The sequence below is a fragment of the Sorex fumeus genome, unplaced genomic scaffold (genome assembly GCF_029834395.1).
Source record: "Sorex fumeus unplaced genomic scaffold, SorFum_2.1 ptg000010l, whole genome shotgun sequence".
NCBI classification, from domain to species: domain Eukaryota; kingdom Metazoa; phylum Chordata; class Mammalia; order Eulipotyphla; family Soricidae; genus Sorex; species Sorex fumeus.
In genome coordinates, this window is record NW_026606067.1 from 33,720,836 (window position 1) to 33,847,683 (window position 126,848).

At 42.5% G+C, this 126,848-nt stretch overlaps 1 protein-coding gene across 1 annotated transcript; it reads right to left on the reverse strand.

Moving 5' to 3' along the window:
* Positions 1 to 8,711: 8,711 nt before the first annotated feature.
* Positions 8,712 to 95,295, reverse strand: PHC3 (polyhomeotic homolog 3). Its single transcript, XM_056110631.1, has 15 exons — positions 95,062 to 95,295; positions 91,984 to 92,149; positions 85,122 to 85,277; positions 83,203 to 83,280; positions 68,575 to 68,733; positions 65,749 to 65,847; positions 54,484 to 54,730; positions 45,445 to 46,316; positions 38,296 to 38,446; positions 36,280 to 36,530; positions 25,171 to 25,330; positions 20,006 to 20,120; positions 16,442 to 16,574; positions 16,119 to 16,350; positions 8,712 to 9,892 (listed from the first exon to the last, which is right to left on the reverse strand). The coding sequence occupies exons 2-15, from the start codon at positions 92,125 to 92,127 to the stop codon at positions 9,738 to 9,740; spliced, it is 2,952 nt and encodes a 983-aa protein (XP_055966606.1). The 5' UTR covers positions 92,128 to 92,149; positions 95,062 to 95,295; the 3' UTR covers positions 8,712 to 9,737.
* Between the last annotated feature and the right edge of the window lie 31,553 nt (positions 95,296 to 126,848).

Genomic DNA, 126,848 nt, shown 5'->3' on the forward strand with positions numbered 1-126,848 from the left:
AAAGACAATTAGTGACATGCTACTGGATAATTTGAAATTTCTCAAGTTGCAAGTAATTATCAATCCAATCAGTGCCATTGTAAGAAAAAGTTGGGTACTTACAAAGATGACACGGTAAACTACTACTACAACCTTTTAGGTTAGTTTTGGTTTTGCTTGTGAACATGTAGCTGCCAAGAGCTCAGGACTTCTATCATTCCAGTTTAAAGCATCTTCTGGCTTCGAATAGAAAATCCCAGGGAGTGTGGCCTGGCTTTTATGCCTACGACTATGCTCAGTGACTAGCTACTCTACTAGATGGTACAATATTTTAAAAGCTGAGAGGTAACAGTGGAGTCATGGTCCCTGCTCTGTCAGGAGTAATCCCTGAGCATTTCAGGTATGGCCCACACTCCCAAAATAAGAAGGAAAAAATGGCGAGGAGAGTTTTTTTTTTTAATATACTGCATGAGATTAGTAAATATTTCTTCACAGGTTTTTTAGCTGGGAAAATCTGACTATTTTGAAACCTCATGAAAGTTCTTTAGAGGCAAAAAAAGAAATCAACAGATCCGCCAAAGGGAAGAGGCTTTTATTTGTAAAGAAATGAACTTACAACTGGTCTACAATATATTATTGTAATATAAATAAACGATCCTGCAGGCCCACTAACCTTCCCTCCAGACCCACATGAAGCAATGTTACAATACTCTATGTGAAAATGTGCAGGAACAAAGGTGCAATCACAAGCAAGTTTAAGCAGCAGAGTATAAGGTGCTTTAACAGTTAATGTTGCCATCAACAAACATATGAATGCTCGATTTTACCTCACTGGATACAGACACAACAGATATGAAGATCTAAGATTCACACACATGCTACTTGTTCATATGAAAGTGCTTTCTTTAAAAAAAAAAATACACCAAATGGACAGCTTTTTACATAGGTCATGGTGTGCTCTTACAATGTAAGAATTAACTTCATTTTCAAGATTATACATTTTTAAACCGAAGCTACAGACACCAATCCCAGATCGCTAATGCTAAGGAGACTAAAACTATTTCATTTCCCGAAGGAGGACGCTAATACAATACTCAGGGTAAAGAAAACATCTATGTATAGCCATAACATTTGTTTTCAATAAAGATAAATTTTCTCTTTCCTTTTGATGATGCATTGTTCATTCGAGATGGATCAGCTTTTGAGGTTTTAATAATACGAAGGCCCTACAATAAATAATGGAAGGAACCAAAAAGGAATAAAAAATTTTAATGTGCCTGAAACACAGAAAATGTTCATTTAAAAAGCAGATCACAATTTGTCTTTGTCAAATCAGCAAAATATTTTTAACAAGAGGACAAAAAGCGCTCACTGAACAAAGAGGCTTGAAACTCCTGTTACTGGTGTCAGTGCCCATCTGCACCGGCCACTTGCAACTCCCGCCTTCAGCAGTGGCTGACTTTCCCTTGAGGAGAGCTACTGGACTGACCTGGATTCACTTTGGTTTTGCATAGGAGAAACTAAAAGAGCAGAGGTCTTCTGAATGCAGAGAATGGGAGACTCTAAACATTTTGAAGGTTATACATCCAAAATTAACTAGCTTTACACATTCTGTAATTCCTAAAAATTTAAGCATACAAAAAAAAGTATTTACATAATAGGTATTTAAACAACATAAAATATTTAAAAGACCAGGTAAATTAAAATATTTTTTAAATTTTTTTTTTTTTTTTGCTTTTTGGGTCACACCTGGCGATACTCAGGGGTTACTCCTGGCTTCGCGCTCAGGGGACCATATGAGATGCTGGGAATCGAACCTGGGTGAGCTGCATGCAAGGCAAACGCCCTACCCACTGTGCTATTGCTCCAGCCCCCAAAATAAATTTTAAACTGTACCATGGAAAATATTTAAAAATGAAACCGATTACTTGGCTATCTGTGTTTCTATTCTCCTCATTAGTTACAAATTCTAACCCAACACTTAATTGGATACTTTCCTGCTTTAAGATGCACACTAGATATTTTCATTTTGTATCTTGATGGAGAAGGTTAGCATAAGTAATGTTAATACGTAACAAGCTATTAGTACAAACTAAAAGACTCTTCACAGAATCCACAGCAGTAAGGACTCTGCCCAAGAACAATCAGTGCTCCCACTGTTCCCCTCCAGGTACCAGTGAAATCAGCACAGTGCTGTTTCTGTGTTTCCCATTTCTATATTTGAGAGAGGAAGCCTTCCTCGTATGCAAAACATGTGCTTTCTAAAATGTAGATATTTACAGTAATAAAATCTATTTTCTGTAATATTTTTCGTTTTAAAAATAATAAAGCTGTTTAGAGATCTCCTAGAAAGTTCCTGCGCGATCAGTGTTGGCATGAAGCCACTGTGGTTAAACTTGTCACTGACACACAGGCTGAACTGTGACAGTAATTCTAACTCTTCGTTCTAAGGTCTCAAAACAGTCTCAAACCTTTAATCTTGAGGTGACCTATTCAATTCCACGGTTGATGTTTAGTGTGTAAAATGTGTTATAGGAATCATACGATGTGATATTAACTCAGACCTGAGCTGTCATCTAGTGTGATCCTTTACCCAAAGCAAAAAAAAAAAAAAAAAAAAACCCAAGTTCCAACTTCATGTGTAGTACATCAAATAGAAATAATTACATGTGTGTTTAAGCTACAATAATCAAGATTTGGAAAGATTCTGTTTCCTTATTACTAGTTTTTAAAGACATATTCACCAAATACAGAATGTACACTGTGAATGATTAGTGATTTGTTATATACAGATGAACAAAGACATGAATGACAATTTTCATGTTGTTCAAATGTTCCATAGGGTAAGTTACAAGAAACACTGCCCTCATTTGCTCATCTCTGAATTTTCCATCTTAGAACAAAATAATTACCTTCTATCCAAAGCTCGTAAGTATAAAATGAAGCACTGAAAAGAAAAAGAGATTAAACAAATAATAAAATCCTCATGGTATTCAGTCTAGGATTATTGTTTTAGAGCTGAGAGGTACCTGAAGGAAGATTTAAACCAGACGTTCCCAAACTTGGTTGGTCTACTGCCTGCTTTTCAGAAAAAGAAAAAAAATTATTCTGCTCCCTCTTGGAAAGTCACCATCTTTAAGCAAACAAACAAAAATCTCCGTCATTTCAGGATCCTGGGAGTGGGTTGTATCCTACTCTGGGAAGTATCAGTTCAACCATCATAGTTTTGGTTCCAGTAATGAGTCAAGTTCAAAGCTAAGTAATTGTCTTCAGTGCACATTCAGTTAATTAAGCAACAGGAAGCCCCAGTCTCTTATCCTTACCCTATTTCTGTGTCCATCCATTATTTTATTACTTTGTAAAACAAAAACACTCTTTGGAGGGCGATGGGAGGGGTTTGGACCACATCCTTGTGCTCAGGGATCATTCCTGGTGGATCGCAGATGAATATATGATGTGCCAGGGAAAAAGCCAGAGTTGGTCACTGGCAAGGCAAGTGTATTACCCCCCCCTGCACTATCTTTCCACCCCCCAAAAAAGAATTTTTTTAAGGACTATTACATTTAACCCAAGTATTCTCCAAGATTAAGCACTGAACACTTGGGTTGACTTGAGGCACCACTAAAAAGTTCCTTCTGAACTAGGTTCTTGCCTATTTCACTACCATCCATCATCTCTTAGAAACAACTTTTTCACAGCCACCAATTAAAGCTACACAAACCTGGATCTAACACTGAAAACTATTCACTAATGTTTAACCTTTAATCCAATAAATGATGGCTATTAGCAATCCTTAAAATTACTGTAGTCAGTTTACAGGAGTGATATAAAATATACTATTCTTTCATTTAGAACTGTACAATGAAAACATTAGCTGTTTTCAATTTATACTGATTTCTTTTTCCCAAACTAAATTCCATACATTACAATACCTATCTTTTAGGCATACACTTTAAAGACCCTTTGCAGAGGCTTTCTATGGATTCATACTGATGCCAACAATATCATCTGAGCAACCCTACTTCTTGAAGGCAATAGAAAAAAATTTTTCCTAATGAGCTCTAATATCTTAAAGTGTCATTTTTAAACAAAATTAAATATTCATGAGCTATATATAAATTTTTCCCTATAAAGGGAAAAAAACATTCATGGAAAACATTTCCTAAAAAGATCTGTAGACATAGAATTTCTATGTGTTTTGGGAGGTTTGGGGGGGTCACATCAGTGGTTGTGGGGGATACTTTTTGCTCTGTGTTGCCAGGGATTAAACTTTTGGCAAAAGAAAAAGTGTCTTAATTCTTAAACATGAAATTTAAAAATGTATATTCCTGCATTAGGCCAAAAATGGAAGAGTTTTCCTCAGAGAACTTGGACTTCAGATCTGAAAGGAGGTGTGGGGTGGGCTCTTTCTAAATGTATACGTACTGAAAGTTCAGGAAAAGCCACATGTTTTGCTGTAGAATATAATGGTATGTTTTTATGAGTACTTTATCACACTATTATTTTAAAATCAGATTAAATAAGCTCTAACAATGTGTCAAGTTAATTTTTAAAATTTGGGGCCAGAATGAAAGTACTGCTCTTGCCTTGCATACAAACAACCTGGTTTTGATCCCCAGCACCCATCTGATGCTCTGAACCCCGTGAGGAATGATCCCTGAGCACAGAGCCCAGAGTAAGCCCTAAGCACTACTGGGTATGGCTCAAAAAAAAAAAAATTACGAAACTTCCAAAGAAGATAACAGAATTATCTTTTTTATCAAATAAATGGCTTGTATAGTTACAAAGCAAACTATATTGATATTATGAACTTCTAATTCCAAAGGCTTTTTAAAAAGATGTTAATATTTTTAGTAAGAGTACATACTTACTTTTCCTAATACTGCACTTGTGCTTATCTACACTGAATCACAATCTTTAAAACTCTTAACAGTACTAAAATATCAGTATTGATGAATGTGGAGTGCATCAAACAGAGGTAGGCTTGTGTTTGCAGAAACCCACACTAATAAAGGGAACCTGTAGTTCTCTAGCAACTAAAATACTGTGAAAAAATGCCTTTCTTTAAGACAATCTGTAAGACCGATTCAACTGTGGTATTTAAAAAAGGATGCTCTCTCCTCTTCAATTTGGATAATTACACAATTAAGCTCTAAGCATTTCTGCTGTTTTGTGGTAGTGAGATCAGACGTGGGGCCTCACGTACAGAGGACGCTACCACTGAGCAACACCCCCAATCCCGTAACGTGAGATCTGTGCTCCTAGAGGTGGGGTCACTGGATACAGACAAATGAATAAGTTAGTTTGAGTACGTGGACATTTTTTACATCGTATCATGATGTCTTCACTATTTTAGCTGGGATCCAAATTATTATTTGGATTTATTTTGGGTATTATTTTGAAGGTCACATATGTCGCTGCATGATCTCAGTCAACTCCTGTCCTTTTGAGTCTGGAACTTTTCATCGCCCATTCTTCCCCCTAGAAAACGTTCCTCAAGGCCCATCTAGTTACACACAGAATGTGCAGGAAATACACTAAACACTGTCCAAATATGGATGGTTTCCACAGCCCAGAGACTTTCCTAAAACATGATTTTCAAGTAATAGAAAGTCCTGCTCTAGTGGGATTCCTAAAATCAGCCTCACTACCAAATCCTCTAAGGCTTTCAGAAGCAAAGGCTCTAAGAAACAAGTTTTTGTACTGTTTCCTCGGGCCTGGATGAGACTTTCGGGACAGAAAGAGGGAGGGAGGCTTTCCTGCCACCAGATAGTGAGTGCTCACTGCCAGCCTGCAGCTCAGACGGTGTGTGTGCGCCAGCCACTGAACAGAGAAGTTTTTCGAACCACAAATACAACCAGGCTTGTCCTGGTTGGAAATGTCTCTTTAAGGGGCTAGAGAGATGGTACAGTGAGTAAGGCCAACCTGGGTTTGGTCTTCCCAAGGACCCCAAGCCCTATGAGGAATAACCCGTGAGCAGTCAAATGTGGCTCAAAATCCAGAAAGGAAAAGAAACAAAATGTATCTTGAATGTCCAGCCAAGTATTTCATGTTTCATGTACTCTCAATATGGCTATTAGGATAGCATCATTACACACAATATATGTCATAGACTATTCCTTCCCAAACTCTTCACACATGTGTAAATAACCTAGGACTGAACAAGTATACTGCTTCCCTACCTTACTTGTGGTGATACCAAAGCACTACAAATGCAAATAACAGAACTTCATGACATTCGGCTGAACGAGTCAGTGAGATGGACATATGACAGATTTCCACCTAAGACCGGTACTTGAATAAGTATCTGACTTTAATATCACACTTGATATATGAAAACTAGTATGTCAAAAAGTATTCAAAGGCATAGTTACAACATTATTTATTTCATATGGTTCTAAATGCAACAGTATACCAAGGAACAAAAAAAAATGTGTGCTACCTATAAGGAAAAAAATCATTTCTATATAAAACTAGGTATGAGTCTTAAATTCAAAAGTGCAGAACTACGTTCAGTGTTCAAGAGAAATATGCCAAGTAGCAGGTCTCTTAGCTGTCCCTCTCTCATTTTCCATTTCTTCACCAACAGTTCTTTCTTCCCATTCTATCTTCAGTACTCCTACGTGACAGCCTTTCACTAGAACTAAAAAAAAAAAAAAAATCCATGTGGAGAACGCTAGAGCAAAGTCAAAGTGCCATCAAGGGAAGAGTTCTCTGCTACTGCCAAGTGGAGGGTTTCGGCCCACAATCACTTAACGTAAACAGACTCGACCAGAGTTGCATGGCTGTGTCAGACACACACTTGCACAAAGCTTAAGGAAAATCTGCATCACATCAAAAATTTATATAAATCAGCTTTTTTCCTACTTTCTTTGGAACACGTGACTTAAAGCGTATAAAACTTCAAACGTATAGGGCTTTTTTTTCCTCAGGGGGAAAAGAGTGAGTCTGTATAAAGAAATAAGAAAAGGGGCAGAGGATCCATCTGTGCCCCCTACCTGCTTGTCATTCTCCTCTCAGCCAGACCCCTAAAGCAGCTGGCAGCGCGAGGGAGAGTGAGAAGTGCACTTCTGCCTCCCCGAGCCACACCATGCTGTGCTTCCAGCTTAGGAGGTGACAACCAGAGCCACTACCCTTGTCCCCTAAAGTTAACTGAAGCTTTGGAAATAAGAAGGTTAACTCATACAGAAAGCAACGGCTGCACCAACAAGAACTACCAGTTCCAAGTAAGTGATCCCTTTCTAAATAAAACAATTTAGGGGCTGGAAGATTGCTCAAAGGGTTGGAACTTGTGCTTTGCAGGCAGAATGTCCGAGTTTCATCCTTGGGCCAAGAGGAGCCAGAGTAATGCCCAGTGTAGCCCCAAAACCAAACAGAAAACAATTTCTTGAGGGGAGGAAAAGACAAGCAGATTTTCTGAGTATGATTTGAATAAGGACAATAGAAATTCTGAACTATTCTTATGATTATAGCATTCAAGATTATAAGGTGCTCTCAAATAGAATCCCATTTTTTTGTAAGCTCTTTTGGAATCTCAACACAGTGCGAGGCACAGGGCTTTCAGCGAGTTCCTGATGACTGACACTAGGAGAGGAAGACAGTGAGAGGAGACTCCTAATGGTAAGAAGCTAATACCTAAAAGGAGACAGCTAATGTAGTTCTGAGAGATAACGGTTATTACGAGGGGAGGCAATCTTCAAAAATGAATTTACTGGGGCTGGAGTGATAGCACAGCGGGTAGCGCCTTGCACGCGGCCAACCCCAGATCGATTCCCAGCATCCCATATGGTCCCCTGAGCACTGCCAGGAGTAATCCCTGTGCATTGCCCAGTGTGCTGCAAGAAAAAAAAAATTACTATCAATTGTCTGTGGATTATCCATAACAATTTTAATTCCAGGAAGGAGTCTCCTTAGTTTTTCTAACCCCTGTAAAACGGACTTTCTCCTACCAAAGCTCAGCCTAAATTTGTGTTTTGAAGTTGCAAAATAAAGAGAGAAGTCAAGCATATAATAAGTAGTTATGAGTCTAGAGTACCTAACCTTTCTTGACATGTAACCCATTAATTAAAAACACGGTATGAAGAAATGTGTAATGAAGAGTACAAACTATTGTAGGTCTGGAATATGAGCCTTACACTATATTACACCTTCTAATTCTACATATAACTATTAGTAAACATCTTTTTTTTTAAACCATTACTACACAAAGGAATCCCACATAGCATACATTCAAACAAGAGGCATCTAAAGATTAAAAAAATTACCCGCTGTATTTTTGTATAAAAATAATCAACATTTTCTAATGTACACAAAGCCAAAAGATAAATATCTGTGATGTCTCTAGTGACATCTTTAGTCTTCTACTAGCTCAACACAATCTTTTTGCAAAGAGCAGTGACAGTGATTGAAACCCACCAGCCCTTCCAACTGAACTGGACTTCTGCCAAAACACTCACGTATGTTCCTTCAATCATTTAAACATCTCAAGTGATAAGATTAAAGTGTGTGTTTGCTGTCCAGGGCTCTCACAAATGATTCTGTTTTAGTGTCGTAGGTCTGTAGAACACTAACTGTTCAGTGAAAGATTCTGTTTGAAATTGTTTCTTTGTTTTTTCCTTAAAACACATAGAGAAAATCAGATCTGGCCATCCAAGAGCTACCACTTGGTATAAGTGCTTCGCAGGAAACATTCAAGGGTTTAATCCAGAAAGAGCAACGCGCATTCTACTAAACCTGGCATGTTCAATATCTAAAATAATCTAGAGAGCAATGACATATCTAACATATCTGCTAAAACTATCTGCCCGCCAGCACTGATTCATAAACTATAATCATATGCCCTCACCAGAGCAACGGAACACAGATATGAAAGATAGTATGAATCAGTACCTTCTGAGAATCATTACTTGAACATGCGACCTTTTTTTATATGCCAATTTAACAGACTTTCAGTCTTTCTAGTATGTACAAAACTGAGAAAAAACTTCAGCAGAACATTAGTGCTATCTGAAATACGTCAATATAATATTCTTATGATCCTTTAAAAAAATATCCTTTTTGGTGAAATACTGAAACACTGGTCACTCCTACGTCAGGGTCCTAACCTTGGCACTGCTGACATCTTGACCTGACATCTCTGCTTCTCTTGAGAACTGCAGGATATTTAGCAATACCAAATAAACTCTTCACTCAAATTTGGAACAGAAACCAACTCTTCCAAGTCACAGATAGTGTTATTTATCCAAGAATGCAAACCTTTTTCACAAAGCAACTAACAGAGATGTTTCTCTAAAGCACACAATGATACCTCATTTCATACAATTCCAGTCACCGGACTCCAAATGTTATCTCTCATCACAACCTATAGAAAATTTACAGGGTAGAAAAATGTATACGAAAACCGAATCAAAAGAGGAAAATGTAAATCATCAAATTACTTTTTAAAAGGACTTTTTATATTAATGATAAACATCACCCTTTAAAAAATTATCTAGTATAACACATTTCTTTGAAAAATATCATGGCCCTCTGTAACAAGTCTTTCAATGTTGTGTGCAACATGTAAAATTAATTTCACCAATGTTGGTAAATTATGAAAATGCATGAATATGTTGAAGAAATGTCAGCTTTTGAGGCATAGATCCCACTGTGCTTGGCTCTCCACCAAAGAAAGTGTGATTTTTAAGGCCAACTTCAGCCTTTTTACCTTACACATTACATTTGTGTGAGGAGAGTTATCACAAGATTTTGTGATCCTGTTAAGATTCCTTCAGAGAGTTGATGCGTGCACAGATCTTTAGGGCTGGGCCTAGCTTTATATTCATTGCACTCATAAGATGGTCTTCTTTTAGCAAGAGAAGTGCCTGTCCATCAATCTCCTGTGCTCTGAACTCATCCGCAATATCCTGGCAGCCTAGAATTTGATCAGAGGAAGGAAGTTAGGCTTAATATACAACAATTAGATGTTTCTCCTGACAGTCACAGTAATGCTGGGTCTGAGTATCTGAAATATAGGCTCAGAAATAAAGGAAATTTATATAGCCTTAAGATAAGAAAATATCTTGGCACTCTAATTTCAAATAAGAATTTGAAATCTAGGTAAAGTAATTAAGATGGGATTGTTGTTCTGAAAAAATACCATGGAAGTAGTAAGTAAGTAGTAAGTAAACAGGTAAAATGTATAGTGATCAATCTCGAATAAAACATCTTCACACACACACACACACAAAAACAATACTGTCAACATCGAACAGACTTGGATTAACTCACAATTAATCCAAGTCCGAAATACTTCATGAATTTATCTATGTGATATATCCCTTACATTCTAAGTACAGAGAAATAAAACATGACATTGTGCCATTTAAATAACAATTTACATTTTCTGAAGTGCCAGAGGACTGATTTCATTATCATTTATACCAATCTTACTTAATGACCTTCAATTGCCAAGCAGATTTTAAAGTCTTACTTTATACTCAGGACAGAATCAATTCATTAAGATTATCATGTAATTCTACTATAATTCTGCTGAACTATATTACAGTGCCTGAAAATAGCTCAACTTAGAAGAGACTGTAGCACTGTAGCGTTGTCCTCCCTTTGTTCATCGATTTGCTCGAGCAGGCCCAGTAACGTCTCACTACAAATTGTGCGACTGACTTGTTACTGATTTTGGCATATCGAATGTGTCACGGTAGCTTGCCAGGCTTTGCCAGGTGAGCGAGATACTCTCGGGAGCTTGCTGGGCTCTCCGAGAGGGGTGGAAGAATCGAACCCGGGTCAGCCACATGCAAGGCAAACACCCTACCTGCTGTGCTATCGCTCCAGCCCAGAAGAAGAGATAGTAAAATTAAAAAAAATAAATTTAAGAATAAAAACAGCAAAGTTTTCATTTTTTTTTTCAAATTAGCATTCTAACAGAAAATAAAAAGATAATGGAGATGCTAGAACATACCTGTGGATACCACCATGAGGAATGACTACACTTTCTATTGTAAATGTATCATTTATAGGAGACAACAGTGTATCCCTGTTTACAAGCCCAGCACAAAGCACCATAGGTACTAACTACATCCTTCCTGAGTAAGTGAGGAACTGAATGAAGAAGCAAACACTAAGAATGCAGTCTGCTAGAGCACAGATCGCAGACATTCTTTGTTGATTGTATCCTTTTCATTTCCTACACAGCATCCAGATTTTCAATATTTCTGCTTATTATTTTATCACATCTTAGTGTGAATTTCTGAAGTACCCTACACAAAATGTTTATGGTTTGCTCATTTATCACATACCGGAAACTGTGTAGTGAAAGTGAGATTACTCACCGTGGGCCAGCCCTTTTCCTTTCCCAGAGGTAGCTCTCAACACAACTGGGCACACAAAACTGACTAATGTTGCAACTAGTTGTGACTTCATCCTTCTTTTTATGAAAGAACTAATATTCTTCTCTCTTCAGTCTTATTTATAAGAACATAGGAAAGAAACGAAGAGAGAGAAAGAAAGGGCAGAACTTACTAAGATTCAGAAAAACAGGAGCAATGAGAAGTAACAGGACGGTAAGAGCTACATTTGGGAATAGAAAAAGGAATTCTCCATGAGGAAACTCTGTGGTATTTTCTTGATGCCCAGTATAAGGAGAACCCTCTTCAAATATTTTTAAATATATTAATAAAGTAATAAAGAACATCATCTCTGGATTTTAGATCACAACTTCCTTTAAGTCAACCACAAAAAGAAAAGTAGTGAAGCATATATCATAATACAGAAATTGAAAAATAGGGACATAGAGAAGAGGAGGAAAAGCAGAAGAACATATGCTTCCAGAAACTCGTCAAAGAAATATGAACTTTTAAATAACTTGTACTAATTGAGGTAGAGTTAAGTTTTTACTAGACTCTACTTCTATAAAATGCACCCAAATACATGTACAACATCTCTACCAACTGCATTTCCCAGTTGGTTCAGCTGGATAACCTGCAGCATCAGGGCGAGTCTGGACCTCTGCACACAGTCACGGGTCCCAGCTGAACTCACAAGTACCCAAATCAAAAAATAAAAACCACTCTGTATGAAAAATGACCTCACGAAGATATAACCAGCCACTCAGTACTGGAGAGTAAGTATTCAGAAAAATAGTACATAATTGTGTTTTTAGAGAATCCCTACCAACAGAAACAAAATCGATTACTGATTCACAGATAGGGAATAGGTGGATATTTGCAAAAGACATTAGAATTAAGGAAGATAACTACAGTTAAATGCAAAACTTAGTGTTTTTTTTTTTTAATTCAAAAATTTATTCTGGTGAAAAGAGGGGGAGATATTTGGGACCACACCTCTCTTTATTCAGGGCTTACTCCCGGCTCTGCTCTCAGAGACCAATCCCTGTGTGTGTGTGTGTGTGTGTGGGGGGGGGGGGGGGGGGGGGGCGGCGGGTCATAGAGGGTACCGGGTATCAAACCCGGGCTGACCACATGCAAGGCAAGCACCCTACCCGCTATACTAACTTTGGCTCCTGAAAAAAAAAACCTGTCAATGTACAAAAAAATCAGAAGAAAATTTTTCATTCTGGTCATCACCTGGGTGTACTGCCTACAAATCCTAATATGATCGGAACAGAATGGCATGATAAAAAGAGAAGAGAAACCCAAGGGAGTAGATGCAGGCACCCCAGTAAAAGAGGGAACCCTTCTTAAAAGGAAAAACGAACAGGAGACTATATGATTTACAAGGTTCTCCATTCTATGAGAGAAGTGTGGCAATAGACCACTCCTGAGAAGAAGGGGTGGAGGTGGGGGCGAGATGGTGGGGGGGGAGTTACCTGGGGGGAGGGAGCCCAGCATTAGCCAAAACGACTCAAGAGCAAGTTTACCCAGGCTACATGAGCATAAAGAAATGAAGACAAAAGATATTTTCTGGTATGAGATTTGTCTTAAGCTATTCAGAAGAAAACTTTTGAGAGAAAAGATGTAACTGATTAAACAAACAAGTCTGATATTTAGCCTGTCAAAGTTCTTTGGAACTAGGTCACACTTAATCTTTGTAAGAAAACCAGGGCATATTAAGGAACTCTTAAAGCAGTACCAAACAGTTCTAAATTATAAAGTGTTTTTTTTAAATACAGTGTTCTCCATAAAATGGTCATAAAATCAAGTGTCTGAATCAACTCAGAGAAGTTTCTCAAGTTATAAGCAGAAAAACAAAATCAAAAACCAAAATAAAAACTCCTCAAAGCAAAAATGCAACCAAGGTTCATATAAAGAAGCCTAGAGAAGCTTTGTAGCAAATGTCTCCTGGGGGCATGGAGCGGGCCGGGAAGGCAGGCCCAGTGACAAAGGAACACCAGTGTCTGCTAGTCTCACTCCACGTCTCAGGAGGGCACCAACCCTCCACCCCAGGAAAGAAAGTATTTTCTACCAGATGAAGCCTCAAACTCATCCCTCAAGAGCCCCATCTGGAAGACAGAGGCTGCTTCTGAAGATAACAGAACCAACGTTCTCTGAAGATCTTTCTCTTAAGATCTTTCAAGTGTCAATTCTCAAGATGTTTAAACTGGTCTAAATGCAGAAATTTATCTTTTTTTTTTTCTTTTTGAATTTCTGGATCACACTCAGTGGTACTCGGGGTTACTCATGGCTCCACACTCTGGAATTACTACTGGCAGTGCTCGGGGGACAATATGGGATATCAGGGATCAAACTGGGTCGGCAACGTGCAAGCCGATGCCCTACATGCTGTACTATCATTCCAGCCTGTGAAATTTATTATATATTAAAACTACAACCAGTGAGGACATATCTTCCCAAAAAGAATAAAGTCCTCCTTTATGCAATTTTATCTTTCTTTAAAAGTGACCATAACACATTTTTTAAAAAAAGGAAAGAAAAAAAACACCTTAACATTTCTAAAATCAAGCTTTGGGGTGGGGGAGGGGGGAATTTCATAATTTCTGTATAAAATGTAACGTGGCTTACATTACTTTAAAAAAAAAAGAAATTTTTCTGAATTTTCTTCACTCAAGTTGAACACCTGTTATATAAGTTTGCTTCTGGGACCATGGTCACCTTCATAGAAAGATTAGCACTACAGTACTGTCCTCCCATTGTTCACTGATTTGCTCAAGCGGGCACCAGTAACGTCTCCATTGTGAGACTTCTTACTGTGTTTGACATATCGAATACGCCACGGGGAGCTTGCCAGGCTCTGCCATGCGGGTGGGATACTCTCGGTAGCTTGCTGGGCTCTCCAAGAGGGAGGGAGGAATCGAACCCGGGTAGGCCGCATGCAAGGTAAATGCCCTACCCGTTGTGCTATTGCTCCAGACCATAGAAAAATAATTTAAGAACAATAGTTGGATTAATTTTTAGTAAGTCTATAGACAAGCTCAAAAGGGTGTATTTATTTTGGAAAGCAAAAGAACTGATAAAATGCACAAAAAGGCCAAATATAATATTAAACAACGACTTGGTTTTTATAGTTAAAAACCCAAAGTGAATGGCAAAACTGCTAATTAAAAAATAAATCATGAGAACCCAATGAGAAGCCCAGGTATGCAGGAGCAGTAGCGGCAAACGCCAGGCCCCACGGGACAGGGGAGGACCCCCCAACGGGACTCTGAAATAATGGCCACGAACTAACCCAGCTACTCCTTAAGCTCCTAAATGGCCACGATGCAGAGACACACAAACGAATCTTGGAAACGAGCAGCTTGCTGCAGAGATATCTCCAGACCCTAATGATTAAAATTTTAAAATCCCAAAAGCGTGTGGCCACGTGGCATTATATGCTATTTATAACAAGCAATACAAAACAAACTGTCTAGCACTGGCATTTCTGGACGGGTTGAGTGGTGGTAGGAAAATTCCAAATAGTAATGGTGGGACTGATGTCGAAATACTAAGTGTAATCAAAGTAGAGAGAGCATTGTGGAAATTGTCTGCCACATAGGCAGGGGAAGGATTGGGATTGGGGGAAATACTGGGGATTTTGGTGGTGGAAAATGTACACTGGTCAAGGGATGGGTATTTGATCCCTGTATGACCAAAACGCAAACATGAAAGCTTTGTAGCTATCTCATAGTGATTCAATTTTTAAAAATTTTAAAAATAAGTAAAAAATTGTATTCACACATTAACCATGTGGTGTCCTTAGGAGCAAAAGGGCAGACACTTTTAGTAGCTAGCTCAATGGAGGAAGTGGAAAAGTAAAAGATTATTGCTGTATTAAAGAAAAAAGATAAAGAACATAAAGATTTAAAGCTGATGGAAAGAATACCAAAATGAAAGCTAAAGCAGACAATTTAGAAAGCGTCCTCAAATATTGGAATGGAATATCATGGCTGGATTTTGGTTGTCTATTTAAAAACTAAAATTTCAGCCATGTTTCTTGATGCTTACTAATTGCAAAGAATCAAAGGACCCAGATTATTTTAACTAAGTTATTGGACTCAATTAACATCCTTTTTTTTTTCTTTTTGGGTCACACCCGGCAGTGCACAGGGGTTCCTCCTGGCTCTGCACTCAGGAATTACTCCTGGTGGTGCTCAGGGGACCATATGGGATGCTGGGAATCGAACCTGGGTTGGCCACGTGCACCGCATGTAAGGCAAATGCCCTTCCCACTGTGCTACTGCTCCAGCCCCCCCAGCTTCTTTTAAAAGAAACAAGTTGATTTTTTTTTAAAAAGAAGAAAGTAAATATCTAGACGTCTAGAAGGTCTTGATGAGCTTTCAAAATGTAAAGAAAAAAATCAGCATCTCATATCTTATTTTGATGAGGTTAAATTAGGAAATAAAAAGGAAATGGAATAGGAAATGGAAGAGTAGAATGGAAGTGTGTGACTCAATCTCTCTACTGGGCTCGCAAGAGAAATCAGACTGAAAAGAGAACACCTTTAGTATCTTCACCAGCTGAGATCACAGCGGAAGCAGAATTAGTCAGTTTTTATCGACTTGGGGGGCTGAATACCAGATGTGCTGAAGGAAAGGGAGAGGAAACAAATCACCTTTCAATAGCAAATGGGACGTAATCTATAAACACACTTCTTTCGCCCTTCTGGGCAACACGTATGGGTGAACCCATCATTCCTGTGTGTGAATATACGAGAAAACAGGGATGCCCAAGTGGGGAATGACATACCAGGCAAAGAGTGAATGAAGGCCCACACGTCATCAACAGTCCAGATAGACGGCTCTGTCTGTGCAACTGGCAGCAAGTCAGCGTTCTCGGGCATCTTCCTGATCCTCACATCCCGGAGCTCGCGCTCTCGCTCCCGCTCACTCTGCCTGCGCAGCCGAGTGGTCATAGCAGATGGCACAGAATCTTCATGAGGAGCCAAGTCTTCTTCTGCAGATGGATAAGTAATTGGAAGCTGGAAAATGCAGTACAAGTAAAACACAGCATTGCACTTTGCTCTGCGTTTCTGAAAAGGGCGTTGTAGAGTGAAGCGAGTTTCTACAGACCTGCCTAAGGAGATGCTCTCTGGCCGCCCCGTCAGGGCCGCTGGGGCGGCGGCCACGGTGCCCGAGGCTTTGGGTATCAGGCTTACGATTCCAGCGACTAAGTGCAAATTTTTTTGAACAACTAACATTGTACCTAAGAGATTCAAGTAAGAAAAATAATTAAATTATATACAGGACACTCCACTCAGTATTTATTATGACTTTACAGTGCAGTTGTGAATCAGTAAATGCCGTACACGTGACTAAACAGGAAGCCCTGATATCTTGTTGAATGGATTTGCTTATGCTAATGGTTAAAAAAAACCCCACTTCTATGTATGACATAACTTAGCTCCGCAACATAACACTGGACACCTATAAAAGCTACTGTTTTCTCCCAGTTACACTGTAATGTGAGAAAGTTTCTGCAAAATAAAGAAAAAAAGGACTTTATAGGAGCAGAAATAATTCAAGGTCCCAGAAGGAAAGGAAATTATGCATTAACTAGATAGACGTTTATTCAAATTTATATTTCTGAACTTTAGTAGACAGAGGAAAATATAAACAGGTGGTAACTAAAGCGTGACAATATAAAGCTAGATTTAAAAGTTATACAAGTGTTATCAGTCAGGAAACTGTAGTACCTACTTCTTTAAAACTGACTGAGAGATTGCTTTTATTATCAAAAAGATTAATACAGACAGGTGTATGGATGTATATAAGACATGATGAAAGCTTTAGAAAGTTCTATGATATTTATTGGGCTTCAAAGCCCTACAACAGGGACTGGAAAACTTTTTATATAGTGTGAACTAATCAATATTTTAGGCACTGTGGGTCATACCAATTGATCACAACTACTTAATTCTGTAATCTGTAACAAAAGCAGGTATAAGAAATAATGAATTATGATTTTTCTTAACTGTCAATAAATTAAAAAATTTAGAAAACCATCTAAAAAATGAAAAAATTAAAAACTCAGCGAGGAGTCATATGAAATAGGCTACCAAAAAAAAAAAGGTGTAGACATAGTTTACCAATTCCTTACCTAGAAATTAAAATGGAAATAAATGGCCTAAGAAACAAATTTCTGAAAGTTGCAGAAAGGCTAAAAAAAAAAAAAAAAGCAATTCCTCTTTTTTATGCATATAAATCTGCTATTGTAATTTCTTATTTTCTTCAAGAAATAAGACTGTTCAGAAAAATGACAGTAAGTACTAATTTTTACTGTTCCAGATCCAGTACACAGACAACATTAATTTTCCTGATACATGTTTTTATAAATACCTGTAAGGCATATTATGAAAATGAAAAAGCCGCTTCTCTTAAAAAGGTTGAATGGATTTTTTAAAAGCTTTCCTGTTGATCATCTAATTTTACCCTAGACAGTTCAGCAGGCTCCCGTGTGATTATGCCTCTCTGTGGGCTTGGCTCTAGAGGTTTCCGGTTTCCATTTACGAAAATTGTCGGAAGAAATGAAACTAACTTTACCCTTGCTTCAGTACCCAGACATTTAGTTCCCCAAACAGACAGGCAAATAAGCAACAGAAATTCTTTCTTAGTTCTCTCCTCCTCGCTCTGCCACCTGCATTTTCTTATGACAGGATCCTAACTTTCTAAGATGTTTACCGCAGAGGCATCATAATGTAACAATTCAGAAGTCACCTCTGGGAGAAGAGTGATGGTAAAGTCAAATATCCTGAAATATTTCAATTTTTCTTTTTTTTTGCTTTTTGAGCCACGCCCAGCGATGCTCAGAGGTCACTCCTGGCTCTTCACTCAGGAATGACTCCTGGCAGTGCTTGGGGGACCATATGGGATGCTGGGAATCAAACCCGGGTCGGCCGCATGCAAGGCAAACGCCCTACCCACTGTGCTATTGCTCCCTATTTCAGTATTTCTAAATAGTAAAGACATATAATTTTTTCTGATTGTGTGTGCGCGCATGTGTGCATAAGGCAGTCTTTTCTCTCAAGAGCTTTCAATCACAAAATAACAAAGCCCACTACTCTTTCTTGGGGTATATGCAAATTGATAAACTCCCCACATGAAAACATGAGTTACAGAATCTGACTCAGACTATCAGTAAGAACATCTGAGGCCAGAGTAACATCATGGCCTGAGTGCATGCTCTGCATGCGGGAGACCCAAATCTGACCTCTGTACCTTGGGGAGTAACTCACACACTGACGGCTGAGAAACCAAGAAGTCTAATTTTGAGGAAAATGATTCTCCCATTTAACTCAAATTTTTACAAAGTAATTTCAGTGGCATCATACTAAATAATGTTCAAGAAGAAACTCCACAGATGTACCAATCAGGCCTTGAATGACCTGGCACAGGATAGCTTTTCTGAGTAGAGAAGGAACTTCAAAGTAGCGCGTGTGCAGCCTTTCACCTTCAGGGATAAATACCTGGATCCAAATTTGTCAGAACTGAAGGATTTTAACATTTTTCTTTATTTACTTTGGAATTTTTGGCCACTCCCAGTGGCTCTGGGGGTACTCCTGGTTTTGTGCTCAGGGGTCATTCCCAGTGGTCTTGGGGGATCACTGTGAATGAAACTAGGGATTGAAGCCAAGCCTCCCATATGAAAAGCATGAACTCCAACCCAATGAACTATATGTCGCCACAAAAGAATTTTTTTAAATGTAAGCTAAAGTCATGATCAAAGAAAATAAACTTTTTTGTGTTTGTTTGCTTGTTTGGGCCATACTCCGCTGTACTCAGGGCTTAGTATCCAGGAGGCTCCGTGCTCATGGATCACTCCCGGCGGGCTCAGAGTAGAGTGACCATCTGTGTGCTGGGGATCAGACGCACGTTGGCTGAGTGCAGGGTAAGCACCCCACCCACTGTACTACTGCTCTGGCCCACAACATTTTTTATTAGTAGTACTACTTAGCTATAATATTAATGGGAAGATATTTTTGAAATATTATATATGCTTTTGGTATGGTAATGTAATAATTATCAGTCATGCAATGATTACTATAGCTATCTTAAAAGTGTAATAAATAGGGAAAGGTTAAAATAAGAGAAAACTTTTTTTTGTTTTGTTTTTGCTTTTTGGATCACACCCAGTGATACTCAAGGGTTACTCCTCGTTCTGCACTCAGGGATTACTCCTGGCAGTGCTCAGGGGACCATATGGGATGCGGGGAATCGAACCCGGGTCCACCACATGCAAGGCAAATGCCCTACCTGCTGTGCTATCACTCCAGCCCCGAGAAAACATTTTAAAGCAAAGTAATTTCCTGCATTTCACTACTGATAAAACAATTTGACAAATAAATACTATTTTGATACAGGAAAGATTAATGGCCTATTTCTAAGAGAGATTGTTTCAAGCATATTCTTAACTACTAATAGACTCCTAGTTCAATAGGAGTTTAATTGCAAAACTCATTGTGCTCTCAGAGCAAAATTTATCAGTTAAGTACCAAAGTAGCTATAGGTAATTATCTGCTGATATTATTTCTCTATGACATATAGGCTGTTTGATTATACTGGTAAGTTGTACGAGCTTTTTGGTTTGACTGCAGTGTTTATGGCTTAAGTTGAGGGAATATAACAGAATAAAGATACCTTTTGGCACATGACATAGTACAGAATCGTTTGGAGCGAAGAAATTCATTAGCATATCCCATCTTTCCACAAAATTCACATTTCAGCAATTCACTGTCCATCTCTTCTAATGTCTCTAAAAAGAAGAAGGAAACAAAGGGGGAAATTTTCAAAAATGTAACAGTGGTGTATTTTTTTCTGAAGCCACTACTTTGGCTGGATGCACCACATTTACATTATCCAGTTCTCGAAGAGGCATAGTATAAAACAGTCTTTTCCAAAGTGACTGATAACTGCCCTCGGAGGGCACTGGACCAATCCCGGGAGTGGTAGATGCTTCTGGTGCAACTGAAAGAGGCTCTGTGTTTGTTCATTTAAAGACAAAGGATTTGCAAAGCGATGTAGCTAAGCCATTTTTTATTCCTAAAATGGGAACAGAGTCAGCAGAAAAGGCGGGTCAAGGTGCTTGCCCTGCACAAGGTGGGCTCCAGTTCAATCAGTACCAGCAACGTGGTCTCCTAAACAGAGCTAGGAGCAGCCCCTGGAAAAGCCCTAAATAAAACTAGTTTATGGGGACCGGGAAGATAGCTCCAAGGGCGAGATCACTTGCCTTGCATTCTGAGACCCCAGATTTGATCCCCATCACTTCATGTCCCTCATTACTACCCCAGGGTTGTCAAAGCACTCCGTAGTAGACACCCCCCCACCAAAACAAAAACAACTTCTGCCACAGGGCAAATTTTTGACCAAGGGCAGGTGACTAGAAATGCTTTCAAATTCCAGGTGGCACTCTCTCCAATCTCACTGATAAGAAAACAATCATGACTGAGGGCCAGGAGGATTGGCTCATGGTTGGAAGCTTGCCACAAGGGGAGGGAAGAGGCAGTTAGAATAGAGAAGGGACCACTATGACAATGACAGCTGGAAACGATCATTCTAGACAAGAACCGAGTGCCGAAAGTAGGTAAAGGGATATACATGATAACCTTTCAGTACCTGTATTGCAAACCATAATACTCAAAAGGAGAGGGAGGGGGGGGGGGGATGCCTGACATAAAGGCAGACTGGGGGTAGCAGGTGGAAGGAGGGAAACGGGATGCTGGTGGTGGGAAATACACATTGGTGAAGGGACGTGTGTTGGAACATTGTATGACCAATACCTAATCATGAACAATTTTGTAACTGTGTATCCCATGTTGGGTTGGAGTGACAGCACAGTGGGTAGGGCATTTGCCTTGCACGCGGCGATCCGGGTTCGATTCTCAGAGAGCCCGGCAAGATACCGAGAGTATCCCACCCACACGGCAGAGCCTGGCAAGCTCCCCGTGGCGTATTCAATATGCCAAACACAGTTAACAAGTCTCACTGGGCCCGCTCGAGCAAATCGATGAACAGCGGGAGGACAGGCTACAGTACTACATGTCAATTATAAAACAAAATACTGGGACCAAAACCAGGAGGCCCAAACTGCTTACCTTGGGGCTATCAAGGGAAAATAAAATTTCTATCTTGTTCACTGAAACATTATTCTAGGTCTCTAAAGGAGTAGCTGAATATATGTCCTAACTTAAGTGCCCAATTTTTGTTTCTTTGTTTGCTTTAGTCCACACAGTTGTACTCAGGGCTTCATATCACTCATGGCAGTGCTGGAGGGCCAGAATGGGTGCCCAAGGTCAAACCCAAGCCCTACCGACTGTCCTATCTCCCCAGCCCAAACTCCATATTTTTGTGTAGGGGTTACTTTTATATTTCCCTTAAGACTTGAGTGAAATGATGAACATGATGATTTGCCAGAGAAGACTTAAGAATAAATCAGACATAAGAATATAGAAGAACAAGAATCTGGCACTGAGAGAAAATACAGTAGACAGGGTACATGCGAGGCCTGCCCAACCCAGTTCAACTCCTGGCGCCACATGGTCCCCTAGATGCTGCAGCATCCCCACCGCAGGAGGCCCTCGGGTCCCTGCCTGGCCCGCCAGCCCAGCTGACTGAGAACTGTCAGCGGGGCCTCCCAAGAAGAAGAGGAGTCTCTTTTGATCCATTTCAATCTCTGGATTGAAGATTCTGCTTACAGAACCCACCACATGGAAACATGGTCTATTCCTTTAAAAGAGAATAATCCTTCCATGGTTTCACACACTGAATGAAATCTATGTCTACAGAACCAAAACTAGAGCAACTGAATCAGTGACGTTTCCATTTCACCCTGTGTAACTTTTCATAGTCACAGAAATGCTGAGTCTATGAAACTGCCCCGGTGGGGCCTGGGGTCTAGCCTGCACACGTGCCCCTGGGCACTGCTGGGTAAGCTCGCTCAGGGCAGCCCTGAGGAGCCCCAGGAATGGCCATCACAGAGCCCAAAGTGGCTGGCTGAGTTGGCCAGAAGTGGAACCCAAGCCCAGCAGCCCTGCCTGGGAGCTCCCCCAAAAGAAGAAAACCGCCTTGGGAAACCATCTATCAAGTCTTCAGAATGCTGGCACACTGTGTGGAATGCAGCTATATCTCCACTATCAAATCAATCACTTTGGGGTGTGGGGGGATTCTAGGGGTCAAACCCAGGGTTTCAAACAAGCAAGTACTCTACCAATAAGCTCCATCCCAGCAAATTTAATCACAATTAAACTTCCCTCTCTCCTCCTCTGTATCTTGTCCTATCAAATCACTCTGCCTTGCCTTCCATTAATCCTCTCCTTCTCCCTACCTGAGACAGCAATTAGAGGCAAGCCCTAATTCACCCTACGTGATGACAACGATCACGACCATCCTGTTAATTCATCGATTGCCTCGAGCGGGCCCCAGTAACGTCTCCTTCGTCCTAGCCCTGAGATTTTTTAAGAAAGTGCCATATTCAAGGCTCTTTCAGAGTTAGGAGAATGAGACCCATCATTGTTACTGGTATTTGGCATATTGGGTACGCCACGGGGCGTTTGCCAGACTCTGCCGTGTGGGCAGGCTACATTCGGTAGCCTGCCAGGCTGTCCAAAGTAGGAATGAGATAATAAGATCGCAGTTTCCAAAACTACTCTTGTCCATGTAGCCCACTTCAAAATCTTCACTGATCATCCTCTTCACAGAATGACTCATTCTCCTCTTCCAATTTCCAAGAACTCTAGTATATGACTGCTTATCAATACCGAGAACCACCATCTGCTCTTCACTGCTTTCTCCTGAAGCTACCCAGCATTTGAAAATCCACTATTCATGGTGCTCTAACTAGAAAGATTCTTCCTGTTCATTTATTTATTTTGCGCTTCACGTCACTCTCAGAAGTGCTCAGGGGTTATTCCTGGCTCTGCACTCAGGGATCATTTCTGCGGCGCTTGGGGGACCATATGGGATGCTGGGGATCGAACCCCTGGTAAACCACATGCAAGGCAAGCGCCCTACCAACTCTACTATCTCTCCAGCATTCTTCCTATTTATTATCCTTAATTTCTGCTTTTTTTACCTAAGACTCGGGTCAGATTTCACCTCTACAGAACACATGCCAACTAACAACATCAGTCCATTTTACAGACCCTAACTTTCTACATTAAAACTTACATTTGTTGATCATTGGGTATCTTTCTGTGATGGAGATACCTAGTTCCTATTAAGTCGAAAGCTCGTCAGAGGATGGAGAGAGAATTCAGGGGCCAAAGCTGATAGTAAAGTGCGTAAGGCCTTGCATACAGTCAGCCCAGGTTCAACCTCAGGCGTCCCATATGGTCCGCTGAGCACGGCCAGAACTAATTCCTGAATGAAGAGTCAGGACTGACCCCTGAACATCACTGGAAGTGACGCTTAAAACAAAACAAAATGAACCAAAACCAGAAAGAAGAGAGAGAATTCAAAGGAAATGTCGGGTCTGATTCCCAGAACCACAGAGTCCATGAGCAATCCCCAGCACAGAGCCGCCGAGCACACCACTCGGGAACAAAACAGAAGCAAGCTCCTCTCAGCCCGTAGCACAGCATAGGCTGAAGGCCTTTTAGGCCACGAACCACAAGGATCACGAAACATGTTGAGGGTTTTCTAGGCCACAAGGGGGCACACTACACATGCTTTTTAGCCTACAATTTTCAATTCTTTACTGCTTGTAGATATGGGAGGGAACCCCTGAACTGTGACTACATTTGGGGGGAGAGGGGCTTCCTATGCAGTGTTCAAAGACTCGAGGGTCACTCCTGGCTACACGCAGTTCAGCTGCATGGGCTGATGGTTCAATGGCTGGGGCCAACAGTGCTGAGGACTGGGCCACTAGGGTCATCCTGGGGTGGTGGGTGGCTAGGGACCACACCTCACTGGAGCACAGCCCAGGCCGCACACACATAAAGGATGCCCACAGCCACCACCCTGTGAGCTATCTTCTTCCTGACTTTAAAGTACTGGTCTCAAGTAAAGCAAAATCTTTACTACTCTTCACCTGAAACAAAAATGAAACTTTGCTCAAACTAAAAGGTATTCATGATTAAACTAAGTTTTCCAGTAGCAAGTAAAATTATATGGATAATAAAATGTACACACTGTTTGGATCTCAAACAAAATAACTATAAAAGTGCATTTTTAAACAGCTGGAATAATCTTGATATTTAAATCTTGGTATCAGATGATACCAAAAGTTATTAGCATTGAATATTTCTTTATAATTGTATATTTTAAATGTACTTTTTTAGAGATGCAAACTGTTTTTTTTATTAAGCCAGGAGGAGGGGGTACCTGGGAGAAACAGTCTAGGGGGCAAGGAGCATGCAAAGACTTTTGTTAGTGGTGGCTTTTTGTACTGGTTTTGGTTTGGTTTGGTCTGGTCTGGTTTGGAAGGTACATCTGGTGGAGCTCAGGGCTTACTCCTGGCTCTCTGCTCAGGGATCAATCCTGAACACTGCCAAGTGTGGCTCAAAAACAAAACAAACAAAAAAGACAGAAAGCTGGGTTTTTTTTTTTTTTTTTGAAAGCTGGTTGTTTTGCTAAATCTTTTTTAATTATTCTAATATTGGAACTTTTACCATCTTTAGTCCTTCAAAAGTCTGGCACCATGCAAATTAACACCAATCTTGTATTTTAGTTATTCAGCCACTAATCATCTGGTTAGTGTTCCCATTATTTTAGTCAAATAATGCATTTTGTGAGAATGAAAGTGAGTACTTCAAGTGGAAGTCTGTGTAGAATAAAACTCCACATTCCCTTCTAAACAACCCACATACCTTCCGCAATCATGTCTTCTATCTCTGTGTCAGATGAATTATCCGCGTGCTTTGTATTGTTCTGCAGTTCTGGCTGAACACAAACAGAATTTATCACCTGGTTATCCAAAAGAGGCCTTTTTTTAACGGGCTGTTCTGTTAGCAAAGATGAACGAGTCACCTGTAAAAGAGAAAGAGAATAAAGTAAAATAGCCTTAAAAGACTTTGGAAATAACTCTGTTAAAAAGACCTTTGTAAACAAATAGATCTGTGTTAATTTCCCTGTGCAGTGGACTAGACCTTCATTAATTGATTTTCGGTAAAAGGTTAGGCAATTTCTATTGTCAGGTCATTAGTAGCATGGCCACTTCAAAGGCTATCAAACACAACCTAGTGTCCTACTTTTGGTAAGTAATTTTTGAAAGTAGTATTCCATTCTACTGAATGGGAGGAAATATTTGCACAGCCTCTAACCAAGGGGTGATATTCAAGACCCAATCACAACAACAAAAACAAAGCCATTAAAAAAAATCAGAAGAACTCAACAAAAAATTCACCAAGAAGACATAGAGATGGCCAAGACACATGAAAAAATGTTAATCCTCACTGGTTATTCGGGATATGCAATTCAAATAAATGAGGCTTCTCCTCATTAGTGAGAATCGCCTATATCAAAAAGGCCAGAAAAAACAAGACTTGCATACGTTGAAATAAAAACTGATCCAACTCCTATCGAATACAGTATGAAATGTTTCGCCCTAGACAGCCGGTTTTCAACCCCTGATCTGCGAGGAACGGGCACAGAGGCCCAGCTCTGGGCAACAAAGCTGAACGGCTCCAATTCCAACAGGTACAGCCCGCCCCCAAGGGCCTGGGTCCCTTTCTGGGCACGCGCAGCTAGAAACAGACCCTAGACAGCCGGTTTTCAACCCCTGATCTGCGTAGGACGGGCACAGAGGCCCAGCTCTGGGCAACAAAGCTGAACGGCTCCAATTCCAACAGGTACAGCCCGCCCCCAAGGGCCTGGGTCCCTTTCTGGGCACGCGCAGCTAGAAACAGCCCCTAGACAGCCGGTTTTCAACCCCTGATCTGCGTGGGACGGGCACAGAGGCCCAGCTCTGGGCAACAAAGCTGAACGGCTCCAATTCCAAACAGGAGACCTTCCCAACTCCTCGCCCAGTGCCAGGGACTCTTTCCGGAGCCGCGGCCGCTAACGTGGCCGCGAAATATTTTCCCACTACATATGCCATAGGAACCATAAGCTAACTTCTTAGATGGAAACTTCTCTATTTTAGCTCAGCCACTAGAAACACAGTAGCCAATAACTCATAAGCCTATCTTAACTCACACTGCATATCAAGCAGAATAGTAACAGTGAACGTGAAGGACTAAACCACACCTCTCACAATGGTAAAGCAACGCAAAAGCCCATCAAACTTTCATATTGAAGAGTCTAGCCCAGATGACACCAACAGTACTGTAGTGTTAGACAACCTCTCTGACAAGGAATTCAGAAGGGAGCTACTTAGGATGCTTAGGGAATTAAAAGAAACAATGGAAAACAATGCCAATAGAAGACAAGAGGATCTGAAGGCAGAAATGAGGAAAATGCAATCAGAAATGTCAGACCTGAAAAATCTCGTAGGCGAATTGAAAAGCTCAGTGGAAGGCCTCAGCAGCAGAGTAAGAGCGGCAGAGAACAGAATCAGTGAGCTCGAAGATGAAGTTCAGAGACTCTCCAGAAAAGAGCAGAAAATGGAAAAGAGACTCACAATTCGGGAACAGATGGCAAGAGAAGATCGTGATGAAGCCAAGAGGGGTAACATAAGAATTATTGGAGTCCCAGAGGGACAGGAAGAAAACCTCAATGAAGAAGAAACTGTCAAAGAAATCATTGCTACAACATTTCCAGAGCTGAAGAAAACTTGTGACCACATTCAGGAGGCCCGAAGGGTACCAGCTAGAAGAAATCCGAATAAAAATACCCCAAGACACATTCTGATCAAAATGACCAAAACCTTAGACAGAGACAAAATTCTGAAAGCAGCAAGATCGAAGAAAGAAATCTCTTACAAAGGAGCATCCTTAAAATTCACAGCTGATTTTTCTGATGAAACCCTCATGGCCCGAAAACAGTGGTGGGACATAGTAAAAAAACTCAATGAAATAAATGCCTCCCCAAAAATACTTTTCCCAGCAAGACTCTCATTCATAACAGAAGGAACAAAACACAGTTTCACAGACAAACAACAGCTCAGGAACTTCATAGACTCAAAACCATGGTTACAAGAACAACTAAATGGGCTACTTTAAGGCAAGAAAGGCCCCTCAAATACACCAAACTTTAACAGAACAATGGGACAAAATCCCATAACAATAATCTCTCTCAATGTCAATGGGCTAAACGCACCAATTAAAAGACATAGAGTGGCAGGATGGATTAGAAAATTGAACCCAACATTCTGCTGCCTGCAAGAAACGCATCTCAATAGTCAAAGCAAACACAGACTCAGAGTCAAAGGCTGGAAAACAATCCTACAGGCAAACAGCTCCCATAAAAAAGCTGGGGTAGCCATCCTTATATCAGACCACATCGATTTCAGAGTGAGGAAGGTCATAAGAGACAGTGAAGGCCATTTCTTATTGATCAGAGGATCTGTACAACAGGAAGAACTTACAATAATAAATGTATATGCACCTAATGAGAGACCAGCAAAGTACTTAAAACAACTACTCATAGATTTGGAAAAAGACATCAATAGCAACACAATACTAGTGGGAGACTTCAACACTGCTTTGTCACCTCTTGATAGATCAACCAGACTCAAGCTTAGCAAGGACATACTTCATTTGAGGGAAACAATGGAAGAAAGGGACTTAGTAGATATATACAGGACACTTCATCCACAAAAAGCTGAATACACATTCTTCTCAAGCGTCCATGGAACATTCTCCAAGATAGACCACATGCTGAGCCACAAAACATGCCTCCATAAAATTAAGAAGATAGATTGTATCAACAATCTTCTCAGACCATAATGCGCTGAAATTAGAAGTAAATCACACACAAAAACAGAAAACTAAATCAAACACCTGGAAATTAAACAGTGCACTATTGAACAACGAGTGGATTAGACAGGAAATCAAAGAGGAAATCAAAAGATTCCTAGAAACGAATGAAAATGAGAACACGAGTTACCAAAACTTATGGGACACAGCAAAGGCGGTTGTAAGAGGAAAGTTTATAGCTCTACAAGCATTCCTCAGGAAGGAGGAGCGAGCACACATAAGTAACCTAACCTCACAGCTTAAGAGCTTGGAGAAGGACCAAAAAAAGGAGCACAACCCGAACAGGAGAAAGGAAATAATAAAACTCAGAGCAGAGATTAACGAGATGGAAACCCAAAAAACAATCCGAAAGATCAATGAAACCAAAAGCTGGTTCTTTGAGAAAATTAACAAGATCGATAAGCCTCTAGCAAAACTCACAAAGAAAGGGAGAGAGAAAACCCTAATAAACCGAATCAGAAATGAAAAGGGGGTCATTACAACAGAAACCACAGAAATTCAGAGGATCCTCAGGGAGTACTTTGAGAAGCTTTATGCCACGGAACATCAAAACCTCGAGGAAATGGATAAATTCCTAGACTCCTACAGACTCCCAAGGCTGAACCAAGAAGACCTGGAATACCTGAACAGACCTATCACCATCAAGGAAATTGAAATGGCAATAAAAAGTCTCCCCAAGCACAAAAGTCCTGGCCCGGATGGATTCACTAGTGAATTCTTCCAAATCTTTAAAGAGGACTTACTCCCGATGCTCTTTAAGCTTTTCCACGAAATTGAAATATCAAAAACACTTCCGAACAGTTTCTACGAAGCAAATATCACACTGATACCAAAAGCAGACAGAGATACCACAAAGAAAGAATTACAGGCCGATATCCCTGATGAACACAGATGCAAAGATCCTCAACAAACTACTAGCAAATAGAATCCAACTACTCATCAAAAAGATCATACACCATGACCAAGTAGGATTCATCCCAGGGATGCAAGGATGGTTTAACATTCGGAAATCAATCAACATAATCCACCATATCAACAAAAGAAAAGATAAAAAGCATATGATCATATCAATAGATGCAGAGAAAGCATTTGATAAGATCCAGCACCCCTTTATGATGAAAACCCTAGCCAAAATGGGTATAGAGGGGACCTTCCTCAACATAATTAAAGCCATCTACCACAAGCCTACAGCAAGCATCATCCTCAATGGGGAAAAACTGAGAGCCTTCCCTCTAAGATCAGGGACGAGACAGGGATGCCCACTCTCTCCACTGCTGTTCAATATAGTACTGGAAGTACTTGCAATAGCGATTAGGCAGGAAAAAGATATTAAGGGCATTCAGATAGGAAAGGAAGAAATCAAGCTCTCACTATTCGCAGATGATATGATACTCTACTTAGAGAACCCAATAACTTCCACCAAAAAACTCCTAGAAACAATAGACTCGTATAGTAAAGTTGCAGGTTATAAAATCAATACCCAAAAGTCCATGGCTTTCCTATACGCAAACAGTGAGAGAGAAGAAAGCAACATGAAAAAAACAATCCCATTCACAATTGTGCCCCAGAAAATCAAGTACCTAGGAATCAGCTTAACTAAGGAAGTAAAGGACCTGTACAAAGAAAACTACAAAACGCTACTTCAGGAAATAAAAGAGGACATGAGGAAATGGAAAGATATCCTCTGCTCATGGGTCGGGAGACTTAACATTGTCAAAATGGCAATACTACCGAAAGCATTGTATAAATTCAATGCAATCCCTATAAGGATACCCATGACATTCTTCAAAGAAATGGAGCAAACACTCTTGAAATTTATATGGAACAATAAGCCCCCACGAATAGCTAAAGCAATTCTTGGGAAAAAGAAAATGGGAGGAATCAACCTCCCGAACTTCAAACTGTACTACAAAGCAGTAATAATTAAAACAGCATGGTACTGGAACAAAGGCAGAACTGCAGACCAATGGAACAGGGTTGAATACACTGACATCTCTCCTCAATCATATGCTCATCTAATCTTTGATAAAGGTGCAAGTAATGTGAAGTGGAGTAAGGAAAGCCTCTTTAATAAATTGTGTTGGCATCACTGGACGGCTACATGCAAAAAAATAGGCTCAGAACTCTGCCTAACACCATGTACAAAAGTAAGATCAAAATGGATTAAAGACCTCAACATCAGACCAGAAACCATAAGGTACATTGAAGATAAAGTTGGCAAAACCCTCCATGACATTGAAGCTAATGGTATCTTCAAAGATGCCACGCCACTGGCCGAGCAAGTGAAAACATAGATAAATGGGACTATCTTAAACTAAGAAGCTTCTGCACCTCCAAAGAAACAGTGACCAAAATACAAAGACAGTCTACAGAATGGGAAAGGATATTCACCGAATACACATCTGACAAGGGGTTGATATCCAGGATATACAGAATACTGGTTAAACTCCACAAGAAGAAAACATCCAACCCCATCCAAAAATGGGGCAATGAAATGAACAGAAACTTTCTCAAAGAAGAAATCCGAATGGTAAAAAAGCACATGAGAAAATGCTCTACATCATTAATCATCAGGGAGATGCAGATCAAAACCACAATGAGATACCATCTCACACCTCAGAGACTGGCCCACATTCAAAACAACAAAAGCAACCGATGCTGGCGTGGATGTGGCGAGAAAGGGACACTCCTTCACTGTTGGTGGGAATGTCCACTGGTTCAGCCCTTCTGGAAAACAGTATGGACGATTCTCAAAAAATTAGAAATTGAGCTCCCATTTGACCCAGCAATACCACTCCTGGGAATATATCCCAGAGAGGCAAAAATGTATAGTCGAAGTGACATCTGCACTTGTTTGTTCATTGCAGCACTCTTTACAATAGCCAGAAACTGGAAGAAACCTGAATGCCCAAGAACAGATGACTGGTTAAAGAAACTTTGGTACATCTACACAATGGAGTACTATGTAGCTCTTAGAAAAGATGAAGTCATGAAATTTACATACAAGTGGTACAATATGGAAAGTATCATGCTAAGCGAAATGAGTCAGAAAGAGAGGGATAGACATAGAAAGATTGCATTCATCTGGGGGATATAAAGTAACAAAGTATGAGATTAATACCCAAGAATAGCTGAGATCAGCACCAGGAGGATTACTCCATAATTTAGAGGCCAGCCAGGTATCCTAGAGGAAAGGGCAGTTCAGATAGAGAAGGGAGCACCAAATAAAGGATGTTTGGAGGATCCTCCCAGGAGGGGAGATGCATGTCGAAAGTAGACTATGGACTGAACATGTTTGCCACTCAATGCCTCTTTTGCAGACCACAACACCCAAAAGGAAAGAGAGAACACAGGGGATTGCCCTGCCACAGAGACAGGGGAGATGGGGGGATGGGGGTGGGAGGGATATTATCCATGGTGGTGGAAAATGGGCACTGGTGGAGGGATGGGTATCTGATCATTGTATAATTGAAACCAAAGCACAAAAATATGTAAATCTACAACTTTAAAAAAAATAAAATAAAATAAAGGGAAAAAAAATAAAAAATAAATAAAATATATAATAAATATGTTAATAAAATACATACAACACTCATAAAAAAAAATGTTTCAAAATAATGAAAACAGATCTATCATAAAATCTGATAATTTGACCCCTAAGGATCTGTCCAAAGAATGAAAAATATCTGTGCCCCCCTCCAAAAAAAACAACTTGCAAAAAACAATCTGCATACCTCTGTTCATTGCCACCCTCTTTTTAACAGTCATGAGATGGAAACAGCCCAAGTACTGAATTGACGAATGAGTGAACAATTCTACTCAGCTACAAGGAAAGATAAAATCTTGCTTTTGTTAACAACCCAAATGGAACTAGAGAAAGTCATACCAGGAGGAGTAAGTCAAAGGGAAGATGTTATCACCCAAATATGGCACATGAAGAAATAGAGAAAGAGATGAAAGTCCAACAGAAACAAACCCTGAGACTCTGAGAACAGAACTGAGGTAACCCAGGTGGAGGGAAAGGAGAAGGGAAGGGTCAGTGGACGGAGTTGTGGGTGGTCATCAGCACCTCAGTGGGAGGTGATAGAGAACATTGTACCCCTAAAATAGAGAGTCCTACAAACCAATGCCTCCCTAATAAAAATTAAATAACACCCCTCCCCAATTTTTTCTGAAACTTTTTTTTCCATGTCACTATCACTATCACCCCGTTGTTCACCGATTCACTCGAGCGGGCCCAGTAACGTCTCCATTCGTCCCTGTCCCGTGCTAGTGTAGCTCAATGACATATTGGTGGCTCCTTCAGGATGAGGGGAATGAGGACCATTCATTGTTATGGCGTCTCTGGCTCCTGATCAAGTTGATTAATGGCCATGATCCCAGAGACTCAGGAACAGATCTCGGAACCTAGCAGGATTTGGCAGGAAATCTCTCCAGATTTAATTGTTAAAATTTTGGAATTTCAAAATTGCGCAGCCACTCTGCAACCATGCGACATCACATATTATTCATGACCAGCAATAGAAATCAAATTGTCTACTATTGCCTTTTCGGCAGATCTGAGTATTGGGGTAAAATCCCAAATAATAATGGTGGGTCTGGTGTCAAAATGTTGAATATGATCAAAGTACAGAGAGAGTGATTTGGAAATCACCCCACACTTAGGGGGAGGGTGTGGGATGGGGGTTTACTGGGGTTTTTGGAGGTAGAGAATGGGCACTGGTGAAGGTCATACTTTCATTGTATGACCGAGACTTAGACCCGAAAGCTTTGTAACTGCTCTCACGGTGATTCAATAAATAAAATTATAAAAAATGGGGGGAAAAAAGTAAGGTGGAGTTCATGCAAAATTCAATCAGCCTAATCAGTGGCTGAATAAACAGCAGTACTCCTACATTACAAAAAAAAGCAGAATTATATAATAACACTAATTGTGAGAAAAAATGCATATATAGTGGTATTACTAAGATTATTTTACTGTGTGTCACCCAAATTTCCATTTAATATAATATATATTACTTTTATCATCTGAAAAAAAGTTCTATCACTAGCAAAAACTGATGATAATCTCTATGGGCTGTGGGTGCCTACAGTGCACAGAATAATCAATGCAGATTTATTTTCCACAACAACCCCAAGAGAAAAGTATCATCTGCACTGGAAGGATGGTACTGAAGATGAGAGAGGCCAAGTGACTGGACAAAGGTCAGATGATCACAGACAGACCATTCCCCAAACAGTTGGGGAAGTGGAGGAGAGTCCGTTTCTCTGCTCAGTGTCAGAATTCCTCATCGGGTTTGTGAACTTGTTTAATAAAGTCCAAAATAAACACAAAGCACACTAAAAACAAAGGCAGCTGAATTGGTGATCAACTCAAAATCACAATGCAAAATCTCCCCTACCTGTGAATTTGAAAAATTAAATGATTCAAAGCTTTTCCTGCCTTTGATTTCTGGCTTCTATTTTCACTGACTTTACTTTCTCCCACCGTCCGTCATTGGTGTGATGAGTTGAACTCTTTGGGCTGGGGACCTCACTGCAGGCCGCAGGGCTGACTGTGGGGCTGGCATCCTGTGTGGAGGTGCACTAGAAATGACACTTTTTGTTGCTGTACCTGTTGTGGTCCTAGGGATAACTGTGCTAGTGTTTCTAGGCTCTCACTCCCTATTTGGGGTGCAGGGATTAAGAGCATCACTGCATACCTGCAAGGCAGGCTCTCTACACTGAGTGACTTCCCTAGGCCTAGCTTGGATTTATTTTCTAGGAAAATGTTCATCTCTAAATATTAGCATATAAATTATATATGGGTAGTCTCAAAAGATTATTAGTGAGAGAGATAATGCCTCCCTTTAAAGGTGGATATAAAAGCATTTTTAAAAATCTGACTGAAGGCTGACAATCAAAGAATAGTGAGAAAATCTATTTGCTAATTATACACTATCAACCAGGTCATTTCAGAAGAATCAGGTTACTGAAAACTTGCTTTTTTTTTCTGTGCCCAAGTTAAAGTTCACGAAGTAGCACATTATGCAAGAAGCCCCATAAAATCAAAGTTAGGTGTCATTTCATACAGTATAAAAAGAATGGGAGGGTGTCATTTCATACACCATAAAAAGAAAGGTTGGAACAATAGCACAGCGGGTAGGGCCATTTGCCTTGAATGAGACCCAGGTTCTATCCCTGACATCCCATATGGTCCCATATGGTCCCCCAAGCACTGCTAGCAGTAAATCCTGAGTGCAGAGCCAGGAGTTATACCTGAGCATCACTGGGTGTGACCCAAAAAGGGAAAAAAAAAAAAAGGTGAGGGCTGAGAATGTGGCTCGAATAGCAGTGCGCAATGCCCTCCCACGGAGCGCCAGCATCACAGTCTCCTATGCATTACAGGAGTGGCCCTGAGGCCATTCCCTCGTCTTCCCTGAATTTTCTTAATGAATATTTGTTGTTTCTGGGGGGGGGGGGGGTCACAGCCAGCGATGCTCAGGGTTACTCCTGGCTCTGTACTCATTCAGGAATCACTCCTGGCGGTGTTCGGGGGACGATATGGGATGCCAGGGATTGAACTGGGGTCAGTCACATACAAGGCAAGCACCCTACCCCCACTGTACTATCTCTCTGGCCCCAATGAACATTTTTTAAGATGAGGGGGGAAAAATAAGATTATTTCAATGGAGTAAACTTCCAATGATCTTTCTCTAAAATTAGAAAATCAATTCTCATATCCTGAAATTTTTCTTCTGAACAGATACATCTGAAGAACTAACAAAATTATATATTTGGAGATATACATGTATATATAAGGATATAGACCTAGACAAATATTGTCAACTTTCATGAGGCTGGAGCACTAGCGCAGTGGTCAGGGTTCTGCCTTGCACACAGCAGACCTGGATGCCCTCCCAGCAGTGCAGAGGAGTGACCCCTGAGTGTCGCCAGAAGCCAGCCCTGACCACTGCCGGGTGTGGCCCCAATGCAACAATAACAGAGAAAGGCAAGTTTTAAAATCAAAAAATCATACAACACCCGGAGAATTCTCCGGACCCTGTACCAAGGTGATATCACCAGGAGGTCCCAAATGGGGCAGGTGCTGTCCCCCCGCCTTCTCCAGAAGGAATCCCAGTGACCATGAGCTTCTACAAGCATGGCTCCGGTATGTGGGTACCAGGACTACTCTTCCGAATAGCCTGCCTAAGTGGCCGCACAATCATATACACAGTGAGCAATGGAAAGTAAACGATCTAGGGTCTGGCCCTGGAGGCAGGCTTGAATGGTGGTGGGAAAATTCGAGCAAAATATAATGCCCAACAGAAATGCATCTGGACTGTGCATTAAACTATGTTTCCATGCCGCTCTGGGTGGGCAAGGGTGTTTGTCCCTCTGCCTTTTCCCCCTCGCGGCGGTGGCATGGTGGCCACCATCTTTCAGAGCCTAATGGAGAGCCAGGTATGAGACTGCAGTGACGAGGCACGCAGTGCCTCATAGCATGGGGGTGGAACTGGCCCCGCTCTCCACCCCGACAAGGCCCCGAGTTGCTACCCATGAACGCCTCCTCTGGCTCCTGAACGACCATGATCCCAGAGGCACACAAACCAATCCCAGAACCCAGCGGCTTCTGGCAGGAATCCCTCCAGACTTATTACTAGAATATCACTAATAGTGGCCGCGTGACATCATACGCTCTTCATAATCAGCAATAGAAAACAAATTATCTAATGATGTCTTTTTGGCAGGTCTGATTGTTGGGGAAAATTCCAAATAATAATGGTGGGTCTTCTGTCATAATACTGAATGTGATCAACGTAGAGAGAGAGTAAAGTGGAAATCTGCCACACAGGCAGGGACTGGGGTTCCTGGTGGAGGAAAATATGTACTGGTGAACGGATGGGTGTTTGATCATTGTATGACTGACCAAGACTTAAACTGAAAGGTTTTGTGACTGTTCTCACGGTGATTCGATAAATAAAAAATTTAAAAAAAAATTAGAAACTCATTTGAAAACAGTATCTTACATTCTTTTAAAATACTATGTGAATATTTTACAAGCACAAATTTGCTACTTACAGGAAATGGCTCTAATCCCTCCTGAATCACAAAGCCTTCAATCACATGGGTCAGGATCTGTGGCTTAACAATCGCCTGTGGAGGTTTGTTCTCCATACTGGGAATTGTACTGGACAGAGATGTATTATTACTCCTCGTGGCAGCAGCTGGAAGCAATAGCGGAGGTGGAGGAATGGAGACGTGTGAAGGGTCTGATGGAGATTTGATCACTGAAGCACTGACCGACACCACAGCAGGTAACTCCACTTGCTCTGGGGGAAAAAAAACAAACTTGCATTGGCAATCTTAGCATCGTACACCCAGGCAGGGATGAAGCACTGTAGCACTGTCTTCCCGCTGCTCTTCGATTTGCTTGAGTGGACACCAGTAACATCTCACAACAAATTGTGAGACTTGTTGTTGCTGTTTTTGGCATATCAGATACGTCACAGGTGACTTGCCTGTTTCCTGGTGACCACAGAAAACCGAAAAGGGAGGTGTTCAGCCCCACCTCCCTTCCCGCCATCACCTTGACAGGCACATTACCAAGATCTGCTGGCTGTAGCTTACTTAGGTCTCATGTTTTCTGATACTGTTGAGTCTGTGTTTCTGAAAATACACCGACATAAAATCTATCTTCTTGGATTTGTTGCTGTTTGTCTGGGCTACACCCGGCAGTGCTGTGGGATTACTCCTGGTCTGCACTCAGTGATCATTCCGGGTGGTGCTAAGGATGCCATATGGGGGTGGGGGGAGAGACGGAGGGGAAGATTGGCCATGTTCAAGGCAAGTCCCAGCCCACTGGGACTATCACTCCAGCCCCAACAATCTTCCTTTTATTTAGTAAAATACAGCCACTTTAGTATTATGAGACGAAGCAAACAGTAGATTTACTCAGAGTCATAAGCAGCATAAAAACAATAGAAATCTGAAAGCCTAAACCCAGGAATTTTTTAAATTGATGTCTCCAGTAAGAACTAGTGGGGCTTATAGTGTCTGAGAAAGAACGCTTTCAAAAGCATCCATTCACTCTGAATCACCAATTAGAAGGAATGTCAGCTATGACTGATCATGCTTTGTGGTTGTTTTGGAAAGTATAACTGAAATCTTTTGAAAGAACTCTAATTTAGTAAAATGTTTAAGCTAGAAATATCCTGAGACTTAAGAATATGAATAGGTCTATGAAATAGGCCTATGAAACACAATTTTTCTGTCTTTTTTGTTTTTGTTCTGGAACAGACCCAGTACACTTATCATTCCTGGCGGGGCTGCAGAAACAATATGGGTTGCCAGGATGGAACCCAGGTAGGTGCTATGCATGGCAAGCCCAATCCCTACCGTGCCTTCTCACTGACCCCAATACAGCGAGGGGTGGGGGAGAGAAAGGAGACCTAGAGAGAAGGAAGGAGAAGGGGAGGGAGAGGGAGAGAGGAGAGAGAGAGGAAGGAGAAAAAGAGAAGGAGAGGAGGCAAAGAAGAGAGGGAGAGGGAGAGAGGAGAGAAAGAGAGAGAGGAGAGGAGAAGAGAGAAGAGAAAGAGTGAAAGAAGAGAGGAGAGAGAGAGAATGTGTGCCTGTCATAAAGGCAGACTGGGGTGGGGATAGGAGGAGGAGGGAAACTGGGAACAGAGGTGGCGGGAAATGCTGGACAGACAGTTGTGAGAACACCATAGGATCGAAACCCAATCACGAACAACTTTGTAATTATGTATCTCGCGGTGGTTTAATGATGGAAAAAGTTTTAAAATTGAAAAAAATAAAAGAACCACATTAGTGAAAGTCACTAACTACTGCTCAAAGCCTGTTTCTTCCTTGGGTAGTTCCTAGATTATTTAATTGCTCCTCATCGGAAAAAAATTATTGAATTCTGTTTTGGTGTAACGACCTAACAAATTCACTTAATGCCACAGCTAATGAAAAATCAATTTTCCCATTACTGAAACACAAACAGAAGCAACAGAAAGTTCCCCACCTGGACATGTCCTCACCATCAGAATCACTTTTTTTTCACAACTTTTACAGAGATGGACATGCCCTCACCTAGCAGAGGATGCTCTGAGGTCAGGTCTTCTCTGCCCACGGCGATGGCCGCGGGGGAAAGGGTAGGCGGGGGCGGGGTCCTGTCCATGCGCACACACTCCTCTCGCTCTTCGGGCATTTCTTCCTCACACACATCTTCTACTTGGTAAACCTGCAACAACAACCCACACTATAATAAAGTATTCATTATTTTTTAAATCATAAGTATCTCAAATTTAAAAATATGGTACAATGACTATTTGATATGTCGAAAGGAAAACTTCGTAAATAGTGCAACTGAATTTGTCGATACTGCTTGACAGCACTTTACTGAAAGCAAGTCGTACCTAGGCTTCAGATCATCCAGATCCTACCAAAAGGTGTTTGACTAGTGTAGGACACGTTGGATTTTGAGAATTATTTTAATGCCTTGCTTCTAATACACTCAAATAACTATCTTAGGATTCTGCTACTGTGTCTGCTTACTTCTAATTATCATAAATTAAAATAAATACTAATGGGCCGGAGTGATAGCACAGCAGGTAAGGTGTTTGCCTTGCACGCAGCTGTCCCCAGCATCCCATATGGTCCCCCAAGCACCTCCAGGAGTGATTCCTGAGTGCAGAGCCAGGAGTGGCCCCTGAGCATCGCTGGGTGTGACCCAAAAAGCAATAAATAAATAAATAAATAAATAAATACTAAGGCCAGAAAGGTGGCCCAACGGGCAACAGCACAAAGCACACAGGAGCCCCCGGCACTACTTAGCCCCCAGCACCTCCTGCAGTGCCAAGCCAAGAGTAACTCCCAAGCACCTCCAAGGGAGGCCCCAACTGCACCCCACACACCGCGTGCCCCTAGCACTCCCCCCTTCCCCCCCCCACACACACACCAAAATATCTTCATTTAAAGTTGAAAACAATTTAGAGGCTGAGGGTGTGGCTCAGCCGTTGAGCACCTGTCCTGCAAATGGGAGAACGTAGGCTTGATTCTTGGCACCTTATGGTTCAATGCCCACCACCGGGAGTGACTCCTATTAGAAGGACCAGGAGGAACTCCTGAGCACAGCCGGTGTGATTCAACAACAAACTAAACGAAATGAAATTAAGTTGAAAACAACTTCAACACTGATCTCCAATGTTTCCTGGTAACCCCAGAAAAGAAAGGCCATCCCTGTATGCTGGGGACAGCTGTGCTTGTTTTGTACAGGGACCCTCTGTATGGACTGAGGTACCCTCAATCGGCCCCTTTCCTCAGAGAGCCAAGCTGCTGGGAGAAGGATTCTCTTCATGTTTTCTCTTCCTTTTGATCTCCTCTACATACTCTGCTTGCATATTAATCACAGTCTTCATTGCACAATATCATGCTAGTCTGTCTTGGTATCGCCTTCACTTGATAAAGCGGTCATTTATTCATCTCTGTGTCCCCTGCATCTGGGACATTATAAGAGTTCAGTAAGATCTGAATAAACGACTTTCTATATTTTCCTGGCTATTAGACAAGAGGCAAAATTTATTTCATAAGAATTTAATTCTTAAGCTAAAATTTAATTTAATTCTAAAGGAGGTAAAGGTAAAAGGTAAAGGCCCTCCCGTTGATCGTCGATTTGCTCGAGCGGGCCCAGTAACGTCTCCATTGGAGACTTTGTTGTTACTGTGTCTGGCATATTGAATACTCTCGGTAGCTTGCCGGGCTCTCCGAGAGGGGCGGAGGAATTGAACTCGGGTCGGCCATGCTGGCCGCTTGTAAGGCGAACGCCCTACCCGCTGTGCTATCGCATTGTTAATACGAAAAGGATATGAAAGAAAATTTGGAATAAAAATATTCCACGACACAAACATAAAAACTGCATAGATAGCTCAAAAGACTGCATACTTCATGTGAAAGAGGCCTGGGTTCAATCCCCAGTACAATCTCCCCCAAGCACCACTGGATCTGAGTTCCAGTCACAGGGCTGGAAGCATCCACCGAACACCAAATAAATAGTGTGTGTGTGTGTGTGTGTGTGTGTGTGTGTCTTGAGGAGGGGGGGGTAAAATAGCTCAAAGGGTTGAAGCAATTCTTTGCATGGGGCGGGTAGTGCTTCAATTCTCAGCACCATATAATCCCTAAGTACTGTATAAGGAGTATCCCAAGTATTACCAGATATGATCTGAAACAATGAAAGATAGTTAATAAAATACGTGAAAGAACTGGTTGTTTAGAGGTTTAAAAATAACCTTTTTTTTTTTCAAATTTTTTTGGTGACTCCCGGAGATACCCAGGTGTTACTCTTGGCTCTGAGGACCACACAGCATGCCAGGGATTGAATGCTCAAGGCAAACACTCTACCCACGGTAGTGTCTCTCCAGCCTCTGAGGTTTCTACAATTTTATTTTTAAACTTTGGGGAGGTGAACCATGTTGTGGGCTACTTCCTTTCAGGTGCCAGAAATCAAAGAGCTTTACAGATGCCCAAGTATGTGCTCCAACACTGAGTCACAGCCAAAGCATGCACATGCCCACAGCAAGGGGACTTTGGGGTTTCATACTGTTTGGGTTCTTGGGGCAGGAAGGCAATCCCACAGGCACTCCAAGTGGGTCTGGGGGACCTGGTGGTGCCAGAGATCTCACAGGTCTCCTGCACACAGAACATGCCTTGACCCCACTGAGCTCTCTCCCCAGCCCTGAAAAGTATTTCTTCTGGGGTACACTGCGGGTGGGGGACAGCAGCCGGTACCTCCAAAACATTCCTCCAGCAGTTCTCAGTCGAACAGAACAGCAGTTCACTGAGAGACTGCAGAGGCAGTGCAGCTCTGTGGGGGCCAGTGCCTGAGATTTTCCAGTCATCCTGGTGAGACTGGAAGGACTCTTCAGGGCTACATCCAGAGATGCTCAAGACCCCAGGCAGTGGTGCCCACCCAACCAGAATCAGCAGCATGCAAACACCCTTACTATCTCTCTGGTTTAATAAATCAGGAGTTCCACCACGGAAATGAGTCTGCTTTAAAAGAGATTTTTAAATACTGATTTAATGAAAATGGCTGAATAGGCAAGAAGTCAAAGAAATATCAATGAATTTAAATATCACAGAATTAATTGGTGTCAAACAAAATGACCTCTTTCTTCTCAAGGAAACTATGATCTAGGACCAGAGAGACAGATCAAACATCTAGAGTACATCTCCTTCTAGAGGACATCTCTTGCATGCCGGAGGCCCAAGTTCCATCTCCTGCACCAGGTACTCCCTGAGCTTTCCGGAAGTGCCCTGCAGCAAAACTACCTGTGACCTCCGAACCAAAAGCTATATACAGTACGTGACTTTTCTTCCAAAGATAAAGTCTCAGTCAAAGTCTCAGTCTCTCTCTCTCTTTCCCTCTGTCTGTCTGTCTGTCTCTCTCTCCCCCCCCATCTTCCTCCCCCCCACTCCCTCCCTCCCCCCCTTGGGGGGGTGAACGCTGACTGGAGGGGGGAGAGGGTGCAAGGGGATACCTAGGAATTCACACACGCTAAGGCATGAGAGAGCCATATCCTCAGTCTAGATCAGTATATTTTCTTTAGAACTCTCTGACACTCTAGTAAGCACTTTAATATTCATTCTGTCACAGATTTTCAAACTCCTATTAGAGTACCTTTTAAGGAATCAAAGTTTTATTATAAAGTTTTTACTTAAAAAATTTTTATAAAGTCTTTAAAGGATAAAAGAGGCAATTCTCAACCTATTGAAAAACACAATAAAATATCTTTTATTCTTCATAGTTTTTAACTAGACATAATTTATTCCAAATATCCAATATAAGAGCAAAATAAGTCTCTGACAAAAGCAAGCAAAAGATATGTCATGAGCATCTGGCACTGTAAGCATTAAAAATAAATAAGCACCTTTGTGTGACAACTGAAATATTGAATAAAGGGGGAATGTGGAGATTCTGCTCATAAGATTGTTATGAAACTGCACATTACAATTTGTTTAGCTCCGACTCTGACATTCTCCAACTAGCAATGACTTACCTCAGTAAGGAAATACAAGCCTGTCTCCCCGACTATATAAACTTAGGCGCATTTATTACTTCTAAATTATCTACTCACAACATCTTACCAATCACACCCAAATGTCAATTAAAAAAAAAAGTTCATTTATGAATGTATCTTTTAGAAAAGACTTGATTTTATTTTGAGCATTCACCCTTATCTTTTGAATCTTCTTAACTCTTAAGAAGTATATATATCTACTTTAATTACATGTATTTATCTAAATACACATAAATATCTAAATAAGTAAAACTATATGGTGAAATTAATTTTGATTTTTTGATTGGTTGGCTAGTTCTGGGGCCACATCCGGCAGCATTCAGTGCCTACTCCCAGCACTGTACTTGGGGTCACTCTCAGTGGTTCTTGGTGGAATCATGCAACACCGAGATCATGGGCTGACCTCCTGTATAATGAAGTCACTCCAGCCCATTAAGCAATCTCTGTCCCTGAATTTTTATTTAAAAACACTTTTAGGGCCCTGGAGGATATTAGAGGGGTGAAGTAGCGTGCTATACATGTTGCCGACCCTGTCCAATCACTAGCACCACATATGGTCCCCCAAGCACCAGCAAGAGCAATTCCTGTGCAAAAAAGCCAGGAATAAGGCCTAAGCACTGCTGGACATGGCTCCCAAGCAAACAAGCAAGCAAAAAAACCCTTTTAATCAAAAGCAGTAAGTCTACGTATGCATAGCAATCTAATAAATAGGTTATTGTACTATAAAAAGGTAATAGTAACTTGGAAACCTTAGGAAGGTGCAAAAGAGAAGGCTGAATTCTCAAAATAAAAATAGTATGGCTATTCCAGTGATACCTTTCTTCAGGAAAGAAATTTAAAACTTCAAAAATAACATAACGTATTACTGATGTGTGTTTGGGGTCCACAGCCAAGCAATCATCAGAGCTACTCCCAGGGGCTCGGCGGTCCGGGTGGTGCCACTGAACCAACCAGGCCTTCTGCTCTCCAGACGAACATCAAAAAAATTTTAAATGTTTAAAGAGACGGCCAGAAGTAACAAAGCAAGAAAAATGTTTTAGCTGTGTTATTATATTGATATTCTGATCCCATGTTTTCCTGTTTCTCTAACAAAAACAAAAATATGAGAGAAATTTTACCTACTAAAATCCAAGTAATAAACTATAAACTGACAACATCCACTAAAGTTTTATCTTTTTGAAGATACACTTTACTTCAAAGGCTGTGTTTATTTTAAGCCACAGAATATATTATCAACTCCCCCAAAAACCACTAAAAATATAGAGGGGCCGAAGCAATAGTCCAGTGGGTAGGGCACTTGACTTGCACATGGTCAACCCGGGTTCCATCCCCAGCAATGCCTACAGTAACCCAAGTCCTGCTGGGGGTGATCCCTGAGTGCCGAGCCAAGAGTAAGCCCTAAGCACTGCTAAGTGTGACTGTCCTCCCAAAATTAAATAAAATAAAGAGGAAATATAGCGGTATGAATGATTAGTGAATGACAAACTTATTTCTCCATTTCTCCGTTCTTATTTCTGGAATGACAAGATCAAAGAATCAAGAGTTTTTTAGGGCTAGAGAGACAGTAGAGGCCTTGTACTCAGCCAACATCAGGTGACCGCCAGGAACACAATGTCCCTGGAACACCCCAGCACCACCAGGTATGGCCCCAATCCTTCCTCACCCCTCAAAAAGAATACAAATTTGCATCCTCAGAATCAAACTGTTTCCAACTCAGGACTGATTCTGAAAGGATTCTTTTCTGAGCTAAGGTTACTACTCTTTCAGTTATAAAAAGAACTTTTCAATGATGGAGCCAGAGAGATAGTTCAGCAGGCAGGTCTTTTGTCTTGCATGCTGCCAGCCTGGGCTCAATCCCTGACACCCCATATGGTCCCGCAAGTACCACAAAGAGCAATCCCTGAGCCAGGAGTAAGCCCTGTGTACTGCTGGGCGTGGCCCCCAAAACAAAAACAAAAATTCTCTTCAGTGAAATTTACAGTACCTTTGGGAAGAATATTTTCCACGGATATAAATGACAAAAATCCATCATTCTGACTAAACCTTTGGAGACTTGACAGCAATTTTTATTGTAAATTATTTTATAAATTTAAGAAGTGATTTTTAAAAGTTCAAAGAAAAACATTTTTCTTTGTTGTAGGGAAGGGGGGGTGCGGGAGGTGAGTGTCAACACTCAGCTGTGCTCAAAGTTCTCTCCTGACAGGGCTCAGGAGACACATGGGGTCCTGGAAAGAGAAACTAGGTCAACCTTATGCTAGGAAAATGCCCTACATACTATCTCTTCAACCCCAGAGAAACATATTTCAAGATAAATTTATCTTCCAGGCAATATACATGTATATAATAATATAATAATATATATAGCATTATTATTATATAAATAATAATATACATATATACTGCCTGGAATATATATACAGTTCACTTTTAGAGGTTAATTCTCAAAAAATTCACAATCAAAATAATTTAAAATTATCTATATTCCATTTGAAATTTTTTAATACTCAATATTAATGCATATAATACAATTTTTTATCTTTTTTTGAGAAATAGTTGAGGTAGTTTCCTTTGTAGAAATTTTAAAATTAGAAGGTTAAAAATCCTAAAAGATGATCTCAAGCTGTTATTTTTTTTTTGCAAAGTAGATTCTTTCCTAAAATAAAGAGCTTTTCACAAAATTTTACTTGCAAAATATATAATTTTACCCAAAAATTATATCATATGAACATGCTTCTATTTTGAAACAAAAGCCCCTAAAGGTCCAGGACTTCAGAATTCTTACAACCATAATTTAAGAACATAGCAAGCCAAGAGAAGGGATCTATGAAGGATAATCACCTTAAGAGAAAAAACTTTGTGCAGATGACACTGGTTCAAATGCATTCCCTTGGGGAAAAAAAATCAACTCTGTAAAGATAGCAGATGGATTTGTTTAAATAGTAATAAAATTAACAAGGGACTAGAATAACTATCACAAATTATCGTGCATGCAACCACACTACAATACACGGTCCTTTGGGTTTGGTTTGGTTTGCTTGTGTTTTGCCCGTACAGCGTATCTGTCAGAATTTACACGCGTTCAGAGCTAGGGAAGTAACACGACGTGGGAGAAAAGTTTCGGTTTCAGTTCAGCAAGAAAGTCAAAGAGCTTCCAAGGGCTTACCACTGGTGGGTCAACAGATGCCGGTGGCTGGACTTGTAGGTTTACCGCCACAGTCTGTGGAGGAGGAAGAGTCTGAAATGGCAACTGGACCAAAGCTTCGGCAGCCGGAAGCTCCTCTTCGGACACCAAAGCATTCTGCACCAAAACCTGACCCTGGGACAGAATTTCAGGCTGCACTTGCAAAGACTGCATGGACGGCAGGGGCAGCGGGGGGATCTGAGCGGGAGGAGAGGCCGACATATGGGGGGGTGTTGCGATCGGGATTGGGGAGGACTGCAGAGCGGAGTACTGCTGGTGTGGCGTTGGAGACACGATCTGCTGACCCGGGGACACTAAGGCAGACTGCTGGACCGGGCCAATGTGCACAACGGGGGAAGCTGGGAGTGGAAGATGGGACGGGAGGTTCAGCTGAGCTGTCGGTGGTACCTGGTTAGCAGGGGTCTGCTGCAGACTTGGCCCTGACTGGAGAGTTGGTGACACCAGCGAGTGTGGCTGGATAAGGGCCTGCGGGTGAATGATGATGGTCGGAGACTGGCTGGGGGAATGAGGTGGCGGGGGAGACACCACTACCGACTGCTGTGCTGACTGAGACTGGGTCGGGGACAGTGTTAAGGGAGGCGGGTGGCTCTGAATCGGCGAGCAGTGCTGTGACGGGGCGTTACTGGAGGCTGCAGGAAGGCCATGGTTGGCGAGTGGCAGGCAGTGCTGGGATGCAGGCGGGTCTTGAATCGGACTCTGAAGGGTGAGCGGCTGAATTTGCTGTTGCTGCTGCTGCAGGATCAGCTGATGGTGGGAAACCTTGGGAGGCGGCGAATGAAGAGGGATCTGCTGATGTTTTATGAGAGGATGAGGCTGAATTGGAGGGTATGAAGCTGCGAGAGAGAAAAAAGTCACAATCAGAACATATTTTTAAAATATTGGGAGTTTTCTGAATAAATCTACTAGGAGAAAGTTTTCACATTAAAAGATCATGATCATCAGAAAGCTACAACTCTTTGAGATAGGAATGACTTGAAAAAAATAATGACAAACAACTTTGCTTTAGAGATTAAAATTCGGTAAAATAAGTCGTACTACACTTAAAAAAATAAAAGTAAGACTAATACAATTAATTCAGAATCTCAACCACTAAAAATGATTTACTCTTATTAAATTTTACTGCCCACCAAAATATTCACATTAACTCTTAACCATATTTTGGGTGGGACAAAGGTTGGTTGGGGTCACACATGGTTCAATAGTTCAAGAACTATTCCTGGCTTAGTGCTCAGGAGTAACCCCTGGCACTGCTCAAGGGACCACATGTAGTGCCAGGAATGGAGCCAGGGTCAGCCTAACAGTTTCATTTAGCTGAATGCCTTCTTTGGAGAGAAAAGGAAAAGTATTGAATAAGCATAATACAAATACATCAAAATTATAAAAATGTTTTATCAAAATTCATAAAAATAAAGGTCTCATTCTTTCTATGGTTAAATATTCTTCCAACTAACTATTTATACAATAATTCTGTAAGGAAATTACTTATAGTTTCCCAAGTTGCTAAATCTGAGCCAAATGGTATTATTTGACCCAGTAAGAGAAAAGGTTTTATATAAAAAGTTAATTCAGTTAAGATGCATAAGTGAATTCTATAAATTTATTAAATTATCGCTGTAAAGATGAAATTAAATTTCAGGTGTTAATTCAAATCTAGGAGAATATTAGCTTGGTGCAAATGCTAAAGAATAATGCACTAAGAATGCACTTTGTCTACATGAAAAATCTTATTTAACTCTTCTTCCTCATAGACACAACAAAAGAATTTTAAGAAATCCTAATCTGGGGCTGGAGCGATAGCACAGCGGGTAGGGCGTTTGCCTTGCACGCGGCCAACCCGGGTTTGATTCCCAGCATCCCATATGGTCCCCCGAGCACCGCCAAGAGTAATTCCTGAGTGAAGAGCCAGGAGTAACCCCTGTGCGTTGCCAGGTATGACCCAAAATGCAAAATAAAAAGAAAAGAAATCCTAATTTGTGTCACATATTAGATGTTATAAAAATAGAAGAGTCCTATAATAGTTTTCCCCACAAAGGAGGAGCCACCCACAGGGACAGTGTTAAAGAGTCAGCATACAGAATTGTAAGTATGCCACAACTCTAAGTTTCCTCATCATTAGGTCTCTTCTGTAAAATGATACATATCTTTATCAGGAGAGCCTAATGAAATCTTCTCTCAATAAGAACAGAAACTGGCTTCACTAGATAAAAACTAAAGTGATTACTATCAATATATTGTAAAACATTACACATTAAAAATAGACCGAAAGAGGCCAGAGAGATAGCATAGTGGGTAGGGTACTTTCCATGCAAGCAGCTAACACGGGTTCAATCCTCAGGACTATATGGTTCCCAAGCCCCGCCAGGAGTGATTCCTGAGCACAGTGCCAGAGGTAAGCCCCAAGCATCGCTGGGTGTGGCCCCCAACAGAAAAAAATATAGACTTGAAGACAGAGCAAAATTTTACTTAACGGCAGAATGTTAAAGACAGAGGGTCAGAGAGAGCACAAGGTTTAAAGCACTTGCCTTGCATGTGGCCAACTACGGCTTAATCCCTGGTCCCCTGAGCAGCACCAGGAGTGGCCACTGCAAACTAGGGGATATAGCCCTAAGATCCTCCCCCCAAGAAAAGATCAGAAAACTGCGTCAGGGAGCGCATTCAGAGGACGAGTGTGTAAGCTTTGGTGCTAGACACTACCCAGGTTTGTTCTGTGACGCCAAATGTTCCCAAGAGCAGTCCCAGGAGTGAAGCTCAGCACCACGCCAAGCTGAGTACCTGAGCACCGCTGCACGTACCCCAGCCATGAGTGAATACACAACACTAACCTCCTAGGACACACACAATAACCTTTGAGTATCTATACTGCAAACTATAGTGCCCAGAGAGCCAGCCAGCCATGGTGGGGGGTAAGGGACAGAGAGGGGCAGGAGGGAAACTGGTGAAGGGATGGGCGATGAAACACTGTATGACTGAAACCCAATCATAAACAACTTTGTAACTCTGTATCTCATTGATTCCACTAAGAAAGTGTGTGTGTGTTTGTGTGTGTGTGTGTGTGAGTGTGTGTGTGTGGGAGGGAGGGAGGGAGGGAGGGAGAGAGGGGGGTTAGAACAATAGTACAGCAGGTACCACTGTCCTGTAACAATGTCCTCCAGTTGTTCATCGATTTGCTCGAGCGGGCCCAGTAACGTCTCCATCATGAGATTTGTTACTGTGTTTGGCATATCGAATACGTCACGGGGAGCTTGCCAGGCTTTGCGGTACGGGCAAGATACTCTCGGTAGCTTGCCGGGCTCTCTGAGAGGGGCGGAAGAATCAAACCCGGGTTGGCTGCGTGGAAGGCAAATGCTGTGCTATCGCTGCAGCCCAATACAGCAGTAGGACAAATAATTGCCTTGCACATGGCAGACACATGTTCTATCCCTGGCATCTCATATGATCCCCCAAGCGCTGTCAAGAGGGATTCCTGAGCGCGGAACTGGGAGTAACCCGACCAGAGCCAGATGTGGCCTCCAAAAAAACAAAAAACAAAAAACCCACAACTCACTCTAAGACTTGGTGAAATCAGAGGTGGTTATCAGAGGGAGGGGAGGAAGAATGGTATGTGGTAGGATAGTGGAAAGTATAGACAAATTGAGATATACGGCTAAATCCCTAATAAATGAAAACGTTAAGAAAAACATAGTTTAATACACATAAGATCTGAATTTAGAATTGGAATTGTTGTGTTTGTTTTGGGCCACACCTGGTGATGCTCAGGAGTAAGTCCTTACTCTGCATTCAGGAATTACTCCTGACAGTGCCTGGGGGACCATATGGGATGGCAAGGATTGAACATGGGCTGGCTGCATGCAAGGCAAATGCCCTACCCACTGTACTGTCACTCCAGCACCCCAAAATGCACTTGTTCTGCCTCATCAATGACTGTTACAGTACTGATTTCAAATGTACATTAAATGTTTATCAGAAGAAGGCAACTAAAAGACTATTATTATACTATCCACAGAAACAGAAGAGTAAGAAAGAATAAATACCAACTTAAAATCAAATATTGGAATTTAGGGGAGTTACTGAAAATCCAAAAGCACATCTCCTTGATTGAATTAATATTGGGTTCACAGCTTTCTCAAAGGTAGCATTTTCTTTGGGGAAGAATTATAATAAACATGTATAATAAACATGTATAATAATCCATCAAAAGTACAGGAACTGGATCAGAGAGTACAACAGATAAGGTGCGTGCCTTGCACATGGCTCCCAGGGGCTCGATCCCTGGCATCCCATACGGTCCCCTGAACACCGCCAGGAGTGACTCCTAAGCACAGAGGCAGAAGTAAGTCCTGAGGACAGCCAGCTATGGCCCAAAAACAAAGAAACAAAAAACAAACCAGGAATTATTGGAATTGGGATACTGAGCAGTCATTTCAAGCACAGAGGGTCACACCAATTTGAAAAGATATCATGAACACCAGGCAAATGCTGATTTGAAAATGGAAATACTTTAATATAGTACAAAAATTGTACTTTCAGCCACACAGAGAACAGGACCTTGCACATGTTTATAAAAGAGAATTTGCATCTATCTATGTATGAATTTACTAACTTATACAGTAAAATGAAGCATGCATTTACGTAAGACTTAGAATTAACCATTCTAAACAAGACAAATGGGAAAAAATATGCTGAACTTCCTACCCTCAAATAAGAAAAAAGTATTCCAGAGGCTGGAGAGATAGCACAGCGAGTAGGTCGTTTGCCTGGCACGCAGCCGACCCAGGTTCAATTCCCAGCATCCCATATGGTCCCCTGAGCACCGCCAGGAGTAACCCCTGTGCATCGCCAAGTGTGACCCAAAAAGCAAAAAAAAAAAAAAAAAAGTAATCCAAATATAATCCAAATATAATTTACTGTTCCTTATTACAAGTAAGTTCTACGTGGTACAGCATAGTAATGTCAAGATATAAGGGTGAAAAATGAATCTGAAAGGGTTAAAAAAAATAAATGTAAAAGATCTAACACAAAAAAAATTGATATTACTATTCTACTTTTAAAAAGCTTACCTGGACCCGTAGCAGGCTATTTCACTCAAAACGCCCCAGAGGAGGGCGGGTAAGACCCTTCCCTGCCCCAAGGCACCCAGCCCCAGCAGCTGAACTCAACCACCAGAATATTAAGCAGGGCTCTCCACACGCTTGGGTGGAGCCTTGCCCACAAGTGAACCTATTCCTGGACCAAGCAGCCACACTTTTGGCCAATCAACTCTTCATACCACATACCCTACCCATATTCTAAGAGTACCACGCCACATTTGATGGAGTTCAAAGTAGGAGGCAACCAATTTTAGAGGGAAATATATTTTTTTTTACAGATACACACACACACACACAAAAGCACACAAGGCTCAACCTCTAACAACATGTTTGTGATCTATTATAGAAGGGCTTAATGGTCCCTGGGTGAAATACAACAATTTTCACCCAGGGATAGCACAGCGAGTAGGGCATTTGCCTTGCACGCGGCCAACCGGGGAGACCCCGGTTCGATTCCTTCGCCCCTCGGAGCTCTGCCGCCCTCGGAGAGCCCGGCAAGCTACCAAGAGTATCCTGCCCACACGGCAAAGCCTGGCAAGCTACCCGTGACATATTCGATACGCCAAACACAGTAATAAGTCTAACAATGGAGATGTTACTGGGTCCGCTCAAGCAAATAGATGAACAATAGGAGGACACTGCTACAGTGCTACTTTAGAAAATAAAAAAATTATTAAAAAAAAAAAAAGCTGACTATCTTGGAGCCAGAGAGATAGTACAGCGGGTAGGGTGCTTGGCTTGCACACAGTCTACCCAGGTTCGGTGCCTGCTACCCCAAATGGTCCCCCATACCTGGCAGGAGTGATCCCTGAGTGCAGTGCCAGAAGTTAGCCCTGACCAAGCACTGTCAGGTGTGACCCAAAACCAAAACAAACCAAAACAGAAAAAAAAAAAAGATTTTTTATCTTGTGGGCTGGAGCGATAGCACAGTGGGTAGGGTGTTTGCCTTGCACACAGCCAACATGGCCGACCCGAGTTCGATTCCTCCGCCCCTCTCGGAGAGCCCGGCAAGCTACCGAGAGTATCTCGCTCACACGGCAGAGCCTGGCAAGCTACCCGTGACGTATTCGATATGCCAAACACAGTAACAACAAGTCTCACGATGGAGACGTTACTGGGCCCGCTCGAGCAAATCGATGCACAACGGGAGGACAGTGACAGTTTATACCTTGTAGAAAAGCTAAGATCAGTAAGTATATAAATAGCTATTAAAATGTACCACTAAAATGTTATAAAAATTCAGAATAAGAGGTTTCTCACTAGGGGGATCAAGTAAGTATTAGCTAGCAGAGAACAGGGACAAAAAAATAAGTTTCGGTAAATAAAATGTATAATGTGCACTGAAGTGACAGTACCTGGCAGGGCCCTGCCTTTTGGCCAGCCCAGGCTCAATACCTGGCACCACATATGGTTCCCCAAGACCATGAGCGCAAAACAAGGGTAAGCCCTGAGACCATCAAGTGTGGGGAAGGAGGGAAGGACAGATGGAAAGATGGAAGGATGGAAAGAAGGAAAGGAGGGAGGGAGGGAGAGAGGAAGGGAGGGAGGGGCATAAGTATTTTCCTTAAACATTGCCAACCCTGGGGCTGGAGTGATAGCACAGATGGTAGGGCATTTGCCTTGCATGCGGCCGAACCGGGTTCGATTCCCAGCATCCCATATGGTCCCCTGAGCACCGCCAGGAGTAATTCCTGAGTGAAGAGCCAGAAATAACCCTTGTGCATCGCCAGGTGTGACCCAAAAAGCAAAAAAAAAAAAAAAAAAAAAAAGAAGAAAGAAATAAAAGAAACATTACCAACCCTGTTTTAATTCCCACAAAGCATCTGGTCCCCTAAGCACTTCCGTAAGTGATCTTTGAGCACCACCAGGTGTGACTCCCATTCCAAAAAAAAGGTATAAAATAATAAGGAATAGGAAGGTGTTAGATCAAAGGAGCTATTGTTTAAAATTTTTTTAAAAACTAAAACATGTAAGGTAGTTTACCCAGTACATGATACAGATACTTTCAATTAAAAAATGGTTTTAGGGGCTGGAGCAATAGCACAGCAGGTAGGGCATTTGCCTTGCACGCAGCCGACCCAGGTTTGATTCCCAGCATCCCATATGGTCCCCCAAGCACCGCCAGGAGTAATTCCTGAGTGTATAAACCAGGAGTAACTCCTGTGCATTTCTGGGTGTGACCCAAAAAAGCAATAAATAAATAAATAAATAATGGTTTTATTGGTATAAAAAGATATTTATTTTTATGCATATTATTAAAAATACAAGAGAACTATTATACTTTAGAAGCAAAAGAAAGAATCCATGCATTCATCTGGGGGACATAAAGTAACAAAACAGGAGATTTAATACCAAGAAAAGCCGAGATCAGTACCAGAAGGATTACTCCATGGCCTAGAGGACAGCCGGGCATTCTAGGGGAAAGGGCAGCTCAGATAGAGAAGGGAGCACCAAATAAAGGATGTTGGGAGGACCCTCCCAGGATGGGAGATGCATGTTGAAAGTAGACTATGGACCAAACATGATTGCCACTCAATGCCTCTTTTGCAGACCACAACACCCAAAAGGAGAGAGAAAACAAAAGGGAATGCCCTGCCACAGAGGCAGGGTGGGATGAGGGGGATAGGGGTAGGAGGGATACTGGGATCCATGGTGGTGGAAAATGGGCACTGGTGGAGGGATGGGTACTCGATCATTGTATAACTGAAACCCAAGCACAAAAATTTGTAAGTCTACAACTGTACCTCATGGTGTTTCACTAATAAAAATTTAAAAAAAAAATCCAGTATGAGGCAGACAAAACAGACTATATTGACTTAGGAGGGGAAAAAAAAATCCCACCAATTCCTAATGGGCTGAAGCGATAGCACAGTGGTAAGACATTTGCCTTGCAAGCGGCTGGCCTGGCCAAGTCAGGTTCAATTCCTCTGTCCCTCTCGGAGAGCCCGGCAAGCTACTGAGAGTATCTCACCCACATGGCAAAGCCTGGCAGGCTCCCTGTGACGTATTCAATATGCCAAACCCAGTAACAACAAGTCTCACAATGGAGACGTTACTGGGTCCACTAGAGCAAATCAATAAACAATGGGAGGACAGTGCCACAGTGCAATTCCTAATAAGAAGTGAAGAATATTCAACAATGTAAAATTCTAAGATGAATAAAAGTAAGGACAGCAAGGAAAACAATGAGGAAAATGGGGTCCTATCACTCAAGGTGGCCCCTACATTTCCAGCATAACAAACATGAAGAAGGCCGTCTGCAGAAAGCAGAACAAACATGGGATTCAAACCATGATGATGATGAAAAGGGCCTGACTGATCCCTTGGTATTTCCTCTTGAAATTCCATTGAGATGCAACCAATGACAGAGGAAAGCAAGATGGTAAGAAAAACAATTAGACATAATGCTTATTTTTAGACAGTGATCAGTTCGTTCCACTACTAATAATTTTAAACAAACAAAACACATTTCCCTTCTGCTTAAGGGACTGAAGTCTCTGCTCTGCATGTGGGCACCCTCCGCTGCTCCTCCAGAACCTAGCGTGGCCCCACACCATGACCCAGTCCATGACTTGTGGCCCATTAAAAAAAAAGACATAATATATGCTATTTTGTATTTTAACAAGTTTTAAAATTATGCTCCACCAAAGCTAAATTAAGTGATTAATCTGACATTAATCAAATGTCAACTGTCAAAAAGCCATTTTATTTCAAATTTGTCTCCACTGTTGGCTCTTTGGTTTCTCTTCTGTGGCACTATAGTATTGTGTTTTTTTTTTTAAGTTTATGAACCATACATCTTAAAACTGTTTTTAAAATATCATTCTTGTTCAAGCAATAACCATTTTTATTTTCCGCAGTAAAAGTTAAGAAAAGGAATAAAGCAACTATTTCAATCAAAGTTTTCTCCCACCTGGTGCTATTAACTGGTGAATACTTGAAGTCCTGGTGACGGCTGTGCTTCTGGATTCCAGGCTTGGGCTTTCTCCTTTCTTACTACTTTCCGGAGAAGAATCCCGTTGGCTGATTTTAGAACTGGTCACTGTTGTTTTATTATGACAAATGGTCAATGACTGAGTTTGATTAGTGCTTTTTGGCGGACCATTCTGTGAGCTAGATAATACACCCAGCTTCTGGCTGCGTAAAGTTAAATTCTGAACCTAAGAATCACATAAAGAATAAGGATAAAACAGATGGCATTAATTCGTGAGGTAATAGTAACCATTTTAACAGTAGTAACAGCATACATATGCTTTTCTACGTAAAGCTCCAAGCACTTGAAATAACTTACTCATCCTGAAGGAAAGATTAAGCAAGTAAACCAATCTAAAATATTAAGTAGATTTTTTTTTAAAAAAATGAAGGAAAAGAATCATTAAGCACTAAAGGACTGAGGGCCGAGTACAGAGGTTGGAGTCCATGCTCTGCAGGCAAGAAACTTGGGTTCAATCCCTGGCACAACAAGCTTCCCTCAGTACTGGCAGGAGTGACCCCCTAGCCAGAAATATTCCCAAGCACTACCAGTGTGGCCCAAAAACAACAAAAATTTTCAGCAACTAAATGAAAACAATGGGACCAGGAAGATAGCTCGGGCCTCAGTACATGCTTACACGCCCAGAGACCTCAGTCACTGCAGAACTGCAAAGTTTCCCCACCTCCTCCCATCCCAGTTGCCAGATGGACAGTGAAGGCCACAAGCACAAATGAGTGTGGCTTAGTGGCCTCAAGCACTGCTGGGTCCGCACACTGCTCCGTCACCAGGCCCCTGCATTGAACCATGGCCAAGCACCAGGAGCAGTCAACAGGGCCATCTGAGCACTGCTTGGAGGTCAACAGCCTCCCCTCTGCCCCCATCCCTGCCACGAAAAAGAACTGAAAACAAAACTATACATATACATATTAGCATATATACATATCAAATGAATTATGAAGATGAGATAATTACCCTGCAACATTACTATATTTTTATCTTTCCAGAACAAAGACAGTTGAAAGGAGGGAGAAAAAGGGGCATTCCAGGTAACGGGGAAACCTGAGCTAAGCTACAGAGCGACTTACATGTGCCAGTCTGTCAAATACTTTAGGGTACAAGTCCCTACAGAACTCACGAGAAGTTACTACAGATAAGGAGTAGAATGTGGACACAATACTGCTGTGTTGAAGGGCAGCAATATTTCTGTTATCCCAGAGAGGCAAACAAAGTTATCAGCTGTATAGAGACTGCAAGGGAACCCTTCATCTTGTAAGAAAACTGATCCCTCAATTTACCAATCCTAATGTGATCATCACAGAAAGCACATTCTACTGTTCGGAGGAACAGGCTAGCAAGAAAGGCTGGCAAGACCTTGCAGGCAGCCAACCCAGGTTCCATCCCCAGAACCCCACGCACAGCCAAGAGCAACCCCTGCTGAGTGCGGCCCCCAAAACGAACAAAACGCATGGACTCCTTTTTTAAGTTGGCTGCAGCTTGTATGAAATACATGCCTTGAACAACTGCATTCATGAACTGAATTATATGTACATACAGACGAGAAATGGTTTATGTGGCGCTCTAATTTGTATCTGGGCTTTTCGAAACAAAGTCCGGATGTTAGTAAGGATCATTCCAAGGATCACTCTCACTCACTGTGCTTTACAACAGCAGAAAGGCACAGAGTGCCTCCCAGACAGCTCTTTAACTTTATGCCTCTGGGAAATGAACACAGCAAACGCATTCAGCTAGCTAGCACTTCGCCCCGGGAGGAAAATTCAGAGTCTAAAAGGACAGAGGAAATGATACGTTACAGTTTTAGGTACTTCAGTTTCATGTTTTCTCTATACATTATCATTGCTGATGTTCAGAAATGCATTCTCTTTCCAAGTGTCCAATACAATGCTCAGCCAATAACAGAATCTAAATTAATATTTACCTCAGAGCAGTCATGGTTTTAGTAAATTCTAAGCTACTGAAATAATTTTCTAGGTGAGACCAAATACTGTCTTATATAAGTGAATACACAAAGCAAGTTATACTAGCAAATATATTATCGAACTACAAAAATAAAATACGCTAGAATCCAAATTTTTCAGCTTACCACTCAAGTCTCCACAAACTAGGCCCAAACCATTTGGAGACCCATTTTCCAATACTCCAGCCTACATATTCAAGTTCTAATCCAACTGTTCTGCTCATCCTTCTCCAAATACACCTTGCAATTCTCCAACTATACCTTCTCTGAATATACCCTAGAATCCTTTCTCAACTTGCTCTTATCTAAAATGCCACCTTTTCTCAGAATAATATCTCCTAAAGTCCAAACTACCCAATCAAGGCCCAGTAGAAATCCCATTCATTCTCCCCCAGAAAACCTTCCCAAGTGTCCCTGGAATACAATTAGAAATAACTTCTCCTCCCCTCTTTTCACATTAAATTTGGGAGTTGGCCTAATCACTGACAAATGCCTAGCTTATTTGGCAATTACCAAAGCCTGTGACTATGAAAAACTTAAGATTAGAGGAAGAGCTCTTATCTCTAATTTTTTTTTTGTGTTCCCCACGGCTCAGTGTTGCAGACATAACAGAAATCCCCAAGTCTGATATCTGCCTTTATCTGATTGTGATACATTACATGGTTGGTTTGAGAAACAAAAACAAAATGGAAAAATATCTCATGGAGGCATATTAACACCACTCAAGAAGCAAAACCAATGCAAATGTTAATATCTGCAATACATGATTTACAAAGTGACCCACATAATTTCAGATGTTGTCATCTAAAACACTTAAAAGTTTTCCTTCAAATGAAAAGCTTATTATAAATTAAGATTTTATAAACTAAATCCTAAAATCTCCATTAGTACTATAGAACTATAGAACAGTTTCCTTTCTTCTAATTTGCTTTTCACCTTCAGGAATTCTGATGGAAAAAAACTGTGTATGCATAGTATATATGCATCATTATTATATATAATTTATGTGAACAAATCAATGTTAAAGTGTGGCTACAGTATCTAGTCTTTGCTTAAATATTTACAATGAATTTCAAACATGTAAAACATCTTAAAGTATACTATAAAGTTTTTTAGCTGTTAATCAAAAGATCATTTTGTGTTGGAGTGTTAATATAGAAGGTACGGTGCTTGTTTTGTACACAGCTGACCCATGTGTGACGCCCAGCACCGATTCCCCCAAATATCAGGAGAGATTCCTAAACACAGAGTCAAGAGTAAGCCCTGATCACTGCCAAGTGTGGCCCAAAAACAACAACAAAAAGGTCAGATACTAGATTTCCTTTTACTTTGAGAAGAGTACATTCTTCCTAAGATAAAGACTAGCAAAGCATTCCAATATCTAATTTTCATTTCATCTAATTTCTCTGATTAATTTCTTCTATGGAAACATTCTGACTTGAATACTGTACAGGTTTCATATGAAGTATATGTGGTAATTTCATAGCTTACATTTCTATTATGGATTGCCCAAATGCTCTTACATCAATTATTTAATTTGAACCTAACAAATACTGTGTATATAAAACAGACTTTCATAATCCACTCGTGTCACTGGGCTCTTGAATTAATCCCATAGCCTAGTTACTGTGCTAAGTGCTGCAGCAAATAATTGCATGCATATGCCGTTTTAAACAGTGTTTTTGTGGGGCTAGAGCAATAGCACAGCGGGTAGGGTGTTTGCCTTGCACGCGACCGACCCGGGTTCGATTCCCAGCATCCCATATGGTCCCCTGAGCACTGCCAGGAGTGACTCCTGAGTGCAGAGCCAGGAGTGACCCCTGTGCATCGCCAGGTGTGGCCCAAAAAGCAAATAAATAAATAAATAGTGTTTTTGTGGTTAGATAGCCACAAGTGGGATTGCTGGGTCATATGGCAGTTCAAGTCTTACTTTTCTAAGAAATTTCCATACTGATTTTCACTGAGGCTGAACCAGAAAACATTCCCAAAAGCACTGTTTGAGAGTTCCTTTTTCTTTATTCTAGTCAGATCTTTATTTAAAATTCATATGTCAACTCAGCCTTTCCCACCAACTTGGGGAGCAGACACCTTCAGAGAGCTCCTTTTCCACCACATCTTCACCAACACAGATTGTTCCTGGGTTTTCGGATATGTACCATTTTCACTGTTACAAGATGACACGTCACTGTCTTTTTAAATTGGGTTTCCCAGATAAGTGATGATGAGAAATTTTTCATGTGCTTATCCAGCCATCTGCCTTCCTTCTTCAGAGATGTGTATGTTTATTTCCTATCTCCACTTTTTGACAGAAAACTTCGGGGTTTGTGTTTATGTTAAGCTTTGTGCGAACTTTATATATCTTGAATATCAATCCTTTATATCTGATGTGTTGAGTGCAAATATTTTCTCCCATTCATTTGGGCATCTTAGTTTTTTTAGCCTATGTTTCTTTTGCTGAAACTCTTTAAATTGATGCACTCACATTTATTTATTTTTGATTCTGTTGTCGTCACTGAAGTCATGTCATGAAAACACCTTGGAGATCCAAAATTTGGAAAATTATGCCTATAGTTCTTCGATGTATTTTGTGGATTCTAGACTGATCTCAAGGTTTTTATTCCACTCTGAATTGACTGTTGTTTAAGGTGTGGAAACCCCTTACTGGAGACACAGCTTCATTTTTTTGAATGTAGTTAATCCAGTTTTTCCAGCACTATTTCTTGAAGAGGATCTTATCCCACTGCATTTGCCTGGCTCCTTTTTCAAAAATTAACTGATCACAGATCTGGGAGTATTTAATCCACTGGTCACAGAGTCTGTCCTTATTCCAATACCATGCTGTTTTAACCACTATAAATGTATAGTTTCTAAGTAGGCAACGAGATATGGCCAGTTACTTATTTTTCATATAGCTTTGACTATTTGGGGTGTTTTATGAATCCTATAAACTTTATTATTGATTGTTCGAAGTCTTAGAAAAATATCATCTGAATTTGGATGGGAATTTCATTGAATCTATATAATAATTTAGGGAACATGATCATTTTTACAAGATTGAATTTTCTAATTCATGAACATAAAATATTTTTCCACTTCCTGAGGTCATCTTCTCTTAAGTGACTTACTTTTCACAGTGCAGATCTCACACATATTTGGTTGATTCTTAGGTACCATATGTTTTTCTAACAATATTTTGAATAAAAAAGACTCTGATATCTGTCTCACTATTTGCATATAGGTATGTGACAAATTTTTTTTTTTGCATTGAATTTGTAGTCAGCTACTATGCTGCTCTGGTTCACTGTTTCTAGGAACTTTGCAGTGGACTTTCTAGATTCTTCTATGTGACGTGATATCATATCATGTGATCTAGAATGAGAGCATTGGATTTCTTCTTTTCCAATTTGGATTCCTCTTTTATTTTTATTTTTCTTGCCTGATAAACATTGCCAAGTCTTCTAATATTTTGCTGACTGAAAGTGGAGATAGTGGACATCATTGCCTTGTACATGGTCCAAGAGGGAATGCTTTTAGTTTTTCACCACGGAGAATAATGATGCCTGTGGGTTTACTATAGATGGCCAATACTATCTTGAGGAAGGTGCCTTCATCCTTATTTTGTTGAGGGTTTTTATCATGAGTGGGTGTTGGATCTTGTGGAAAATTTTCTCTGCATTGGTTGATATGATCATATAATTTTTATCTTTCCTCTTGATGTTAGTTGAAATGCATACTGAACCATCTTTATATCAATAATGTCAAAGAAAAATTGTTTCAGGGTATGAAAGAATCCATACAAATGGAATTGAAGAAGCTAAGGAATACAACTGCCAGCCGCAGCAATAAATTTCTGAATACAGTTTCATCAAACTTGAAGACAAAATGTAAGCCAGCAACAATAATGAAGAGTAAAAGAAAAGTGAAAGAATGGAAGAGAATGTAAGATTGTTTTTGGTTTGTTTGAGGGCTACAACCAGGTAGCTCTCAGGTATTCCTATTCTGTGCTCAAGAAGCTCAAGAAACCCTTTTGGGGTGCTGGGGATTGAAGACCGGTCAGCCACATTCAAGGTAAGTGCCCTACCCACAGTACTTATCTCTCCTGTCCAAGAATGTACAATTCTTAACGGATAACAGCAAAAGTAATCAACTCATAATAGCAGGAATACCAGAAGAAGAGGAAAAAGGGAAGGAACAAATGATGAAAGAAATAGTAACTAAAAATTTCCCTCAGAAATTTTCAGAGAAATCTCTGGATGGGGGTTTCCGCAGAGATACAAGAGGCCCAAAGAATAACAAACGAAACAGACTCAAACTGAAAAACAATAAGACAAATAGCAATCAAAGTGGTAAAAACCAACAAGAGAAAGAGACTACTTAAAGCATCAAGAGTGAATAAAAACCGCATATACAAGGGATGTATCATAAGAATCACAATATATCTCCCATATAACACAAGAGTGATATTTTCAAAAGCTTTCAGCCTAGACTTCACTTGTCATTTAAGGGGCTAGAGCGATAGTACAGTGGGTAGCGCCTTTCATGTGGCCAACCCGAGTTCAATCTCTGGCATCCCATATGGTCCCCCAAGCACCTCAAATAATAATTCCTGAGTGTAGAACAAAGAGTAACCCCTGAGCATTGCCAGGTGTGACACTCCCCAACCTAAAAAATAAGTCAAAGCTGTCATTTAGATTTGAGAGAGAGATAATAACTTCAGACAGACAAGAGCTAGCAACCCTTGCCACAACTAAACTAATTCTGCAAGAATTACTGAAAAGCCACAATAAAAAGCAACAAGTCAACAGCAAAAATAACTCTACCACCACCACAGACACGTACATATAAAATGGAAACATGGCACTTCATATTAATAATTTCTACTAATGTTAACAGACTAAATACTCCTATTAAACGCTATATAGTGCCTGGATGGAGCAGAAGACAAAATTTATCTAAAACACCAAAATTCAAAGGATAAACACAGGGACAAAGTGAAAGGACAAAAAACAAGTATGGCTGGGTTATGGTACCGCCAGCAGGTCAATCTGTACCTATGAGGCAAGTGCATCAGCAGCCTGATGGCACCTTCAGACTTCTAGATACCCCCAAATTGCTGCTATGCCTTTGGCCAGACCCCAACAACTGGGCCAAGTTTACCAAGAAAGTAAATGGCCAAAAGTTAGGTTTGTGAGAAACACACCCACAAACCACCTCCAGCTCAGCTATAAAATTGGAGGCAAGGCCTCTCTGGTTCCTGATCAAACTGCTTAACGACCAGGATCCCAGAGACTCAGAAACAAATCTTGGAACCCAGCGGTTTTCAGCAGAAATGCATCCAGTCCCCAAAGTAGGTTACTGGCGCCAGGCCACCCCAGGGGGGAAAGGGTGACATGCGGGGCCTCACAGGATGGGGGTGGAGCCGGTCCTTTCCTCCCAGCTCCAATGAGACCCCGAGTCCCTGCCACAAACGGCCTCTCTGGCTCCTAATCAAGCAGCTTAACAGCCATGATCCCAGAGACTCAGAAACAAATCTCAGAGCCCAGCAGCTTTTGGCAGAAATGTGTCCAGTCCCCGCAGTAGGTTACAGGCGCCGGGCCACCCCACGGGGGAAAGGGTACTGTCCCTCCACCTGCTCCCCCTTGGCGGCTCGGTGGCTCCCATCCTCCAGAGGCCATTGGACAGTCGGTTTGGGCCCACAGTGACGAGACACGTGGGGCCTCATGGGTTAGGGGTGGAACCAGCCCTTTCCCCTGTGCCCCAAGGAGAACCCAGGTCACCGCCCACAAATGGCCTCTCTGGCTCCTGATCAAGCTGCATAACGGCCATAATCCCAGAGACTCAGGAACAAATCTCGCAACTCAGCAGGTTTTGGTAGAAATCCCTCCAGATTTAATTCTTAAAATTTTGGAATTCCAAAATCACACGGCCACTACTGCGGCCGCACAACATCATATGTTATTCATAACCAGCAATAGGAAACAAATTGTCAAAGGTTGCCTTTTCAGCAGATCTGAGTGTTGGGTAAAATCCCAAATAATAATGGTGGGTCTGGTGTCAAAATATAGAATGTAATCAAAGTACAGAGAGAGTAATGTGGAAATCATCTGTCCCACAGGTAGGGGCAGGGTGTGGGATGGGATGGGGAGTATACTGAGGTTTTTGGTGGTGGAAAATGGGCACTGGTGAAGGGACGGGTGTTTCATCATTGTATGACCGAGACTTAAAGAAAAAAAAAGAAAGAAAACAAGCATGGAAGCCAATTGTAGACAAAAACAAAAGACAGACAGAGAGAGATGGAAGAAGGGAGGTAGGGAGAGGAGAGAGAGAAAAAGAGAAAGAAAAGGAAAGAAAAAGAAAAGAAAAAAAAAGAAAAGAGATGAGACAGCCATACTTAAGCACTGTAGCATTGTCCTCCCATTATTCATCGATTTGCTCAAGCGGGTCCAGTAACGTCTCCATTGTTAGACTCGTTGTTAACTGTGTTTACGTCACGGGTAGCTTGCCAGGCTTTTGCCGTGCAGGCGAGACATACTTAAACCAAACTAAAAAGCATTCAATCTATAGGAAGTAATTAGAGACAGGGATGGACACTACTTAAGGGAACCACAGACCAAGAAGTACTAAGTCGTACCAAGACACATGCACCAAATAAAGGTGCAGCAACATTTATAAAGCTTCTACTCAAAAATCTAAAGGAAAACACTGATGGAAACACAATTAAGCCTTCAACATTCTGTTTTCACCATTAGACAGATCAACCAGACAGAATATCAGTAAAGATACAAAAGCCCTAAATGAGGAGTTAGACGAACTTAATTAATGGACATATGCAGTAGGCTCAATGCCCAAAAACCTGAATACACATTCTTCTCTAGTGCACATGGAACACTCTCCATGATATACTAGGACATAACTCAAACATACATAAATTTATGAATATAGAAATCATACCAAGCAATTCTTTCAGACTGCAATGCTCAGAAAATAGAAATTAATGACAAAAAAAAGATGGAGGAAAACTCCAATACCTAAAAGCTGGACTAAACATTGCTAAATAACTGGATCAAAGAGGAAATCAAGGAAGAAATAAAAGAATTCCTTGAAGGTAATGTGAATAAAAAAAAAAAACTATCAGAATGAGATTCAAAAAAAAAGCTGTACTAAGGGGAAAATTTAAAGCAGTACAGGGAAAATTTAAAGCAGTACAGGCCTATCTTAAAGCTCAAATCAACAACCTAAACATATACCTCAAAAATCTAAAAAAAGAACAACAAATCAATCCAAAAAGTACTAAAAGGAAGGAAAATGGGGCCAGAGTCATAGTACAGCAGGTAGTGCACTTGTCTTGCACCACACAGCCGAGCTGGATTTTACCCCCAGCACCACACACAGTCCCGCAAGTACCTCCAGGAGTGACCCCTGAGTGCAGAGTCAGGAGGAAGTCCTGAGTACCACCAGGTGTGGCCCCCAAACAAAATAAAAATAGAAGGAAAAAAAACTGAAGTATGCTCTAAAGAGTCAATAAAACCACACACTAGTTCTTCAAAAGAATAAACAAGAGACAACAGACAAACCTTTAGCTAGGCTCATGAGGAAAAAAAAAGAAAATACCCAAATAAATTAGATCAGAGAAAAGACAGTAATTACAACAGCACTGTACAGCACTGTCCTCCCGTTGTTCATCGATTTGCTCGAGCGAGCCCAGTAATGTCTCCATTGTGAGACTTGTTGTTACTGTGTTTGACATATCCAATACGTCACGGGGAGCTTGCCAAGCTTTGCCGTGTGGGCAAGATACTCTCGGTAGCTTGCTGGGCTCTCTGAGAGGGGCAGAGGAATCGAACCCGGGTCGCCCGGGTGCAAGGCAAACACCCTACCCGTTGTGCTATCGCTCCAGCCCAGACCCCTCAGAAATACAAGATATGAGGTTACTATGAGCAACCTGCTGTTAAACTGGAGAACACAGATGAATAAATTTTTAGAATCGTGTAATCTTCCAAAACAAAGAGAAAATAGAAAAACTAAACATGCGTATCACAAGCAAAAAAAAAAAAACTAAACAGTAATTAACAATTTCACAATTTCCCGCAAAAACCAAAAACAAAAATCCCTGTCCAAATAGACTCACTGGTGAGTTCTCGACCAAACCTATAGAAAAGAAGTGTTGCAATTTATTCTTTGACCTCTTCAAAAATATTAAATAAACAGAAATTCTTCCTAACAGCTTCTCTGATGCTAACATTATACTAATAGACAAAGCAGATAAAGACACTACTAGAAAAGAAAATTTCAGTCTAATTCCTCTGATGAAACACTGACACAAATATCTGCAACAAAATCCAAACAAACTGAATCCAACACCTTATCAAAAAGAAATTCTGCACCACAATCAAGTGGCGTTCATCCCAGGGATGCTGGGATAGTGCACGATAAACTGGAAACAAATTTTAATAATAAGGAACAATTAACCATGTCTGAACTTCTCTAACTTACAAAGTATTAAAACGAAACTTAAGGGTCAGAGAAATAATCAAGAGGTAAAGCACTTGCTTTGCAGGTGGCCAATCTGGTCCTCCCCTGGCACTTCAAGAAATCTTGCCCCAGTCTGGGACATGCCTCTTGCTGTTTGTAACAATGCCTTTTGAAGAACAATTTTAATTTTGATTAAATCCAATTTGTCATTCTTTTCATCTAAAACTAATGCTTTTTGTTCCCTATCTAAGAAACGTTATGTGCCCCAGACCTTTAAAGGTATTTCTTCTGGTTGTTTTTATTCCGGCTATTATTTTTTTGGTTGTCATTCTACTCCTAGTTTACTTTTCTAAATGGTGTGAGGAGAATATTAAGATTCATTTTTTTCTATAGTACCAAGGTACAATTTTAATCAAATTAATTTTAAAATTAAAATCCATTTTGATTTAATTACAGGTTTTGCAAAGATGCCTATGTATAAAATAAATCTCACAAGAAATAACTTGGCCATATAATAAAGCTTAAAATATAACACTGTTAGCAAAAACTCATTAACGCTCACTAATGTCAATCATTTAGTGGTATTATAAACTACAGAATAACACCAAAAACCCTTGAGGCTCACATTGATTTTACTGAATCCATATCTGAAATGCAGGACAAAGAGCACTGAAACCATCAGTACTTAGACACAAATGTAAGTTTATATTAATCTGAAAATCCAGACTCAAATAACACATGAAGCTAGACAAGCTCACCTGAGTAGCTGTAGACTGACAGGAAGATGACGGTGACGACGAGACAACAGGAATGTCAGACTGTACAGCAGCCACAGTGGTAGCGGGTGTGAAAATCAGCTGTACAGACAGAAAAACCAAAAATATACCCTAAGACAAAGGAACATGTCTCACACACAATGTATAGCAGGCAGGAAAGACTGAAGTTCGTGACAGAAAGACGATGCAGTCTGCTTCCTAAGCAGGTTTTACATAACAAAGAGAAATTTCTGATAATAACTCAAAAAAATCATAAACACTGTTTGAAACAGTCCATGGTTCTGAGGACTAGAAAAATAAATCAGTGCTCAAAAGAAGAAAATGCATTTTGGTGATACGAAATCCTCATACCAAATTTTGCTGTAAATAAGCTATTAGACTTCAACTTTCCCAAGTTCAAAACACTGTGGCAGGATTCCTAAATGTAAGTTAAATGGAAACAGTTACCAATACGTATACCACGGTGACAAATCTTGATGCAAATTAAGTGTCAGTGAGAAATATGAAAAGAAACACAAAAAGTCTTTACAGTCCTTCACCACAAAAGGTAACTAGACTATATACCATACCATATTTCACTCAAACACATAAATATATGAATCTACAGTACAAACCTAGGTTACCCTTGAGTGTGAAGCTATTTGTAAAGAGACCGTCCTTCTAAATGAAAATGCCATTCACAGTTCAACAGGTCACAGTTCAACACCAAGACAGCCTACAAAAAACAATCTTCACATCTACCCCCCCAAAAATTGACAGACTTTATTTACTTATTAACACCATCTCTTTTCAAATGTGTTTTCAACAGTGAAACAGAAGTTCGTTAAGCAATACGGACAGAAATTATCTAATAGTATTAATATATACTCCAGACAGAGATTATCTAATCCAACTTAACTATGGCAATTGTTTTCAAGAATATATATTCTACTACTAGATCATAACAAGAGTTATTTTTCAAAAATCATTTGGTTATGGTAAAATGATCCATTAAGGGATCTTTTAAACATCAGCTCTTAAGTATACTGAATTTAAGTGGATGAAACAACAAGGTATAACTTTCACAAGAAAGTAATTTTCAATCCAAGTAACAAAAGCATGAAATGTGAAGTGATGTTCCATTTTATGTGAGCAATATGAAACTATCAGTTCAGGTCAAATGGTGAAATAACAAACATTTCAAATGGTCCAGCCTAATGTGGAAGCATGTTACTAAAATTTAAGGGGGCAGGGGAGGGGGGAAGAGTACACCAAGCAGGGCTTTGCCTTGCATGTGGCTGACCTGGGTTTGATCCCCGGTGTCCCAGATGGTCCCCTGAGCATGCCAGGAGTGATCCCTGAGTGTCACCGGATGTGGCCCCAGAACAAAAACAAACCAAAACCCGATCTTATAGGGAAGAAGGAAGATCCAAAAATATTATAATCTTTACGAAGTTTTTTTTTTTTAAAAAATGAACAGTGGGTTATATGAATTCTTTTTCCTTAGAAATACGATGACAAACTTTAGAGATTTCAGTGGATAAATGGAGAACCAGGAATATATTTTGTTGTCAAATGAAAAAGAATATATAAATATGTATATACACAGATGTATATACATAAACACACATTCCAGCATGAAGAACAAAAATGGTCTTATCTACTTTCCGATACAAATATTAAAGTTCACAAATTAAGAAATCAGAAGGTATTCAAATCAGAATAGCCAAATTAACATTGCAAATTAACAAAGGACCAAAGGAAGTGTAAGAACTCAAATTACCAAGCTCAAAGTGAGATGAAGAAAACCAAACCTAGGCTCATCTGTGTAATTACCAGGAGCTACAATCCAGATTTCAAAAGATATCTCAATATAAATTCTAAACTCCAAAGTTAACAACCTAGCTTTTAATTTCTTACTATGTCATTAACTCTAAGATGTCAAAGATAAACAATGTTGTTCTATGTGGGACCCTCTGGGTTAAATAAATTATTACTATCTTAATATGAAAAAGATTTCCATTTAAAAAGTCATGGTTCGGTTTAATTCTTAGCTATCTGTACAATGTTCAACACATTATAATCATTATACCAATTATAGCTGTTAAACACCCACAATTATAAATACATTTCAATTTTACAAGTGCAAAACATGAAATTTTAAACCAATTAAATTTTGTATTTAAAAAAGAATCCTGGGGCTGGAAAGATAGCACAGCGGGTAGGGCGTTTGCCTTGCACGCGGCCGACCCGGGTTCGATTCCCAGCATCCCATATGGTCCCCTGAGCATCGCCAGGAGTAACTCCTGAGTGCAGAGCCAGGAGGAACCCCTGTGCATCGCCGGGTGTGACCCAAAAAAGCAAAAATAAATAAATAAATAAATAAATAAATAAAAGGAATCCTTTGGGCCAGAGCAATAGCACAGCCGGGTAGGGCGTTTGCCTTGCACGCAGCCGACCCGGGTTCGATCCCTGGCATCCCATATGGTCCCCCAAGCACCGCCAGGAAGTGATTCCTGGGTGCAGAGTCAGGAGTAACCTCTGAGCATCACTGGGTGATGACCCAAAGAGCAAAAAAAAAAAAAAGAATCCCTTCTGTGTTACAGAGTATTGGGTCCCCAATGTTGCTAATTACTATTTAATAATCCAAGAAGGACTGTCAATTAAAAGTAAATTTTTCATGGCAATGTCTAAAGATTTAACAAACATACATGTAAAAAATAAAAAGCATTTCTTATATATATTTTTAAATGCCTTTTAATGCACTAAAGAAACATTTCATCTCTTTGTTAACTCAAGCAGGGACAAACTTAGTAGCTTCTATCTTACCATTTGAGCTCGGAGATACATCTGAGCTTGGCTTGCCGTCAGGGTTGGGGAGGTACTCCCTAGTAACATGGTCTGTTGGGTAATACTGCCGCTGGTAGAACTGGAAGTCTGGGAACGGCTTATTAGCTGTGCAGGTGTAGGAGAAGTGGAGAGGTTGATCTAAGGAAGAAAACAAATTATGTCACAGATTTCCAATTCTTGTCAATAAATCGCACCACTCTGCAATCAGAAAAGCAATGATGGCATAAACAGCTGCTAAAGGACCTAAAAAGAAAAGACTCCATTTGGGGCAGACCCTTCTGCACGTACGTAAACAAGACAATTCCTGCTCAGGAGGACAATTTCTTTTTTTTTTTTTCCCTTTATTTTATTTTATTTTTTTTACAGTTGTAAATTTATAATTTTTTGTGCTTTGGTTTCAATTATACAATGATCAGATACCCATCCCTCCACCAGTGCCCATTTTCCACCACCATGGATAATATCCCTCCCACCCCCATCCCCCCATCCCCCCTGTCTCTGTGGCAGGGCAATCCCCTGTGTTCTCTCTCTCCTTTTGGGTGTTATGGTCTGCAAAAGAGGCATTGAGTGGCAAACATGTTCAGTCCATAGTCTACTTTCGCAGGAGGACAATTTCTAAGGATAACAACAACATGATCCAATAATATCCCAGTATCAGTCCAAAGCACTAGCACCGTGAGTAGGGCACTTGCCTTGCACACAGACAACCTGGGTTCAATTCCCAGCACCCAGGGCAGTCTCCTGACCCTGCCAGGAGTGATTCCTGAGCACAGAGCCAGGAATAAACCCTGAGCACTGCTGAATGTGGCCCAAAAATTAAAAACAAATAATAAATAATATCTCAGTGTTCCGTGTGTGTGTGTGTGAGAGAGAGAAAGAGAGAGAGAGAGAGAGAGAGAGAGAGAGAGAGAGAGGGTGCGAGGGGAGATAGTTTTACTGAAACTTCCTTAGATACAAGGGGAGAGAAAGAAAGGTAGTAACTGTTCACCACAGTGGAAAAAGCAAAGAGACATAGAGACAAACAAAATACAAGTTCTCTTTTTTTTGGCTGGCAGGCAGGGTGTGGGGCGGGGGGGGGGGGGGGGGGGGGAGGGGGGTTCACACCCTGCAATGCTTAGGGGTTACTCCTGGCTCTGTACTCAGGAATTACTCCTCAGGGTGCTCGGGAGGCTGTATGTGATGTCAGACACAGAGAACGGGTCAGCCGCGTGAAGGCAAATGCCCTACCTGCTATACTATGGGCCTAGCCCAAGGTCCATGTTTTCAAGGGAGAACACAGGCTTCAAGAGCAAGTCTGATCCCGGTATCTTAAAACGCTGTTTCCACTTTCTTCAAAAAAGAGGCCTAATGAATGTCCATTATTTGAGTATCTCATATAGGAAAGCATTCCAATAAAGTTTATTTTGTCATACTGTCCTCTGAGGAACTTCAGACACGAACAGAAAAATAAAATGCAGATAATTCACTCAGATATAAAACATACACTGACAAAATTAGCACAACATTTGACCTCAAAGTCTCTGGAAAATGAAACACAATTTTGCTTGTCAAGCAGAAGGAAAAATCTTGAATGCTACCCAGGAGAGAAACACTACTTCAACATTCAAAGCCGAGGCTGAGGGCCGGGTCCAGCCCTGCCAAGCCCCAGCAGCCACCCACACTCCAGTCGGCTGCCATACAACTGGGCCAGATTCTGCTCTTCACACCATCTCGGAAGACATGCGGGGCCGGGGAAACTCCCAGGTACAATTTTCGGTCTGAAAATCCTGGAGGCTTCTAGCAATGGGAACAGGAAGCTGCCCCCACCCCAGCCCCAAACTGCCACATGGCCCTGCAGCCACGCCCACACGCCACAGCACCTGCCAGGTAAAAGGCCAAGCTACACAGCTTCACAACCCATCCCAGAAGAGATACCAAGCCGAGTCAGTGAAACTGCCAGCTACTAAGCTGCCTTCAGGCTGAAAGCTCTGGGGCCTCCTTGGGTCCACAGACTGTAGGGAGGTCCCGGCACTCACAGTACCTCCAAGCCCAACAATGCTGACAGCCCGGCAGAAGCACAGCACATTAAAGTAGCATGTAAGTCGACTAAGACTCCGTCCCTTCCCCGGCTCCCTGCCTGCTTGGGGTCCTGGCTGTCACCCCACAAACTGCCTCCAGGTGTCATCTCAGCGCATCAACGGCCTTGATGCAGAGACTCCCAAATGAATCTCCAAACAGATCAGCTCCCTACAGAGATGTCTCTGGACCCCAACCATTCACAATCTTAGAATTCCAGAAGCACGCGGTGACTTTTGCGGCCACCTGACCTCTCGTGATATTCAAAATAAGCAACAGAAATAAAATTATCTAGCATCTGCCCTGGCAGGCAGGTTTGAATAGTGGTGGGAAAAACTGAAATAATGGTGGTGGGAATGGTGGTGGGATTGGTGTTGAAATACTGAAGGTAATCAGGGCTGGAGTGATAGCACAGCCAGAAAGGGCGTTTGCCTTGCACGTGGCCGACCCGGGTTCGATTCCCAGCATTCCATATGGTCCCCCGAGCACCGCCAGGAGTAATTCCTGAATGAAGAGCCAGGAGTAACCCCTGTGCATCGCCAGGTGTGACCCAAAAAGGAAAAAAAAAAATGAAGGTAACCAATATAAACAAGCTTATGAAAATAAAATTTAGAAAAATAAAATAAAGTAGCATATATAACACAGACATCTCAACTAGCAGCAAACAGCTCAGAAAATCCTCAAAAACTTTAATAACACCATTGTTTAGACATAACAATTTTCACAAATTTTCTTTTATTTGAACTATTTTCTTATAATTCCATTTATTATTTTATTGTCACAAGCAAAATAAACCACTTTGTGCTTGCCAAGGGAACAGGTTTGAGAGGTGAGTGGGAAACTGGGGACAATTGTAGAAGGAAGACTCACTGGTGGAGGGATTGGTGCTAGAGTTTTTAGATCAAACAGCCAATAGTCTCCTCTTTCTCCCTCCCCCTCTTACTCTCCCCCTCCTTCCCCCCTCCTCTCAGCCTCTGGATCTGACTCTGTCCCCCTCCACTCTTACACTCTTAGTTTATATGGCAATCACATAGGGTGGTGATACAAAGGTGGGTTGAACATTAACAGATCAATAAAGAGGGATAAATTCACTCCTCCAGGAAACTAACTCAAGTACAAAATCTCATCTAAAGAGATTACTCCGGATTACTAGATTTGCTCAAGGGCGGGATGATCCCACCCAGGGTGTGTCTCTTTCTTCCCTCAGCTAGTAATCCACTTAAATAGTTGTAGTAAATCTACTTTGAATATTTCTAGCAATGTCATTCTGTATAAATACAGTAAGAGATAGACCAAACTTAAAAGTTTGGCTCTTCCTGAGAACATCTCACTATATATTCCAGACTGCAGTCCTCAGGCCAGGTTAGTCTTCCTAGCCCTTCCTAATCTCGTCATTACTTTTGGATCATTACAGCATTTGTCCACGATCTTGCCCTCAACTTATAGTTGAGTACTGTGGTGCTTTGGCCTGGCCCATTTCGATGCCACGGTAGCTTGTCCTGGGTACATTAAGTCCCTCGTCGGGATCCTGCTTTTGGGGTGCTAGGAACTAAGGGCAACTGAGTAAAGAAAGCAGATGCCCAGGAGTAAATATTATTCGGAGTCAATCAAATCCAAAGTTACAAAAGCATAATATTAACTGTCTTCTTGTGTCCATACAGAAAGGACATCGCTTTAAGACTTAACTTGCAAGTTCAGTGTTCTTAGGAGGATCTGATCTTACAAGCTAATAGAATCTGATTAGGGAGAAAAGGTCATTAACTGGCTGGGGAGGAGAGCACAGATAAAAGTTTACAGATAAACACAGAGGAATGGGAGCACACTGTGATGGGTATAACCCGATAAAACTAAGCTCCCTGTGGCAAGGGAGAAAGGACAAACCAATGTTATCCTAAGATGACATATGATCTCACACCACAGAGACTGGCACATATCCAGAAGAACAAGGGCAGCCAGAGCTGGCGTGGATGTGGGAGACAGGGACTCTCCTTCCCTGTTGGTGGGAAGGCTAAGGTCCAATCTTTCTAGAGAACAATACGAACATTCCTCAAATAGTTAGAAATTGAGCATAAGACTTTTTATGAGGGGTCACCTGAAGGAAGTTCAGGCCCCGGAGGGTCACTCCCAGGCTGAGCAATGCAGGCCAGACTGCTCAGTGCTCAGGGTCACCACCGCTCCACATGGTCATGCTTTGCACAGGAGTGAGGCATGTAGCAGCAAGGATCCAACTCAAGGTCCCGCACAAGGTAGACATGTGTTCTACCAATTATTTGCGCTAAACCCAACTCCTTAATAAAATTCCTTTTGGGCGGCCAGAGAGACAGTGGGTAGGGCTTCCCTTGCAAGCCGCAAACCTGGGTTCAATCCCTGGCATCTCATGTGATCTCCCAAGTTCACCAGGACTGATCCCTGAGCACAGAGCCAGCAGTAAGGTACAAGCCTGGAGCACAGCTGGGTGTGACCCACATTTTTTTTTAATTTTTAAAAGGTAAAGGTAAAGGCCCTCCCGTTGATCGTCGATTTGCTCGAGCGGGCCCAGTAACATCTCCATTGGAGACTTTGTTGTTACTGTGTCTGGCATATCGAATACTCTCGGTAGCTTGCCGGGCTCTATTTTTAAGGAGCAGCATTCATGGCTTGGTGCTCAGAGGGGTCACAAGATTCAAACCCAGAGCACATATAGGCAGAAAACGTGGTACAGTACTTCTATCTCATCAATCTAATTGCTCGAGGCCCTCCCGTTGATCGTCGATTTGCTCGAGCGGGCCCAGTAACGTCTCCATTGGAGACTTTGTTGTTACTGTCTGGCATAGCGAATACTCTCAGTAGCTTGCCGGGCTCTCCGAGAGGGGCGGAGGAATCGAACTCGGGTCGGCCATGTTGGCCGCTTGTAAGGCAAACGCCCTACCCACTGTGCTATCGCTCCAGCCCATCAATCTAATAAAATACATATTTAAAAAAACTGACATAAAGGGCAGATTATGCAGCTCAGTGACAAAGCACATGGTTCTCATAGAAAAGGCCCTGGGTTTGATCTTTGGCAAAAAAAAAAAAAAAGTTTACTAGCTGAAGTGCCTGAGTGTGTTTTAGGAAGCAGAAAACAATGTACAAGTAAAATGTTCTTATTTTTCTTAAAAAAGAAAAAGAGGAAGTGAAAATGAACTAGCATAGTAACTTCCTAACCACCTATATTTTAATTTTGTTTAAATTGTGGAATCAGGGGCAGGAGCGATAGCACAGCGGGTAGGGCGTTTGCCTTGCACGCGGCCGACCCGGGTTCAATTCCCAGCATCCCATACGGTCCCCGAGCACCGCCAGGAGTAATTCCTGAGTGCAGAGCCAGGAGTAACCCCTGAGCATCACGGGGTGTGACCCAAAAAGAAAAAAAAAATCTATCCTATTATAAAAAACTATTATTTCTACTTTCTGCAATACAGGCAAAACAGGGGGGCGGAAAAAAACACCCTTCAAAAGAACTTCACACCCTCTCAATTGCTCTAAGGTTTCGAAAAAGAAAAGTTGCAGGATTCATGGGATACTCAGGAGTTTAGTTTCTGCCTTAAAAGCCTCTGGCCAAAAGCTGGGTCCCCGGTGCCCTTCTAAGCAAGCTCTAAGCACAGTCCCCATGTTCTCCTCTCTAATCCTAGTGGCTTTGCTGATTTGTGATCCCTGGCACCACACACAATTTCTAGTCACACTAAGCATCACATCAAAAACGGGGCGCAAGCCCCCAGCAAGTACCACAATTGAAAAACGAGGTTCATGGTAATGGCCAGCAAGTTCAACTCCTGGTGGGCACTATCAGAATTTGCACAAGCACCACAAAGAAAGGAGTGTGGGAGCCAGAGTGATAGCTCAGCTGGCTGGACTCCATGCTCTGAATGCAGGAGGCGAGGGTCCCAAATACCCCCAGGAGTGACCCCCCCGCCCCCCCCGCGCCAAAGCTGTGCTGCTGTGAATAGCACAAGCTACTGCCTGATGTGGTTGAAAAAAGAGTGCAGCCCCAAGGCCAAGCGTGCAAAATCCCCAGCTAAGTGTGAATGCATATGGCTGATTCCCAGTCACTACAGCAACAAGGAAAACAAGGACGGAGCACAGAGGAGGGGAAGAGAACAGAACCTAAAACTTGCAAATCATTAACAAATTGGAAATAATTTTCAAAGCACAGAAAATACAGAATGTGTTAAGAATTTATTTTTTTAAAAGTTTGTTCAACATACACAAACGTCTTTATGTTACATATATCCATACTATGTATGGTAAAAATCTGGAAAAGGCCAGAGAGAGAGCTGAAAGGGCTGAGCACATCTATGAATGTGTGAGGTCCAGGATCAGTCCCTGGAACCACATGGCCCCCTGAGCACCACCCCTGCCAGGAGAGAACCTCAAACACAGAGCCAGAAATACCCCTGAACACCGCCAGATGTGGCTCGAACTACCCGCTCAAATAGAAAAAGCAAATTATCTAGAAGATTACTAACAACCTGAGGAGATAGAGAGTGAAGGAGAAAGGAGGCCTAAGAATAACTTAGTACTTTCTTACTTTTTTTCTTTTGGGGGGAGGAACTATTTGAACTATTTGAAATGTTTTATAACAATACAATGAAACTGCTCATGACAATACCAGTATTCAAGCTACCATTTAATTTTAGACTAGTATTAACTTCTGAAATAGGTTTGTAAGCTCAATTATGTAAAATTGTATTTTTCAAAGGTCCCTGAAAACCCCGCAAGCTTTAAACAGTACAGCACCTTTCAAACTGATAACACAACATCAGGACAGTGTCCAACATGAGGACATAGCGAAAGAACACGGAGAATGAGTGGTTATAAGCAGCAACATTCTCCCAGATAAATTTGTAAGATTCATCTGCTATGACTCATTTGACTTAAGCCCCACAGCTGTGCTGAGCTACCGCAGCAGAGGCCCAGAGTGAAGGCCAGAGATCAGTGGTGGTCCAACAGAAAGGCGCTTGGGGAACAGGGGCACCGCAGCTGGGCTCGGTGACCACCAAGGCTACAGGAGAGGCGCTGGGAGTGGCCAGGAAATGGCAGGGATCAAGCCTCATTCCTCTGACCAATAACCCCAGCCCAACTGGGTATTTTTCAGGAAAACTTAACTTGTCGTAGAGGGAGGTGGAGGGGTGGGGGCAGTGCTCTCCAAGCAATGCTTAGGGACTGCAGTGCTGGCGAGCACCAGTGCCACCCTGACAGTGCTTATGGGCACCAGGCCCACCTGCGGAGATGCTAGGGGCTCCAAGTGATACCCAGTGACGCTCAGGAGGCCACGTGTTGGCAGGGGTTGACTGCAGGTCAGGCACATGCAATGCATGTACTTCTATCCCAACATTTTTTTAAATTTGTGGGCCACAGCCAGCTTTGCTCAATGTTTACTCCTGGCTCTGTGCTCAGGGGTCATTCCTGGCGGGGAGCGGGGGACCGTATGTCATGCCAGGGATTGAACTCAGATTTACCACATGCAAGGCTAGTGCTCTACCCACTGTACTATTGCTCCGGTTCTAACATACATTTTTAAGGTTCTTGATGTAAAAACAATCTCAGAACTTAGTCTTTTTCTAATTCTCAGAACTTAGAACTGAGTTTCTCCCCAGCTGGGTAAATTCTTCTCTTTCCCTTTTACTTTTCAATAAACCTTTCTATGAAAAAAAAAAAATTAAAATCTCAGTAGGCCAGTTAGTATTAACAGATTTTTTTAAATATATATATATATGTGTGTGTGTATGTGTGTGTGTGTATACGTGTGTGTGTGTGTGTGTGTGTGTGAGAGAGAGAGAGAGAGAGAGAGTATAAAAGATACATGGAGGGAGTGGAGGATCAGAGCAATAGTAGGGCAACAGGTAGGGCATTTGCCTTATATGCAGCTAACCAGGGTTTGAGCCCAGGTTATCTCCCATATGGTCCTCCAGGCACCATCAGAAGTAATTCCTGAGTGCCGAGATAGGAGGAACCCCTGAGCATCACCGGCTATGACCCAAAAAGCAAAAAAAAAGATATACGGGCTGAAAAGAATAGCAAGAGTGGCTTACAGCACCTGATTTGCAAGCGTATGGCCACAAGTTCCAATCTCCAACATCCCACATGCACAGAGTAGGATCTGGACAGTTCTGCTATTTGATCCAGGCAGTTCTGCTGCCTACTATCCCTGGCGCCACGAGCAATTTCCACAGGTAGGTTTGTGTAAGCACTACATAAAGGGGCATGACCCCAGTTGTCAACACAACTAAAAAGAAGTGCCGGTGCCAGGCAGTGCAAGCCCCGGCGAGCATAAGCAGCGCAAACAGCTTCTCCTGGGCCGTCCACAACCACAATCTGGGGGCCTCGGCTAAGAGTGTGGTGGCCTCCGCTCTACCGCCCCACTGCCCCACCACTCTGAGCACATGTACAAGTACAGAAACTAAAGGAGCACAAACCTGAGGCCAAGGTGTGAGCACCAAGGTCTCACCTGCCACCCTAGTGAGTCCCTCAGCTTAAACCATGGAAGCACTTCAGCCACATCTGACCAGGTGCCCATGCAACCTCCGGGCACTACAACGATCGAAAAAAACACAAATGATACATGACAGAATATTCACTCCAGGTCTGGTTATAAGAGCAAGCCACTAAAAAATTGCCACGAGCACGAACAGGAAAACAGGATCTAGAAAGAAATCTCAACAGAGGAGTGAAGGCTTTGCATGCAGAAGGCTCAGGTTCAATTCCCAGTACTACATGGTTCCCTGGGCACCACAGGATATGGCCCGAAACACCAAAATCAATTAACCAAAGTACAGCCTTGGGGAATAAAATAACATCATCACCAAGAACAGAGGCAGGCATCATCAGCATCAAGGTATTTTATCCCAATTATAGAAGGCCCAAAGAACTTGGAACCACACCAACTAAGGAAATAAGAAGGAAGCGGCAGCCCCAATACAGGAAGGAACAAGAAAAAAGAAATATATAAAGAAACAGACAAGATTGGATTTAGAGCCAAAATGGAGTCAGAGGCAAGAAGTGGGATGAAAACTTGAGGAACTGTCTATGGGTCAATCCACAAAATAGATTCATCATTCACACCCTGATTCTCTCTCACCTAGAACTGACATCAAGACCTGGAAAGAGTCCTCTCTGGAAAGAAAGATGGCGGCCACATGGGAGCCTTGTAGAGAGCAGGTATGAACCGGGGGTTTGGGGGCGACTAAAACCTCATGGGAAGTGGGGCGTTCCGGCCCATTCCTCACGCCCTACCGAGGTCACCAGTTGCCCCCAACGAGCAGCTCTCCGGCACGGCCACGACTCCAGAGCACAGAAACCAATCTCTTAATTATCTGACTTTTAGTAGAAATACTTCCAGGGTTAATAAGTAAAATAGTAGAAATCCAAAACCACGCGACAACATTTAATTCTTGAACCCAGCTGTAGAAAGCAAAACACTTCACAATGCTTTTTCAGCATGTCTGATTTGGGGGTGGGGGGTAAACTCTAAATAATAGAGGTGGATGTTTTATCGAAACAATGAATCTAGTCAAAGTAGATAGAGTGTTAACTAGAATTCATCTGCCTCACAGGTATTGGGAGGGGTGGGAGGTGGGGTTTTATTGGGGTTCTTCGTGGTAAAAAATAAGTACTGGTAAAGGGAAATGTGTTTGATATTTGCATGACTGAGACCTAAACCTGAAAGCTTTGTAACTTTTCCCACAGTGATTCAATAAATAAATAAATTATTAAAAAAATAAAAGACCTGGAAAGAAGGGCTCTTCTCTAAATAAAGAACTGCTGGGGGGAAGGCAGGCCTCTAGAACAGGTACTAGTACTCTAAACTGAAATACTCCTTGTTGTGAATCGGCTGCTCACCAACCTGGACCCCTTCAATCCTGAACCTGCTAAAGATACGTCCTTCCCTTCTGTCACCCCACCTCACCCCGACCCACACCACCACCAACCTGCTATTCCCATATGCAAATACAGAAATTCCAATCAGCCTTACCAACGAGGAGAGAGGTCTACTGGGGGCAGAACTACATTCACAGCAGAGGAAGAAACCCACCTTGATTAAGCGCCACAATCATTCATTCAAATACAATCAGAAAGCCAAGTATTTCAAGAGAGAACTATCTTGTAAGAGAAAAATTAGTAGCATAAAAAAGACCAAAACCGTTCCTTAGGAAAATAAATGATTCCATAAACAAAAGGATATTTTCTTTTTATTTGGGGAGGGAGAGGAGTCTATCAAACACTGCTCAGGTGGTCCTGAGGCCACTCCTAGAGATACCTGGTGCTGTTTAGGCCCAGAAGTGATGCCAAAACAGAAACTCAACTCTCAATACCAGACATACACTCCAGCCTTCTAACCTCTCTCCCCATTCCCAAGAACAGTACTTTGAAAAATATCTAAGTATCATAACAGAGATCTGAGATACATTATCTGTAACACAGAAAATGAGGTGCTGCCCAGAAAGAGTAAGAAAATGCTGGTAGGAAGTAAAAATACCAGGTCCGTGGATGTGGGTCAGTGGTAGGGCAGCTGAGTTCCATGCATGAGGTCAAGAGTTTATTCACTGGCGCCACTCAACCTCAAAGAGTGCCCAAGTCACACCCACAAACCACCTCCACGTCCATGGAAGTTCATCTACTGGCCTTGCCCAAGAGACTCCTAAATAAATCTTGAAAGAGATCAACTAGAGGCAAAATTTCTACAGCACCTGGCTGAGACGACCTGGCTGAGATACCCGGGGCACCCCAGGGAGGGGCAGCCAGCGCCCTCCCAAACAAAGTCCAGGCATCTGTTCACTCCCACACCCCAAAGTCACTGCCATGCCTCTAACCAAACCCATCAGTCTCGGGACCAAGCCCCACGGAGAAATTAACTGCCAATAACTCAGGTATGGCACAGGTACCAGTGACTGAAATCTCCAGGTTTTCTCAGAGTCAGGATGAAATGGCTACCTCTCCGCCATCTTCCTGTACTTTCGCAAGCACCAGTAGTTACATCCAGACTCTAAAGTCTCAGCCCAGTTCCAAATTTAAAACTATATTATGAACAACTTCATAAATCATTGTGTCTTAAAAAAAAATTTTAAAGAGAGAACAGTCCTCAAGAACAAGCCAGGTGCCACCTTGAGCAAACCATAACCAACTGAGCAACCCCAACACTGCAACAACAAAACTATAAGGTTTCTGATTATATTTTGTTTCAGTGCTCCTCTCAAGCAGCAGTGTCAGGGGAGCTGAGGAACCCACAGTAATTCTAGGTTCAAGCTCTACCACACACACACACACACAAAAAAAAAAAAAATTGAAAATGTATCCTACACAATGACATCTAAACACATCTTTATGAAACTCTAAGAACACTCATGCAAACCTGAAAGATTCTCAAGGAAGAGAATTTATTTACCTAAGAAACAGTACTAAAACTAACATCAGTCTCTTCTTTTAAATTTTTGTAAGAAAATTTATAGAATTTTGAAATCTTGAAAATAATGATCTGTGCTCTCACATCTCCTAAGAAGGGGCTGGCTTAAAGTACTTGCTTTCCACACAACCAAGTCAGGCTGATCAAGCACCACCAGGGATCACTACTGAGTACAGAGCTAGGAAAAGTCTCTGTGTGTGGCCTTAAACCATCACCCACCCCCACCTCCCCCCCCAAAAGAACTAAAATTATTTTCAATAAGAATGTATAACTAAAATAATTAATAAAAAGAATGTATATAACAATAAGAATAAAAGGTATGGACAGGTTGGGGCTGGAGCAATAGTACAGCGGGTAGGGCATTTGCCTTGCATGCAGCTGACCCGGGTACCATCCCCAGCATCCCATATGGTCCCCCGAACACCACCAGGAGTTATCCCTGAGTACAGAGCCAGGAATAACCCCTACACATCACTGGGTGTAACCCAAAAAAGCCAAAAAAAAAGGTATGGAGAGGAAATGTTCAAGCTTAATATGGACTCAGTTTGTCTTCTCTTTATAAGCAATTAGAAGGTATTCCAGTAAAATAAAAACCTCTTTCACACAGTGTACTTGAACTATTAAGAAGTTCATACCCTACACTCTATTCCAAGACCTATGTTCACTCTGAATCTTGGGCCCCAGAACCCAGGCCCGGCACCAAGAAGGTACTCAATAATGAAGGATGAGCAGATGAACCCATGAGCATGGGAGACGACCAGAATTCTACTCATTAACGATGCCCTGAAGAACAACTAACCACTTTGGTTGCAGAATCATGAATTTATTAGGAGTCTTCTTTTCTGCAAACACTACCTATGCAGGATCTAGTTTTGTTTAGGACTCAGGATGGAACCCAGAATCCCATACAAATGACAAGTGTGTTACCACTAAGCTATATCCCCACCAAACATCAATTATTTTCCCATTTTTTTAAATTTTTATTTGGGGGGAGGAGGTCACAATCTATAGTGCTCAGGGCTTACTCCTCACTCTGTGCACAGGTTTCAGCCTCATGGAAGATACAAGGCAATGACCTGCCCACTGTGCTCTCTCTCCAGCAACCAAGCTCAACTTAAGACCCAAATCAAGAGCCAAAAACACAAGTTCAGTCCATCTTCAATTCCTTAACAAACTAGAAAATTATTCTACTGATGTCAATTTTACAAAGTATTGCCATCCCATATTAGAAAAAAATACTAAAAAGGATGTACTGGGTTAACTCAAAGTTTCTCAACTCGGGTAAAAATGGCACAAGGATGGGGCTGGAGTGATGGCACAGCAGGACGGGTGCGTGCGTTGCACACAGCCAAACCCCTGAACGCCATACGATTCCCCAAGCCTGCCCGAAGTGAGCCTGAGCATCGAGCCGGGAGCTATCCCTGAGCACCTCCAGGGATGGCCCCCGAATCAAAAAAACAAGAACACATACATATGGCCCAAAGAAAATTTTGTAGTGCCTCGGACATGTGTAGCCATCATACTTAGAAGGAAGAGAGTCATTAGCCTACCAGTATCCAGTGTGGAAAACCTAAAGACATCACTGAACATCTTATAATGAACAGGACGTTTCCCTCCCCCCACAACAGAGAACTGCTGATACACTGTATACATCAATAGCCCAAGCTGATGTATGACCACTTGCGACAACCACTGAAATTTGAGTAAGAATTATATTTTCTCAATATTAAATTTCCTGAGTTGTCAAGGGAGGCAACTCCAAGGTCTGCAGCATATGCCTCCCATTTAGGAGCCGGGTCCAATCCCCAGCACTCCACGGTCCCTCAGGCACTGCCCAGAATGCTCAGGAAACAATTTCCCAAATTAGATTAGTTTCATTAAGTGTCAAAAAAATACAACTGTATTCCTAGGAAATATGAGAAATCCATTTAAAAGTAAAAGAGCATGTGAACTTATCCACAAATGATTCAAAAATGTAACACAGAGACATGTAGAGAGAAAGAATGAATGCTATGCCTGCTTCAATCAGCTTGCTCAGTGATTGAATCAACAGCAGTACTCTACATCAAAACAAACCAAAAAAATGAACAATAAAACAATGAGCCAAAATGATTCAGAATTTAAATTAAACAGATTTGGGGGGGGGGGTTGGAGTTGGGGATTAAACGCAGGGCCTCGTTTACGCAAGGCAACTGAGCTACTTCTGAGCTACTACATCAATTTTTCATGTTTGCTTTTTCAGTTCAGGGGTTGCTTTCAGCTTGATGCTCAAAGGTTGTTTCTAGAGGTGCTAAGGGGAAAGAAATCAACCCCACGCTTCTTCGCATGCAAAACATGTACGCCAGCCAACTCCCTACTCCCAATTATTTTTTTTTCTTTTTGGGGCAGACCTGACAATGCTCAGGTGCTCAGGGGTCACTCCTGGCTCTGCACTTCAGGAATTACTCCAGGCAGTGCTCAGGGGAAGAAATGCCAGATTGGCCGCATGCAAGGCAAATGCCCTATCTGCTCCAGTTCCCCAGCCCCAGTTCTTCCGAAAGAAATTATATCCCAAAAAACTGAACAAGTATTCCCTCACTCCACATTTCTTTAATCTGAGAAACCTTGCACCAATTCCTGTATATATGTACAAAGAGAAAATCATTTGTCCTTTACTATTTTATCAAAATAAAATTAAAATGAAAAGAATGCAAGAATAAATCAAATAAGTATAAGTTAAAAAAATACCATTTCTAAAATAAAAAATTCATAGCAAAAGCCAGAAACTTTTAGATGTCTGCACAAAACAGAACATTTTTACGGTACATGGGTGGTCTAGTACCGCTAGATTATACAATTCAGGTTTTCAATACACAGTAAAAACTGGAATCTTTTGAAGCACATATGACCTGAATACAATCAAAGGGAAAATATATGTAAGCAACAAAAAATCATTTTAAGGTTCACTTTTGCAAAATCTTAACACTAGTTCTGAATTCTTAAATCTACTTGGAAATCTTATTCTAGGTACTATTACTTAAATAACATTCAACAAATAGCTTTGTGAGTATTACTTTATTTTTGCCAAACAGTAAAGTCTAAAATATAATTAATTTTTAAAAAATTTAAATCATGAAACATATATTGAGGGCACTTACAGATGTCTGAGACATGCTTGACTGCTGTGTGACACTTCCTGTAGGAGATGTAGGTGGTCTTCCACTGGTCAAACTTGCCTAAAATAATAAGATCTTTATGATATGTATTCAAAAACCTCAAGTTAAGATCTTTCTGATATCAGAATGACAAAATCAAAATGAAAGTCAAAAAGTTCATGTATGAACCTCGAAAGAGCCAATATATATTAAATTTTGGCCAAACTGGGTAAAAACAGAGGACACAAAGGATAATCTCAAAGGATAATAGTTGCCCTCACTGATTTCACTAAGGTCTCTGGAATCAGCACTCCAAAATTATGAAAAATGAAACTGCAACCACACTGAGTGCCTACTGTGTATTTTAGTTTCTAATCTGGGTCATGAATTAAGACATTTCTTAAAAATAACGCTACCTGAGCTAGGGACTTAGCTCAGCAGTAGAGCACCTGCCTTGAATATATGAGACCCTCGGTTCAATCCCCAGCACCTCAAGAGAGAATATTAAAATTACACGACACTAAGAGTAAGCAAAAGTTGGAATGTGTTGATAATTGAATTAAGTCTTCTTCTGGGTCAGTCAACACAGGTCTTACATAGAGCTTTCTGTAGAAAATAGTAATGCAACTACTAATTTTTTAAGAAATGTTGTTCAATGTTTTAAAAATAAACATTTGGGGCTGAAGCAATAGCACAGCGGGTATTACGTTTGCCTTGCATGTGGCCGACCCGGGTTCGATTTGCAGCATCCCATGTGGTCCCCTGAGCACCGCCAGGGGTAATTCCTAAGTGCAGAGCCAGGAGTAACCACTACGCATCACCAGGTGTGACCCAAAAAGAAAAAAAAAATTAAAAATTAAAAAATTTGGGACTGGAGCGATAGCACAGTGGGTAGGGCATTTGCCTTGCACGTGGCCGACCCGGGTTCGATTCGCAGCATCCCATAGGGTCCCCTGAGCACCGCCAGGAGTCATTCCTGAGTGCAGAACCAGGAGTAACCCCTTTGCATCGCCAGGTGTGACCCAAAAAGTTAAAAAAAAAAAAATTAAAAATAAACATTTGGGGCTGTGGAAACTCGAAGGTCTAGGCACATGCTCTGTATGCAGAAGGCCCAGGTTGGAGCCCCAAGTACTACACAGTCCCCCATGCACCACCAAGTATGGTCCAAAAGACTTTTTTTAAATTTTTTATTAAAAAATAATAAGCATTCAATTTTAAAATTGTCCTATTATTAGTCAGAATAATATTCTAATTTTAGAAAGGTAACTACACTCATTTTCATCCAGGGCAGTTCTTAAAGGGCACACAATCAGCTGTGCCAATGGCCGCCCCTAAAGAATGGAGCAGTGGCGGGGAAGAAGAAGAAGCACTTCTGCTCCTCTTCTTATAAGCAGCTCCACAGTGTCTGGTGATGTTTTAAGGAGTGCAAATTACACTACAGAAAACTTTCCTTGTGAAATACAACTCATGTAAACCTGAGTATTCCCTGTTGTACTTAGAACTGTATATATAACACCATGTCACCAGCACAGCATTTCTGCTATATGTGTGTGTGTGTATATATGTATATATATGTATATATATGTATATATATATACATATATATACACACACACGTATATAGATACATATTTTTTAAGCAGTGGAATAAAAATCACAACAGAGAGCTGGGGATGCAGCTCAGTGGTGGAGTGTTTGCCTTATATGTATGAAGTGCTAGGGTTTAATCTCTTGTACCAAAAAATAATGTTAAATTTTTTCAAACTAGCAACAGAGTAGAATATAAAACACACTCAGTTACTTTTATTTGAAAGTCCATTATATTTCGTGAAGGTCATCATAGCACATATGATAACTCAGAAATTATTTTCGTGATTATCTGAGTACCTGAAGACAAAAATCCCCCTTGACTGCGGTCTCACCTGAACGGCGGCCAGGCTCTGAAGCTGCGAGCTGCTCAGGTGCTGCTGCTGGAGGGCCGCCGTGTGCAGCATCAGGTGCTGCTGCTGGGCCGCGTACATCTGCTGGAGGTACTGAGCAGCTGAGCTGGGGGGGCGATGCAAGGCCTGTTGGATTACCTGCGGCAAGCCAATCGGACCAATGTCAAGTCGTACCGACGGTCTTACGATTAACCACAAAACATGCTTTGTTATAAAGAGCTGGTCGAAAATTTCATTGCTTAAGGGCCGAAGTAGTAGTGCAGCCAGGAGGGCATTTAGCTTGCACAAGGCCGACCCAGGTTCGATCTCCGGCATCCCATATGGGATCATACCGCCAGGAGTGATTCCTGAGTGCAGAGCCAGGAGGAACCTCAGAGCATCACTAGGTGTAACCAAAAAAAAAAAAAAAAGACAAAAACAAAACAAAAATAAAATGTCACTACTTTTTTATCTTGTTTTGGGTCCATACCTGGTGGTGCTATGGGCTTATTACTCCTGGCTCTGCACTGAGGGATCGTACATAGCAGGCTTGGAAGACCATATGCAGTGCCCGGGATCAAACCTAGGCCAGCCATATGCAAGGCAAAAGCCTTACCCACTGATCTCTCTGGTTCCAGAATTATTTTTATTTAATTATTCTCAACTTCAATTTAAATACAGCTATCTGTAGCTAGCACAAATACACTAAGAACAACAACAACAACAAAATCCCCAACAGATCATTAGGTGAGAAAAATAGTAACTATATAGTATCCAGAGTAAAATAGCATTTTTATATTAAAATATTTGAAAGAACATTCAGAAAAACATTAAAAGATGGACTGGAGAAACAATACAGAAGGCGAGGTGCTTGTATTGTATGTGGCTATTGTGTGTGTCCCAATAACCAAGAGGAAGGGAGGAAGGACGGGGAAGAGAAGAGGGGGTGAGAAAGTGAGGATCGTGCTGACAACAGAAAAAAAATTCTACATGGACAAAACTATTTGTTAAACAATTATTTGTTTTTAGAATTTTTTTTTAATGGAGTCAGAAAATCCTGTTTAGATTCACTTACCCAAAAACGACATATTGTAACTGAATAACTTAGTGCTAGTCTGTAATCCCCAGCTGCGAGCACCTGGGATTCTAACGTTTTATTCATAGGGTGCTAGAACTGGAGTTATGATTTTTATTTTTTTAGTTATGATTTTTTTTAACTGGATGGTGATTCTGGGGTATGGCATGTTGCTCTCTTCTGAGACTCATTGGTGAGTCTGGATCATAGCTGCTAATGTGCTTACAGGGCTCCCAGAGGCAGCTCCTGGACGTGACTGCCAGGAAAGCAGAAGTGAGGAGATGGGGAAGGGGCCATTTCTGACTCTGGAAGCCGGGAGATTTCAGTCACTAGTTTCTCATAATTGGGTTTTTCAGAAAATTCAATCTCATGTGTGGGGGGTTTGGGGCAAGCCTGTGAAGGTCGGCTGTGAGCATGGTGACAACTGGGTTCTGGAGGTTTGCAGGTGCCAGGGTTCTTTTGGGGCAGGTGGAGGGACACACCTGTTCCTCTCTGAGGTGCCCCAGTTAAATGAGCCTAGCATGGAGTTGGGAGACATCTCTGTGGTGTGCTGCTCTCCTCTGAGATTTATTTGTGAGTTGGAAGAATAATTCTGTGTTAAAATAATTGAAATAAGGACGCTGACAAAAACACTTAAAATGAAACATTAGAAATAGCTTTATAATTTTGTGAGATTAATAGGCCGTCTTATTTTTCTTTTGCTTTTTGGGTCATACCCAGCAATGCTCCGGGGTTACTCCTGGCTCTGTACTCAGGTATCATTCCTGGCAGTGCTGAGGGACCAAATGGGATGCTGGGGATTGAACCTGGGTCATCCACATGCAAGGCAAATGCCCTACCCATTGTACTATCCCTCCGGCCCCTAATAGGCAGTCTTTAAGATTTTTCAGATGGTTTAACAAAAGTACAAATTTCATTTCATTTTCATTTCATCATCCTGTTATTCGTTGATTGCCTCGAGCAGGCCCCAGTAACGTCTCTTTCATCCTAGCCCTGAGATTATATTCAAGGCTATTTAGGAGAATGAGACCCATCATTGTTACTGGTATCTGGCATATTTGGTACGCCACGGGGAGTTTGCCAGACTCTGCCCTGTGGGCAGGCTACATTCGATAGCCTGCAAGTTTGTCCAAAGTAGTAATGAGACAATAAGATGTCATAAAAAAAAGTTTTGATAAGATGTCCGGGATAAGATGTCCGGGATCATCTTAAGATGATAAGGTTCCGGGATCTGGATTTTTTGGATTTTATAAAAGTACAAATAAGAAGGTAAAAACATCCCTCTCCCCCATTCTTTTTGGGGTGTGCTTGGGTCATACCCAAAAGTGCTCAAGGGTTGTTCTTGACTGTGCTCAGGAGTGACCTCTGATGGTACTTAGGGGATCATAAGTAATGATGGGAATTAGCAGGGTCTGCTGCACACAAGCCAAGCACCTTATCTTCTGACATCTTCCATAAAAATCGCTATTTAGCTACTCTCACCTGGAGGGGCACAGGCTTTCATTTCACTTGGTGCAGACTCTCAAGATCCTTTAAGTATAAGTGAAAGGTACATCACACTGTTCTGTTTCTCTGAAGCGCTGCTTCTAAAGCTTTTTTTTTTTGCTTTTTGGGTCACACCTGGCGATGCTCAGGGGTTCCTCCTGGCTCTGCACTCAGGAATTACTCCTGGCGGTGCTCAGGGGACCATATGGGATGCTGGGAATAGAACCTGGGTCGGCCGCATGCAAGGCAAACGCCCTACCCACTGTGCTACTGCTCCAGCCCCTCAAAAGCTTTTTCTGACTATGGCCTACTTCTGACCTTGTTTCCTTCCTGAGACCCCTCTGTCCTACCGGCTGGTCCCCTAGTTTCATGCCTACTCTCCCTCATTTACATGATTTTTACCTGTGGCACCCTTGGAGTACGAGTGGGGGGCGCGTAGCTGAGGAATACTGCTCTGAGGGATGAGAAAAGGAAAAGTTCACAGAACTGATAAAAGACACTGGCAGGTATTAAACAACTACTTAGCTCAACAATATTGATTTAATTGCATTTTGGGGGGGGGGTCACGCCCGGCAATGCACAGGGGTCACTCCTGGCAGTGCTCAGGGGACCATATGGGATGCTGGGAATCGAACCCGGGTTGGCTGCGTACAAGGCAAATGCCCTACCCGCTGTGCTATCTCTCCAGCCCAATTTAATTGCATTTTAGAGAAAGCAATTTTACAATAACTTTAGAACTAAATTTACTGCTTTGAGTGAAATATACATCTATATCTCTCCAGTAACATTTGATTTTTCATAAACACATTCAGTTTAGGTAAATGCCTGAGAACAAAACGACATATTAAAATTTCCGGGGCCAGATCTTGGCGCACCAACAGCCCTGGCCCAGAGACACAGCAGCGTCCCGGAGGCGCCACAGCACCGGAAATCCCTCCAAGCCCCATACGGAGCCAATCTCACCAGGGAGCCCCAGGTGGAGCAGGTGCCGTCTCCCTGCCTGCTCCTGACGGAATCCCAGCGACCAAGAGCTTCCACTAGCAAAGCCCTGGTATGCGGGTTCCAGGATTAAATCTCCAGGCCACACAGCAGCAGAGGCGCCAGGCTGTCCCTCCCCGGCTCTCTGCCTGCTCCGACCTGGCCGTCACACCCACAAGCTTCCTCCACGCGCCACCTTAGCGCACCAACAGTTCTGGTCCAGAGACTCCCAAATGAATCCCCAAAAGGATTATTGCCCTACAGAGGTGTCTCTGGAACCCAACTATTTACAATGTAGGATCCCAGAAGCATGGGGCCGCCTCGCAGTGGTGCGAACTCTCATGATATTCAAAATGAGCAATGGAAAACAAATCATCTAGCATCTGCCCCTGGCAGGCAAGTTTAAATGCTGGTGGGAAAATTTGGGCAAAACATAATGCCCAAAAAGCAGAGAGAGTATTGGGGAAATCGTCCGCCAGAGGCAGGGTGAGGACTGGGATAAAGGGAAAATGTGCACTGGTGGAGTGATGGGTGTTCAATCATTGCATGGCTCAAACCCAAACATGAAAGCTTTGTAACTGTATCTCATGGTGATTCAACAAAATTTTAAAAATAAATAAAATTTCAGGGGCCAGAATGATAGCACAGAGTAGCTGACCTGGGTTCAATCCCTGGCATCCCACATGGTCCCCTGAGAACCACCAAGAGTAATTCCTGAGCAATGCCAAGTAAGGCCAAAAAACAAAAAAATTGAAAAATTGAAAATACAATAAATTTTCATATCATCTGTATGGGCAAAAATGTGCATGTTTATTCTTCCCTACATCACTTGCTTCAGAGAAAGCTGCAGAATATTAAAAACACTCTGTGGGGCTGGAGAGATAATACAGCAGGTAAGGCACTTGCCTTGCACACAGACAAACTGTGTTCAATTCCCACCACGTATGTGCCCTGAGTCCAGCCAAGAGTGATTACTAAGCACAGACCCACAAACAGCTGAGTACTGGCAAGTGTAGCTCAATAGTCAAAATGAAAGAAAAAGAAAAACACAGTTTAAATTTCTTTTTTAAAATTTTTCAAGGGTGTCAGACCCACCTACTCCCAACTTGGTGTTCAGGGGTCACTCCAGGATGTGTTATCTATTTTGTTTTGTTTTGTTTGGGGGGGTCACACCCGGTGATGCACAGGGGTGACTCCTAGTTCATGCACTCAGGAATTACTCCTGGTGGTGCTCGGGGGACCTATGGGATGCTGGGAATCGAACCCAGGTCGGCCACGTGCAAGGCAAACGCTCTACCCACTGTGCTACTGTTCCAGCCCCAGGATGTGTTCTCTGGAGTCGACACAGTGCCAGGGATAGAACCTGGACCTCTTGCATGCAATCTATGTGCTCCGGCCCTTTAAGATATCTCCCCCGATCTGCAGCTTAAATTTTTTCACAGAGGGGCTAATGTGAGAGGACAGCATTGTCAAAGCACAGAGTTAACCCGGGTTGGGTCTCTGGCATCCCATATGACCTTGTGAGCCACACCAGGAGCGATCCCGTAGCTAGAGCCAGGAATAAGCCCTGAGTACCACCAGGTGTGGCCCTCAAAATAAAAAACAGTTTCGGGGTATTTCTTTTTCTTTTTGCAAAACTGAGGCTCCAACTATTCTGAGTCCAATAAATTCAAAATTCGGAATATATCCTGAACTATAAAACACGCAAACAGCCATTATACTGAGATACTCAATCTAAAAAAAAAATGGAGGCGTCTGCCTTGCACAAGGCCAACCTGGGTTCGATCCTCAGCATCCCATCTGTCTCCCAACCCTGCCAGGTTTGTCCCTGAGCACAGAGACAGGAGTAAGCCCTGAGCAGCACCACTATGCCCCTCCTCCGGCCCCCAAAAAATGGAATAAAAAGAGCACTATATTATGAACAGGTATGTTATATTCTGGGTTAAAAGGCAATTATAGGGATTCAAATGAGATAAAGTATAAGAAAAAAATAAGGACTCTCTGGGTAATTAAGGGTACAACTCTAAAGTAAGATAACCTGTTATGTGAGCCTAGGAAAGTTACTCAGTTTATTTAAACACAACTTTTCTCATATATAAAATGAAGATACTAAATAGTACCTATTACATAGAGGTGTGGTAAAAATTGAGAAATTAATCCGCAAAAAGCATTTATCCAGTGCTTGGCACAACACAGTAATTGTTCAATAAATATTCACTATTACCATTTACTGAGTGTATAAAATATATTCTGTTGCTTCCTTTAATTTTCATAATAACTAATGAAGTTATTCATTCTCTTTAAGCTAATGAACTAATGAAGCAATAACTAATGAAGTAGTTCCTCCTCTTTAAGTTTCCTATCCTTCAAGGATGTTATGCCTTTCAACCAAGGCTACGTTGCCAATAATGATAAAATAAATAAAATGAAATTCAAAGCGTGTATCAGGTTGCAATGCCATGCCCCTTTTTGCGGTGCAATACTGCATCAATTTCTATTATTACAGAGGTACTTTATTTTCTCAGTTAAGGGAAGAGCTGCATGGGGGGGAACACTCAAAGAACGACAGGACATGCTGTGGAGGCAGGAGGCCCAGGTTCAATCCCAGAATCCCACGGTCCCCAAACATCCAAGCTAGAAGTAGCCCCCAAGCACTACCAGTTTTGACACCCCCACCCCATCGCAAGCCTTTTTTAGTCAATTACCCCCTTCATTCAAAGTTTGACAATGGATCCACCTGCTTTAGAGTCTGAACACCCATCTGGATTTAAATTAATCTCTTAAAATTCTACAAATCCAGGGCTGGAGCAATATACAGCGGGTAGGGCATTTGCCTTGCACGCGGCCCACCCGGTTCAATTCCCAGCATCCCATATGGTCCCCCGAGCACCGCCAGGAGTAATTACTGAGTGCATGAGCCAGGAGTAACCCCTGTGCAACAGGGGTAGCCGGCTGTGACCCCAAAAGCAAAAAAAAAAAAATTCTACAAATCCAAATAGAACTCTGAGTCTCTAACCTGGGTTCAAATGTAAAATAATCCAGAAAAGTCTAGTTATTCTAGATGTACGACAAGGGACATTGTAGTAACCTCAAAAGTATTTTCACTGGTCATTTTCCTGACACATCATTTTACAAGCTTTATGCTAATAAAAATTAGTCTTCTCAATATAGAGATTAACAAATAACTTTGTTGATTCTTTCAAACACCAGCCATTCTGACTGTACTCACGATGTAAACCATTAGATGGAACTATTGCTGTAAATGATACATTTACTGGACTAACACCATCCTAAATCTTCGCCTACCCACCACCGTAACTGCAATACCTGTACAGCATGTCGGTCCGAGCCACTGTAGACAGAGATCTGCGGCTGCTGCATTCGAGAGGAGGAAGTGGTAATGGTGGTGGTGGTGGTACTACTGGTTGTTGTCGACACAGAAGATGTTCCAGGATTTGGTTCAGTATCCATAGCTGTACTGTGGTCCTTAAGTCTGGCAGATAACACAACGGATTTGAATGGCAAATGCTCTATCCTCTGGACTTTAAAGAACAGTGACATTTTTCCAAAAAAATAATCATCAGTCTTCTAAATTTGTAAGGAAGTTCTCACAATACATAGGAAATACACACTCACTGGAAGCATGAGGGGAAAATATTTCACAAATACATATCACTTTTAATAGTCAATACCTACTAAATTTCTATTCAAATGATTTAATAAATCTCACACATAAAACTGACCTAAAGTTTGTCCTCTCATTATTAAAAAAAGATGAGGGTTTTAAAGCCACCATAAATGGGCCAGATAGCTAGTCCTGCAGGTAAGGTGCTTGCTTTGCATGCAGCCAGCCTGGCATCCCATATGGTACCCCAAGCCCACCAGGAACGATTCCTGAGTCCAGAGCCAGGAATCACCCCTGGGCACCACTGGGTATGGGGGGGGAAGGGGGGGAAGAGAAATGAGAACTCTAAATTGGCAAGGAAAAGTTAAAAAGCAACAAACATCACAATATTTGAGGATGTATCTCAGAACCTGTTGTGGCTCATGTGTGAGGCCCTGGGTTTAATCTCTACTACTACAAAAAACAAAACTGAAACAAAATAAAATACTTCTTTTGCTAATATAGCAATTACAAATTAAAGTCAATCCTGCAACGGTGATTCACTGAAAAAAAAAATATACAAAATAAAGCGAATCTTGGGTAGCAGAGTTATGCAGTGGAAGCGTGCTGGGCCCAGAAAACCAATCTTTATACATCAAAATACAATGCCTAAGGACTTATATTAACTTATTTTTTAGTCACTGTATATATTTTGTTTTGAAATTAAGTACTCAAGGTTGGGAGACAGTTCAAAGGATTTGAGCAGGCACTTTGAGCAATCCCTGATATGAAGAGTATCTCCTAAGCACTGCCAACTATGGATCAAAAATCAAGTAAGCTCAGAAACAACATTTATATTTAAAAATAATTTATCGGAGCTGAAGCGATAACACAACCGGTAGGGAGTTTGCCTTGAACATGGCCGACCCAGGTTCAATTCCCAGCATCCCATATGGTCCCCCGGGCACCGCCAAGGAGTAATTCCTGAGTGCAGAGCCAGGAGTAACTCCTATGCGTTGCTGGGTGTGACCCAAAAAGAAAAGAAAAAAGAAAAAAATAATTTATCAACACACTCTGGCTTTTTCACCAGTCTTCAACAATGTCCTTAACTTCATCTAATAATGATTATACTCGCAAGTAAATTACTCTGAGAAAAAAGAAAAAGGGGCTGGAGCAATAGCACAACAGGTAGGGCATTTGCCTTGCACATGGCTGATTTGATTCCCAGCATCCCATATGGTCCCCTGAGCACCGCCAGGAGAAACCCCTGTGCATCACCATGTGTGACCCAAAAAGCAAAAAAAAAAAAAAAAAAAAAAAAAAAAAAAACAAGCATCACAATATTTGAAGATATCAGTTTTTTTTCCACAATATTTTCACTTCCTTAAAAAATCTTTTTTGGGGGGATTGGGAGTGGTGTGTTCAGAGGTTACTCATGGCTCTGTACTCAGGAATTCCTCCTGGTGGTGCTTAGGGGGACCATATGGAATAACAGGGATTGAACTTGGGTCGGCTATGTACCAGGCAAATGCCCTATCACTCCAGCCCCCCAAAATCTTTCTTTTTCCATCATAATAACTCCATGAAACCTAGGGTTTCTGGCTAGAGAGACAGCTCAATATGCAGAGGACCAAAGTTCAGTACCGACCCAGCATGGGTCCCCTAAATTACTATCAGGAGTAAAATTACCCACCCCAAAACACAGAACCAGGAAGCGTCCCTGTGTACCAATGGGTATGGCCCAAAACCAAAAATAACGAAGCTAAACTAAAACCCTTGGCCTGCACATGCAAAGCATGCTCGCCACCACTGGGGCCCAGCCAGCTCCAATCCTGAACACTGCTGTCATCGTGTCATTTTCCTCGTGGCACCAGACTGTGATTTTTTCCCCCCCTCCAGTATGAAATCACTGCAGCCGTGTGAAATTCCACTAGACAACTGCATTCCAGTAGATTCAAACAACACTTTCTTTTTTTACTACAGGATTTGAGGGGGCCCAACCCCGGCCTGGAGAGGAGACTTTCTCCAGAGCTACCCAGCTCCAGGGGGCTAGAGACAGGATTTCGCCCAGGCAAGGCAGGAACAACCACCTGTGACATATCCCAGCCCAACAAGATGCTTTAAAGCCAACTGGAAGGACTTCCGTGTTGTTGGAAACTAGAACCAAGTTCCTGTGTGTGTGTGTGTACACGTGTGATGAGGTTCTGGAATGCACAAGGGAGAAGAAGGCACACTTGAGAATTATCCCGGGGTTGGTTTTTTTTTTTTTCTGCTTTTTGGCCCTTCTTTTCTTCCTAGCAAACAAAACCTGACCCACCTCGCATTAGCTGCGGCACAAGACCACTTTCCTTCCTTCCTCGCAAGAAACAAAGGAATTTGGGGCTGATCCCCCTCTGCCCACCCTATTCCCATATGGTGTCCCGGGATGTACAAACTTTCTTTGTTCTTTTGTATCACTTGATGGAAACAGTGTTTATACTTCTTCCAGGAACCAAATGGAGGGGAAAAAAAAAAGAAGAAGAGCAATCTGCGTAAGCGGAAAAGTGAAAGGAAAAAAATTAAAAAAGAAAAAAGGAGACAGCGAGCTGACCCTCCCCTCACCAACTTTCCCGATTCATCAGTGACTTATGCATCTTTACGGAATCTGATTATTTCCCATCAACCGCCTTCCAATCATCCGATCACCTCCCCGCGCGGCTGGGCAGCGCCGTCCCCAGCGAGGGGTCCGGGCCAGGGACCCCGGGGCCCCTCCCCGCCGCCTGCCAGCCCCCACCCGGGCGGGGCCACCAGGAGCCACTTACTGGCGAGGGAGCAGCGCCGGGACCGGACTCGGTGGCGGTGAGGGTGTCGCCTGGCTCGGCCGGGGTCCCTCGGGCGCGGACCCTACAGGAAGCGGCTCCGGGACCAGCGCGGGCCAGCGAGGCCGGGCGACACGGACGCGTGGCAGCAGCGGCGGCCGCACCGTCGCGTCACGCTGCGAGACCTGGCACAAAAGAGCGATTCTTTTTTTTTTCTTTTTTTCTTTTTTTCTTTTTTTCTTTTCGGTCACGGAGCCGGCGCTGCCGGGGGTCCTGCCTCGCCAACTCCGAGCCGGGACGCGCTGACCACCGGGCACCCGAGCACCCGCCCAGGGGACGGGCCCCGCGGCGGGGGTCGGCGTCCCCTCGCTGGGCTGGGGGTGGGGAGGGGGCTTTCCGGTCGGTCACCCGCGGGGCCGCCCCGGGCCGGGGGAGGGCGGGGGGGGGGAGGGGACAGTCCCGCGCCCGGGGGAGGCCGCGGGGCGGGCGAGGGGCGCGAAGCAGGCCCGGGGCCGGCCCCAGCCCCCCGCCACAGACAGGCCCGCGGCGCCCCCCGGCGGGGTGACAGCGCCGGCGGCCCGGCCCCGCGACAACCCCGCGACGACCCCCCGACACCCCCACCGCCACCCCCCTGAGCTGACCCCCGGCGCGGCGCCCGCCGGGAAGTGGCGGCGGCGGCGGCGTCCACGCGCGGCCCCCGCCCCCGCCCCGCCGCCCGCGCCGCGGCCCCCCCACGCGGCCCAGGAGCCGCGAGGCCGCCCCCGCCCGGCGCCGCCCGCCCCGGGGTCCCCCGGGAGCTGCCCGGCGGGGCGCGAGTCGCGGCGCCCCTCGCCCCCCGGCCGCGGCGCCCCGCGCCCGCCCGTCACTCACGCCGCTTCCGCCATCTTCCCTCCTCCATCACGGGCGCGGGCTGCGCATGCGCGCCCGCGGCGGCCCGAGGGGCGGGGTCGGCGCGGCCCGGGCCCCCGGGGTCACGTGGGGTCCTAGCGCCGCCGGCTCTCGCGTCCCCAGCGGGGCCGGTGGGAGGATGCTGGGGCTTCTTCTTCCTTCCTTCCTTCTTCTTTCCTCTCGGGGAGGGCGCGTGAGACCCGGACGTGCGATGCTCCGCCCAGACCGTTCGGTGGTGAACTTGAGTTCCATGTCAACAGACTGAAGTGTCTGCACACCACAGAGAAACGTGCCCTGAGCACTGGCTGAGGTCGCAAAGGAAAAGGGAAATGCCAGGGCTCGTCCTCTGGACCCACCCCTGCAAGCTGGGGTGTCCGGATGAGCAGTTCCTTCTCAGCGATCCTTCTTGGGCTCAAAGGGTTCGGGGAAGTCTGGCGGGGTGGGCATTTAAGGAATCGGCAGGATGCACGACCCTACAACTACCGCTCTCAGTTTTTCGATCTCAATTTACTGGCTTAAGATTGCAAACTTGTGGCGCTGGAGAGATAGCACAGCGGGTAGGGCATTTGCCTTGCACGCGACCGACCCCATACTGTCCCCTGAGCACCGCCAGGAGTAACTCCTGAGTGCAGAGCCAGGAGTAACCCCTGTGCATCGCCAGGTGTGACCCAAAAAGCAAAAAAAAAAAAAGATTACAAACTTGTGGAGTTCGTGCACAATTCAATCAGCTTAAGCAGTGGTTGAATAAATAGCAGTAGTCCTACATAAAAAAAAAATAATAATTAAAAAAAGATTGCAAACTTGACTACCACTGGGAACCAGCAGGAATAGTCAGTTTGCAGATAAGAACTGCTATGTAAATGAAAACTTGCTCTGAAGCAGGGTCAGACAAACATACCAAGGTGAGTAAAGCAGGTTTCTCTCTACGAAGGACCTTTACCCTGCAGCGCAGACTAGCTTTTACAGGCGCTCATGTAGCATAACGTGTTAAGAAATGATAGCGGAGAAACTGACTGGAAACAAAACTAAGTCCTAGAACCAGTGAAAACTAAGGTGGTCACTGGAGGAAGAGACAGGAAACGAGAGAAAGACGGAGGGGTAGCACTGGGACTTGGGGGTGGAAATGGTAACGATTACAGAGAGGTGTGAAGGTAAACACCATGACATTGTAAAATAATGATAAATTAATGAGAAAAAGTTAAGAGTTCTGGTGCAGAACTATTGAACACGTTTTTATTGCCCTTCACCCCACCACTCCCCCAAAAGCATACTAGTCACAGAGGCTTGTTCGTTTGGGGGGAGGGTGATGGGGAGGGTGTCACACCCAGCATCAGTGCTGAGGGTTTACCCCGGCTCTGCACTGGAGAGGCTCAGGGGTCATAAGAAGTGGTGGGGACCAAACCCACAAGCCACCCTGCCCTTTGTACTATCTTTCCAGTCCACTTTTTGCAATTTTTAAAATGAGAACCACACTTTTTGGGGGGTCACACCCAGCGATGCACAGGGGTTACTCCTGGCTCTGTGCTCAGGAATTAACCCCTGGCGGTGCTCAGGGGACCATATGGGATGCTGGGAATTGAACCCTGGTCGACCACGTGCAAGGCAAACGCCTTACCTGCTGTGCTATTGCTCCAGCCCACATTTTCATGGTAAATGCCACCTTCCCTTCATTGCTGGTGTGGACATCATAGTTGTGATTAGATGAGGTGACCCACAGTTACCAGAAAATTGTGGAGAGGGGAGCTGCTGAAAGAAACAGGACAAGATGCTCCAAGGATGTGGGGACAGGATGGCCAGAGAAAACACACGTCCAGCCTTGGGCGCTATCACACATTGCTCTTTTCGACTGCCAAGTGGAAAATTCTTTAACTGTCCAAGGCTAACCTCAAGTATCTGGCTTCTACACTGTAATTGTCCTTGCTGGCTTTAGCTAATGAAATCACCCGTTGATGTAGCCAAGCAGAATGTGATAAGAAATGTTTCAAACTTTGCCTGGAGTTCAGTTCCAGACCCTGGCTCTTCGGCTCCGCAGCCCCTGCAGACAAATAAAGGCTTTTCAATTCGGCAAACAAGTGTGCGAGACTTCTTGGATGACCTCTCCGGGCATTACAGGATGACTAGGGGTTGTCCACATTCCTGGCTTCGGTGCTTGTACATTTGAGGAGAGGGAGCCAGGTGGAAGTCACTTATCAGGATGTGAGATACAGCTGTTTTGACTACTTTATTTATTTATTTATTTATTTTGCTTTTTTGGGTCACACCTGGCAATGCACAGGGGTTACTCCTGGCTCTGCACTCAGGAGTTACTCCTGGCAGTGCTCAGGGGACCATATGGGATGCTGGGAATCGAATCCAGGTCGGATGTGTGCAAGGCAAACACCTATCCGCTGGGCTATCTCTCCAGCCCCTTGACAACTTTCATTGCGATGATTGCTTGCTCCTGCTTGCAGGATCTCACCTCCTTATTTGAGTCACCCAAGTCATGATTATGTTACTCACAGGTGCCCGTTGTCATGCCCATGTCTGTTCTCACCCAAGGTCATCCTTCCTGCTCACCCAAGGTCATTCTTCCTGATCCTGGTGCTCATGGGGGTCGTGGGGGTGGCACCTCTTTCCTCCAGGCTTCTACACACCTGTCTGTGGTGCAGCCAGAAATATTTGAAGGTGTCAGGGACCACAGACCCCAGTCCCGCCAGCCTCCCATGGCCGAATTGCTCGCATCACACCAAGGTTTGAACTTCACAAGTTGTGAACATTACAAGGTTTGAACTTGTGACCATGCATACTTTCAAGACAGGCACTCCAAACCCCTGCACTATTCCTCCAGGCCCTTGAGGCATTTCGTGAGAAAGCAGATGTTAACTAATTTTAAGAATTGGGTAATTAAGTATTGATATAAGTCCATCCTAAAGTGCAATGTGGACTAATGAAAAGTATTGTCTTAGAAATTCTTTGTTATAGAGGCCAAGAGATGGCACACCCAGTAGAACATTGCTCAGGTTTGATCCTGGGTATCCCAGGGAGTCCCCCTCTCCCCCCCCCACCCCCAAGTACCACAGCAGTGATTCCTGAGGGCAGAGCCAAGAATAACCCCAGACTATTGCTGGATGTGACCCAAAGACTAAAAAAATAAAATAAATGTTTTAAATCCTGTCTGTGATCCATAAATTTCCAGAGGGAGGGGGGAGAACATTTCCTATATTTTCTAAATTGTCCCTTTACTTTTTTCACCCTCTGATAACATTGTCTCTTTACAGGATTTTCCTATCTGAGAACAGCGCCCTTCTTACTACTCATAGGCGAATTCACTGAGAAAGTCCCTTGTGAAAAGTCCCTACTTACAAATTAAATATCAGCGCTTTTCCTTTCTTTTCTGACATGGCATTGCCATTCAACTCTCAAATATCAACTGTTCCTTTAGTATTGCTAACATTTTTATTTAAGAAAAACAAAAGAGAAGAAAGCATAGTCCTAAGCCTGAAGATGAAAATGCATCACTCAAAGGGATATTCGGAATTTCTCTTTCCATTTCTCTTCCCATTGAACATCCTTAGATGTTCAGTGATCCATATTGTAACCTCAGGCAGAGGAGGTAGCTGAAAGGACTGGCACCGATGTTTTGCATGTGAGAAATCCAAGTTTGTCCCCAGCACTACACGGTCCTCGGCACCACCAGGAGCAGCCTCTGAGCAATGTCAGGAGTCCCTGAGCCCCATGGAAGATAGCTCTCAAGCAAACAAACCCCTAAAGTTCAGCCTGTGGGAGCTACGATATGACTCAGTGGCAGAACACTGACCTTGCCTGTATAAGGCCCTGAATGCGGTCTGCAGTAGCACAAATAAATAAATAGACAAAAACATGGTATTTGTAGGTAAATTAGACGAGCATTGCTTTTTCAGAAATGGAGGGGTGAGGTTGGGCCACACTGGACAGTGCTGAGGGAGATCCTAGCTCTGTGCTCAGGGTCAGCCCCCTGCAGTGACCTAGGGACCCAGGTGATCCAGAGACTCAAACCACATCAGTCACATGCAAGGCAAATGCCTTGACATGTGTACTATCTTTCTGGTCCTAAAGATATTTTAAAACTCAGTGTTTAGTATAACGATAGTTCACTCCCTTATCACCTTTGACTAGGTGCAAAGGATTTCTGTGAATGCACTTGATCTTCACAACTCTGTAACAGAGTTAATCAACATTCCCATTCACCTAAGTCTTGGTGTCAAAAAAAGTTCATTTACCTAGAGTTGCTCCATAAATGTTATTTGTCTGCCTAACGTTCAATAGATTTATGTTGTTCCTCTTCGGCAGTGCCAGAAATGGAACCCAGGGCCTCATCTATGCAAGGCAGATGCCGTAGCTATGTACCATCTCCTTAGTCCCTGGATCAATAGTTTTTAAATGTTGAGAGAACAGATGATGGAATACTTGGAGAGATAAAACATAACAGTTCTAACATATACTGTACATTGGGAAAAATACAAACTATAGAACTTTGTCTTCTCTAAATATAATATCCAAAACTAAACACTTGGTTGTTAAAAACAGGCAAGGTCATGGAACCGGCAACGTGGTGCTGGTCCTCTCTGGATGAGACGTTGTGCACAAACAGGCATCATGAAGAACTTTGGTGATACACAGTCATACCCTGGGTGGCCACACTGGACAGTGCTCGACCAAAGAATCAAAGTTATAGCCTCCCTGGCCAAGAGGATATTGAACAACAACCAAAACAATCAAACCTTTTGTGAAAGCTTGTAACGACAAACATCTCAGGCCCACAAAGTATCCCGTGAGTATGTCCTTGGACAAAATTGTTATCAGCAAAGATGGCTTCAGAGAGCTGTTTTTAGAAGAGGTCAGTACCTACCTGGTGCTCAGGACTTCCTCCTGGGTCTGTGCTCTGGGGTCACAGAAAGACCCTGGAAGGGCTCAGCGAACATTATGTGGTGCCAAGGCTCTATTCTATGTCAGCCAAGTGCCAGGAAGAGTCTTACAAACTGTACTATCTCTTCGGTTCCCCAAGACCCTACTCTTTAAACACAAGACTCTTCGAGAGATACAGAGCCTACAAGAACAGGTGATTCTTCAAGAAGTTGCAATTGTAAATGTTTTGTCTGTGTGTAAATTAGACAAGCAAAGGGGGCGGGAAAGATAGCTTAAAGGGAAGGAGTACATGCTTCACATGTAAGAGACTCAGGTATGGTCCCCAGTACTGCCAGAAACAACCCCTAAACACTGCCAGCTGCGACCCAAATGCCACCTCCCCGCAAATACAAAGAGAACAAAAGTCATATTAAACGGAACCAAATCATATTAAAACTTAAAAGACAATCATGTCTCCAACTATTTTTACCTCTCACCTACGCTTACTATATCAGTGTTTTAAATATCTGCTTTTCATTCTATCTTCTCTTGTACATCTGTGAGCCTCTGGGGGCACCACGCGACCTTCTGATCTCTCTTTCTGAATTGCAGAAACAGGGCGTAATCAAGCTGGGAGGGACTTTAGGCATCATATGGCCTGTGATGAGAAGGAATCAGTGGTATGTTCAGGATTTGAACTCTGATCTCCTCTTCCCCCAGTCTAGAAGTTTTCAGTTTGCTTCATATCATGTAGCTACTCAATGGATAATTCATATGCTATGAATTTTCAGTTTTATTGATTTTCTCCTGCCCCTGCACCTGGCTGTCCTCGCTGGGGCCTCTTGGAAGGAGCAGGGTTGAGGTTCCCTCCCCGCCCCAACCAGAGCTCCAGCAGCCAAAGACCTCCAGAACCAGCCACAACCATGCTGAGACCACTCTCCACACGCATGAAGGTACCGGCAGAGGAACAAAGGCATGCGGGTCCCAGGGCTGAGATCTCCAAGCCTGCTCGGATCGGGGCTGAACATCCTCCACCCAGATCCTCCATCTTCCAGTAGGCAGAGGTCACACCCACCAACTGACACCCCCCACCCCCCCACCGCCCCCCCTTGCTTGCTTTGCATGTGACTGACCTGGGTCCAACCCCCAGCATCTTATTCAGTGCCCTGAGCACTGCCAGAAGTAATTCCTGAATGACAGAAGTAACCCCTGTACATCACCAGGTGTGGCCTAAAAACAAAACAAACTTACTTACGTAATATTTAAATTTGACAAACTAGGACCGGAGCAATAGCACAGTAGGTCGGGTGACTGCCTTGAGAGCTGTCTACTCAGGTCCGATCCCTGGCATCCCACATGGTCCCCCGAGCACCACCCGGAGTGATTCCTGAGTGCAGAGCCAGTAGTAACCCCTTAGCACCACTGAGTGTGACCAAAAACAACAACAACAACAACAAAATGACCAACTAGGCTGGAGAGACAGTGCAAGGGGTTGCAGCACAGAATCTCTAAGCACAGCGCAGTGTGATCCCTGAGCACCAAGTGTGAAGTAGACCCTAAGGTCCCTCAAGTGTAATCCAAAACCAAACAGAAAACTAAGGCATAACTCCAGTTCTGGCCATTTTCCACGAATGAATCCAACTCATTAGAGATTATGAACATTCATATTTATTTACTACTATCAACCTACAGGTTATAAGCATTGGTTTTATTTGCTGCTATCATACTTGTTCTTAAAATATAAGTACTCAGCAAACCACAACACCCAATAGGAGAAAGAGAACTAAAGGGAATGCCCTGCCACAGAGGCAGGGTGGAATGGGGGGGGATGGGGGGTGGGAGGGATACTGGGATCTGTGGTGGTGGGAAATGGGCACTGGTGGAGGGATGGGTATTCAAAATAAGTAAATAAATTTAAAAATATTATAAGTACTCAGGGGTTAGAGAGATACTACAGTGGAGGGGAGTTTGCTTTCACACAGCTGACCCAGGTTCAATCCCTTGCACCTCATTTGGGTACCCCAAGCCCTGCCAATAGTGATCCCTGAGCACAGAGACAGCTGTAAGCCCTGAGCACTGCTGGATGTGGCCCAAATATTTTTTTTTAAAAGGAAAAAATGTAAGTGCTCAATAAATATCAAACGAATTAAGTTTCTTAGTATACCATAAAATCGTTGTTGACAGTAACAGTTAGGGAAGGAAAAGATACTAAGGGCATTCATATGGGAACAGAGAAGTCAAGCTCTCACTATTTGCAGATGATATGATATTAGACTTAGAGAACCTGAATGTCTCCACCAAAAAGCTTCTAGAAAATACAGATTTGTATAGAAGAGTTGCAGGCTACAAAATCAATACCCAAAAGTCCATGGCTTTCCTCTATGCAAATAATAAACAAGAAGAAAGTGATATTAGAAAATCAATGCCATTCACAATTGTGCTGCAGAAAATCAAGTACCTCAGAATCACCTTAAACTAGGAGGTAAAGGACCTGTACAAAGAAAACTATGAAACGCTACTTCAAGAAATAAAAGAGGACACAAGGAAATGAAAACATTCCCTGCTCATAGATTGCGACAATTAACATTGTCAAAATGGCAATACTCCCCAAAGCATTATACAGATACTACGCGGTCCCTATAAGGATACCCATGGAATTTTTCAAAGAAATATATCGAACACTCCTGAAATTCATAGGGAACAATAAACCCCCAGGAATAGCTAAAGCAACCCTTGGGGAAAAGAAGATGGGAGGCATCACCTTCCCCAACTTCAAACTGTCCTACAAAGTGGTCATAATTAAAACAGCATGGTATTGGAATAAAGGCATACCTGCAGACCAATGGAATAGAATTGAATATCCTGGCATAGACCCTCAAATATATGATCACCTAATCTTTGATAAGAGAGCAAGAAATATGAAGTGGATCAAGGAAAGCCTCTTCAACAAGTGATGCTGGAAAAACTGGACAGCTACACGAAAGAAATGAACTCTGACCTTTATCTAACACCATGTACAAAAGTCAGATCAAAATGGATTAAAGAGGAGTTGGAGGGCCGGAGCAATGGCATAGTGGGGAGGGCGTTTGCCTTGCATACGGCAGACCTGGGTTCAATCCCCGGCATCCCATACAGTTCCCCAAGCACCGCCAGGAGTGAGTCCTGAGTGCAGAGCCAGGAATAACCCCTGAGCATCGCTGGGTGTGACCCAAAAAGCAAAAAAAAAAAAAAAAAAAAAAAAAAAAAGAGGGGTTGGAGCAATAGCACAGCAGAAAGGGCATTTGCCTTGCACGTGACCAATGCGGCTTTGATCCCCAGCATCCCAATGTTCCCCTGAGCACTACCAGGAGTAACCTTTTAGCATCGCCAGGTGTAACCCAAAAAGTAGCATGTAACACTGTGGTCCCGTTGTTCATCAATTTGCTCGAGCGGACACCAGTAATGTCTCCATTGTGAGACTTGTTGTTACTGTTATTGGCATATCGAATACACCATGGGGAGCTTGCCAGGCTCTGCCATGCAGGTGGGATACTATCGGTAGCTTGCTGGGTTCTCCGAGAGGGACGGAGCAATCGAACTTGGGTTGGCTGCGTGCAAGGCAAACGCCCTACCCACTGCAATATGACCCAAAAAGTAAAAAAAAAAAAAAAAAAAAAAAAAAAAAATTAAAAACATCAACATCAGGCCTGAATAATAAGGTACATGAAAGAAAACATAGACAAAACTCTCCATGACATTGAAGCTAAAAGCATCTTCAAAGAAGAAACACCATTGACCAAGCAAATGGAAACAAAGAATAATAAATGGGACTACCTTAAACTAAGAAGCTTCTGCACCTTAAAAGGAACACTAACCAAGATACAAAGACAGTCCATAGAATGGGAAAAACTATTCACCTAATACCCATCCCATAAAGGTACACTGGTAGAACCTCACAAGAAAAAAAATTCATTTTAAAAAAATGGGGAGAAGAAATAAATGAACAGAAACTTCCTTGAAGAAGAAATCCGAATGGCCGAAAGACACATGAAAGCGCTCTACATTGCTAATCATCAGGGAGATGCAAATCAAAAAACAATGAGATTTCATCTTATTCCACAGAGACTGTCACACATCCAAATGAACAAGACCAACCAGTGCAGGCACGGATACGGGGAGAAAGGGACTCTCATTCTTTGCTGGTAGGAATGCCGACTGGTCCAGCCTTTTTTGGAAAACAATATGGAAACTCCTCAAAAATCTAGAAACTGGGCTGGAGAGATAGCATAGTGAATAGGGCATTTGCCTTGCAGGCGGCTGACCCAGGTTCGATTCCCAGCATCCCATATGGTCCCCTGAGCACTGCCAGGAGTAACTCCTGAGTGTAGAGCCAGGAGTAACCCCTGTGCATCGCAGGCTGTGACCCAAAAAAGAAAAAAAAATCTAGAAACTAAGCTCGCATTTGACCCAGCAATACCACTTCTGGGAATATACTCTGAGGACCAAAAATAGTAGAAACACCACCTGCACTTCTACTTCTATGTTTATAAAAGCACTATTTACAGTAGTCAGAATCTGGAAATAACCTTAGTGCCCAAGAACAGACAACCAGATAAAGAGACTATGGTACACCTGCACAATGGAATACCACACAGCCATTAGAAAAAATGAGGTCATGAAATTTGCTTATAACTAGATGGACTTGGAGACTATCATGCTGAGCAAAAAGAGTCAGAAGGAGAGGGGCATATGTAGAATGGCTACATTCATTTTTGGGATTAAACAAAAAGTATGAAACTAGTATCCAAGGCCAGAGAAAAAAGGCCAGGAGAACTGGTCAAGAGGAGGGTCCATTATGATATTAGTTGGAAATGATCACTCTGGACAAGAACTGAGTGTTGAAAGTAGGCAATGGGATATACATGATAACATTTCAGTATCTGTATTGCAAACCATAATGCCTAAAATGGGGGGGGGGCGTGAGAGGAGAGGTGCCTGCCATAGAGACAGGCAGGAGTGAGGAGGTGTTTGGGGGTGTGAGAGGGAAACTGGGAATATTGGTGCTGGTAAATTACACTGGTGGAGAGATGGGTGTTGGAACATCGTATGACTGAAACCCAGTCATAAACAGCTTTGTAATGCTCTATCTCACAGTGATTCAACAAAATAAAACATTAATCATTGTTAAGTTAATTAAAAAATAAAATAATGTACCATAATGGTAAAACATAGTAAATGCTCACTTACCTTTCCTGTTATTATTATTTTATTTTTTTACTGCATATTATTATCTTTATAAGATAATAATATGCAGTAAAAAAATAAAATAATAATAAGTATAGGATAATAATAATAAGTAAAGGAAACAAGGAGGCAGACAGGAAGGCAGGAGGGAACCTGCGAACACTGGTGGAGGGAAGTTGACACTGGTGGTGGGATTGGTGTCAGACACTGTTTGCCTGAAATTATGAATAACTTCATAAATTAAGGTGTTTAACAATAATAAGTTAAAAATAAAATAAAGGAAAGAAAGCAGGGGCTGCTTATCTACTTCCCTTATCTATGAAGGCTCTAGGCTCAATACTGGCGAAGAAGAAAGAAAAGGAGGAGGAGGCAGAGAAGGAATAAGAGGAGGAGGAGGAAGAAGAGGAGGAGGAGGAGGAGAAGGAGGAGGAGGAGGAGGGGAAAGCTATCTTCCTATTCCATTTCCATAGATTTTTAATTTTCTTTAAAGATATTTATAATTTATTTTGTGTGTTATTTTACCTATTTTTGTTCTTTCCCTTTCCTCTGTTGCTGTTGCGTGATGACCAGTGATCATATGCTTGCTTGCTTGTTTGTGGTGCTTTCAAATTGTCACATGCCTTTCATTACTGAGATTGCATATGTGCTGGCCAGGGGTTGCACATTTTAGTTGCTTGCTAAAACACGTTTTTCAGGGGACTGCACTCCTGGGTATGGTGCTTGTAAAATATTTTTTAGTCACAGTGCTCACCAAGGTCACAGCTGTTACTTGCAATTCTAGTACACACCTGACTGTAGAATAACTGAGTACCAGAATCTCAGATAACAGAGCCGCAGGGATGGTGCTTAGAATACGTAGAAGGCTCCAGAGAGTTCAAACTCACCATTTACAGGCTATATATTTTTCAACTGTGAGGAAATTCTTACTTTTGATTTGATTTTTGGTTTTGAATTTTGTACCACACCTAGTTATGGCCAGATGTTGCTTCAGGCTTTGTGCTCAGGGATCACTTTTGGAGGTGCTCAGGGAACCGTATGTGGAGTCAAGAATTAAACCTGTATCTGATGCATGAGCCTTACCGCACCCCCAGGCTGTATTATCTCAAAAGTGATCCCTTGGGCACAGAACTAAGAGTAAGCTCCGAGCACCACCAGGCATGACCTTTCATAGGCATGCCCCTCCACCAGCCAAGAGAAGAAAAAAGAAACAATTCAATACTTGTCTTGGTTTGTGCTGGGATTTGTTTAAACCAGGTATGATAAGATAACAACTGCCTTTGAAAGAGTTTATTATTTACTTTTCCCAGGAGAAGGGAGTATGCCACACCATGCAAGAGCCACGCGGGGAAATACATCTCGGTACAAAAGTCGCAAAAGAGAAAGAGCGTGATCCAGAGCCTTTATTGTGGTTTTAGCAAGAAAAAAAAAAATGGGCAAGGCAGTGTTTAAAAAAAAAAAGGCTCGGCAAATTTAGGATTGAATAGTTTGAGTGTTAAACAGCCACCAGCCTGAGCTCCGCCGCTGACTGAGACCTACAGAAACAGGACAGACATTTAAGATTTTATTCGCACACCAAACCACACACAAGCAAGTGACTCGGTGCTGAGTCCTAAGAGACTTGGAATGCCAAGCACCCTACAGAGAGACTTTTTTTTTTATTAGTGAGACACTATGAGGTACAGTTGTAGACTTACAAAATTTTGTGCCTGGGTTTCAATTATACAATGATCAAATACCCATCCCTCCAGCAGTGCCCATTTCCCACCACCACGGATCCCAGTATCCCTCCTACCCCCCTTCCCCCCCCATCCCACTCTGCCTCTGTGGCAGGGCATTCCCCTCTGTTCTCTTTCTCCTTTTGGGTGTTGTGGTTTGCAAAAGAGGCAATGGGTGACAATCATGTTTGGTCTATAGTCCACTTTCAGCATGCTTCTCCCATCCTGGGAGGATCCTCCCAATACCCTTTATTTGGTGCTCCCTTCTCTATCTGAGCTCCCTTTTCCCCTAGCATGTGTGGTTGGCCTCCAAGCCATGGAGTAAAATTCCTGGTACTAATCTCACAGAGAGACTTTTAATCCCCATTGTCTCCTGCCCACGTGCCTGGGCACATGCCTGCACGTCCGGATGCTCACCGGCAGGTGCATTCTCGAGACCTTGAGTAAGGAAGTGGAGGGTGCAGAGCAAAACAGAGCGCGTAACACATCTTGCTACATTTCCTTGAATCATGCTTATCTGTGGTCAGATGCCTGGGCATTTGTGTTCGTGCCCTTGGGCTCTGGCATGTTTTTCTTACTAGGTTGTAAACTGTTGGCCCTAAAGCACAAAATGGAACCTGGCTTTCCAAAACGGAGTTGATGCAGTTCTTTCATGAGTAAAATTTGCATAGTCTGGAATATAAAAATAGTCTCTAGTTGTCTGGCCCCTGGCCCTGGACTAATTTAGGGCAGGGGCAAGTAAACTTGGTGTAAAGTTGGTCTTAGGAATCAGGAACTAGACTCATTGGTTTGCATATGAAAGGTACATTTACAGGGGAAGCTTTTTTTTTTTTAATCAGGGATATTTTAGGGTTTTTTTTTTTTTTAGTGAAACACCATGAGGTACAATTATAGACTCACAAATTTTTGTGCTTGGGTTTCAGTTATACAATGATCAAGTACCCATCCCTCCACCAGCGCCCATCTTCCACCATCACGGGTCCCAGTATCCCTTACCCCCCCCGCCCCCGTCCCCCCATCCCACCCTGCCTCTGTGTCAGAGCATTCCCCCTTGTTCTCTCTCTCTTCTGTTGGGTCCTGTGTTTTGCAAGAGAGGCATTGAGTGGCAGTCATGTTTGGTCTATAGTCTACTTACAGGGGGAGCTTTTCTTAGAGTTACCTAACTTGGGTCTGGAGAGAAAGCACAGTGGATAGGGCATTGCCAGGGTACCCTTGTGGTCCACAGAGCACTCCCAGGAGTGCAGAGCGCAAAGCCAGAAATAACCCCTGAGAACTGCTCCCCCCACCTCCCAAAAACAAAAAAGCTAACTCTAGGTTAGCCCCTAGCAGTGTATATATATACACTATTTACTTAAAGATAGCTTGCTACAAAACACAATCAGGATTTTCCTTTCTTTGTTTTTGGTTTGAGGAAACACACCTATTAGTGCTCAGAGGTTAATTGTGCTGAGGAGGGAAACGTGGTGCTGGGAATCTAACCAGGACAGGCTGCTTACGAAGTCAGTCCCTGGCCTCCTCTTCTCTTTCTTTGTCTCCTTTATTAATAATTTTTATTAATTGGGGGGCGGGGGCTGGAGAGATAGTAGAGCAGGCACGGCTATATAAGCCTTGCATGTGGTTGGTCCGGGTTCAATTCCCAGCATCCCAGGATGATTCTTCTAGCCACCAGTAATAATTCCCGAGTGCAGAGCCAGGAGTAACCCCTGAACACTGCTGGGTGTGGCCCCAAACCCCAAAATAAATATTTCTGTTTTGTTTTGAGACCACATGTGGCTGTACACAGGGCTTATTCTTGACTGTGCTCAAGCTTCACTCCTGGAGGTGCTCTGGGAACCTATATGCTTTCGGGGATCAAACTGTAGGCAAATGCCTTAACTCTGATACTATCTCTTTGGCCCTTGCTACTATTTTTTAATGATAGGTACATTTATTAGTATTAGAATATTAATATAACATCATTGATAACTTTAAAAAAAAAGGAGAAAAGACATACTTAGTTGCTGCATCAGGAGCAAATTTTCATGCACTAGGCAGTGTGGGCAGTCAGATCTCGGAATGATTAGGACCTTATAGTTTGGATGAGGTGATCAAATCTATTCAGTATAACTGGGAGGCCCTGCCATCTCTGATAGTAGGCAGACCTGCCACAGCACTGGTTCCATCTGTGTCTCTGCTTATCTTTCAATTTTTTTGTGTGTGTGAATTTATAACCCAGCATGGGTTGATCAATAGGTTAGTAATAGATTAATATGTGCCTTTTTTTCTTATCCTAGGCTAATGAGGATTCTAAGACCTCATCCATGCTTCATCAGGAGAATTAGCATTGACCGATGACATCTGCAGAAGATGTTCCTGGCTTGGTGTTTGGGGGTCAGTCTTGAAGGTGCTTGTGGGACCGTGTGGTACCAGGGATCAAACATGGGGCCTTAGCATGCAAGACATGTGCTCCAATCCTTTCAAACTATCTCTCCAGCACCTACACAAACAAACAACAAACACTGTCCTCTCATTGTTCATCGATTTGCTCTAGCGGGCCCAGTAACGTCTCCATTTTGAGACTTCTTGTTACTGTGTTTGGCATATCGAATACATCACGGGTAGCTTGCCAGGCTTTGCCGTGCGGGCAAGATACTCTCGGTAGCTTGCTGGGCTCTCCGAGATGGGCAGAGGAATCGAACCCGGCTCAGCCCAGCTGGCTGCGTGAAAGGCAAACGCCCTGTCCGCTGTGCTATCGCTCCAGGCCCCAGCACCTACAATCACATTTAAGTTAATTGACTTTTCTAGGTTTTTTAGACAGCTCAATGAGCTGAGTGTATGCTTTGCAACTAGAGGGCCAGTTTTGATCTCTAGCTCTGAATAGTTTCCTGAGCACTAGAGCAACCCTTGAGCACTGAGCCAGAAGTCCTGAAACAATAGCAAGCAGTAGTGTGTTTGCCTTGCATGTGTGATGGTCTTGGTTTTACCCCCAGCACTGCAAAAAAATAAAATAAAGCAGAAAATTTTTTTAAAAAAAGTGATTATCTTGAAGTATTTTGTATCTGCAACACACTACATATAGTATTTTAAAGTTACCCCTTACTTATTACTAGGGACATTTTTTAAGAGTAAGAATCCAAGTCTTTTGTTGTTGTACTTGCAGAAATGTTCAAGGGCAAGACTGGAGAGGGAAACATGAAAAATTGACTGAGGAAAAGAATCGTTTAGTGTCTATTTATATAGTGAAATTTTGGCTTCAAAGGATATTTTCCATTAGTGATTTTGAAGAGCTCTGGAGTGTTTATTTTCATAACATTTTGAAGTCAGGTAAAAGTCATCATCTATTCTCTGAAAAGGAAATAAATACACAGCAAGTTATGTAACCTGCTGGAGTCAAAATTTGAACCAAGGCTTTCAATTCTGCCATAAAGTGCTCATGCTTCCCTAATTAGCATCTGCTTTGGTTGGAATCATTGACGATTTGGTTCCAACAAAATCCTTTCTGATGTAGCTGCTAGAAAAGATGAAGTCATGAAATTTACATACAAGTGGTACTGCATGGAAAGTATCATGCTAAGCGAAATGAGTCAGAAAGAGAGGGATAGACATAGAAAGATTGCTTTCATCTGGGGAATATAAAGTAACAAAATATGAGATTAATACCCAATAATAGCTGAGATCAGCAGCAGGAGGATTACTCCATAGCTTAGAGGCCAGCCAGGCATTCTAGGGGAAAGGGCAGCTCAGATAGAGAAGGGAGCACCAAATAAAGGATGTTTGGAGGATCCTCCCAGGAGGGAAGATGCGTGTTGAAAGTAGACTATGGACTGAACATGTTTGCCACTCAATGCCTCTTGTGCAGACCACAACACCCGAAAGGAGAGAGAGAACACAAGGGATCGCCCTGCCACAGAGGCAGGGTGGAATGGGAGGGATGGGGATGGGGGGATATTATCCATGGTGGTGGAAAATGGGCACTGGTGGAGGGATGGGTATTTGATCATTGTATAATCGAAACCCAAGCACAAAAAATTGTAAATCTACAACTGTACCTCATGGTGTTTAAAAAAAAAAAATTCGGAATTTCAAAATCACGTGGCCCTACTGCAGCCACGTGACATCATGTTATTAAAAAAAAAAATCCTTTCTGAAGCAAGCAATTAAAATAGAAAAAAATCCGAGACCAGAGAGATAGGAAGGGGATTGTGTTTCACGCATCTGACAGCAGTTTGATCCCTTGTACCTTCTATATTCCCCCAAGCATGGACAGAGTTGAAACCGGAGTATAGACAGAGCCAGGAGCAAGTCTTAAGCACTGCCTTATTAGTACTCGCTCTCTCAAAAATAAATAAATAAACAAAAAGATAGGTAGAAAAGTTGTCATTGAATAATACTTAGTGATCCATTATCAGCCGCTAGCATTGGCTCACACTTTACGGTGCCAAGAACCTTTGTCCTTGCCATCTGAGTTCTCAGAGGTACCATTCTTTGCTATTCTGTGCCATCACGTCTCCTGAAAACTTCGGCTCAATTAGGACTAAATTACAAAGCTAACTCCAGTTCCCTCCTTGGTTGACAGAGTATGCTTTCTTTTCTTACTCTTAACACCGTCCTCAGCATCCAAATGCATCTATACTGAGATTTTAATGAGTTTCTCACCACGCAGACACAATCTCAGCCTTTTTATTGCTCTGCTCTTTCGGGGTTGTTTGTTTTGTATTGTTTTGGGGACACACCTGGCGATGCTCAGAGGTTACTCTTGGTTCTGCACTCAGGAATTACTCCTAGTGATGCTCAGAGGACCATCTGGGATGGGAATCAAATCCAGTTCGGCCAAGGGCAGGGCAAATGCTTTACCCACTGTACCATAATTCTGGTCCCCTTTACTGCTCAGTTTTTGCCTTCAATATTAATTTAAGCAACAATAACAGTAAGAAAAGATGAAAGGCCAGGGATATGGTTCAGTGTAAAGTGTATGCCTTGCACGAAAGAAAGAGACCTGAACTCAGACCACAGCAATGCACACACACACACACACACACACACACACACACACACACACAATGAGGTTAAAAGGAGAAAGGAAACTCTTTTTTAAAAAAATTATTTTTATTAGTGAAACACCACCACAGGGCTGGAGCGATAGCACAGCGGGTAGGGCGATTGCCTTGCACGCAGACAACATGGCCAACCCGGGTTCGATTCCCAGCATCCCATAGGACCCCCGAGCACCGCCAGGAGTAATTCCTGAGTGCATGAGCCAGGAGTAACCGCTGAGCATCACCAGGTGTGACCCAGAAAGAAAAAAAAAGTGAACAACACGGGGCTGGAGCAATAGCACAGTAGGTAGGGCGTTTGCCTTGCACGCGGCCTACCTGGGTTCGGTTCCCAGCATCCCATATGGTCCCCCGAGCACCGCCAGGAGTGATTCCTGAGTGCAAAGGCAGGAGTAACCCCTGAGCATCACCAGGTGTGACCCAAAAAGAAAAAAAAAGTGAACAACACAGGTACTGGAAAGACATTCAAGAGTCCAGAGTATATGCCTCACAAGCAGGGATTATAGGTTTGATTTCCCAGACCTGCCCATGGCCCCCTGAGAACCTACAGGTGCCACTCCCACTCACCAGACAACACAAGTGGCAAGCAAACAACTCAGGTTTTAGTAAAATGAATCCTTACTTAATATTTTTGTACAAGTAGTAAGAAATTTCTAATTTAAGCAAAACTATGTACAGTGAAATCAATTTTACTATAAGCTAATTAGTAGAAACAAAACTTAAGTTCCTAAGTTTCCAACTTAACAAAACTTACATTCAGGATACTTCTCTAATGATACTTCTCAGTTACCATTAAACTTGCAAATTATGACCTAAAACAATGACTGGTAGATAGTAAACCTTGTCTTGCACATGGAGGACATGATTCAATCCTGCATGTGGTCCCCTGAGCCCTAACAAGAGGGATCCCTGAGCTCAGAGCCAAGGGTAAGTCCTGGGCTGGATGGAGCCCCCAAACTAACTGAAGACCTAAAATACTTAAATACTCACCCCACACACACACTTCCCTTCTCTTCTGCAGTTTCAGTGGTTGTGATGTCAGGGCTTGTACATTGGTTTGATTGGGGGTTGGTGGTTGCACACCAGGTGGCAGTGTATGCAGGTCATGCGTACTGAACTCCTACTGGAGGCAGTGCTCACTAAGATTAGTGTACTGCTCACACACCTATCTTTTTTTTTTAATCATTGTGGAATATTTATTATCAAAATGGCTTTTAGAAATAACTGCATGAGAAGGTATTTTTACAATATTCTTTGTTAATGCATATATTGCAAAGACTATCAAATCGAAAAGTGATTGTAAAATGTCCTCACACCCCAGTTTTTGATTGACATAACAAATATGAAAACACTAGACAAAAACTGCTTCATACCAACTTCTCAAATGCATACTGAAATGCAAGAAATTAAGCTTTTATTTTTCTATCATGCTTGCAGATTCTTTAAGAAGGGTGCTAACATGTGGTGGTCATTTTATAACTGAGTTTGAGTAGGAAACGGTCCCTATGAGTTTGATAAGTTGAAGCTTAATAAAGATGTTTTAAACTTTATTTTATCTTTGTTTTAATGCTTTACATAGAAACACATTTTTTATTTAATATTTAAAATGTCTGTAGCACTGTCCTCCCGTTGTTCATTGCTTTGCTCCAGCGCGCACCAGTAACATCTCCATTATGAGACTTGTTACTATTTTTGGCATATCAAATATGTCACGACAAGTTGCTTGGCTAAAATGTCTACAACATTTTTTGGTTTGTTTGCTTTGTCACACACCTATCTTAAGGTAGTTTTTTTGGTTGGTTGCTTGATTGGTTTTTGCGTTTTCTTGCTCTTTGCTTTATTTATTTATTTTTGGCAGGAGGGATGTTGTTGGGTTCAGTTTGGGCTTTTGGTTGTGTACTAGACCTAGCAGTGCTCAGGGGTTGCTCCAAGTATTGATCTGGAATAACACAGTGCTAGGACGCAAACCCAAAACCTGCTGAGCCACGGAGACACTTCCTGGCCTCCCTTCTATTTTCAGTTCAACAAAGTTCAACTTAGTTTTTTTTTTTTCCTGTGTGTGTGTGTGTGTGTGTGTGTGTGTGTGTGTTTTGATTTCAGAGTAAGAAGCCATTGTCTGATCTATGTTCTACAAGATTTACTATTATGTTTGCTCCTATTTTCAATATGCCAAACACAGTAACAACAAAGTCTTACAATGGAGACGTTACTGGGCCCGCTCGAGCAAATTGATGAACAACAGGAGGACAGTACAGTGCAGTGCAGTGCAGTTTGCTTCTAAGTACTTTTTAATTTTAGCGCTTACATTTAGATCTTAGATCCACTTTGAGCTGATTTTTTAAGGGAAGGGGCATATCTGATGGTGCTGAGGACCACTCATTGTTGTTAGGGGAGCATAGCAGATTTGAACACATAGCTATATGTTTGCAATGCAGAGGTTCTTTTTTTAACCCGGCAAGCTACCGAGAGTATTCGATATGCCAGACACAGTAACAACAAAGTCTCCAATGGAGACGTTACTGGGCCCGCTCGAGCAAATCGATGATCAACGGGAGGGCCTTTACCTTTACCTATTTTCATAAAGTTGTTCATAGTCATTGTTTGCATCCAACATTTCAACACCAATCCCACCACCGTTATACCTTCCCATCACCATTATTTCGAATTTTACCACCACCACCCAAGCCTGCCCCCAATAGGCAGATGCTAAATGATTTATTTTGCATTGCTTGTTATGAACAGTATGAGATATAGTGTGGCTGTGAAAGCGTCCCTGCACTCCTGGAATTTAAAAATTTTTTAAATATTTGGGGTTTAGAGGCATCTCTGTGGCATTCTGTTCTTTTCAGACATTGATTGTGAGTCTCTGAATCATGGCCGTTGATGTTGATGTGCTTGAATAGTGCCCAGAGGCAGTTCTTGGGTGTGACTTTCAGGGAACTGGAAGGGTCAGGAGATGGGGGGAGATTGCCCATTCTCAACTCTGTGAAGTTTGAGTTTTCAGTCACTAGTCCTGAATACCTGGATTTTTTCAGCAGATTCATTCTCATGTGTGGGAGCTCAGGACGAGTCTGTGAAGCTCATCTGTGAGCATGGCGGCAATTGGGTTCTGGAGCTTTGCGGCTGCTGGGGTTGTTTTGGGGCAGGTGGAGGGACACACCTGTCCTGCTCTGAGGTGACTAGTGAAATCAGTCATGGGGAGACATCTTTGCAGTGTTGCAATGCAGGTGTTCTAAATTCTGCCTTATTCCTCTAGACCCTGAGTTAATTTTTTCTTATAGTTTTAGTAGCTGTTGCAGTCAGATAGGTAGGGTAATAAACAAAAAAAATGAAATAATGAAACTTAAAAAAAATAGATTGCTTAGGCCTGATATAGCCAAACGCATTATGACTCACCGAGAGAAGGGTGGAGCCCTCAAAAAAAAGGAGACACTACAGGGGAATCTGCAAGATTATCAAGAGAACATCAACAGTGCAAGGGCCGAGGTTATGAGAAAACAATCAATAGTGCAAGGCTTTCCTGTAACAAAGCTCAGAATAACTTTCATGTAATGCAAAACTACAGGGAAAAGAAAAATCATCTGGAAGAATTTTATAAAAGTTCCTGAAAGCCACTGGGGGGCTTGTTCTTCAAGCCAGGCTTCTTCCTTAAACACAGATGTCACTTATTTGTCTCTATTACTTGTTTTTCCCACGCTGGACAAGTGTGGGTTCTCTCCTGAACAGTACTCCTTCTCTTTCTCTACCCTCATATCTTCCCAAGTTCCAGTTAAAATTATCTTGGAGTTCCTGGGAGATAGTGCAGTGGTCAGGGCATTTGCCTTGCTTGTAGTCGACCCATCTCATATGATCCCCGAAGTAGACTCTACTCGCCAGGAGTAGAGTCAGGAGCAAGCCCTGAGCATTGCCAGATGTGACCAAAAAAGAAAAAAAAAACCTCTAAACAAACGAACCAAAAAACTTGTCTCACCTCCCCCTGAAACTATTTTCTGAGGGGGAATCAACGGACCCAGAACGTCTGTGCCAAGGTTAAAACTGGCTTTCCTTTTCTGTGAATCACAATTCCTCACTCCACCCTAAATACACTGATCCCTAAGTAATGGGTTGGCAGAGATCAGCTCTGACATCACGCAGAACAAGTGGGCTCCGGGGGCCATTCGTCGGCAGCCTTGCGGGTTCTGTAGGTACTTGCAGCTGAGCTGACTTTGCCAGTCCTGATACAAGCCAGGCATCTTCCCAAGGACTGATGGCTGAGTTGAGCTGATGGAAGCACTTTTTACCTCCAAGCTACCTCCCTGCTCCCCACTTTACTGAGACACCAGCAACATAGCGTTTCAGTGTTACCTTGGCATCTTGGTATCCAATTGCCCTAGTATAATTTGTTGAAAAGAAATGGAGCTGGAGAGACAGCTGAGAGCTCTGAGCAAAAGCTTTTAATGCAGGAAACTGGAGTTTAATCCCTTGTACCACATGTTCTTCCAAGCACCACTGAGAGTAACCCTCAAATAAAGCTGAAAGTAGCCCCTAAACACTGCAGGATATGGCTCCAGAAAACAAAACAAAACAAAACAAAACAAACCCAGAATTTAAAAACCGAAAAAATAGAAAAAGAAAGAACAAAAATAAAACTATTTCCTCCACTCAACTATCCTGGCCCTTACAACTTGTTTTTTGCGTACATGGCTTCTAACGAGGATTGCCACCTGGACTGGCAACATGCAACATACTCAGGGCATGAAAAATTGATCGAAAATTCCAAATGTCAATCAAAAACATAAAGCGTTGTACATTTTGCTAAATACCAGGAAAAAAAATTATGAAATTCAGAGTCTATGACATTTTTCCAGCTAAAAGTTTTGGGTTTTTCTTTTCTTTGTTTTGATTTTGATTATTGGGCCATCCCTGACTATGCTCAGGCCTGACTCTGCAGTCAGGGATAACTCATGGTGAGCTCAGGGGATCATATTGGGTGTCAGGAAAGGAACCCAGGTAAAAAGTGGGACAGCAAGTGTCCTGTCCACTGTATCATCATTCTGGCACCATAGTGGCTTTTGGGAGGTGGAGTCGGGGATGAAGAGGGACCCTAAAACCTGACCATTTTTGACTTGTCTTGCAATCTCGAATCCTGAGATTGCCAATAAGGAAAAGCAAATCTTGAAAAACTGAAGCAATATGTGACCTAGCTCAAGTAAATTTCCCAGCAGCCTCATGTATTTTTGAAATTATTTTCTAGTATAAGTGAACAAAGGAGTTTTTCAGTTAGCCCTTGATAAGGTCCTTTTTTTAAGTTAGTCCTTGATAAAATCCAAATGATAAAGACAAATGCTTACTTTTTCGTACCACAGTTATCTCTTGAAATAACTGCTATCAACGATTTTTTTTTAAGTAGGAGTACTGCTATTTATTCAGCCACTGATTAGCTGATTGAATTGGGCATGAACTCCAATAAATAAATGAACAATTGGGGTAAAAGCCAAGCATTTAGTGAAATTAATTTTTTCCCCTCTGTGTCCCAAACCACTAGATTCCTGTTTCAATTTTATACTATTTTATAGGGGCTGGATATATGGCTCGATAGTGAGGTGTTGCACAGATGAGACTGGGTTTGATTCCTGGCACTGCAAAAGAAAAAAAAAGACAGAAAAATTAAATAAAATTATGCTAATGAATTTAAGACAGTGAGACAATAGTGAAAATCACTATCATCTCTCTTTCCTCTACTTCATTTACAAATGAGGGTGTCGGTCTAGACTTACTGCCCTCAGACTGTAATCAGTGGACCAACCCATCGGCATCAGGAGAGAACATATTTGAAATGCGACCTAGATGCTATAACGCAGAATCCTCATTTTAACAAAATCCCTGTCTATTTGTATGCGTGTAAAATCTGAGATGACTTAAACTTGATAAAGTAACCTAGCTATTAGTAAAGTCTCCCATCACATAATCCAACTATAACATACCAATTTAGGTAAAATGAGTTCTTTCCTTGGCAGCTGCGTTTGACTTGAATAGATAATTGCTTAGCAAGTTGAACTAACTTTTCAGGTCACAGCTATAACAAGGGAAGCAAAATAAAGACTTGCTCTACTTTCTTGGTATGGCACGTTCCTTCCTATCACATTAAGATTCATTTTAATAATTCATTTAACTGTAGCACTGTCCTCCCATTGTTTATTGATTTGCTCAAGCAGCCATCAGTAACATCTTCATTGTGAGACTTCTTGTTACTGTTTTTGGCATATCAAATACGCCATTGGGAGCTGGTTAGGCTCAGCTGCGTGGGCAGGATACTCTCCGTAGCTTGCCAGGGTCTCCAAGAGGGATGGTGGAATCGAACCCGGATTGGCCATGTGCAAGGCAAACATCTCTCATGCATCTCTCATCCCGTGCTATTGCTCCACCCAGTTTTAATACTTAAGTGGATATAATCACTTAATCACTTAATCCCCGTTATTCATCGATTTATTCGAGCGGGTGCCAGTAACGTCTCCATTCATCCCGGTTGCATGCTAGCGTAGCCCAATGGTATCTGTTCGTTTTAGGAACATGTAGAGCCTCAAACCGATCATTTAGGGTCTTGACGAAGAAGTCTGACCATCTTATAGGTGGGCGTCCACGTGATATTTTGATGTCTCGTGGAATCCAATCAGTAATGGCTCTAGTCCAGCGGTTGTCTGTAAACCTCATTACGTGTACAGCCCATCTGATTTTTGATGTCTTGGCAAATGAGACAGCGTCCCTGATTCTTGAGCGTTGACGAAGATCAGAACTCCGGATTCTATCTCTCATTTGAGTGAATCGTGATATTCCAAGCATAGTTCTTTCGATTCCTCTTTGAGAGACCCGAATAGCGTTCTCATCCTGTTTTCGTAGGGTCCAGGTTTCTGAGGCATATGTTAATGCAGGAAGAATAGTGGAATCAAAGAGATGTGCTCATAGCTGGAGGTTCTTTGTCCTTTTAGTTATTTCTTCAATGCTCTTGAAGGCATTCCAAGCCGCTCTCTTCCTCCTGCGTAACTCAGGTGCCAGGTCATTCATCATGTTGATTTCTCGACCTAGGTATATATAACTGTTGCATTCGGAGATGGTGGTTCTGTTGAGAGCGAATGGAGCGTCAGGAACAAGGCTGTTTCTCATAAACATTGTCTTCGTAAGATTCAGCTGTAGTCCGACCTTTCCACATTCATGGTCAAAGTCGTTCAGCATTTGTGCCGCTTGGTTGATGTTTGGTGTTATTAGAACGATGTCATCAGCAAAGCGGAGGTGGTGTAATTGCCGACCATCTATCTTCACTCCCATGTTTTCCCATTCCAGTCGTCGCATGATGTTCTCGAGGGTGGCACTGAAGAGTTTTGGTGAAATGGTATCACCCTGCCGAACCCCTCTCTTGATATGGATGATTACTTCTTTGTAGAATGGTAAGATCTTGGTAGTGAATCCGCAATAGAGCTCATGAAGGATCCTGATGTATTGAGTTTGTATGCCCTGATTGGCTAGGGCTTCCATGACCGCTTCCGTCTCAACAGAATCAAAGGCCTTCTTTAAATCAATGAACGTTAGACAGAGCGGCATCTTGAACTCCCGAGATACCTCAATGAGCTTGGTTATTGTGTGGATATGGTCGATGGTACTGAATCCTTTTCGGAATCCAGCTTGTTCACATGGTTGTCCTTCATCTAGTGTTCTGCTAATCCTATTCAGGATGACTCGAGTGAATAGTTTGTAGATGACAGACAATAGGCAGATTGGGCGATAGTTGCCAATGTCGTGGATGTCTCCTTTCTTGTATAGTAGTACAGTCCTGCTGGTTTTCCATTGGGATGGAACCTTGCATTCAGACAGGTAGCGTGTGAAGAGTCGAGCCAATGTATTGATGAGTACTGATGGTAAGTTCTTCAGGTGTTCAGGTCTGATCTTGTCTGGGCCAGGTGCTCTTTGTTTCTTTACCGACGAGATGGCATGTTGGATTTTGGAAGGGAGAACATTGGGAACGACATATCCATCATGTGGTATGTGGTATGTGGGCAAGTGGATGTGGCTATTAAAGAGATCTGAGTAGAAGTCATGAATAATCTTCTCCATTGCCCTTCTGGAAGATGTGATAGATCCATCATGATGTCGGAGGGCAGTCATCTTGGTTTTGTAGTTGGTGAAGGACAGGCGGGCATTACGAATGTTTTTCCCAGCTTCTGCTGCATCTACCAGTACTGCTGCTCTCCTGTTTTGGAGGTCATCCTTGATGGCTTCTCTGCACTGTTTTGCCAGTTCGGATGTTCGCTTGTGGTTGCCTGAGGCACGTGCCAGGCCACTTTGGCGAATAAGTTCAAGAGTGTTCGAAGAAAGACGGTTTTTTGTGGTTATCTCTTTCTTGGCATTCCTTGCACAATCATGGAGGTGCTGAATCATTCGATCGTATTCCTCATCAATGTTGTCAATGACGGCATCTTCCCATGTTGCTGCAATAGAGCCAAAGAGCTCCCAGTTGGTGGTTGTTCGGGGAGTCCTCTTCTTAAACCTTGCATTCTTTTCTCCTCGTTCTGTGAGGTAGAATTTTGCACGAAGAAGACGGTGGTCTGATCCCGTTTGGAATTTTGGGACAACAGCAACATCGGTTAGGCAAAACCGCCGATTAAATATGATATGGTCTATTTCATTGTGGAACCGTCCATCGGGAGACTCCCATGTCCAACGTTTAGATTCAGCCTTTTGGAATTGTGAGTTACCATGGAAGGTTTTGGTTGACATGATGAACTCAGACAGTCTGTCACCCTGTTCGTTCCATTCCAGGCCATGGGTTCTGATGTGGAGTTCATCGACTGATCTTCTTGGTCCTATCTTGGCATTAAAATCACCGACAATGATCTTGTAGAAGGTGGATTATAAGTAATATTAATAAAGTGGATATAAAGTAATATTAAATTATTTAAACATAAAATCATTGAATAGTAGTGAAAATCTACAGTTTTTTAGGAGCTGAAAGCTACTTAAAAGGAGCTGGCCAGGGGCTGCAGTGATAGCACAGCGGGTAGGGTATGCCCTGATTGGCTACAGCCCAACCCGGGTTCAATTCCCATCATCCCATATGGTCTTCCGAGCATGGCCAGGAGTAATTCCTGAGTGCATGAACCAGGAGTAACCCCTGTGCATTGCTGGGTGTAACCCAAAAAAAAAAAACTTAAAAGGAGCTGGCCATGGAGATGGCTCAAAGGGCTAGAACATACGTCTTTGCATATTGTAGACCTGGGTTTGATGCCCAGCACCGCGTAGTCCCCTAAGTATAGCCAGGAGTTACCTCTGAGAACAGACCTGGGAGTAGCTCACAACTACTAACAAGTGTGACACCCTCTCCAATAAGGGAACACAGTATCGCACTTTCTAAAAATGCATATGTATTTGCACTACCCCTAAAGTACAGCAAATATACTTCTGGGTATTAACACCCAAGGTGGAGCATATGTAAACTAGCACAATATTTTGCAATAGAGACTGTAATAAATATACAAGCAAAGTGTGGAGCATGTGTACAAGAAAGAGGAAAATTGAATTTGGTACCTAGCAGCTAGAGCGATAGCACAGGGGGTTAGGGCATTTGCCTTGCACTCGGCCAACCCAGGTTCGATTCCTCCGTCCCTCTCAGAGAGCCTAGCAAGCTACTGAGAGTATTCCGCCTGCAGGGCAGAGCCTGGCAAGCTCCCCCTGGCTTATTTGATATGCCAAAAACAGTAACAACAAGTGTCATAATGGAGACATTACTCGTGACCTCTCGAGCAAATCGATGAACAACGGGAGGACAATACTACAGTGCTACCTAGCAGCCTGGGGACAAGAAATGTGTATGTAGATGGTTCCCTGAGGAGGAGACTAATTGATTAACCAAGGGGTGCTGAGCACTAAATTAGGGTATTTCAAATTAAGCAGAGGGGGTTTTATGTACAAAACAAGCATAAGTGTTGGCATGAATTGTTGAGATTCTTTTTCTGAGATAATTAGGAAACATTTGAGATTAAATGTTTAAATCATTTTACATAAGGAGTTCCTCTGTTTTTGATTGGGGCCACACCTGGCAATGCTCAAGGCTTACTCCTGGCTCTGCACTCAGGAATTATTCTTTTTTTTAAATTTTTATTAGTGAAATATAATCTCAGGGCTAGGATGAAAGAGACGTTACTGGGGCCTGCTCGAGGCAATCGACGAATAACAGGATGATGAATGAATGAATGAATGAATGAATGAATTAGTGAAACACCATGAAGTACAGTTGTAGACTTACAAATTTTTGTACTTGGGTTTCAGTTATACATTGATCGAGTACACATCCCTCCACCAGTGCCCGTTCTCCACCACCAATGATCCCAGTATCCCTTCCACCCCGATATCCCCCCCCCCCCCATCCCACCCCGCCTCTGTGGCAGGGCATTCCCTTTTGTTCTCTCTCTCCTTTTCGGTGCTGTGGTTTGCAAAAGAGGCATTGAGTAGCAATCATGTTTGGTCTATAGTCTACTTTCAGCATGCATCTCTCATCCTGGGAGGATCCTCCCAACACCCTTTACTTGGTGCTCCCTTCTCTATCTGAGCTGCCTTTTCCCCTAGCATGTGTGGCTGGCCTCCAAGCCATGGAGTGAACTGCCTGGTACTTATCTCGGCTATTGTTGGGCATTAGTCTCCTATTTTGTTACTTTATATTCCCCAGATGAATGCAATCTTTCTCTGTCTGTCCCTCTCTTTCTGACTCATTTCACTTAGCATGATACTTTCCATGTAGTACCACTTGTATGTAAATTTCATGACTTCATCTTTTCTAACAGCTGCATAGTACTCCATTGTGTAGATGTACCAAAGTTTCTTTAACCAGTCATCTGTTCTCAGGCACTCAGGTTTTTTCCAGATTTTGGCTATTGTGAACAGTGCAGCAATGAACATACAAGTGCAGATGTCATTTCAACGTACTTTTTTGCCTCTCCGGGATATATTCCCAGGAGTGGTATTGCTGGGTCAAATGGGAGCTCAATTTCTAATTTTTTGAGAATCGTCCATACTATTTTCCAAAAGAACTGAACCAGTCGGCATTCCCACCAGCAGTGAAGGAGAGTCCCTTTCTCGCCACATCCACGCCAATACCGGTTGCTTTACTTCTTTTGGATGTGGGCCAGTCTCTGTGATGTGAGATGATATCTCATTGTGGTTTTGATCTGCATCTCCCTGACAATTAGTGATGTAGAGTATTTTCTCATGTGCCTTTTAGCCATTCGGATTTCATCTTTGAGAAGGTTTCTGTTCATTTCATGAATCACGAATCACGACCATCCTGTTATTCGTCGATTGCCTCGAGCAGGTCCCAGTAACGTCTCCTTCATCCTAGCCCTGAGATTTTTAAGAAAGTGCTATATTCAAGGCTCTTTAGGAGAATGAGACCCATCCTTGTTACTGGTATTTGGCATATTGGGTACGCCATGGGGAGTTTGCCAGACTCTGCCATGTGGGCAGGTTACATTCGGTAGCCTGCCAGTTTGTCCAAAGTAGGAATGAGATAATAAGATGTCATAATAAGATGTCGCGGCTGCGCGGTTTCGGAAGCTGGTTTTTATAGTCTCTGAGTCTTGGCCGCGGGTTCCAGGGCCGAGATCTCCAATCCTACTCGGATTTGGGCCAAGCATTCTCTACCCAGATCCTCCAAATTCCAGTAGGCGGGGATCACACCCACCAACTGGCCCCCTGGCGCCATGTAATCCCATCAGCGGCCAAGACTCGGAGACTATAAAAACCAGCTCCCGGAATTGCATGGCTGCATTCCCGGCCCAGCGACATCTTATTATGACATCTTATTATCTCATTCCTACTTTGGACAAACTGGCTGGCTACCGAATGTAGCCTGCCCACATGGCAGAGTCTGGCAAACTCCCTGTGATGTACCCAATATGCCAAATACCAGTAACAATGATGGGTCTCATTCTCCTAAAGAGCCTTGAATATAATCTCAGGGCTAGGATGAAGGAGACGTTACTGGGGCCTGCTCGAGGCAATCGATGATTAACAGGATGATTTGTGATTTTTTTGATTTGTGAGTCTTGGCCGTTGATGGGATTACACAGTGCCAGGGGGCCAGTTGGTGGGTGTGACCCCCGCCTACTAAAATTCGGAGGATCTGGGTGGAGGATGCTCAGCCCCGATCCGAGTAGGCTTGGAGATCTCAGCCCCGGGACCCACTTGCCTTTGTTCATTTCATTACCCCATTTTTTGATGGGGTTAGATGTTTTCTTCTTGTGGAGTTCAACCAGTGCTTTGTATATCCTTGATATCAATCCCTTATCAGATGGGTATTGGGTGAATGTCCTTTCCCATTCTGTAGATTGTCTTTGTATTCTGGTCACTGTATCTTTTGAGGTGCAGAAGCTTCTTAATTTAAGATAGTCCCATTTGTTTATCTCTGTTTCCACTTGATTGGGCAGTGGAGTGTTGTCTTTGAAGATACCGTTAGCCTCAATATTGTGGAGGATCTTCAATGTACCTTATGGATTTTGGCCTGTTGAGATCTTTAATCCATTTTGATCTGACTTTTGTGCATGGTGTTAGATCGAGGTCTAAGCCCATTTTTTTGCATGTGGTTTTCCAGTTATGCCAGCACCATTTCCTTGTTCCACTTCATAGTTCTTGCCCTCTTATCAAAGATTAGATGTTCATACATTTGGGGTTGTGTGTACAGATATTCCACCCTGTTCCACTAGTCTGAAGCCCTGCCTTTGTTACAGTGCCATGCTGTTTTAATTATTACTGCTTTGTAGTAGAGTTGGAGGTTGGGGAGGGTAATGCCTCCCCAAGTTTTTTTCCCAAGAAATGCTTTAGCTATTCGTGGGCGTTTGTTGTTCCATATGAATTTCAGGAGTGCTTGATCGATTTCTTTGAAGAATTTCATTGGTATTCTTATAGGGATCACATTGAATCTGTATAATGCTTTGGGGAGTATTGCCATTTTGACAATGTTAATTCTTCCTATCCATGAGCAGGGGATATGTTTCAGGAATTATTCTTGATGGTGCTTGGGGAACCATATGGGAAGCTGGGGTACAAAACAAGCACCCTACTTACCTGCTCTGTTATTATCACTCTGTTTAAGTTGTTTTATTTTTTTTCTTCCCCCTGCCTCTTGTTTAAGTTGTTTTAAACTTCATTTATTATTTTTTTCTGTTTCATTTTGATCTGAGGCCACACCTACTGTGCTCAGGGGCTATTCCTGGCTCCTTGAATGGGGAAGGGGGTCACTCCTGGTGGTGCTCAGGAAACCAGGGGGTGCCAAGAATCCAGCTAGAGTCTCATATATGCAAGGCAAGTGCTCTACTGCTGAGCTAATCCTGTAAACTGTTTTAAACTTTAAATGAAGACTGTCACTGTCACTGTCCTCCTGTTGTTCATTGAGTTGCTCCAGTAATGTCTCCATTGTGACACTTGTTACTGTGTTTGGCATATCAAATACATCACAGGTAGCTTGCCAGGCTTTGCTGTGCGGGCAAGATACTCTTGGTAGCTTGCTGGGCTCTCTGAGAGGGGCGGGGCAGCTTTATTTTCATTAATTTTGTTGTGGTTATTGCTTTGGGATCACATCCAGAGGTTCTTGGAAGCAATTTTTTCTTGGGGTGGCTCGTGGTGCTTACATCTGGCTGGATGCTTGGAGCCACTCCTGGAGAGGTTTTGGGGGCCATGTGGTGCTGTGGGCTGAATCCTGGTCTTCCACATGCAAAGCAAGTTCTACTGCTCTTTGAGTTGTTTCCCTCTTCCATTAAAGTATCTTTTATTTAATAATTAGTTTAATTTTTTTTGTTTTGAGGCCCCAGTGATGTGATGTTCTGGGGCTACTACCAAGTTGGTGCTTGGTATAAGTCAGGGGACCATGTGGAGTGGGGACTGAACCAGAACTTCTGCATGTAAAGCATGTGCTCCAGCTCATTTAGCTATCTCTTCTGCCCAAGAAATTACACACACACATATATATGTGTGTGTGTGTGTGTGTGACTATATCTGACTCTGTGCTTAGAAATCGTGTGCAAAGATGTCCATATATGATGCCAGGGAT

Coding starts and splice junctions, on each gene's coding strand:
- PHC3 (XM_056110631.1), bottom strand. CDS start 92,127: ATGGATACTGAACCAAATCCTGGAACATCTTCTGTGTCGACAACAACC. Junction 83,281..85,121: donor AGAGCCTGGCCGCCGTTCAG/GTGAGACCGCAG, acceptor TTATTATTTTAG/GCAAGTTTGACCAGTGGAAG. Junction 36,531..38,295: donor CTCAGAGCATCCTCTGCTAG/GTGAGGGCATGT, acceptor TTTTTCCCCCAG/AGCAAGTGGAGTTACCTGCT.